Raw genomic sequence first — 142,892 nt, 5'->3', positions numbered from 1 at the left:
ACGGGCGAACTCCGCAGCACCCACTGCCGCATATTTTGCCCTCAGTGCATCATTGCATTGGAGGTCAATCAACTCCATTTGGAGGTTTGGTGGTGAGCTTTCCACGTCAACAGCAAATGGGTTACCGAGCAGTTCCAACCTGCTTTTTTGTGCTTCAAAGTCAGCAAATCGGCGTCGAAAGTCAGCGGCAAGCATACCTATTTTATCAGCCAACTGTGCGCTCGGGAACGCACTGGTAGAGAGCTTCTCTTTCATGGTCTGGCAGCTGGGAAAGTGGCTCAAATTTTCTTTCCGCATCTGCGTCTCCCACAGAGTCAGTTTGGTTTTAAATGCCTTCACTGTACTGTACATATCAGAGATGACATGATCCCGACCCTGCAGCTGCAAGTTCATTGCATTCAGATGACTCGTAATGTCACACAGAAAAGCCATTTCACACAGAAACATTTCGTCTCGGAGTTGTGTTGTGTCTTTCCCTTTGCTGTCCAAGAACAGACAAATCTCCTCACGAAGCTCGAAACATCTTTGAAGCACCTTTCCCTGGCTTAGCCATCGCACCTCTGTGTGATAAGGCAAATCACCATGCTCCGTTTCTAACTCCGTCAGAAATGCCTTGAACTGGCGGTGATTCAAACCTTTGGCTCTGATAAAGTTAACTGTGCGCGTGATGATGCTCATTACATGCTCCATTTTCAAGGCTTTACCGCACAACGCTTCCTGGTGTATGATACAATGATAAGCTGTCAGCTCACCTGTCGCGTTTTCCTCTTGCATCTTTTCCCGTATCTTCGCCACCAGTCCGCTCCTGTGTCCACACATCGCAGGTGCTCCGTCGGTTGTCAAACCCACGAGTTTTTCCCAAGGCAGCTCCATCTCATTTACACATCTTGACACCTCTTCATACAAATCATGCCCCGTAGTTGTGCCATGCATAGGACGTAAAGCCAAAAACTCCTCTGTCACGCTTAGGCTGGAGTCCACTCCGCGGATGAAAATTGACAACTGGGCAATGTCAGAAATGTCGGTGCTCTCATCCACAGCCAAGGAATATGCAATGAAATCTTTTCCCTTTTTCACAAGCTGCTCTTTTAGATTGATGGACAACTGGTCTACTCTCTCGGCAATGGTGTTTCTGCTCAGACTCACATTTAAAAAGAGTTGCCTTTTTTCTGGGCAAACTTCGTCACAAACTTTAATCATGCAGTTTTTGATGAAATCCCCCTCCGTAAATGGCCGGGCTGATTTAGCGATCTCTTCTGCCAAAATAAAACTGGCCTTGACAGCAGCCTGGCCTTGTGATTTGGCTTTTTTGAACAGAGCCTGTCGAGATTTGAGGCCTCGTTTTAATTCCTCTGCCTTTTGTAGCCTTTGTTCCATGTCCATATTCTTGTTTTTGTCCGCGTGTTTCGTTTCATAATGTCGTCTCAGATTATACTCTTTCAGTACCGCCACACTTTCTCCACACAGAAGACACACAGGTTTTCCAGCTACCTCCGTGAACATATACTCCGACTCCCACCTTGTTTGAAACCCCCGGTTCTCAGTGTCCACCTTCCGTTTTGCCATTTTTGATGGGTATCTGAAAGTTAATTTTACTGTGATGCTGACGACTGCTGTGCCAATAAATATTGAAATGAAGCAGCCTACTGCTCGGTGCGTCACCGTTGCATTGTGGGAAATGTAGTATTGGTGCGTGTAAAAGATCTGCGGGCTGCCGGCTTGCTGCGGTCTGCGGGCCGGTTCTAATAATAAATCAAGATCATCCCAGGGGCCGTAAAAAACCTTCTCGCGGGCCGGATGTGGCCCGCGGGCCTTGACTCTGACATATGTGTTGTACAGTGTGGGGTGGTATACAATTTTATAGTGTCTTAAATTGACATTTCAAATATGTGTGATTAACCCTGACTGGCGAAACGGAGCTTGATGCACAGTTGAAGTCGGAAGTTTACATACACCTTAGCCAAATACATTTAAACTCAGTTTTTCACAATTCCTGACATTTAATCCTAGTAAAAATTCCCTGTCTTAGGTCTGTTAGGTTCACCACTTTATTTTAAGAATGTGAAATGTCAGAATAATAGTAGAGAATTACTTATTTCAGCTTTTATTTCTTTCATCACATTCCCAGTGGGTCAGACGTTTACATACACTCAATTAGTATTAGGTAGCATTGCCTTGAAATTGTTTAACTTGGGTCAAATGTTTTGTGTAGCCTTCCACAAGCTTCCCACAATAAGTTGGGTGAATTTTGGCCCATTCCTCCTGACAGAGCTGGTGTAACTGAGTCAGGTTTGTAGGCCTCAATGCTCTCACGCTTTTTCAGTTCTGCCCACAAATGTTCTATAGGATTGAGGTCAGGGCTTTGTGATGGCCACTCCAATACCTTGGCTTTGTTGTCCTTAAGCCATTATGCCACAACTTTGGAAGTATGCTTGGGGTCATTGCCCATTTGGGAGACCCATTTGCGACCAAGCTTTAACTTCCTGAGCGATGTCTTGAGATGTTGCTTCAATATATCCACATAATTTTCCTCCCTCATGATGCCATCTATTTTGTGAAGTGCACCAGTCCCTCCTGCAGCAAAGCACCCCCACAACATGCCACCCCCGTGCGTCACGGTTGGGATGATGTTCTTCGGCGTGCAAGCCTCCCCCTTTTCCCTCCAAACATAACAATGGTCATTATGGCCAAACAATTCTATTTTTGTATCATCAGACCAGAGGACATTGCTCCAAAAAGTACGATCTTTGTCCCCATGTGCGGCTGTAAACCGTAGTCTGGCTTTTTATGGCGGTTTTGGAGCAGTGGCTTCTTCCTTGCTGAGCGGCCTTTCAGGTTATGTCAATATAGGACTTGTTTTACTGTGGATATAGATACTTCTGTACCTGTTTTCTCCAGCATCTTCACAAGGTCCTTTTCTGTTGTTCTGGGATTGATTTGCACTTTTCGCACCAAAGCACATTCATCTCTAGGAGACAGAACGCGTCTCCTTCCTGAGAGGTATGATGGCTGCGTGGTCCCATGGTGTTTATACTTGCGTACTATTGTTTGTACAGATGAACGTGGTATCTTAAGGCGTTTGAAAATTGCTCCAAAGGATGAACCAGACTTGTGGAGGTCCACAATTTTCCCATGATGTCAAGCAAAGAAGCACTGAGTTTGAAGGTAGGCCTTGAAATACACAGGTACACCTCCAATTGACTCAAATGATGTCAATTAGCCTTTCAGAAGCTTCTAAAACAATGACATAATTTTCTGGAATTTTCCAAGCTGTTTAAAGGCACAGTCAACTTAGTGTTTGTAAACTTCTGACCCACTGGAATTGTGATACAGTGAATTATAAGTGAAATCTTTCTGTAAACAATCTTTGGAAAAATTACTTGTGTCATGCACAAAGTAGATGTCCTAACCGACTTGACACAACTATAGTTTAACAAGAAATACGCAGAGCGGTTGAAAAACAAGTTTTAATGACTCCAACCTAAATGTACATAAACTTCCGACTTCAACTGTAAATGGCCTTCTCTTCCAGTAGCTCAAAAAGGTGAAAACATTTACTTAGGACATCACTACAGTATTAAAATTAAGAGGAACCTGAGGAAATCATTTAGACATTTAAAAATGAGCTTCGCATTTCGCAGTGCTCCCCCCCCCCCCCATTTCCAAACCCTGTCCATTACAACACCTCATCTTACGGACAAATAAGAGACATTAACAGCTGACGGACGTCCACACAAAAGAGCTTGCACACTTCTTCCATATGCTTTATTGACACAATACTACCCAGACATAGTAGGGTGCACCCTAAATGGCACCCTATTTCATAGGGCACTACATAGGGAAAAGGGTGCCATTTCAGCCACACACTAGGATTTGTTAAAAACTGTACACGGCTGTAATATACAGAAAGGCAAATTCCTTGGTACAGTTATTTATATATATACACACACAATTTTATATATCTTTCCAAAATTTCTCTTCTTTCGGCTGGTGTTCTTATGAACATATTACTTAATTAAACCCACAAAACTAGTCTCCCATTGGCTGAAAGTGAATATATGAAAAGTTAGTATTATAACAGATTCTGAACATTGTCAGGTAATATGGTTTTTACTGGCTGATCTAAAAATAGCAAGACAGTCCTCTGTTGTATTTACGGGTGGTGAAGACCTACAAATAGTTCAGTCAGAGAGTAGAGTGAAGCCTACGAGTCCGTTCATCTGCCCTATGTGCAACTTCCTAATAGTACGCTTAATACAAAACACAAATGCCTTACGGGTGAAGGTGTAACACAGAAGAACTCTTAAAGTGAACACAGACAGACATCAATGACATTTATCAGAGGAAAGAAAACTAGTGGTATCAAGTTATTTAACGGAAACAGGATTACAAAAGTGAAGGGCAGTTCATTGATCTTTTCCAGGTCTTGTGCAGGTATAAAACGAAACAAGATGGTGAGTCACAATAACAACAATTACAAAGACAAGTCCTCTTACAAGTGAGTAGTGTACAGGAGCACAGAATTCTGGACTGCCAAAATGACCATAAACCAATGTTGCCTACTGGCTTACTTAAACAGAATCAGTACAAAGAAAACAAATAAAAGCTTACAGACACTCCTTGATGATGATAATAAGAACACAATGTAACAAAACAAATCAAAAAACAGAAATAAATAAGTCATCTCAGATATGGTTGAATTGGAAAGTGCTCTGTTGCAACAGGTCTCTTGTGAGGGGTTTAATTTGCATCGCAGTGACCAGAGATGACCACTAGAGGGAATACATCCAGGGGTGTATTTAGGAAAATGAAACACTCATTTTACTTTTCACTCATTTAACAGACACTTAGTCGCTCTGGATAAGCATGTCTGCTAAATGATAAAAAAATTCAAAAACGTGACATTGAAGATAGAAATTTAATGAATAAAGTGGACCCAATTCCCTATTCTATTTGACAGATGATCGTATCTCTGTTCAACGCCATACATCTGAAGGTTCAGTAACTTTACATCCTCCTGAACATGGCCACATGGTTTTACATTGCAGTGGTTGGAAGGCTCCATTGGGGAGGGCAATACAGGCCAAGGGGGTGCATTCAGCAGGACAAAACGTTCTGGAATGTTCTGATAGAAACATTAATGCCTCTATGACATGTAGAAAAGGGAATCATGTCACCTCACGTCATGACAGTTATCTGCAACATTCCAATGTTTGCCTACTGAACAGGCATCAGGGTATTTTGATTTGCAGTACTGGAGGCTGTCACTGGGGGGCGATCCAGGGGTGGCGCAGGCAGTCTGCGGCCGTGGCCCTCTTCTCTGGTACCAGCTCCAGCATGGGGAGGAGGAAGTCGGCGAAACAATCAGTCTCCTCTTTGGGCCACTCATACTTATCCTGCAGCACCTCTAGTAACCCCCATGGCTTCAGCTTGGTGATGTGCTTCAGGTCACCTAGGAAAGAGCAGGGTTAGACACAGAGACAGTCAGTCTCAGAAAGAGAGCAGGGTTAGACACAGAGACAGACAGTCTCAGAAAGAGAGCAGGGTTAGACACAGTCAGTCTCAGAAAGAGAGCAGGGTTAGACACAGTCAGTCTCAGAAAGAGAACAGGGTTAGACACAGTCAGTCTCAGAAAGAGAGCAGGGTTAGACACAGAGTTAGACACAGACAGACAGTCTCAGAAAGAGAGCAGGGTTAGACACAGTCAGTCTCAGAAAGAGAACAGGGTTAGGTAGGTCAGTCAGACGGGGTTTCTCATCACACCACCATGACAGGGGGACATAACAATACAATGACAAAACTCACCACCATGACAGGGGGACATAACAATACAATGACAAAACTCACCACCATGACACACACACACACACGACTGTCATTAAAACGTTCTTTATTCTCTTGCTACACATAGAATTTAACACCGTCATTCAGCAGTAAACCTGTGATTGTGATTTAACAGACTACTATTGAGCATAGAGTAACATCCAGATTTTTTTTAAACGTCACTATGAACTACACACACCAATGTTGGTATTTACAACAACGGGGTGACAGGTCTTCATTTAAAAACTTTACCTTTCTTGGTGAAAAAATCCTTGGAATATTTCCCAGCCGTTATGAGTTTGCGTGGGACTTGCCCCAGCAGCTCAATGATCAATGCAATATGGTCTGACAAAATAAGAGTAAGAAAAGAGGGGGGGTGGGGGGGGGGGGTGGACGACACCAACAACATATTCATCAGACAGTGTTCCAGTCACAGGCCCACCCTGGGTGGAGGGGCGAGGGGTTGAGGGGGGGGTCAGTCTGACAGCACTTAGAAGAACCCACCGTTACTTATTATTTATTTATTTACCGTTATTTTACCAGGTAAGTTGACTGAGAACACGTTCTCATTTGCAGCAACGACCTGGGGAATAGTTACAGGGGAGAGGAGGGGGATGAATGAGCCAATTGTAAACTGGGGATTATTAGGTGACCGTGATGGTTGAGGGCCAGATTGGGAATTTAGCCAGGACACCGGGGTTAACACCCCTACTCTTACGATAAGTGCCATGGGATCTTTAATGACCTCAGAGAGTCAGGACACCCGTTTAACGTCCCATCCGAAAGACGGCACCCTACACAGAGCAGTGTCCCCAATCACTGCCCTGGGGCATTGGGATCTTTGTTTAGACCAGAGGAAAGAGTGCCTCCTACTGGCCCTCCAACACCACTTCCAGCAGCACCTGGTCTCCCATCCAGGGACTGACCAGGACCAACCCTGCTTAGCTTCAGAAGCAAGCCAGCAGTGGTATGCAGGGATTGTACACTTGTGGTGTACAATCCCTTTTAAACCCACTTAAAACTAAGTACAGGGGTCAATCAATTTAAAATTAAATTACTTTTTGACAGCATACGTTTAGATTTAAAAAAATGTTTGCCTATGAAAGAAGTAGTCAGAAAGTAGTCAAAATAAAAGTTGTCAAAAAGGTATAATTTAAAAGCTTACAAATTCATTTAACCTTTAACGTGAATTATCTTTTTTTTTTTTAAAGTGTAAACTCCATAATTATTTTCTGCCTATTCGCATATGTTGTAGTTTAGACCACATTCCACATACTCGGAGGTTGTGTTGAGACACAACATTTTGAATTCAATTAGGTAGTTGCCATGACGCCCTGGCAGCAGTGTACTCTAGACAGAGAGTGCCTGTAAGTTACATATTTTGTTATTTTAAAAAGTTTTTTTATTTTTTATTGTTTTTATTGTTTTTGGAAATAACATTTTTGTTTTTGATAATTCGTGTTTATTGCAAATATCTGGTGGTTTTGAGTCACGGATTTGCAGATTGACTGACAGGTCAACTCTTTTTGGCTTGGCTAGATTGGAATCCTAAAGGTTGCATAGGATTCAAACCTTCTCAAAACAGCCCAATTCATTCTCTTAGAGGTGCTCCCACAATAATGTCATTTATACCACATAGAAGTTAAAGTATTGGATCCTTCACACACACACTAATCAAGCATTTTGCTACACTCGCAATAACGTCTGCTAATCACGTGTATGTGACCAATGAAATACAATTTGATCCCATTCCACTACCTTTTCAAGCTTGTTTACTACTATATGAAAGCAAGCTTTGCCTTATTATTAATATATTAATGTGGTGCCTGACCAGTTCCTTAAACCTTTATTTAACAATGTCATTGAGAAACATAAATATTTCATAAAACAATGTTTGGTCAGTCGGTGCCCAACATTACATCAAGTGGTGGTCTGTTAGATACAGTCCCTCATATAGAGGTCTATAGAGCCTGAGAACTTTTCTATTGTCTTAGCAATTTGTTATAAACAAGCAAAGGGTAAACATATGCTTCAAATGAAAACCGTGACGACGGCATTAAAATACAGTAGCTTGCATTGGCCTATATATTTAAAATGATATTAAAATCAATTTTATGTTCAATCAATTGAGTTCTATTTTGCTAATTGTAGGATACCGTCAATCTTTTTTGCACCAATTTCTTGATATGTAGGCCTAACATATGCACAATGTGTCAAATATTTGCTTTAGTGCGTAGCCTAAGCATTCAAATAAGCCACCTCAATATTTGCCATAGGTGATGATTTTCTCACGAGGAGCTGATCCATGATCAGTATCTAAATGTTAAAGGAAAGATTTTAAAAATGGAGAACATCACTGCCTTTCTTTCAAGCCAGTAGAGACACACGCTCTAACGACGTGCGTATGGAAAGTCGTCCCTATGTGGTGTTTTGGGAAACACGTGAGAGTTCGTCGGCCGTTATTGAAATGCTGAATCGTTAAAAAAACGCTCGAGTTCCATCTCTATCGGGAAACCGGGCGATGGTTATTAACTTCTTATGGCTGCAGGGGCAGTATTGAGTAGCTTGGATGAAAGGTGCACAGAGGTGCCCAGAGTAAACGGCCTGCTCCTCAGTCATAGTTGCTAATATTTGCATATTATTATTGGATAGAAAACACTCTGAAGTTTCTAAAACTGTTTGAATTATGTCTGTGAGTTTAACAGAACTCATATGGCAGGCAAAAAACTGAGAAGTTCCACTTCCTGTTTGGATTTTTTTCTGAGGGTGGCAGATTTTCAACCAAGCTCTCATTGAAATTACAGCGAGATATTTATGAGTTTTCACTTCCTACGGCTTCCACTAGATGTCAACAGTCAATAGAACTTTGTCTGATGACTCTAATGTGAAGGGGGGCCGAAGGAGACAGGAATGAGTCACCACTGCCATGAGCTGACCATGCTTTGAACATGCGCGTTCACGTGAGAGGGAGCTCCGTTCCATCGGTCAACTGAAGTCAATGTAATTCTCCTGTTGGAATGTTATTCAAGATGTATGTTAACAACATTCTAAAGATTGATTCAGTACATCGTTTGACACGTTTCTACTGACTTATGGAACCTTTGGACATTGTCACGTTATAGTGGACGCGCTTTGTGACTTTGGAATTGTTTACCAAACGCGCTAACCAAAGTAGCTAATTGGACATAAATAACGGACATTATCGAACAAGTCAAGCATTTATTGTGGACCTGGGATTCCTAGGACTGCATTCTGATGAAGTTCATCAAAGGTAAGGAAACATTTATCATGTATTTTCTGGTTTCTGTTGACTCCAACATGGCGGCTAATTTGGCTATTGTTCTGAGCGCCGTTCAGATTATTGCATGGTTTGCTTTTTCCGTAAAGTTTTTTTGAAATCTGACAGCGGTTGCATTAAGGAGAGGTATATCTATAATTCCATGTGTATAACTTGTATTATCTACACTTATGATGAGTATTTCTGTTGAAACGATGTGGCTATGCAAAATCACTTGATGTTTTTGGAACTAGTGAATGTAACGCGCCAATGTAAACTCAGATTTTTTTTATATAAATATGAACTTTAACAAAACATGCATGTATTGTGTAACATGAAGTCCTATGAGTGTCATCTGATGAAGATAATCAAAGGTTAGTGATTCATTTTCTCTCCATTTCTGCTTTTTGTGACTGCTATATTCCGCTGGAAAAATGGCTGTGCTTATTGTGGTTTGGTGGTGACCTAACAAAGAACGTTTTCTCGACTATGGTGTGTGTTGTAGTCTTGGTTATTCTTCGGTCGATGAAATGTAGCATAGCTAACTGCAGTGTTTGTCCTGTTTGAAATCTGTCTACCTTGTCTTACTGTAGCTTGCTCTATTGAGTAGCCTACCTAGCTAGTTTTGCAATGCCCATTGCATGCATTCTAAGGTAGCTAGCTAGCTCTGTGACATATTCAAAGTTTGCCGTTTGCTTTGAGCCTATTTAGCTTGCTATGTTTTGTGGAAGAATGTAGCTATCATATATTAATCAAAATTGAATTATAGTACAGTCTTGTGGGGTAATGTTGGCTCAGCTAGCTAGTTCGGTAGTAAACTTAAGCAATGCCTAATTGATTGTAGCTAGCACACAACATTAACTGGCTAGCATAGCAGCCAAGAACGTTCGCTAGCTTATTTGTTAGTGCTCTGATTACACGCAAGAGTCTAGGTCAGCAGTTTAGACATGACTTTAGCCTTATATTAAAAACCTTACTTGGCAAAACATAGCTAGCATTCCTCGCTTGTTGGTTAGCTACCTAGCCAAGGTTAGCTCTTATCTGACTGGTAATGACATATTGTCAGAAATTCTACAAAAAAGGTAGCGCGAGAGCGATAATTTATACATCAAAACTGTTGGCCTTAAACATATTTCAGTCCAAAAGGTGGCAAGTCTAATGATCACTTTATGGATGCTGTAGTCTCCTCCTTATCCAACACATAGATATTGAGCTATATTATGCTAGGTTGGGGCAAGAAATTGTAATTTTTTCCTAATGCTAACGACCCTGTTAAAAATCCGGTATGTGGTTCTCGGTAATGGCCGGACAGCTCATGACGAGGCGAGGGGTGTGTTGTTTACCTCCAATCAAGTTGATTAGCAAATGTTCATCGACATTGGTGTCATAATGGCTTAGATCGGTTGGTCGGGAGATTTGAATTGAACTTCAACCAATCCCTACTATAGTTGGTACCAACCGGACATTGGAACGTTAGCAATTGGGTGGTGGGACTTCTGTTGCTATCAGAGGACCTTGCCTACATTACCACCCTACTCTCCCTACACCCCTCCCACGTCCCCCAGGGCAGTCCACAGACACACAGTAGCATACCTCTTCTGGTGAAGTATTCCTGTGAGAATTTCCCACTCAGTGCATAGTGGCGGGGAACTTTCCCCAACAGCTCAATAATCAGAGCTAGGTGGTCTGGAGGCCCGGGGCAGGTCACAGAGAGAGAGGGATAGAACAGGGAAAAAGGAGAGAGCAGAAAGAGAGGAGGGAGACAAAGTGGAGGAGAGAAAGCAGGGGATACAGGGAAATAGAGGGGATGGTGAAGAAGCAGAACAGAGCCAAGTGGCAGCATATTAAGACAAATGGATAAAGATGACGGCGTAATGACATGAAATGACGCACATGTATGACAAAACCCTAGAATGATTCTAATTCTACAGAGAAAGCCCACCGTCTCTTTGGCAACCAAACAACTTCAGTGGTTTGAAAATAGTTTTTTTAGTGCAGAAAGCCTCTCTATCAGTGGACTGAAGTCTTGTGACAATGACCGAAGGAGTTGGGCAAGACACCTGGTTTCTGTTTCACACAAGACACACCAGTAAGATGGAGAATGGTAATGAAGTCATTCATAGAGGGTTAGCTGTTAGAAATGGAGACAGAAACTCATCGAGGCAGTATACACACAATCTATAAGGAAGTGTTTAGATGCAGGGTGTGAGCAGTAGGAGATAGCTAGCATGTAGCTGACAGCCGCACCTGACGACATCATAGAGTAAACTGAAATGACATTCCTCCTTATAAGGCCGTGCCAGTTAGATGTAGCGTAGCCCAGGGTTTTCTCAGCCAACAACACGCCACTGAAACAAATCAAGCCGCTACAAACTGAAATAGGTCACTGCACATGCAGATGTGAGCAAAGCATGATACAGAGACAGCAAAGGAGGTGGAGAACAGCTGAAGAGTAACGTAAGGATGAGGTGAATGAGGGATGAGTAGGAGAAGTGGTGGGGGGGATATGTGGGCACCATCTTCAGAAATATGGCTCCAATTTGTTATAGCGGAAATAGACACAGGAATGCAGGTAGGTACCCAACATCACATGATCATAGATTTACTCATAACAATAATGTCCAATAAACACCAAACAGGTTTCCTTGGGACTAAAAAGCACTTTCAATGGAAGATCTACACTGAACATGGTTTTTAGTCCAAGATTAGGCTTAACATATCTGGGAAACTGGCCCTTTAAAGATGGACTATAAACTGCTGCTGCCAACTCTTCTGGAAATATATGGCATGACAATGATGGAATAGTTGGCTAAAAGCACAATGTATAGGACCAGGCTAGCTGACGTATGTTAAACCAGGTCTCTCCAACCCTGTTCCTGGAGAGCTACCCTCCTGTAGGTTTTCACTCCAACCCCAGTTGTAACTAACCTGATCCAACCCCAGTTGTAACTTACCTGATCCAACCCCAGTTGTAACTTACCTGATTCAACTCATCACCCAGCTAATTATTAGAATCAGGTGCGTTAGATTAGCGTTGTAGTGAAAACCTACAGGACCATAACTCTCCAAGAACAGGGTTGGAGAGCTCAAATGACTATTCAACTAATATCATTAAAAGGACTTACACAAACCGTGGTGTTTATATTGTCAACTGGACTACTATTAAAATCATACAATAGTGTACCACCAAACGCATTGCACAGTATTGTACCATCGAATACACACACCGCCTACTGCAAAAAAGCATCATTGTTGGTTTTAAAAAAATCATTAATTCATATTTAGGACCAACTAAAACCCAAAAAGTGATGGAGATTAAATGACAAGGCATTCGTATTTTGGTAAAGCTTTTCCCAGTAGGCCATTGGTTAATGTCACAAATCCAAAATGTCTCTTCCTTGCATATTAGACAGTTGAAGCAATTGCCAACATTTCTGCCATTTTCAACATAAAATATATATATATAGACCTACATTCAACATACATTAAAAACAGACTGCTACAGCGTAGAGACAACCATCGAAACACTACAACAGGAAAAGACCAGCCTACGTAGATCCAAATCAAGCAGCAGAGTACGTATCATTACCTTCGTCCCTGGAGTAATCTTCCCCGGAATGGGGCTCAAACAAGTAGTCCCCAGTGGCCAGCTCAAACGCCTGCAGAGAAAAGTAAACAAACTATAAACGTAAATAGCAACAAACACAGACAGGAAACAGACACTCGACTGTAGGGAGAAAGACAGTCAGCCATTCTAAATATTATCTACTTCCTGTACAGACATTCCTCTTCCCGTAAAGTCAAATATCCTTCATTATCCCCAAGTTAGGAAATTTACTTGGCTAGTAAAAAAGGGAATTCTAGTCCTTATCTTTGTGATCCATCTAAGACGACCTCATTTCCAGAAATGACATAATTACCCTCTTCTACTTTCTCACACACAAACATATAAAAAGGCAACAATTTCAGAGATTTTACTGAGTTACAGTTCATATAGGGAAATCAGTCAATTGAAATAAATTCATTACGCCCTAATCTATGGATTTCACATGACTGGGCAGGGGCGCAGTCATGGGTGGAACTGGGAGGCGTCATGACTCTCCTGTGAAGATCTGAAGGATCAGGTTACAGCGGGTCCGCTCCACAGCGCCCTCTCTCTCTCCCGCAGAGGGAGAGGGGGCTGCTTTATGACGGTCGTAAAATACGCTGTCCCTATGCTCTGTAGTGTTCGAGATTGGAATGTAAACTGTGGAACACAAAGACACACTTGGACATCAAATTTGGAATAATTGAACAGTATTTCTGTATTCCAAGCAGTTGAAATGGTCCGTAGACACTTAAGGGACAGTCATGTCGGTGTTTGTCTCATTTGGTGACATTACTGTGTCTTTGGTTGTGTACACTTCTCAATTATGGGGTTTACCTCTAAATGTTGTGAAATGTATATGATAACATATTAAACTATTTGTGAAAAGTTGTGATGTTAACCTTCGAAAATAGGAAAATGTGTTCCATATGAAGCCTTAACCAAATCAGTGGTTAACCGCCCCTTCTCCCAGAAGTGTATAAAACCACTCATGACAAAATTTACATTTTATACAAAAGAGACCCACGGTAAGCCGGACATCACGAATGGTTAAGAAATCTACAAACTAGAGTGAAGATGACACCGGGACAGGGTCCCCACGTTGAAATGGCTAAACTCAAACTATCGATCACTACCGAAGAAGTAAATCCTAGACCGTAACCTTACCAGTCTGCAGCTGAAAATATGTGTAAGTCTAGGACGAGAACACCGACTACCGCGGAAGCATCTATTCTAACAGAACAATCCTAAGAACATTTCCGAATGGTACTCTGAAGTATCCATTATAACTTACAGACTTTGATCGCTGGTGGACAAACCAGAGATTTCTGTCAACTGACTATCCAGCAGATAGACCGGCGATCGCAGAGGGGACAGCAAAGGCACACACTCGTAAATATGTAAAATTGCAATTTATTTTCGAATGAACAGTTGTTCATGTTCAAAATATTAGTAATTTCTATGAGTTTAGTTATCAGCTCTGAGTTCCCCGCTCTTGAGCTGTCCTCACCCCTTTCCTTTGTCTACCAAGCGTCATATCAGGTTTTGTCCACTAGGGACTTTTTATTTATATCATGTTAGTAACCAATGTATGACCTATTGTGTGTGTGTTCATGTAATTCTGTGTGATTATTAAGCTAGTTAGTAAATAAATAATTAATCCAAATTGTATATTGCTGATTCATGATCTAGGTTAGGGTTTGTGCAGATATCCAAGGGTTTGAGACGTTCAGTAATTAGACTGATGAGGTAATACATTTACAGAAGACTAATCAAGTTATAGTCAGGGAAATTGAAACTAAAAAAAATTCCGTGGTGCCCCAACTTCGTAGTTAATTACTATTCTGTGATTCTTTGAAATACGGAATAATTACACAGAGAATTGATTTGATAATATATGATTTGATAATATACAGTCTTCACATTTAATGACAGCAAATGCTACGACAGAGGGCAGAGGCCCACCCACTGGGGAGCCTGGCCCAGCCAATCAGAGTTTTTCCACACAAAAGGGGTTTATTACAGACAGAAATACTCCTTCAGACGATCCCACAGGTGAAGAAGCCGGGGGTCCTGGGCTGGCGTGGTTACACATGGTCTGTGGTTGTGAGGCCGGTTGGACGTACTGCAAAATTCTCTACAACGACGTTGGAGGCAGTTTATGGTAGAGAAATTAACATTAAATTTTCTGGCAACATCTCTGGTGGACACTCCTGCAGTCAACATGCCAATTGCTTGCTCCCTTAAAACTTGAGACATCTGTGGCATTGTGTTGTGTGACAATACTGCACATTTTAGAGTGAACTTTTATTGTCCCCAGCACAAGGTGCATCTGTGTATTGATCATGCTGTTTAATCAGTTTCTTGATATGCTACACCTGTCAGGTGGATGAATTATCTATTGCAAAGGAGAAATGCTCACTAACAGGGATGTAAACTAATTTATGCACGACATTTGAGAGAAATACGTTTTTTTTGTGCTAATGGCAATTTCTGTGATCTTTTATTTCAGCTCATGAAACATTGGACCAACATTTTACATGTTGTGTTTATATTTTTGTTCAGTATATATGCATGTAAAGTGTGTAAGTGGTTGTTGTCCAGTCTTACCATGCAGGCTGTACTCCATATGTCAGCTGGTGTGTTGTAGCCAGACCCAATGAGCACCTCTAGAGAACGGTACTGTCTCGTCTGAATGTCTTCTGTAAAGTGCTTGTGCTGCGGAGGAGAGACACAGGTCAACGGGATTACTAACTACTGTTTCTACTCAGATCAGGGTCGAAGAGTGAGCATTTCAGTGAGTCTATCTGGAGGTTGGCCATTTTCCATTGCACCAGGCAAACTCAACTAAGCAGGCATGGCAACATCAATGCCTGGTAGACTTAAGCAGGAAATCCCTTGGGTCGTCTGCACAGATACTCACCACCCAGCAGGCGTTCCCCAGGTCCGCTATCTTGACCTTCAGTCTGCCTGCATTAAGTGGCTCCAGGGGGTTGACCAGGAGGTTTCCCGCTGCTAGTTTGGCTGTATCCCCAGAAAGCGCGAGAGAGAGGGGGGAAGGGAACGGCAGATGGGGAAGGGAACGGCAGATGGGGAAGGGAACGGCAGATGGGGAAGGGAACGGCAGATGGGGAAGGGAACGGCAGATGGGGAAGGGAACGGCAGATGGGGAAGGGAACGGCAGATGGGGAAGGGAACGGCAGAGGGGAAGGGAACGGCAGATGGAGACGGGAAGGGAAAGGCAGATGGAGGAAGACAACCAGCCATTTCAACACTGACCTGACAGTAAAATAAAGGACGAACACAAACTACTGTACTTAAAACGCAGATGAGGAGATCACTTTGTTCAATCATAACTAACCTTCTGGTTGTATCGCTAGAGATAAACATATAGCCATGTAGACAGCTCCACCACATAGCAGGGGCTCTAAAGTGAGACCATTTTACTTCAATATTTTGCTGTGCGACCTGACTTCTTTTATTTAGGAGCAACGGTGCGCCTAGAAAAATGATCACCCAGATGATAATTGTTGCATTGTAGAGCAGCCCTGCACTGTAGAGCAGCCCTGCACTGTAGAGCAGCCCTGCGGTGTCATGGAAAATACACAGAGCAGATTCCTGAACGCCGGTCTTACACAGTTACTACAAAGAAAACGTTGTTACATCAAATATTATTAATTGTGCTCCTACATTTTTTCCAGCTTAGGAACACATGTGCTCCACCCTGCATAGCAGCGTAATGTTCACAACATCATGGTCTACTCACCATCCTTCAGACTCTCCTGTTCCCCTTCATACTGGATGTTATCCAGCATCTCTGTGGCCTCCTCCTCCTCATGACTCCTGTTCTGCTCCTCCTCCTCCTCCTCCTCCCAACTCCTATCCTGCGCCTCCTCTGTGACTTCCTCCTGATTCTTCTTCTCCTGTTCCCCTCCATACTGGATGTTATCCAGCATCTCTGTGGCCTCCTCCTCCTCCTCCTCATGACTCCTGTTCTGCTCCTCCTCCCAACTCCTATCCTGCGCCTCCTCTGTGACTTCCTCCTGATTCTTCTTCTCCTGTTCCCCTCCATACTGGATGTTATCCAGCATCTCTGTGGCCTCCTCCTCCTCCTCATGACTCCTGTTCTGCTCCTCCTCCCAACTCCTATCATGCGCCTCCTCTGTGACTTCCTCCTGATTCTTCTGTTCCTCCTCCTCCGGTGACAGCTCCTCCTCCTCCTCCTCCCGTACCCTGAAGCTTGTTGACTCCATCTCAGATGCTTCTCTCGTTACCTGAGTCACCTTCCTGTGCAGTGCTCCACTCCCCTCCTCACTCTCTGGGGTCTTAGGCTCCTCTGTTTCTGGGGACACCAGGCCGTTACACACGGGTTGGGGAGGTGGAGACTCCTGACCATTTGACACCTTTTTTAACTCCTGTGGGTTTGATAATATTGACTCCTGTGGGTTTGATAATATTGACTCCTGTGGGTTTGACTCCTGAAGAAGACAGTGATCCTCTGCTGGGTCTGTGTTACCGTTGTGTTGGTCTTCCTCCTTCCACTGTGCCTTCCTCTCCTTTGTTTCATCTTCCTCAGGATGAAGGCCGTTAAAGTTCACCTCTACCTCAGTTATTATGCTTTCTGGTACGAACTGCGTCACCGCCGCACCCGCAATGTACGCTGGGTAAACAAGAAAAGAACACATTAGATTTAGTGGAGGCTGGACTAGTAGGTCCCTTCCAATTAGTCTGATTCTGTGTTCTTCTTCATCCTGGTCTTGGAGACCCACTGGGTGTGCAGGTTGTTGTCCCAGCCCAGCTGATTCAACTAATCAAGGGCTTGATAATGAGTAGATTAGTTGAGTCAGGTGCATCAGTGCTGAGCAAAAAAGCCTGTACAACCCAGTGTGGATCTCCAGGCCCATGATAGAAAAAGACTAATCTAACCAACTTTCCCTTGAGGGACAATAAAGTTGTAATGAGTTGAATTCCAGACACTCACCGGTTGTGTCTTGGCTGGCTATCTCCTGTAAGGAAACCTGTCTGAGAGGAACACAATATGGCCGCTGCTGTTTGGAAGAGACTGGAGACTCTGGGTCCTCTTCATCATCCTCCTCCTCCTCCTCCTCATCTCCCCTCCCCGGAGCCTTTTCCATCTCCTCCAGATCCAGAATGCACTTCTCCAATAGCTCCGCCTGACGCTTCTGCTTCTTCTTTAACTTCTTCTTCTTGTTCTTGGACATTTTGGCCACCTGGAGAAGAAGAGGAAGACGAACAGTGAGCCAGACAGAACACAACAGGGGTTCAGTAACAACCACAGGGGTTCAGTAACAACAACGACAGGGGTTCAGTAACAACAACGACAGGGGTTCAGTAACAACAACGACAGGGGTTCAGTAACAACAACCACAGGGGTTCAGTAACAACAACCACAGGGGTTCAGTAACAACAACCACAGGGGTTCAGTAACAACAACCACAGGGGTTCAGTAACAACAACCACAGGGGTTCAGTAACAACAACCACAGGGGTTCAGTAACAACAACCACAGGGGTTCAGTAACAACAACCACAGGGGTTCAGTAACAACAACCACAGGGGTTCAGTAACAACAACCACAGGGGTTCAGTAACAACAACCACAGGGGTTCAGTAACAACAACCACAGGGGTTCAGTAACAACAACCACAGGGGTTCAGTAACAACAACCACAGGGGTTCAGTAACAACAACCACAGGGGTTCAGTAACAACAACCACAGGGGTTCAGTAACAACAACCACAGGGGTTCAGTAACAACAACCACAGGGGTTCAGTAACAACAACCACAGGGGTTCAGTAACAACAACCACAGGGGTTCAGTAACAACAACAACAGGGGTTCAGTAACAACCACAGGGGTTCAGTAACAACAACAACAGGGGTTCAGTAACAACAACAAACAAATCTCAAGCAGAGGCAACTTACTGCTTTTGGAGCTGGCGCTGTGCTGACTGAAAAGAGACAATAGAACCAAGTAAGAATACAAAAGACTAATAACCTTGTGCCCAAACCTAGAAAAAGCAGGGCCTCCCAATAAACTGGAAGTAGAGCAGTGCATCACAGTACACCGTCTGTAATGTGGGTATAGCCCCTACCTGCGGACCCCGAGGGTGGGGGAGCCCCTGCTCTCTGCCACTCCGTAGCCTCCGCGGCCAGCCTCCTCACATAGGGCTCATTCACCGTCAACAGGATGTTCTCTGGCTTGATGTCAGTGTGGATGATCTCACACTTGGTGTGAAGGTAGTCCAGGCCTTGAAGAACCTGGATAACGTTACATTTTAGTCAATGATGGGGGGGGGGGGGGGGGGGGGGTCACCTTGGGGTCATGATAGGGGCTGCACCAAATGTTTGAGGTATTATAATAATTGATTATGCTTAATATTGTTCCACAGTTCTTTTCTAGTCTCTGCTTCTTATAAGAAACAGTCTGGGATGTGTGAGTTATTGCAGTCAAAACAGGGTGTCTGTGAGAAAGCGCCTCAAGGCTAAAAGAGATTAACAGACACAGAACCCTGCAGGGGAGGGAAAGAGATAAGAGACTAGTCAGACATACCACTATAAAGCAACTTGGGGGAGTGGACAATTACTGCGGAGCCCTTAGAAAACACTGGAACTATTGTTCTCTCCTGCAAGTTTGTATAACTGTATATGCATGGGCTTGGTCTCATGAGTAGAAGGTGTTGACGTAGGCAGTTACATCACTAGGGGTTCGACTGCAAGCATATTAAAGCAACTTGGACCCTTTCCTATTTTGCAGAACTTACTGGGGAAACATGCACGCTATGTTCCCGTTGTCAACTTCTGTCTGCAATTGCATCAATAAAGGTCTTTGATTGATTTACTTAAAGATATTGTCTGATTGCACCAATAAGCAACTGATTGACTAGGAACAAGGAACCTACCACAACGTCATTTAGCAGGCGCTCTTATCCAACGTGATTTACTTTCAGGGCATTCAATTAAGGTAGATAAAACAACCACATATCACAGATTGCAAGTAAAACCTTCAAACACTTATGGAAGAAACAGCTGTCTCTCATCACACATTGTTTAAATTAATGTGAAATTGAGCAATATTTGGTACTGGATTCTGTGATTAGGGTAGCCACGGTACTAATTACCCATCACTCTTGGTACTAGTTACCCATGGCGTGATGCTCTTGGTACTAGCTACCTGGCGTATGATGCTCTTGACGCAGGGCAGAGGAAGGCCCTGGTAGTTGGACTTGATGATCCACTTCAGTAGGTGGTGCCCCAGCACCTCAAACACCATGCACACATGAGTCCCGTTGATGCCGGAGATCTTGAAGTCATCCAGTAGCTGAACCACCATCTCCCTCTTGGGATCGTCAGGGTCCGTGTTTCTCACCTACGAAGCAAAGCCAGGAATAAAAAATAAAAAAACTTAATCAGAACAGATGTGTCTGAAAGGAAAATAAAAGGAGAACAAAAGGAGGCATTTTACAGATGAAAACATCAGGCTGATGTCATGTTGGGTATAAATGACTGTTAAGTTAGTACTCACAGATCTGAGCAGTTTGATCTCATCCACAGCTGTCTCGGTGTAATGCTCTGCACTCTTCACAACCTTCATAGCCACAAACCGCTTCAGCCTACAACACAGACTGTCAAGTCAGTCAAGCTGACACAGAAGACAGTCTCTCTCTGTCCCAAATGGACACTATTCCTTATATAGTCCAATACTTATGGCTGTGAGCCAATACAGTGCCATTTCAAAATGTGCTCCAAAGAAAACATCCACCGTTACATGTGTGTTAATTGACAGAGAAACAGAGGAGAAGAAGCTCTTACTGTATGTCCCAGGCCAGCCAGACAGTGGAGAAGTGTCCCCAGCCCAGCTTCCTGATCACATGGTACCTCCCATTGAACAGGTCTCCTATCTTTACATAGTGGTAGCCACCTAGACACGCAGCAGAGGGAGATTGATGACAGAAGAAAAGTTCAACATTCATTATTTTGTTATTAGGACTAATAATGTGAAATATATATATACATATATATATATATATATATATATATATATATATATATATATATATATATATATATACACACTGAACTAAAATATTAACATGCAACAATTTCAACAATTTTACTGAGTTACAGTACATGTAAGGAAATCAGTCAATTTAAATAAACGAATTAGGCCCTAATCTATGGATTTCACATGACTGGGCAGGGGTGCAGCCATGGGTGGCAATATGCCCACCCACTAAGGAGCCAGATCCAGCCAATCAGAATGCTTTTCCCTACAAAAAGAGCTTTATTACAGACAGAAATACTCCTCAGTTTCATCAGCTGTCCATTGTGAGGCCGGTTGGACGTACTGCCAAATTCTCTAAAATGAAGTTTAAGGCGGCTTATGGTAGAGAAATCAACATCTGGTGGACATTCCTGCAGTCAGCATGCCAATTGCACGCTCCCTCAAAACCTGAGACATCTGTGGCATTGTGTCATGTGACAAAACTACACATTTTAGAGTGGCCTTTTATTGTCCCCAGCACAAGGTGCACCTGTGTATTGATCATGCTGTTTAATCAGCTTCTTGATATGCCACACCTGTCAGCTGGGTGGATTATCTTGGCAAAGGAGAAATGTTCACTAACAGGGATGTAAACAAATATCTACACAAGAATATTACGCTTTTTGTGCGTATGGAACATTTCTGGGATCTTTAATTTAAGCTTTTATTTCATTAAAATGTAAATGTGTGAAATTTGCATTTAAATTCTGGAACTCTTCAAATATAATTTTGGATACTGTCGGTATTTCACTTATTTTCACCCAGATCCGAGTTCCGTGGCAACCGAGTGGAGTCTCGGGTACTTCCTGGAAGATCTCTAGGACATCGAGTGTATATAAGGACAATTCACCTTTGCAGTAGTCGTTGGGGTCTTCCTGCTCCTCGTCATCAGAGCCTAGGATCTCCTCAGGCTCATCTGGCTCCTGGGGAGAGGCCTCTGGCTGGGGCTGCTGCTGGGCTGCTGTCCCCCTGGGGTGGGCAGGATGCCTGGAAGATACACATGAATGTTATGACGGTATAACAACAATAACAGAACATAGTGCCTTCAGAAAGTATTCACACCCCTTGACTTATTCCACATTTTTTTGTGTTACAGCCTGAATTCAAAATGGATTAAAAATACTTTTCCCACCTACCTACACACAATACTCCATAATGACAAATTGAAAACATGTTTAGACAATTTTGCAAATGTACTGAAAATAAAATACAGAAGTGGTATTTACATAAGTATTCACACCCTTTGCTATGCCACTCCATTTGAGCTGCAGTGCATCCAATTTCCTTTTGATCATCCCTGAGATGTCGCTACAACTTGATTGGAGTCCACCTGTGGCCAATTCAACTGTTTGTACGTAATGTAAAAAGCAACACACCTGTCTATATAAAAAGGTCCTAATGTTAACAGTGCATGTCAGAGCAGAAACTATACCATGGAATCCAAGGAATTGTCCGTAGATCTCCGAGATAGATAGGGGTGGCAGGTAGCCTTGTGGTTAAAACATTGGGCAAGTAACAGAAAAGTTGTCAGCTCGGGGATTCGATCTAGCAAGGTAAAAATCTGTCGTTCTGCCCCTGAACAAGGCAGTTCTAGGCAGCCATTGTAAATAAGAATTAGTTCTTAACCGACTTGCCTAGTTAAATAAAGGTTAAATAAAATAAATAGAATGTTGATGAGGCACATATCTGGGGAAAGAGTAAAAAAAAAAAAAAAGTCTATAGCGTTGTAAGTTTCCAAAAGCACAGTGGTCTCCATCATTGGGGAATATAAAAAATACGGAACTACCAAGACTCTGTCTAGAGCTGGCCGTCTGACCAAACTGAGCAACCGGGCAAGAAGGACCTTGGTCAGGGAGGTGACCAAGAACCCAATGACCACTGATAGAACTACAGAGTACCTTGGCTGAGATGGGAGAACCTTCCAGGAGGACAACAGTCTCTACAGCACTTCACCCTTCTGGGCTTTATAGGACAGATGGAAGCCACTCCTGAGAAAAATGGTACATGACAGCACGCTTGGAGTTTGCAATTAGGCATGTGAGAGACTTCGAGCATAAAGATTATGGTCTAATGAGAAATAAAATGGAACTTTGGCCTGAATGCAAATCGCCATGTCTGGAGAAAACCAGGGACAGCTCGTCACCCATCTAACTATCCCTACCGTGAAGCATGGTGGTGGCAGCATCATGCTATGGGGGATGCTTTTCAGCATCAGGGACTGGGACACTGGTAAGGATAGAGGGAACAATGAATGGAACCAAATACAGGCAAATCCTTGATGATAACTTGCTTCGGAGTGCAAACAGACTCAGGCGAAGATTTTACGTTCCAACAGGACAATGACCCAAAGCAACGTTGGAATGGCTTCAGAACAAGAAGAATCTGAAAGTCCTTGAGAGGCCCAGCCAAAGCCCAGACTTGAATGCCATTGAAAATCTGTGGAAAGACTTGAAGATTGCTGTTCACCCCTGCGCCACATGTAATTTAACCGAGCTTGAGAAAATCCCCAAATCAAGATGACTCAAAGCTGACACAGACATACCCAAGATGACTCAAAGCTATAATCGCCACCAAAGGTGCTTCTACAAAGTATTGACTCAGGGGTGTGAATACTTATGCAAATTAGATATTTCTGTATTTAATTTAATAGATTTTCTACAATTTATAAAAACATGCTTTCACTTTGTCATTATGGGTTATTGTGTGTGTAGATAGGTGAGAGAGAAAAAAAATATTATGTAATCAATTCTGAACTCAGGCTGTAACAACAAAACATGGAATAAGACAAGCGGCATGAATACTTCCTGAAAGCACTGTTTTTAGAACAGAGGCCTCTGTTTCAGGTTGCTGCTGAGACGCTGTCCCCCTGAGGAGGGCCGGCTGCCTGGAGGACAGTCTAGTATGAGTGATGGGCCGGCTGCCTGGAGGACAGTCTAGTATGAGTGATGGGCCGGCTGCCTGGAGGACAGTCTAGTATGAGTGATGGGCCGGCTGCCTGGAGGACAGTCTAGTATGAGTGATGGGCCGGCTGCCTGGAGGACAGTCTAGTATGAGTGATGGGCCGGCTGCCTGGAGGACAGTCTAGTATGAGTGATGGGCCGGCTGCCTGGAGGACAGTCTAGTATGAGTGATGGGCCGGCTGCCTGGAGGACAGTCTAGTATGAGTGATGGGCCGGCTGCCTGGAGGACAGTCTAGTATGAGTGATGGGCCGGCTGCCTGGAGGACAGTCTAGTATGAGTGATGGGCCGGCTGCCTGGAGGACAGTCTAGTATGAGTGATGCAGTAACTACAGTAAAATAAGAACAAAATATAATATAGATTATCAGATTTTAACATAACTTCGTAATATGTCTTTATTGTCTTTTCTTTAATATTGTCTCGCACGCTATATGCAGTATTACATTTTACCACATCTTTCATAAAAATAGCCATTTTCCCATGGATGACACAAACTTTGTCCCCTCGAGATGAGTGCCTTGGCATTTACACTGACATTTGATACAGGACTGTTGCCCTTTCCATCCAAGACATGTCGACGCAGTGTGACAGCCAGCTAACTGCCTTACTGCTCTAGAAATAAACTCTAGTTATTCACATACATAGGATGACTCCAGTGAGGAAAACCATTGTTAGAAAAATACAAAAATTATTTTGTCAGAACTCTTTGCTTATCTAGGCTAATGTGAAGTTCCGTGACAATATTTGGATCTGGGTGCAGAGACTAGGCTGTGTCGTTCTGGGTGCAGAGACCAGGCTGTGTCGTTCTGGGTGCAGAGACCAGGCTGTGTCGTTCTGGGTGCAGAGACCAGGCTGTGTCGTTCTGGGTGCAGAGACCAGGCTGTGTCGTTCTGGGTGCAGAGACCAGGCTGTGTCGTTCTGGGTGCAGAGACCAGGCTGTGTCGTTCTGGGTGCAGAGACCAGGCTGTGTCGTTCTGGGTGCAGAGACCAGGCTGTGTCGTTCTGGGTGCAGAGACCAGGCTGTGTCGTTCTGGGTGCAGAGACCAGGCTGTGTCGTTCTGGGTGCAGAGACTAGCCTGTGTCGTTCTGGGTGCAGAGACTAGCCTGTGTCGTTCTGGGTGCAGAGACTAGCCTGTGTCGTTCTGGGTGCAGAGACTAGCCTGTGTCGTTCTGGGTGCAGAGACTAGCCTGTGTCGTTCTGGGTGCAGAGACCAGGCTGTGTCGTTCTGGGTGCAGAGACCAGGCTGTGTCGTTCTGGGTGCAGAGACCAGGCTGTGTCGTTCTGGGTGCAGAGACCAGGCTGTGTCGTTCTGGGTGCAGAGACCAGGCTGTGTCGTTCTGGGTGCAGAGACCAGGCTGTGTCGTTCTGGGTGCAGAGACCAGGCTGTGTCGTTCTGGGTGCAGAGACCAGGCTGTGTCGTTCTGGGTGCAGAGACCAGGCTGTGTCGTTCTGGGTGCAGAGACCAGGCTGTGTCGTTCTGGGTGCAGAGACCAGGCTGTGTCGTTCTGGGTGCAGAGGCCAGGCTGTGTCGTTCTGGGTGCAGAGGCCAGGCTGTGTCGTTCTGGGTGCAGAGGCCAGGCTGTGTCGTTCTGGGTGCAGAGACCAGGCTGTGTCGTTCTGGGTGCAGAGACCAGGCTGTGTCGTTCTGGGTGCAGAGACCAGGCTGTGTCGTTCTGGGTGCAGAGACCAGGCTGTGTCGTTCTGGGTGCAGAGACCAGGCTGTGTCGTTCTGGGTGCAGAGACCAGGCTGTGTCGTTCTGGGTGCAGAGACCAGGCTGTGTCGTTCTGGGTGCAGAGACTAGGCTGTGTCGTTCTGGGTGCAGAGACTAGGCTGTGTTGTGCTGGGTGCAGAGACTAGGCTGTGTTGTTCTGGGTGCAGAGACTAGGCTGTGTTGTTCTGGGTGCAGAGACTAGGCTGTGTCGTTCTGGGTGCAGAGACTAGGCTGTGTCGTTCTGGGTGCAGAGACTAGGCTGTGTTGTTCTGGGTGCAGAGACTAGGCTGTGTTGTTCTGGGTGCAGAGACCGTTGTTCTTTAGCAGAAACTGCCATAAGCTCTGATAATGCCTTAATTGGCAGGGCATTTCCACCATCCATAATGTCACGCTTCAGTTAACCCGTGCTGAGAACCTCATCGTTCTCCTGCTGTTATAAATATAGCAGCACAGCAGATAGGCATTACATAACATAGGACGTCTGCCATGTGTGATGGCATAGTGTGGGTCGGCTGTTGGGGTTCAACCACAACGATCTTCATCTTTTCTATAACAGGACTAGGGTTGCACATTTTGGGGAACATTCTGGAGGTGGAAACTTTCCGTGGTAATTAACAGGAATATATGCAAATTAATATTAATACCATTTAAAATTTAGATATTTTTTTGCATTGGATATATTTATCATATGGAGACAGAAACATAAACCTTTTACCTTATAATAAGTAGACAATTGCAAATGATTATATAATTCCAATAGAAAAAATATATATATAATTTAGTTACGATTTGAACTAATTAAATGAGTTGACTCTTCACATGGGATGATTTCACTGAACAAAAGGGAATATTGAATGATCCATCGCATCTCCCCAAAACGTTTTCAACATAGTCGTGGCCAAAAGTTTTGAGAATTAAACAAATATTAATTTCCACAAAGTCTGCTGCCTCAGTTTGTATGATGGCAATTTGCATATACTCCAGAATGTTATGAAGAGTGATCAGATTCATTGAAATTAATTGCAAAGTCCCTCTTTCCATGCAAATGAACTGAATCCCAAAAACCATTTCCACTGCATTTCAGCCCTGCCACAAAAGGACCAGCTGACATCATGTCAGTGATTCTCTCTTTAACACAGGTGCGAGTGTTGACAAGGACAAGGCTGGAGATCACTCTGTCACGCTGATTGAGTTCGAATAACAGACTGGAAGCTTCAAAAGGAGGGTGGTGCTTGGAATCATTGCTCTTCCTCTGTCAGCCATGGTTACTTGCAAGCCATGGTTACTTGCAAGGTTACTTGCCATCATCATTGCTTTGCACAAAAAGGGCTTCACAGGCAAGGATATTGCTGCCAGTAAGATTGCACCTAAATCAACCATTTATCGGATCATCAAGAACTTCAAGGAGAGCGGTTCCATTGTTGTGAAGAAGGCTTCAGGGCGCCCAAGAAAGTCCAGTAAGCGCCAGGACCGTCTCCTAAAGTTGATTGAGCTGCGGGATCGGGGCACCACCAGTACAGAGCTTGCTCAGGAATAGCAGCAGGCAGGTGTGAGTGCATCTGCACCGCACAGTGAGGCGAAGACTTTTGGAGGATGGCCTGGTGTCACGGGCAGCAAAGGTGTCACGGGCAGCAAAGAAGCCACTTCTCTCCAGGAAAAACATCAGGGACAGACTGATATTCTGCAAAAGGTACAGGGATTGGACTGCTGAGGACTGGGGTAAAGTAATATTCTCTGATGAATCCCCTTTCCGACTGTTTGGGGCATCCGGAAAAAAGCTTGTCCGGAGAAGACAAGCTACCATCAGTCCGGTGTCATGCCAACAGTAAAGAATGGTACCAACACATCATCCGAGAACAACTTCACCCAACCATCCAGGAACAGTTTGGTGACGAACAATGCTTTTTCCAGCATGATGGAGCACCTTGCCATAAGTCAAAGTGATAACTAAGTGGCTCGGGGCACAAAACATCGATATTTTGGGTCCATGGCCAGGAAACTCCCCAGACCTTAATCCCATTGAGAACGTGGTCAATCCTCAAGAGGCGGGTGGACAAACAAAACCCCACAAATTCTGACAAACTCCAAGCAATGATTATGCAAGAATGGGCTGCCATCTGTCAGGATGTGGCCCAGAAGTAAATTGACAGCATGCCAGGGCAGATTGTAGACATCTTGAAAAAGAAGGGTCAACACTGCAAATATTGACTTTTTGCATCAAATTCATGTAATTGTCAATAAAAGCATTTGACACTTATGAACTGCTTGTAATTATACTTCAGTATTCCATAGTAACATCTGACAAAAATATCTAGACACACTGAAGCAGCAAACTGTGGAAATTAATATTTGTGTCATTCTCAACTTTTGGCCACGACTCTACATCTGTAAAATGATAGTCTAGAAAGAAAAGCTTTGGTTGTCTTCCTCTCAGGCTTCCATGTCTTCTCCCTGGACCCCCTCAATGTCCACCTCTTGAACATCAGACTGAGGCCTCATCTTCACTGTCACTTTCCAACATTGTTGAGGATGGCTCGTTGTCAGGGTCAAAAGCCTCAAATTTGCCCAGATGGCCACCAATTTTTCAACCCTTTTATTGGTCAGCCTGTTTACATTTACATTTAAGTCATTTAGCAGACGCTCTTATCCAGAGCGACTTACAAATTGGTGCATTCACCTTATGATATCCAGTGGAACAACCACTTTACAATAGTGCATCTAACTATTTTAAGGGGGGGGGGGTTAGAAGGATTACTTTATCCTATCCTAGGTATTCCTTAAAGAGGTGGGGTTTCAGGTGTCTCCGGAAGGTGGTGATTGACTCCGCTGACCTGGCGTCGTGAGGGAGTTTGTTCCACCATTGGGGTGCCAGAGCAGCGAACAGTTTTGACTGGGCTGAGCGGGAACTGTACTTCCTCAGAGGTAGGGAGGCGAGCAGGCCAGAGGTGGATGAACGCAGTGCCCTTGTTTGGGTGTAGGGCCTGATCAGAGCCTGAAGGTACGGAGGTGCCGTTCCCCTCACAGCTCCGTAGGCAAGCACCATGGTCTTGTAGCGGATGCGAGCTTCAACTGGAAGCCAGTGGAGAGAGCGGAGGAGCGGGGTGACGTGAAAGAACTTGGGAAAGTTGAACACCAGACGGGCTGCGGCGTTCTGGATGAGTTGTAGGGGTTTAATGGCACAGGCAGGGAGCCCAGCCAACAGCGAGTTGCAGTAATCCAGACGGGAGATGACAAGTGCCTGGATTAGGACCTGCGCCGCTTCCTGCGTGAGGCAGGGTCGTACTCTGCGAATGTTGTAGAGCATGAACCTACAGGAACGGGTCACCGCCTTGATGTTAGTTGAGAACGACAGGGTGTTGTCCAGGATCACGCCAAGGTTCTTAGCACTCTGGGAGGAGGACACAATGGAGTTGTCAACCGTGATGGCGAGATCATGGAACGGGCAGTCCTTCCCCGGGAGGAAGAGCAGCTCCGTCTTGCCGAGGTTCAGCTTGAGGTGGTGATCCGTCATCCACACTGATATGTCTGCCAGACATACAGAGATGCGATTCACCACCTGGTTATCAGAGGGGGGAAACTGTTGCATGCTTTGGTGTGTGTGTGTTCCCAAACAAGGACCAGTTGCACTCTGAGGCAGCTGATGTTGGTGGGATTTGGAGGATGATGGAGGGAACAGGGGATAGAGCCTCAGATCCACAAAGTCCCTTCCACCAGGAGGCTGATGAGATATGTTGGCACGACTGCCATATTGCATCTCCATCCCAAAGACCTTGCTTGGAAGTGTACTTCGCCAGACTGCCAAGAACCTTGCCCTCATCCAGGCCAAGGTGGAGAGACATGGTAGTGATGACGCCATAGGCCTTGTTGATCTCTGCACCAGACAGGATGCTCATTTTCGCCTCGAAAAGAAGTAGAGGGACTTTTGTCAGAGGTTGCTTGTTGTGAGCATTGAGGGAACTTTATTCACTTGACCAGATGATTCTGCATCTTCATTGCATTCTTCACATATGATTTGGCACAGTATTTGCAAATGTCCACAGCTTTTCCTTCTACATTAGCTGCAGTGAAATGTCTCCACACATCAGATAGTCCCCGTGGCATTTTCCTGTAAGGATTAGAAACAAATTAGTAAAAAAATAAATATATATATATATATATATATATACACACACACACACACAATTCCATGTACAGATAAATAGTTAAGCAGTTAGATTAAACTCCTTTGCAAGATAAATGTTTTAAAATGAAACATGTATGGAAACAGGTGTATTAACACTCCTCAGTTAGCAGGCTCAAGCAAGCTAAACCCCACATGGTAGCAAAAACTAACTAGCAGAAATTTTCAACAAGTTAAAAATTATTTCAACACACTTTGCTGTAAGCTACTAATTACTAATTAACGAAAAATGACACGTCATCAAATATATTCACCCCACCCAGAATTGTAATCAAAACTTACCAGAAAGCATGTAGTCCTTGGCTCAGACAGTGTAGTAATGTGGGCTCAATAACATCTCATTAGTGTGCAAGATCTTGAAAATCTGCTGTACATGTGATGGAAGAATGCACCGAGCATGCAGATGGTTGCAATTCCATTGAATTGGGGATAGTTTAACCAAAATATGCCACAAGACCTAGAATTGCCTTATGCGTATCCCACAAAAAAGGTTCACAGTTAAGTTAATTTTTTTGATGAATTTAAGCAAAATTCCCCAAAATCCCGGGCTTAACTTCAAGGAAAACTCCCGGAAAAATACCACAAATTTACCGGAAAGTTTACGACCCTTCGCAACCCTAAACAGGATGAACTAAAATACTGTACGTCATTCACAATATTCAAAATGGGTGTAATAGGATTACTTGAGGTATGTCATTCTGGACAGGGCCAAGAGTCACCAACATGTGTACTAAACTGTGTACCTGCCGTAACGGGGATAATCTGACCCAGTTACTTCTGCCGGCTTTATATCTTGTGATATATAATTAGGTACTGATTTACTGTAGACCTGGGACACCAATTAACAAATTAACTGAGTACAAGTAACTGTCAGATGGAAACAAAAAAACAGAAGTGCATTCAGACCCCCAGGAGTAGCCCCGCTGTATGGATTCAGACACCCAGGAGTAGCCCCGCTGTATGGATTCAGACCCCCAGGAGTAGCCCTGCTGTATGGATTCAGACCCCCAGGAGTAGCCCCGCTGTATGGTTTCAGACCCCCAGGAGTAGCCCCGCTGTATGGTTTCAGACCCCCAGGAGTAGCCCCGTTGTATGGATTCAGACCCCCAGGAGTAGCCCCGCTGTATGGATTCAGACCCCCAGGAGTAGCCCCGCTGTATGGATTCAGACGTCCATATCTGCCTTGGGCGTGCCGTGGAGTCACAACCACACACAGGTGTGATGTCACTATGTAAATATTGATATTTTTAGCTCATGACATTTACAGATACGCTGCATTCCTTCTGCCTACAGAGAATAGATTAGCCAGAGGCCATATAGTTCAAACAGTCAAAGCCTATAATGAATCAACTGCTGCTTTGCAAACCAAAAGGACAGGTATCATTCAAAGTCTTTCTAGAAACTTCCCACAAACCATGCGCTGCATTTTCTATGACATCACATACACGGTGTACAAAATATTAAGAAAACCGCCTTAATATTTGGTTGCACCCCCTTTTGCCCCCAGAACAGCCCCAATTCATCGGGGCATGCACTCTACAAGGTGTCGAAAGCGTTCCACAGGGATACTGGCCCATGTTGTCTCCAATGCTTCCCACAGTTATGTCAAGTTGGCTGGATATCCTTTGGGCGGTGGACCATGCTTGATACAGACAGGAAACTGTTGAGCATAAAAAAAACAGCAGTGTTGCAGTTCTTGACACCGGTGCGCCTGGCACCTACTACCCCCCCCCCCTCTGAATGGCACACACAGACAATCTCAAAGCTTAAAAATCTTTATTTAACCTGTCTCCTCCCCTTCATCTACACTGATTGAAGTGGATTTAACAAGTGACATCAATAAGGGATCATAGCTTTCACCTGGTCAGTGTCATGAAAACAGGAACCCTCAACCCCTCTGAAAGAGAAGAGGTGTAGGCTGTGTCTTTGGCATGTAAGAGAGAAATGGTAATGGTGTCTTTTTGTGGGCAACAACTTTGTCATAGTTCGTTGGTCACAGCCTACAGGGAAATTTATGTTTTTATTTTATATAAACACTGAAAATAAGGTCTGTGGTAAACACAAGCATAGGAGAACTTATTTCATTTTGTTCTATCAGCTAACATAACTGTGAATTTTGAAGCATTTAGGTAACAAAGAGAAGCAAAAAAAAAAAAATGCTTCACAAGTCATGTTAAATTATTTATATAATCAGAACAAAATGTATAAGATCTCATCAGCCTAGAATAACCTCAGACCTTCATTTCAGCATTTATCCCAACACCGTATTCTTCCTCATAGGAATGGCTGAACAAACCAGAGGTAACTCATTTCCGTTTTTTTAGGACTACAAGTTCGCGAGCTCTATTGTCTCACTGAAAAAAGAAAAGTAGACCAGGATTATATTTTCAGAAAACCGAGGCAGGTTTCCTTAATTTTTTACCTGGGCCCCTCTCTGCCATTTTCCCAACTGTCAACAACTATGGCGTAGTGGTGGAGAGTCGACTCCAAAATAATTGATTCCTTGACTCCCAATTCCGCAAGGAATCGACTCCTAAGAGTCAGTATTTTTGGAACGGAGGACACTGATTAGTTGCCGTACTTCCGAAAACACCAACACTTGCATCTTTTATAGTGAGCTAGCGAGGGACGGAGAGAGAGGAGAGGGGCACAGTATAGGCAGGTCAGCCACCATGCAGACAGTCAGAACCGTGCACTAGGCCCATCTATCAGTATAGGCAGGTCAGCCACCATGCAGACAGTCAGAACCATGCACTAGGCCCATCTATCAGTATAGGCAGGTCAGCCACCATGCACAGTCAGAAGCGTGCACTAGGCCCATTATCAACAATCAAAAGCTGTATCTTGCAATTTCTTGGTTTGCAATTTCTCACAACTTCAGGAATGCAGGGCCTATCATCAATGAATAGGCTAGGATATTGAAATGAGCAAGATGCAATACTTCACACTCACACAGTATCTGCGAATGTTGGCTTCACGCATAACCAGGGGAAACAAAAACAGCAGAGAAGTCCACCCACTTCTGTTTTCTGTCAGCATCTACGTCATATTGCTGAGTGTATCTTTACACAACTTTCCCCAGGCCTATATAGACCATTGTCTCGTTAGGCTATAACACAGAAAATCATCTGTTTTGTGATAACGGCACAGTGATATAAATTGTGAGGGGTAAAATTATTTTGTTTATACGGTCAGACCCCTAATACTGCCACAACAACACTTGAAATTACAGAGGGTTTCACTCGGTTGTGTGTTGCTTTGGATTTGAACCAAAGCCGTAGTTTGCCATTTAGGTCAAAAAGTAAATGTCTTTGTCGTGTTGTCTTGTTTACATAACGGCCTTTTAGCAAACAGAATGGATGATTTGGAGTGGAATTTTTTAACACATGCTTCCTTCTTTTCAACTTTGTCATACTGGCCAGTAATGTGGAGTGAACGCAATGTAGATCCTTTCGTAATTTCAAGTGTTGTGGTGGCAGCATCATGTTATGGGTATGCGTATCACCCGCAGGGATTGGGGAGTTTGTCAGGATGATCAAAATAAATATGAAAGGAGCAAAGGCCAGGTAACATGACACCTCAGTCTTCTGAAAACATTGTATTTAAGACAAACCAGAATGGCTTTCAAAGAGGTGTTGTGTTCCTGAATGGTCCAGTCTCCTTCCTGATTTAAATCTGCTTTAAAAAGATAATCTGAGACAACGTTTGACAATTGCTGTCCATCAATGATTCCCAACTAGATTTACTGAGCTTGAGGAATTTTGACCATAAAAAAGGATATACAGTATGTGGCCCTAACAGTTGTGCAAGGTCGGTAGATTATTACTCAGTACAATTCACAGCTGCCAAAAGGTGCTTCACCAAGTATTAACTATGGGATGTGAAGACAATCAATACATCATCATTTTGTATTTCTAAGTGGAATAGGTTGTGTAGCTCGATAGGGGAAAATGTTAATGTAATCCCTTTTTATTTTAAGGCAGCAAAATGTGAAGACTGTGCAAGGGGTGTGGAGAGTTTCACTAGCAACTGTACTTCAACCTAAATAAATAACTAGGTGTTATGGTGTGTGTGGTAGAAAACGGATGGCTATTGCAAAATCAGAACGTCTGCTGTACAGTCTGGAGTGGAGAGCAACAGACTGCACGTGTAGTTTAGTAGTAATGGGACTGTCACAGACCACAACGCCCAGTCAGTCAGTACTTTTTAGGACACGACGGAAACTGACGACGGAAACTGGACCTCGGGCCTCCAACTAATTCAATGCCTTGGTAAAAACAAATGCCTGTGTCATTAGATATAGCCAAGTGTAGCGCAGCAAGGCATGTTTGTTGACCAGTATGTTTGTGCACTGCAGAATGACTCACTTCTTGCTGGACTTCTTCGCTTTTGCCCTCTTCTTCCTCGCTTGAAGAGCTAGAACTAATGCAATGAAAGACATGTATTCAATATCTAGGTAGCCATCACTTCACTGGTTAACCAGTATATTTAGCTAGCTATGTTTCCATGTAGTGACTCACTGGAAGGAACGTTATGTGCTTGCTAGATATCCAACGACATTTGAAAGCTGGCTTGTGAGGTAACTAGCAAATGAATTATTAGCCAGCTAATATTAGCCACAGTTGTTAACTAACTATTGTCGCAGGAAACATTGTTAGACAAATGAAATTGTGGTCGCATTAGCTACATAAGTGAGCTACCTTACTGGTTGAAGATATTCAATAACGTCCTCTTTTAAAAAGAGACAACTGCGATGTTAGCGTGCAACCACCACTCACTGAATATCTGCTAATGCCAATCGCACAAACAAATACATGACTCCCTCCACGTTTACTCAATTACTTTGTCATAGTTTGCAATGACATTAAACCAATGGATTGTAATTAAGGGGTCAGGTTGATGGTACTAGCTTAGTTAGCATTAGCTAGCTGCGCCAGTGCGTGCCTGGCGTTCAGTTTAGGGGACATGCAATTCCACAAAACATTTCGTACATAAGAGTACGTCGATACAATAAACAGTAACTTTAAATACGACACTAAAATCACGTTTGTTAATATATATTATGTGAACACCAAACTGATTAATTGTGTATTTTATGCCTTTATAACAATTACCTTTTCTCTCCATGTTGACCGGGTTGCTCGCAGATCTTCGTTCTGCCAACAGCACACAGGATGACGTCACGTGCATATGTAATGACAAAACCTTCAAATTAAAAGCCCACGTTTCAACACCAACAAAACCGACGCATACGCAACTATGTGGCAAACAGACGGGGTTGGCTTCGATTGTTGACAACATGTAAACTATATTTGGTCTCCAATGTTTATTGAAAACATAAATACATCTCTGGATGTATTTATGGATGTATCTGGATGTATCTAACTCGGATAAAACAGAGATGCTTGTTCTAGGTCCCAAGAAACAAAGAGATCTTCTGTTGAATCTGACAATTAATCTTGATGGTTGTACAGTCGTCTCAAATAAACTGTGAAGGACCTCGGCGTTACTCTGGACCCTGATCTCTCTTTTGACAAACATATCAAGACTGTTTCAAGGACAGCTTTTTTCCATCTACGTAACATTGCAAAAATCAGAAACTTTCTGTCCAAAAATGATGCAGAAAAATGTATCCATGCTTTTGTTACTTCTAGGTTAGACTACTGCAATGCTCTACTTTCCGGCTACCTGGATAAAGCACTAAATAAACTTCAGTTAGTGCTAATTACGGCTGCTAGAATCCTGAATAGAAGCAAAAAAAATAATCATATTACTCCAGTGCTAGCCTCCCTACACTGGCTTCCTGTTAAGGCAAGGGCTGATTTCAATGTTTTACTGCTAACCTACAAAGCATTACATGGGTTTGCTCCTACCTATCTTTCCGATTTGGTCCTGCCGTACATACCTACACGTACGCTACCTACACGTAAGACGCAGGCCTCCTAATTATCCCAAAAATTTCCAAGCAAACAGCTGGAGGCAGGGCTTTCTCCTATAGATCTCAATTTTTATGGAATGGTCTGCCTACCCATGTGAGAGACGCAGACTCGGTCTCAACCTTTAAGTCTTTACTGAAGACTTATCTCTTCAGTAGGTCATATGATTGAGTGTAGTCTGGCCCAGGAGTGTGAAGGTGAACGGAAAGGCTCTGGAGCAACGAACCGCCCTTGCTGTCTCTGCCTGGCCGGTTCCCCTCCACTGGGATTCTCTACCTCTAACCCTATTACAGGGGCTGAGTCACTGGCTTACTGGTGCTCTTTCATGCCGTCCCTAGGAGGGGTGCGTCACTTGAGTGGGTTGAGTTACTGACGTGATCTTCCTGTCTGGGTTGGCACCCCCCCTTGGTTTGTGCTGTGGTGGAGATCTTTGTGGGCTATACTCGGCCTTGTCTCAGGATTGTAAGTTGGTGGTTGAAGATATCCCTCTAGTGGTGCGGGGGCTGTGCTTTGGCAAAGTGGGTGGGGTTATATCCTTCCTGTTTGGCCCTGTCCGGGGGTATCATCGGATGGGGCCACAGTGTCTCCTGACCCCTCCTGTCTCAGCCTCCAGTATTTATGCTGCAGTAGTTTGTGTCGGGGGGCTAGGGTCAGTTGGTTATATCTGGAGTACTTCTCCTGTCTTATCCAGTGTCCTGTGTGAATTTAAGTATGCTCTCTCTAATTCTCTCCTTCTCTCTTTCTTTCTCTCTCTCTGAGGACCTGAGCCCTAGGACCATACGTCAGGACTACTGGGCATGATGACTCCTTGCTGTCCCCAGTCCACCTGGCCTTGCTGCTGTTCCAGTGTCAACTGTTCTGCCTGCAGTTATGGAACCCCTACCTGTCCCAGACCTGCTGTTTTCAACTCTTAATGATCGGCTATGAAAAAGCCAACTGACATTTATTCCTGATTATTATTTGACCATGCTTGTCACTTATGAACATTTTGAACATCTTGGCTCTCTCTAATTCTCTCCTTCTCTCTTTCTTTCTCTCTCTCGGAGGACCTGAGCCCTAAGACCATACGTCAGGACTACCGGGCATGATGACTCCATGCTGTCCCCAGTCCACCTGGCCTTGCTGCTGTCCCAGTTTCAACTGTTCTGCCTGCGGTTATGGAACCCCTACCTGTCCCAGACCTGCTGTTTTCAACTCTTAATTATCGGCTATGAAAAGCCAACTGACATTTATTCCTGATTATTATTTGACCATGCTTGTCATTTATGAACATTTTGAACATCTTGGCCATGTTCTGTTATAATCTCCACCCGGCACGGCCAGAAGAGGACTGGCCACCCCTCATAGCCTGGTTCCTCTCTAGGTTTCTTCCTAGGTTTTGGCCTTTCTAGGGAGTTTTTCCTAGCCACCGTGCTTCTACACCTGCATTGCTTGCTGTTTGGGGTTTTAGGCTGGGTTTCTGTACAGCACTTCGAGATATTAGCTGATGTACGAAGGGCTATATAAAATAAACTTGATTGATTGATTGATTGATCTCCATAGACAAACATTGGCAGTAGAATGGCCTGTACAGAAAAGCTCATTGACTTTCAACATGGCACCGTCATAGGATGCCACTTTTCCAAACAAGTCAGTTCATCATATTTCTGCACTGCTAGAGCTGTCTGGTCAACTGTAAGTGCTGTTATTGTGAAGTGGAAACGTCTAGGGGCAACAACGGCTCAGCCACGAAGTGGTAGGCCACACAAGTTCACAGAACGGGACCGCCGAGTGCTGAAGCACATAGTGCATAAAAATCATATGTCCTCGGTTGCAACACTCACTACCGAGTTCCAAACTGCCTCTGGAAGCAACGTCAGCACAAGAACTGTTTGTCGGGAGCTTCATGAAATTGGTTTCTATGGCCGAGCAGCCGCACACAAATCTAAGATCATCATGCGCAATGCCAAGTGTCGGCTGGGGTCGTGTAAAGCTCACCGCCATTGGACTCTGGAGCAGTGGAAACGCGTTCTCTGGTGGGATGAATCACGCTTCACCATCTGGCAGTCCGACAGACGAATCTGGGTGTTTGGCGGATGCCAGGAGAACGCTACCTGCCCGAATGCATAGTGCCAACTGTAAAGTTTGGTTGAGGAATAATGTTCTGGGGCTGTTTTTCATTGTTCGGGCTAGGTCCCTTAGTTCCAGTGCAGGGAATCTTAACGCTACAGCATACAATGACATTCTAGACAATTCTGTGCTTTTAACTTTATGGCAACAGTTTGGGGAAGGCCCTTTCCTGTTTCAGCATGACAATGCCCCCGTGCACAAAGCGATTTCCACACAGAAATGGTTTGTCGAGTTCAATGTGGAAGAACTTGACTGACCTGCACAGAGCCCTGACCTCAACTACATCGAATACCTTTGGGATTAAATGGAATGCTGACTGCAAACCAGGCCTAATCGCCCAACATCAGTGCCCGACCTCACTAATGCTCTTGTGGCTGAATGGAATTAAGTCCCTGCAGAAATGTTCCAACATCTAGTGGAAAGCCTTCCCAGAAGAGTGAAGGCTGTTATAGCAGCAAAGGGGGGACCAACTCCATATGCATGGCCATGATTTTGGAATGAGATGTTCGACGAGCACCACAACAACTCACATGCTTCTGCCCCATTTAAGTATGCACATCCTTTTAGTAATGTTGTCAGTTTACCCATCTATAACTGATTCAAAAGATATACTTAAAAAAAAATCAATGGCCACATTTATTGTGCTAATAAAATGCAATAAGTAATTTATCAAAACAAATAAATGTTATTTTTTAAGACCAATAATGAAAAAAATACAAGACTGGTATGTTAAGGATATTGTACTGTAGAGAAAAAAAACCTCACAATCGGTCTCAGCTAGAAGGGTGGAAATTATTCAGTAATGTCTCGACTAACCAAATATGATTTGTTGTTTAGGGGGACTGTGTCACACAGACTGCTGCTGGCTTTTTACTCTACCTTCTCCATTGCTTTTTACTCTGCCCTCTCCATTGCTTTTTACTCTGCCCTCTCCATTGCTTTTTACTCTGCCCTCTCCATTGCTTTTTACTCTGCCCTCTCCATTGCTTTTTACTCTGCCCTCTCCATTGCTTTTTACTTCGCCCCTCCATTGCTTTTTACTCTGCCTTCTCCATTGCTTTTTACTTCGCCCCCTCCATTGCCCCCAATGCAATAGAGCTCGTCAGCTTGTAGTCCTAAAACCTGGAAAGGAGTTACCTCTGGTTCTTTCAGTCATTCATATGGGGAAAATTAATTGGGAAAGAATAGGACATTGGGATAAACGCGAAAGAAAGGTCTGACGTTCACACAGGCTTGGGAGATCTTATACGTTTTGTTCTATGAGATATCAAATCAAATTGTATTAGTCACATACGCCAAATACAGCAGGTGTAAACCTTACAGTGAAATTCTTACTTACGAGCCCCTAACCGACAATGCAGTTTCAAAACAATACAGATAAGAATAAGAGATAAAAGTAACAAGTAATTAAAGAGGAGCAGTAAAAAATAACAGTATATACAGGTGGGTGCCGCTACAGAGTCAATCAGTTAATATGACCTTTATGAATTATGAAGCAATTATGTGCTTTTTATGATTCCATAAATGCTTCAAAATGCAGAAAAAGTGACGTTAGCTCATGAAGATTATCTCATAGAACAAAACGTATAAGATTTCCCAAGTCTGTGTTTACCACAGACCTTATGTTCGGCGTTTATCCAAAAATCCTACCAAAAAAAACCACATTAATTTCCCCATAGTTTCCAACGAACCACGGAGTTAGTGCCTACAAAAAGACGTCATTACTATTGCCCCTCTATACACTGTATTACATATTGGGCTATAGAGGGGAAAAACCTTACTGTCTCAGCTAAAGTGGGGTGAAAAGGTAGTAGTAGGGTCTCTACTAATCAAATATGTTTAGGTTTTGAGAGGGACTCATGTACATATTTAGCTGCATGGCATATTCCCCCTCCTTTTAAATATGTTTGAACACTAAATGCACTAAATGACTGATAGGGGGCACTAGATGACTGATAGGGGGCACTAGACGGCTGATCCTTAACCAACAGAAAAACCTCCTATGGCGTTCTGCATTAGCATCGAACAGCCCCCGTGATATGCAACCTTTCAGGGAAGCTAGAAACCAATATACACAGGCAGTTAGAAAAGCCAAGGCTAGCTTTTTCAAGCAGAAATTTGCTTCCTGCAACACAAATTCAAAAAAGTTCTGGGACACTGTAAAGTCCATGGAGAATAAGAACACCTCCTCCCAGCTTCCAACTGCACTGAAGATAGGAAACACTGTCACCACCGACAAATCCACTATAATTGAGAATTTCAATAAGCATTTTTCTACGGCTGGCCATGCTTTCCACCTGGCTACCCCTACCCCGGTCAACAGCACTGCCCTCCCCTCTGCTACTCGCCCAAGCCTTCCCCATTTCTCTTTCTCCCAAATACAGTCAGCTGATGTTCTGAAAGAGCTGCAAAATCTGGACCCTTACAAATCAGCCGGGCTAGATAATCTGGACCCTTTCTTTCTAAAACTATCTGCTGAAATTGTTGCCACCCCTATTACTAGCCTTTTCAACCTCTCTTTCGTGTCGTCTGAGATTCCCAAAGATTGGAAAGCAGCTGCGGTTATCCCCCTCTTCAAAGGGGGGGACACTCTTGACCCTAACAGCTACAGACCTATATCTATCCTACCCTGCCTTTCTAAGGTCTTCGAAAGCCAAGTCAACAAACAGATTACCGACCATTTCGAATCCCACCATACCTTCTCCGCTATGCAATCTGGTTTCAGAGCTGGTCATGGGTGCACCTCAGCCACGCTCAAGGTCATAAACGATATCTTAACCGCCATCGATAGGAAACAATACTGTGCAGCCGTATTCATTGACCTGGCCAAGGCTTTTGACTCTGTCAATCACCACATCCTCATCGGCAGACTCGACAGCCTTGGTTTCTCTAATGATTGCCTCGCCTGGTTCACCAACTACTTCTCTGATCGAGTTCAGTGTGTCAAATCGGAGGGTCTGTTGTCCGGGCCTCTGGCAGTCTCTATGGGGGTGCCACAGGGTTCAATTCTTGGACCGACTCTCTTCTCTGTATACATCAATGATGTCGCTCTTGCTGCTGGTGATTCTCTGATCCATCTCTACGCAGACGACACTATTCTGTATACTTCTGGCCCTTCTTTTGACACTGTGTTAACAACCCTCCAGACGAGCTTCAATGCCATACAACTCTCCTTCCGTGGCCTCCATTTGCTCTTAAATACAAGTAAAACTAAATGCATGCTCTTCAACCGATCGCTGCCTGCACCTGCCCGCCTGTCCAACATCACTACTCTGGACGGCTCTGACTTAGAATATGTGGACAACTACAAATACCTAGATGTCTGGTTAGACTGTAAACTCTCCTTCCAGACTCACATCAAACATCTCCAATCCAAAGTTAAATCTAGAATTGGCTTCCTATTCCGCAACAAAGCATCCTTCACTCATGCTGCCAAACATACCCTTGTAAAACTGACCATCCTACCAATCCTCGACTTCGGTGATGTCATTTACAAAATAGCCTCCAAAACCCTACTCAATAAATTGGATGCAGTCTATCACAGTGCCATCCGTTTTGTCACCAAAGCCCCATATACTACCCACCACTGCGACCTGTACACTCTCGTTGGCTGGCCCTTGCTTCATACTCGTCGCCAAACCCACTGGCTCCAGGTCATCTACAAGACCCTGCTAGGTAAAGTCCCCCCTTATCTCAGCACGCTGGTCACCATAGCAGCACCTACCTGTAGCACGCGCTCCAGCAGGTATATCTCTCTGGTCACCCCCAAAACCAATTCTTCCTTTGGCCGTCTCTCCTTCCAGTTCTCTGCTGCCAATGACTGGAACGAACTACAAAAATCTCTGAAACTGGAAACACTTATCTCCCTCACTAACTTTAAGCACCAGCTGTCAGAGCAGCTCATAGATTACTGCACCTGTACATAGCCCATCTATAATTTAGCCCAAACAACTACCTCTTTACCTACTGTATTTATTTATTTATTTTGCTCCTTTGCACCCCATTATTTCTATCTCTACTTTTTCTATCTCTACTCTACTTTTTTTTTTTACTTGCAATATTGTATTTACTTCGCCACCATGGCCTTTTTATATTTTTATTTATTTAAATATATATTTTGTTTGCCTTCACCTCCCTTATCTCACCTCACTTGCTCACATTGTATATAGACTTATTTTTCACTGTATTATTGACTGTATGTTTGTTTTACTCCATGTGTAACTATGTGTTGTTGTATGTGTCGAACTGCTTTGCTTTATCTTGGCCAGGTCGCAATTGTAAATGAGAACGTGTTCTCAATTTGCCTACCTGGTTAAATAAAGGTGAAATAAAATAGGGGGCACTAGATGACTGATAGGGGGCACTAGATGACTGATAGGGGGCACTAGATGACTGATAGGGGGCACTAGAATACTGATAGGGGGCACTAGATGACTGATAGGGGGCACTAGATGACTGATAGGGGGCACTAGATGACTGATAGGGGGCACTAGAATACTGATAGGGGGCACTAGATGACTGATAGGGGGCACTAGATGACTGATAGGGGGCACTAGAATACTGATAGGGGGCACTAGATGACTGATAGGGGGCACTAGATGACTGATAGGGGGCAGTAGAATACTGATAGGGGGCACTAGAATACTGATAGGGGGCACTAGATGACTGATAGGGGGCACTAGAATACTGATAGGGGGCAGTAGAATACTGATAGGGGGCACTAGAATACTGATAGGGGGCACTAGATGACTGATAGGGGGCACTAAATGACTGCTAGGGAGCACTAGATGACTTATAGGGGGCACTAAATGACTGCTAGGGGGCACTAGATGACTGATAGGGGGCACTAGATGACTGATAGGGGGCACTAGATGACTGATAGGGGGCACTAAATGACTGCTAGGGGGCACTAAATGACTGATAGGGGGCACTAAATGACTGCTAGGGGGCACTAGATGACTGATAGGGGGCACTAGATGACTGATAGGGGGCACTAGATGACTGATAGGGGGCACTAGATGACTGATAGGGGGCACTAGATGACTGATAGGGGGCACTAGATGACTGCTAGGGGGCACTAGATGACTGATAGGGGGCACTAGATGACTGATAGGGGGCACTAGATGACTTATAGGCGGCACTAAATGACTGATAGGGGGCACTAGATGACTGATAGGGGGCACTAGATGACTGATAGGGGGCACTAAATGACTGATAGGGGGCACTAGATGACTTATAGGGGGCACTAAATGACTGATATGGGGCACTAAATGACTGATAGGGGGCACTAAATGACTGATAGGGGGCACTAAATGACTGATAGGGGGCACTAAATGACTGATAGGGGGCACTAAATGACTGATAGGGGGCACTAAATGACTGATAGGGGGCACTAAATGACTGATAGGGGGCACTAGATGACTTATAGGCGGCACTAAATGACTGATAGGGGGCACTAGATGACTGATAGGGGGCACTAGATGACTGATAGGGGGCACTAAATGACTGATAGGGGGCACTAGATGACTTATAGGGGGCACTAAATGACTGATAGGGGGCACTAAATGACTGCTAGGGGGCACTAGATGACTGATAGGGGGCACTAGATGACTGATAGGGGGCACTAAATGACTGCTAGGGGGCACTAGATGACTGATAGGGGGCACTAGATGACTTATAGGGGGCACTAGATGACTTATAGGGGGCACTATGCTGAAGCCTCCGCTTCCATCTTGGCACTCTGTCAACATTGGTAAAAATATTTAGGAAACTGCAAATGAATTTATTAATTTCTTCATTAATGTTTTCTATTACAGACACCTTAATGCATGCTTTTAAATTATTTTACGTGAGCTAAACTTTTAAAAAAAATATATAAAAACATTTTCATTAAAGTATATCTTTTTTTTTTTACAGATTACTAATGTTACTGTCCCCACTAAAACAAAATACTTAAATAGATGTCATTTTGTACTTGAAACATTTAACTGAACTAATGTAGAATTCCATTCATTCCTATGAAGGACTGCTTCTTCTGGGGTGTGCCATTATGATCGACCAGTGGCTTCAAAGCCTCTCATTGGCCAATACATAGAATCTGTCATCTGGGTTTTATATGTACACTGAACAAAAATATAAACAGTCAATTGAAATAAGGCCCTTATCTGGAAATTTCACATGACTGGGAATACAGATATGCATCTGTTGCTCAGAGACACCAAAAAAAAAAAAAAAAAAGTAAGAGCATGGACCAGAAAATCCGTCAGTATTTGGTGTGACCACCATTTGCTTCATGCAGAGACACACAACTCCTTCACATAGAGCTGATCAAACTGTTGATTGTGGCCTGTGGAATGTTGTCCCACTTCTTTTCAATGGCAGAGCGAAGGTGCTGGATATTGGTGGGAACTGGAACACGCTGTCGAACGCATCCATCCAGAATCTGGGGTGTCAAACATACGGCCCAGGGGTGTCAAACATACGGCCCGCGGGCCGGAACCGGCCCCCAAGGAGGTTCGATCAGGCCCGCAGGATAATTTGAAAGTGGAAAAAATGCATAAAAGACATGGAATTAATATTTTTAATTCGCTGCAATTCATGGATTATCCGCTAAGGGGCGCACTCTTTCCATCAGAGTAGAAGACAAGCCGTAGAAGACAATCAGTGGGATCAGTTGCAATGCATATTTGTGAATGATAAAAGTAAATTGCACATTTGTCTAAGGAAATATGAGGTGTTTCATGAAATGTTTTGTAAAAGGATAGTTCATTAAATTTCAATATTTTCCTAATGTTCTTGTGCTTCTTTACACCAAAACAAAGGAAAGACATGATATTTTGGTTATTTATAGCAGAGTATGGTATAATTTTAATGGTCCGGCCCACTTGACATCTCCCTAGGCCGTATGTGGCCCACGATGCGAAATGAGTTTGACACCCCTGATCCAGATCATCCCAAACATGCTCAATAAGGTGACATGTCTGGTGAGTATGCAGGCCATAGGAGAAGTGGGACATTTTCAGCTTCCAGGTATTGTGTACAGATCCTTGCGACAATGGGGCTGTGCATTATCATGCTGAAACATGATGTGATGTCGGTGGATGAATGGTACGGTATGTGCATTCAAATTTACATAGATAAAACGCAATTGTGTTCGTTGTCCTTAGCTTATGCCTGTCCATACCATAACCCCACTGCCACCATAGGGCACTCTCTTCAGCAAACCACTCGCCCACACAACGCCATACACATGGTCTGCGGTTGTGAGGCCGGTTAGAGTACTGCCAAATTCTTTAAAACAACGTTGGAGGTGCCTTATGTTAGAGAAATTAACATACAATTATCTGGCAACAGCTCTGGTGGACATTCCTGCAATCATCATGTCAATTGCATGCTCCCTCAATTGCATGCTCCCTCAATCTGTGGTATTGTGTTGTGTGACAAAATTGCACATTTTAGAGTGGCCTTTTATTGTCTCCAGCACAAGGTGCACATATGTAATGATGCTATGATCATGCATCTTGATATGCCACACCTGGGGCCTGTTGCACAAAACTAGGATAAGGGATTAAGCCAGGATATCTTGGTGATCCTGGCTCAATTGATCCGTAATCCGGTTGCACTAAAGATGGATAGGGGGCAGGAGGATATGTTATGGTATAAATTACCATGGAGATTTATTCTGTGGAGCTAGCCTGCTCCAGACCAGGCTAAATTCCAGGATCTATTTAATCTCATCCCTAATGTCAGTCAGCAGTCACCACAAATGGAAACCAATAGTTATTTCACTGCTCACTATACATTGTTATCACATATAACTAGACCCACTGTTATTATTTAAACGTTTGTGATCATTAATTTCAATGATTTTGGATAAAAAATTATTTTTAGATGATGTTGCTATCATTAGATAATTTACAGTTTCCCATAGACTATAAGGCTATATATAAAATGATAGAATATTAGGGCCACAGAGGGGAAAAAAACACAAGTCATAATATTGTAACCAGTTGTTTTAAAGGAGGACAGTTGTTAAAATGACAGATGTGGGGCATTTCGTGAAATTGTACTTCAGTATGGTTTCATAAACAAAGACATGCTGATGTGCCAGAATATTAAGTATCACATTGTCATAAGTATCAAAACTGTAAAAACAATATGTAGCTTTTCTGCAGAAAGAACCAGCCTCATAAATTTATGACTTTATCCTTTTTCGTCAGTGTGGCCCTAGTACTCTGTCATATAAACAAATACACATTCCATATGAATATAAAAACACAATGTGTAACATTATGTTCCTTTATTGAATAAGGACAAAACAAAGCAGGTAAACCATCAGCTCCTTTCGAAACTGAAGTCACAGTGACTCTACAAGATGGAAAGCACAGAATCCAAGCATATTATACAAAATGATACATACACATTCAAAGGTCTGTATATAACACACCCTGCATGTCTGCACACTAAAATAAATGCAGGACAAATCCATACACATCAACTGAACAGACAAATGAATGGATGCAGTAGCCTCCCTGCAGCCTTGTATTACACACAGTATACCGCACAAACATCATAAGAGGCCAAATTCGTCAAAAAACGAACCCAAAAAAAACCAAATTCCTCTGCCACCGCAGGACATATTTAACCAAAATTGAAAGCACACATACTAACTAAAATAATTCAACACATATTGGTCCCTCAGCAGCCGACCACTGTCGTCATCAGGGAAGATTGCCGGATTGTCCCAGTCCATGGCTGGTGGCACTCTGGGGGCCCTCTCCTTCCTCAGGCAGGCCACATTGTGGAGGACAGCACAAGCCACAGTAATATCACATGCCCTAACAGGGCTGACCCTTAATTTGTGAAGGCAGTGAAAGCGTGCCTTCAGGAGGCCAAAGGTCATTTCAACTCTGGCCCTGGTCCTGGCATGGGCATGGTTGTAGGCCTGCTGTGCTTCCTGGGGGTCTGTGAAAGGTGTCAGGAGAAAAGGCTGGCAGCCATACCCCCTGTCTCCCAGCAACACACCAGAGAATTCACCTGTCAACACAAAATCTCATCATTACTACCTCATAAACACAGTGATATTCTTGACACAGCCATGATGGTTATAAATAGGGGTTGTGTGGCTTACCTTGTGATAGGCACTGATAGATTTCAGAGGCCCGAAAGATTCTGGAGTCATGGACTGAGCCAGGCCATTTTGCCACAACATTGCTGATCACACAGTCAGCATTGCAGACCATCTGAAATCATAAGATGAGGAATATTACACCAATCAATGCACATCACTGGCAATGCAGAGTGTTCGTCAATGGACAATATCAAAAAGTTATGTTCACCTGAACATTAATGCTGTGAAAGGATTTCCTATTCACAAAATCGGCCTCATGGGCACCTGAGGGGGCTTTTATCCTTATGTGTGTGCAGTCCACTGCACCAATGACATTGGGGAAACCTGTCACACAAAGTAATGAGTATCCTACTATGTGTTAACAGTTGTCCTGTAATTTGTAGACCTCTTACCTGCAATCCTATAGAACTCCTCTTTGATGTCACAGAGTCTTCTGTGGCCAGGGAAGGAGATGAAGACATCTGCTAATGCTTTGATAGCCAGACACACACTCCTTATTGTGCGGCAAATTGTGGCCTTGTTCAGCTGTTCTGCATCCCCCACTGAGTACAGGAAGGCTCCACTAGCAAAAAAGCGCAAGGCCACACAAACCATTTGCTCCACACTCAGTGCATGGCTCCGTGCAGTGCGGTGCTTAATCCTGGGACCCAGTAGTCTGCATAGATACCTGATGCCATCTGCAGAAAACCTGTATCTTTCATATAGATGGTCATCAGGGAAGGCCAGTGGGTCCAACCGGTCCCTGAAGACCCTTTCTCGCCTGAAGGCTCTCCTCAGCACAAGTGCTTCTTCATCCACCACATCTCGCACGAATGGGCATGCCATTGTCAGAGCAGAAAGGAACACACAATTTTGGGCCTTCATATAGGCTAGTGGCCACACCTGGTGCTGGGGGGGTGGGCAAAAGAGGGCGATGCCTTATAACGATGACTTGGTTGTACTGATTGCTGGGAAAATAAAAAAAAACTTAGAAAGATGCCACCGTCCTGTGTGCTCACAATAAGAGCTCATATGTCATGGCTCACTTGACTTTACGAGAATATACCTAATTTTTATTTTGAGCTGTGTCATCTTCTTGGAGCTGGGGGAGGAAAGAAAAATAATGATTAATACATTTGTGTTACAGTTAGCATACAGTGTACATTGAAGGCATATCTCACCTCCCTCTCAAGTTTTTTTATTTCAAGGTCCAGTTTCCTAATTGTCCTCTTTTTTATTTCGGACTCCAGTGCAAGATTTTCCATCTTTTTCTTCTTGTACTGAACGTCTATGTCTGCCAGTTCTATTTGGCGCCGGAGGTGGTTGCCATACAACTTTCTGATAGCTTGTGAGCTCTGTGAACACAATACAATTAGCGCAGCTGGAATTTGGCAGGATGTGGTGTCCTTTTATTAATACGCACTATGTTGCCAGGCTGGTTTTCCCACTGTATAGCATCTGGGTCCTGTAAAAGAAATTCGATTTTTTTGATTTTGATGAGGACTCCTCACCATTGTAGAGTAAATAGTACTTTCACAGTCTTAACATGATACCTCATGCCTTCTGGAATCCAGAGAGATGGTCTCCTCCTCATCATCGTCTCCATCATGTGCTGTTGCTGCTGCACTGGGGCCTTCACCCTATCACATTTAATCGGATTCATATTGAAGCTAGTAGACAAGACATGCCAGGCCTACAGTATGCCTTTGATGGAGTACTCACTGGATCAGCATCGTCTGGTGCTTGTGCTGGTGGCTCTAACAGGAACACAGTGCTGCCAGACACTGCAAGGCAATAGGTAAACCAAAGTCAGACAGTCCAAATTGATTCAATATGAATGTGGTTGTATCCCATGTAGAGATGGAAGGACATACCTTGAATGAAGCGGGTGGCATCTTGGGAGGAACCTATGCTCGTCTCTTTCCCCCCAGGGATCCCCTCTAAGACGGGCCTGCCTTTATTTAGCTCCAAGGCCATGTCCTCTGCTGGGGTAAGGTCAGCCTTTGGTGACCCACCACCCGTGCCTTGTCTGTGGGTATTCTTTTTCACTGCTAAAACAGTACAGACAATGTGTGAGCAGGCACCTTCTGGGTACAATATATGCTTGTGCTTTGTTAAATATTAGTCAGGGACCATACCATTCTGCAGAATGTTCTTATATTTGATTTTGACCTGCTGCCATGTCCGTTTTGGCCCGTTCATGTTTAATCTACACACACACACACATTTAATGGAGTCACACTGCAAAAAATTACTTGGTATTTTTGTCTTGTTTTCAGTAAAAATATTTTTTTTTTTATCATAGCTTTATACAGTGTGATGGAGTTACTTTACACAATTTCACTCATATCTGCAGTGCATTTCAAATAAAAATTTAACCGTTTCATAATTACAGTACAACTGCATTTTTGGAGATGTGAATTAAATATTTGAATTGTAATTGTGATGTTTCAGCGGAGCGGTGAGTGTGTAATTGTGCACTACTTACGCATTCAGGCGGTCTGCAATACTTTGCCACGCTTTTTCTCTTTGCTTTATCACTGTGGCGGTGTTGCCTTTCTTCTTAATTATATCTTTTACCTCCTCGTATGCCTCCATGAGGATTTGTGCTTCCGACGGGGAAAAGTACGCGGCTCTAGTTGCCATGGTAAATCAGTTAATCTGTGATCTGTGGCGGGGTCTATTTGAGTGAGCCGTGAGCGCGCACCTATCCAGGATTGGTTTCACCTGGCTTAATGAATCCGTGTCTGCTCATCCTGGTTTGGTCTTTGTGCAACCGATTAAGCCTGGACGCACATGTTTTGGCTTCATTGAGCTCAGCTGAGTCATTTATCCCGGATGTCTTAATTCTACTTTTGTGCAACAGGCCCCTGGTGGATGGATTATCTTGGCAAAGGAGAAATGCTCACTAACAGGAATGTAAACAAATTTGTACACAGATATAAGCTTTTTGTGCATATGGTAAATGTCTGAGATCTTTTATTTTAGCTCATGAAACATGGGACCAACACTTTACATATTGCGTTTATATTTTTGTTCAGTGTACATCATTGGTTTGAACATACAAGTATTTGTGTAAACTTTCTAAATAAATCCTGGTATATGTATTTTCCCTAGGTAGTTGCATTGCTGTGCAAAATGTTTCCAAAGTGTAGCTTATCTTTGCAGGTGGGACTCTTATTTTGAGAAATAAAATACACGTTTGTGCTGCCAGCATAATATCCTGCTGCTAGCAGAATGGAGATGTGAAAACCTATTCAGCTGGCAAGCTCAATTGACTGGGCAAGCCAATCAAAATCCAGTTTCTGAATCCGCAGCATTCTTTATAAAATAAAATCAAGGAATAAAATCAAATGTAGCTTATTGCAAAGAAAAGCTATATTAATTTGATTGCTACTTTTTTTCTGGATCGAAGGAATTGACTGTCAAATTAGTTTATATTCTATCTTTAGTTTATAATCCTAACCGGAAGATAGTCAGACCGTCAATAAACAGGTTAACAGCGACCACTAGCGGCTGTTCAGGCTAGCTAAATAAATAAATATTACCAATATCATTATATAGCACGTACAACACACAATACAATAAAATACATCTGGATTTTGTATTTATTAAATTAAATGTAAGATCACATATCATACACCAATTTGCTTCACAATCAGAATGTCCTCATCCCATTATTTCTACTTTGCACATTCTTCCACTGCAAATCTACCATTCCAGTGTTTTACTTGCTATATTGTATTTACTTCGCCACCATGGCCTTTTTTTTGCCTTTACCTCCCTTATCTCACCTCATTTGCTCACATTGTATATCACAATGTTCTTCAACTAGTCGTACCGTTTCCATTGAATTTACTGGATAATGGTTAATTGTAAATAAACGGGCAAATCAAATAAAACGTTGTCATAGTGGAAGCAAACAGTGTTAGTGAACAATGTTCCTGTGTTCCATTTATGTCCAACAGCATGCGGTACTGTATAGTATGAGGAAGATTTACTGTGTGTGGAGAATTTTTTTGCTGCGGTAGAATTGATCCCACAAGTCAGGAACTGGCAAAGCCATCAAAGCGACAGCATACTGGGCCCTCAGGGCTAGCAGGGAGAAGGTGTCTGACTGGTACACCTACAGTACAACACCAGTAAACACTGTTAGACGACGTGGGAATCTTGACAAGACAACACTTGTTTTTAATTGGCCCAATAAACTGCAATCATTCTTACTCTAAATAGTATTCACTTTACAATAGTTGTCCGTTGTCACCTTTCAGTGAGCATAGTGTATACCACTTATGTAAGAACTCATCCTTCTTCTTCCTCCAAACACGGCGAGTGGAGTTTAGACCAAAAAGCTCTATTTTTGTCTCATCAGACCACATGACCTTCTCCCATTCCTCATCTGGATCATCCAGATTGTCATTGGCAAACTTCAGACGGGCCTGGACATGCGCTGTCTTGAGCAGGGGGACCTTGCGTGCGCTGCAGGATTTTAATCCGTGACGGCGTAGTGTGTTACTAATGGTTTTCTTTGAGACTGTGGTCCCAGCTCTCTTCAGGTCATTGACCAGGTCCTACCATGTAGTTCTGGGCTGATCCCTCACCTTCCTCATGATCATTGATGCCCCACAAGGTGAGATCTTGCATGGAGCCCCAGACCCAGGGTGATTGACCGTCATCTTGAACTTCTTCCATTTTCTAATAATTGCGCCAACATTTGTTGCCTTCTCACCAAGCTGCTTTCCTATTGTCCTGTAGCCCATCCCAGCCTTGTGCAGGTCTACAATTGTATCCCTGATGTCCTTACATAGCTCTCTGGTCTTGGCCATTATGGAGAGGTTGGAGTCTGTTTGATTGAGTGTGTGGACAGGTGTCTTTTATACAGGTAACGAGTTCAAACAGGTGCAGTTAATACAGGTAATGAGTGGAGAACAGGAGGGCTTCTTAAAGAAAAACTAACAGGTCTGTGAGAGACGGAATTCTTACTGGTTGGTAGGTGTTCAAATACTTATGTCATGCAATAAAATGCAAATTAATTACTTAAAAATCATACAATGTGATTTTCTGGATTTTTGTTTTAGATTCCGTCTCTCACAGTTGAAGTGTACCTATGATAAAAATTACAGACTTCTACATGCTTTGTAAATAGGAAAACCTGCAAAATCGGCAGTGTATCAAATACTTGTTCTCCCCACTGTATATATATATATACACATATACATATATATATATATACACACATACATACATACATACATACATACACACACCTCCCTATCCCTATCAAATCAAATTGTATTAGTCACATGCGCCGAATACAACAGGTGTAGACCTTACAGTGAAATGCTTACTTACAAGCCCCTAACCAACAATGCAGTTTAAAAAATAAGAATAAGAAATAAAAGTAACAAGTAGTTCAAGTGCAGCAGTAAAATAACAATAGCGAGACTACATACAGGGGGTACCGGTACAGAGTCAATGTGCGGGGGCACCGGTTAGTCGAGGAAATTGAGGTAATATGTACATGTAGAGTTATTAAAGTGACTATGCATAGATAACACAGAGTAGCAGTGGCAATGCAAATAGTCTGGGTAGCCATTTGATTAGATGTTCAGGAGTCTTATGGCTTGGGGGTAGAAGCTGTTTAGAAGCCTCTTGGACCTAGACTTGGCGCTCCGGTACCACTTGCCGTGTGGTAGCAGAGAGAACAGTCTATGACTAGACAATTTGTAGGGCCTTCCTCTGACACCGCCTGGTAGAGGTCCTGGATGACAGGGAGCTTGGCCCCAGTGATGCACTGGGCCGTACCCACTACCCTCTGTAGTGCCTTGCGGTCGGAGGCCGAGCAGTTGCCATACCAGGCAGTGATGCAACCAGTTAGGATGCTCTCAATGGTGCAGCTGTAGAACCTTTTGAGGATCTGAGGACCCATGCCGAATCTTCTGAGGGGGAATAGGTTTTGTCGTGCCCTCTTTGCGACTGCATCAGTGTGCTTGGACCATGTTAGTTTGTTGGTGATGTTGGTGGGCACCAAGAAACTTGAAGCTCTTAACCTGCTCCACTACAGCCCGTCAATGACAAAGGGGGCGTGCTTGGTCCTCCTTTTCTGTAGTTCACAATCATCTCCTTTGTCTTGATCACGTTGAGGGAGAGGTTGTTGTCCTGGCACCACACGTCCAGGTCTCTGACCTCCTCCCTATAGGCTATCTCGTTGTTGTCGGTGAACAGGCCTACCACGGTTGTGTCATCGGCAAACTTAATGATGGTGTTGGAGTCATGCCTGGCCGTGCAGTCATGAGTGAACAGGAAGTACAGGAGGGGACTGAGCACGCACTCCTGAGGGGCCAACACAACACGGATGTGTTGTTACCTACCCTTACCACCTGGGGGCGGCCCGTCAGGAAGTCCAGGATCCAGTTTGCAGAGGGAGGTGTTTAGTCCCAGGGTCCTTAGCTTAGTGATGAGCTTTGAGGGCACTATGGTGTTGAACACTGAGCTGTAGTCAATGAATAGCATTCTCACATAAGTGTTATTTTTGTCCAGGTGGGAAGGGCAGTGTAGAGTGCAATAGAAATGGCATCATCTGTGGATCTGTTAGGGCGGTATGCAAATTGGAGTGGGTCTAGGGTTTCTGGGATAATGGTGTTGATGTGAGCCATGACCAGCCTTTCAAAGACCGTCATGGCTACAGACGTGACGGCTACGGGTCGGTAGTCATTTAGGCAGGTTACCTTAGTGTTCTTGGGCACAGGGACTATGGTGGTCTGCTTAAAACATGTTGGTATTACAGACTCGGGCAGGGAGAAGTTGAAAATGTCAGTGAAGACACTTGCCAGTTGGTCAGCGCATGCTCGTAGTACACGTCCTGGTAATCCATCTGGCCCTGCGGCTTTGTGAATGTTGACCTATTTAAAGGTCTTACTCACATCGGCTGTGGAGAGCGTGATCACACAGTCTTTCGGAACAGCTGGTGCTCTCATGCATGTTTCAGGGTTATTTGTCTCGAAGCGAGCATAGAAGTAGTTTAGCTCGTCTGGTAGTACAGTACTTTGTTGAAGCACCTTTGTCACCGATTACAGCCTCGAGTCTTCTTGGGTATGACGCTACAAGCTTGGCACCTGTATTTAGGGAGGTTCTCCCATTCTTTGCAGATCATCTCAAGCTCTGTCAGGCTGGATGGGGAGCGTTGCAACACAGCAATTTTTTTAAAGGAAAGGGAAAAGGGGAGACCTAGTCAGTTGTACAACTGAATGCCTTCAACTGAAATGTGTATTCCACATATTTTCAGGTCTGTTTGATCGGGTTCAAGTCCGGACTCTGGTTGGGCCACTCAAGGACATTCAGAGACCCGAAGCTACTCCTGCATTGTCTTGGCTGTGTGCTTAGGGTTGTTGTCCTGTTGGAAGGTAAACCTTCGCTCCAGTCTGAGGTCCTGAGCACTCTGGAGCAGGATCTCTCAAGGATCTCTCTGTACTTTGCGCCATTCATATTTCACTCGATCCTGATTTGTCTCCAAGCCTCTGCCACTGAAAAACATCCCCACAGCATGATGCTGCCACCACATGCTTCACCGTAGGGATGGTGCCAGGTTTCCTCCAGACGTGACGCTTGGCATTCAGGCCAAAGAGTTCAATCTCGGTTTCATCATACCAGAGAATCTTGCTTCTCATGGTCTGAGAGTCCTTTAGGTGCCTTTTGGCAAACTCCAATCGGGCTGTCATGTGCCTTTTACTGAGGAGTGGATTACATCTGGCCACTACCATAAAGGCCTGATTGGTTGAGTGCTGCAGAGATGGTTGTCCTTCTAGGAAGGTTCTCCTATCACCACAGACGAACTCTGGAGCTCTGTCAATACTATCTGTCAACATCAATGCCTGTATTGAACAAAATCTGATTTATGGCAATACAGTACCTTCCATCCCTCTACACCTTTTCATTCTATGAATTCATATTCTATTTTCAGTGAAATCACATTATCTAAAAGTTTTAGTGGGTTTTGTGAACTTTAAACAACCAATTTGGTTGTAATGACCACTACATTGGTTCTACAGTATATGATTGATAATTCGAAGAAAAGGTTTGTATCTTGTTTGCCCTTACCAAACTGGCTGGGTTGCCAGGAGACAATGATAGTGTCATATTTAGGATTCTGATCAGCTACGAACTCAACAGTCACATCTTGTGGAGCGCGGACATAATGCTGGCACACATCTGTCCACCCAGAAAGAAAAAAAACATGGCCACTGAACACAACCTGGGGGAAATTATGCTAAGAAAAAGATCATTGTAATAATGATTCAAATGAACACACAGCTTTAAAATACAGAGCTAAAATGGCCATGGTAGACATGCAAGGATATTTTATAGTAAATTTAAAAAGAAATTGGTGACAGGCACTACAGTGACACCTTGACCTATTCAGAGGTAAATTCTTAACATTCTTCAAAATCTGAAAACAAACATCACAAGTGAAAAGACAGAACGTAACACTTAAGTTGTTTTTGGTTCGGTCTTCAGAAATAACAGACAACGGCTCATTCTTGTCTCACTTATGTGCAATACACTGCCTTATGCAGTGACACATACTTGTTTGTGAAACCGTACCATTGTAGAAGTTACCTTCAAGGTATAGGGTCTGTAGGGTGAAACTGTTTATTCTGACACGCACTTACTGTCCCTCCAAATGCCTCGGCAGAGGAAATGGGTTCTTCCAACATCTCGGTTGATTCTGCAGTATTCACAGCCTGGACCCCCCATAAGATGGTGCATGAGAGGACAGGATATACATAAATGACTTGATTTGGGCAGAGAAAGGAGCAGGGTAAAATAATGTACGGCCAGTAATGCAGTACATTTTCATTTGGCGCCACAATAAATCAACTCCAAGGAGAGATTAGATATTTTTCCTAAAACAACTTCTATCACAAGAGAGAATGTATAGGTATATAGGCGTAATGGAACTAACGATGTATGTGACAGTGAATATGTAAACACAGAGGTGGAGGGGCCCAACGGTCTAATCCTTTCCTTTACGCTCGGTTATCTGGAAGTCACTGTTAACCATAGGGCGGCGCACAATTGGCCCAGCGTCATCCGGGGTACGGTTTGGCCGGGGTAGGCCGTCACAGAAAATAAGAATTTGTTCTTAACTGACTTGCCTAGTTAAATAAAGGTTAAATTAATAAATACTCTAAGAGGTAACAAAACACAGCTGGAGTAAAGGAGAAAACATTAACAGCCCGAGGCAAAGGCCTTCAACTGTCAGCTAGGTAGTATAGTAGGTAGATGAATGGCCCCCATCATGCCCACTATCGTTGCACGCTTTGGATAAAATGGCTGCTAAATGGCATATTGTTACTTCCTACGAGGGGAGAAATGACCACACGAGGGTAAAAAGGGCACACTTCCAATCACTGTACTACTCTAAATCAACTCTACAATGAATCATTACAAAAAGTCCTTCACTTATCCAGGTTTTTTAATCCTGCATGTCCATCCTTCGCCGGGTCGCAATTGCCTTGGTAATATTTCAGCATTTTCCAAAATCAGAAAATGTCCATTGAAATGCTTATGATAAAAACCTGGCATATAAATGTATAGCGCCAGAAATAGAAGCATTTCCTTAGCATTTCACCTGACAAGTATACTTTTCCAGAGGACCTGGAAACAGTGAAGCTGCCAAAATATTGCCCAAAGTTACAATCAAGTCAACAAGCCCGATTCCTATTCTATGTGCAGGGATGGGCAACTGGCGGCCAAGCAGACCCTCTTTTGAAGCTCAAACGGCAAGTTGACAACATTGTTCCATTTCTTCAATTATCTCCAACAGCCGAGTTTTACAATAGTAATGGAGGTGCCAAACAAACCACATTCAGGACACTTATTACAATAAACAAGGCCAAATAAAAATGTTGTTTTTAATAATATAAATTAGTAAAGTTGATCGAATTTAATTAACACAGTGAACAGCGTCCAAGTGTAGGTTTGTTTTGTACATTTTTTTTAAAGAAAAAATATTTGGGATCACACATTTTCATAGAAATTAAAGCAGTAATATTTCTTAAACAGAATTGTTATGTTTTGGTAAAGAAATCACTATGGTTTGTTAGGCAACAACACTTTGGGGAATTAAAAAAAAAAAGTTGAGGAATAACAATGAAGAGAAACCTAATGATTTAAAGTGAATATAGTTTATCAATCTGAAAGTAAAATGCTTCTGACAATACATTAATAGTAAAACATGGGGAAAAAATGTGTGCCCAGAAAGATCCTGAAGACAATATTTTCACCGGATCTGAAAAACAAGAAATAAAAAATATAATGTAATTTACGTTGCAACATCTGCATGTTACGATAAACCTCTCAACTTCATATCCATTCTTTACCTAATAATACAAGTTTTGGGCTATAATGATAAAATTATTGATAATAGGCCTATATTTGCTATTTCCTACATGTTTTATGAACTAACTAACAGCTGAAAGTGAACAGGCCCATGCATGCCGACACTCACACAGCGTCATGTGGAGCATACTTATGAAACAATCCTGTTCGTTTCGGCCCAAAAGTTGGAAAAGGGTATAAATCATAAGCCATTATATACACGATGATCTATCCAACCAATGATGCTACATTCTTTTGCTGTTTCATTTGTACACCGTGACGTGTGATTGGCCACAGCAGGGAATAATGTGGAGGAACACATTACATCACACTCTACATAAACCTAGAATACCAATCAGATCGTTTGATAAAACTATAAGGAAAGCAATTATAATATTCCTACGTAGATATTGGTAGTGTGTTAAGGTTAGAGATAACCACTCACGGTGTATTTGTCCCATTTCTTCTCCGGGTCGTAGGGCTCCCAGCGGCTAGCAGGGAAGATGTGCTTGTTCTTCTCATACCAGCACCTCAGCACCACTTTACCTGCGTGAGACTACGACACACCAAGGACACTCGTTGTTGTTAACGCTGCTGCACTGGCAAATAACTTGGATTCAAAAAATAAATAGAAGTATCAAAACACACTTGGAAATTGAATATTAAAACAATACGGATCTCCTCACCTCGTCTTTTTCAACAGTGGCGTCGTTCACCAGCCGAATGTCATCGTGGACATCAAAGCTGAAGAGTGGACCTGTAGTGGAATAAAGTATAAAATATATATATATAATGCCATCAGTGAAGTTACATAAATGTTTAAATATAACGTCGATTTTTTTTGATGAACTTTGAAGTTACCACTGGCTCACCAGATTTGCCTCGAGCTTTTGTCACAATGAAGTCATAGAAACTATGATGCTAGAACAGAAAACAGAGATAATGGTTCAGTTTAATATGAAGAAGAGATGTAAAATTTAGAATAGTTCAGATTGATGTAGAGCAGCACTCACATGTGGGATGATCAGATCCTCTTTGATGTACATCAGCTGCTCGACACCAGCAGCCCTACAAAGACCCCCCAACCTTTTACAACCTTCCTTCATAAAGAATAACATTAAAGGGAAATCCTATAATGTTAGTGCCAATGGGCACCTAGGGTGTATTCATTAGACGAAGAACGTAGCAAACAGTTGCAAAACGTTTTTACAATGGAAACCGTTTACTCCAATACGGAAAAAGCTTTGAGATGAAAACGCAAGTTTTTAATTGGACAAATTCAGGTAGGGTCCCGCCCCGTTTAATTTCGTTTGCTTCTGTTTTCTAGTAAATACACCCGCCTAGATAAAACCAAAGCCACCACTTCAGTCACATCTACTCTTACCTCAGCTCACTGAAATCTTTCCTCAAGACCTCCAGTGCTTTCTGAAGGAACTGCTGCATGGTATTTCCCTTCTTCATCTGTAGTAAACACACAACAATGCACACTGATACATGCTATAGTATACAGGTATATCTCATCCGACCAAAGTTAAATGTATGGCTCCATTTGCTTTCCAACAAGACATCCATTGCTAAGCAACCGGTTCTCTCTTACTGTACCTTGACAGTCTTACGATGCCCCGATCCATCCCAGTAGGAGAACGTGATCTCAATTTCTTCACCTGCACGGAAGATGTGTCATTATCAATAAGTGTCATTATCATGGCATGGTTGTAACTAGCAGGGTAGTGAACTACTCATTTAAGCTCATCATTACCACATGGGACCAATATAAAATGAGCACTGGATGTAATAGTCATGTGTGATTGTCGTGTGTAATCAATCTCGCTTACTCTTGATCTTTTCCTGTTTTCCCTCCCACTCCTGGCGCAGCTCCTCTCGAAGCCGATTCTCCTCCTCCTGAACTCCCAATAATAAACACATTTTAAGCTTGGGTTCCGTGTGTGTGCACACACACATATACATATAGGACATTTATATAGTGTATACCCTGGGCTCTGTGTGTGTGTGTGTGTGTGTGTATACAACCGTCCAAAAATTTGGGGTCACTTAGAAATGTCCTTGTTTTTGAAAGAATATCAATTTTTTTGTCCATTAAAATAACATAGTATTGATCAGAAATACAGTGTAGACATTGTTAATGTTGCAAATAGCCAGAGTTGCAAAGAAAAATCCATATCTCAGACTGGCCAATAAAAAGAAAAGATTAAGATGGGCAAAAGAACACAGACACTGGACAGAGGAACTCTGCCTAGAAGGCCAGCATCCCGGAGTCGCCTCTTCACTGTTGACGTTGAGACCGGTGTTTTGCGGGTACTATTTAATGAAGCTGCCAGTCGAGGACTTGTGAGGCGTCTGTTTCCCAAACTAGACACTCTAATGTACTTGTCCTCTTGCTCAGTTGTGCACTGGGGCCTCCCACTCTTCTTTCTATTCTGGTTAGAGCCAGGTTGCGCTGTTCTGTGAAGGGAGTAGTACACAGCGTTGTACGAGATCTTCAGTTTCTTGGTAATTTCTCGCATGGAATAGCCTTCATTTCTCAGAACAAGAATAGACTGATGAGTTTCAGAAGAAAGTTCTTTGTTTCTGGCCATTTTGAGCCTCTAATTGAACCCACAAATGCTGATGCTCCAGATACTCAACTAGTCCAATGAAGGACCGTTTTATTGCTTCTTTAAATCAGAACAACAGTTTTCAGCTGTCCATTAAAAAATCTGCGGTTTCCAGCTACAATAGTCATTTACAACATTAACAATGTCTACACTATTTCTGATAAATTTGATGTTATTTTGACGGACACATTTTTTGTGTGCTTTTCTTTCAAAAACAAGGACATTTCTAAGTGACCCCAAACTTTTGAGCGGTTATGTGTATATATATATATACATATATATGCATGTATATATGCATGTATGCCCACACACACACAACATTTATATAGTGTATGCCCTGGGCTCTGTGTGTGTATAAAGGCACATTTATATAGTGTACACCCTGTGCATACTGGACAGGAGTCAAAGGGGTAGGAATGGGCCGATTTCTCCACCCCCTTCTCCGGCCGTTGTATTGGGCAGTTCAATGGTGAGAAATTACTCAGTCCCTGGAGCAAAAAGGAAATTGAGGCTATCATAGGATTCAATGACATTATGAAGTGCAGCTCAGAACAGCTGAAGATTGGATTTTAAAGAACTGATTGGGTCTCTGCTTGACACGAACATACACCCCATAATATCTGGCCATCTGCCCAAATCGTGGCACTGAACATTTCAACCCTTCATAACTGGCTTCGAGACTATTGCAGCTCTGTGGGTGTAACATTTATTGACAATGATAATACCTTCTGGAAACAAAGCTTGTTTTATAAAGGAGGATGGGATCCACCCAAATCATTTGGGTTCCTGGATCTTTTCACACCATTATAAGGCTGCGTTGAGACAATGACTTATCAATGACCCAGGTCCAGCTCAATTAATCCCTACTGTTGTGTCTCTGAGTTGTCATAACGCCTTAGCATATGTACATTATCCCAGGGGCATTGGAAGACACAATGTAAGTAACCTCATTTATGTCCCGCTAAACGCCCTGAATGCCTCGGCTGATCCTACAGCTATTGTATGCAGTAATCATGAGTCTATGAACCAGATTTATGCCATTAGCACTGAGGCGGTGTGCCCTAGTAGGAAGTCCACTGTGTGCAGCTCATCCTGCACTGACAGAAATAACATGAGCTAATCTACTTCTGCTAAGCTTCCCAGTACAGCAGTGAAAACAAGCAAGCATCCCAGACAAGTGCTCAAAATATATAGCTTAAGAAACAAGGTTCATGAAATTATTAAATTTGCTAGTAACAAAATACATTCATATTCTAAAAATCTCTGAAACTCACTTAGATTATACCTTTGATGATACAGTGGTAGCAATACAAGGTTATAACATTTACAGAAAATACAGAAATGCTAGTGGTGGAGGTGTTGACCCTTTATATTCTGAACCACATTCCTGTAAAGCTTAATAGAGGATCTCATGTTAAATACTGTTGAAGTAATATGGTTACAAATTCATCTGCCTCACCTAAAGCCCATTCTTGTGGGAAGCTGCTATAGACCAAGTGCTAACAGTCAGTATCTGGACAACATGTGTGAAATGCATGTGATATCAACAGAGAGGTATATTTTCTGGGTGATTTAAATACTGACTGGCTTTTCTCAAGATGTCCACTCAAGAAAAAAGCTTCAAACTGTAACAACCTGAACCAGGTCACTGGCACTAATCAGTCAACCTGCCAGGCCAGTCAAACAGCACAGGAATGAAATCATCAACATATATTGATCACTTCTTTACTAATGCTGCAGAAAGGTGCTCTAAAGCAGTATCCAGATCCATCAGATGTAGTGATCACAATACAGTAGCACATATCTAGGAAAACCAAAGTTCCAAAGGCTGGGCCTAATATAGTGTATAAGAGGTCATACAATAAGTTTCGTAGTGATTCCTATGTTGTTGATGTAAAGAATATTTGTTGGTCCGTGGATTGTAATGAGGAGCAACCAGATGCTGCACTTGACATATTTATGAAATTTCTTATTCCAGTTACTAATAAGCATGCAACTATTATGAAAATGATTGTAAAAAAAAAACTGTTAAATCCCTGTGGATTGATGAGGAATTGAAAAATGGTATGGTTGAGAAGGATGAGGCAAAAGGAATGGAAAATAAGTCTGGTTACAACCGATTGGCAAACGTACTGCAAATAGAGAAATCCTGCAACTAAACTGAATAAAAAGAAGAAACTACACTATGAAACAAAGAAATGACAAAGAATGATAGTAAAGCTTTGGAGCACATTAAATTACATTTTGGCCAACAAGTCAAACTCAGCTCCACCATTCATTGAATCAGGTGGCTCATTCATCACAAAACCACTGATATTGCCAATTACTTTAATGATTTTTTCTTTGGCAAGATTAGCAAACGTAGGCATGACATGCCAGCAACAAACACTGACACTACACATCCAAGTATAACTGATCAAATTATTAAAAGACAAGCATTGTCATTTTTTTTATTCTGTAAAGTGATTGTGGAAGAGGTGAAAAAAGCATCGTTGTCTATCAACAATGACAAGCCACCGGGGTCTGACAACTTGGATGGAAAATTACTGAGGATGATAGTGTACGATATTGTCACTCCTATTTGCCATATCTTCAATCTAAGCCTACTAGAGAGCGTGTGCCCTCGGGCCTGGAGGAAAGCTAAAGTAATTCCACTACCCAAGAATTGTAAAGCCCCCTTTACTGGCTCAAATAGCTGACTAATCAGCCTACTACCAGCCCTAAGTAAACTTTTGGGGGGGAAAATGGTGTTTGACCAGATACAATGCTATTTTACAGTAAAGAAAATGACAGAGTTTTAGCACGCTTATAGGAAAGGACATTCAACAAGCACTTACACAAATGACTGATGATTGGCTGAGAGAAAATGTGGCGTTTGACAATCAATAGTCTGCTGATGGAAAAACATATGCGTTATGGCTTTAGACACCTTGCTATACTGTGGATGTGTTCTTTAATGGAAGCCTCTCTAACATTGTCCAGGTAGAATCAGGAATTCCCCAGGGCAGCTGTCTAGGCACCTTACTTTTTCAATATTTACCAATGACACGCCACTGGCCTTGAGTAAAGCCAGTGTGTCTATGTACAGTGCATTCTGATATTATTCAGACCGCTTGACTTTTTCCACATTTGTTAGGTTACAGCCTTATTATAAAATGTATTAAATTGTTTCCCCCCCTAATCAATCTACACACAATACCCCATAACGATCAAGCAAAAACAGGTTAATATATTTTTTTTTAACTGTATTTAAAAATAAACGGACATATCACATTTCCATAAGTATTCAGACCCTTTACTCGGTGCTTTGTTGAAGAACCTTTGGCAGCGATTACAGCCTCAAGTCTTCTTGAGCATGACGCTACAAGCTTGACACACATGTATTTGAAGAGTTTCTCCCATTCTTTTCTGCAGATCCTCTCCTGCTCTGTCAGGTTGGATGGGGAGTGTCGCTGCACAGCTATTTTCAAGTCTCCCCAGAGATGTTCGATCGGGTTCAAGTCCGGGCTCTGGCTGGGCCACACAAGGACATTCAGAGACTTCTCCCAAAGCCACTCCTGTGTTGTATTGGCTGTGTGCTTAGGGTCGCTGGCCTGCTGAAACTGAACCTTCGCCACAGTCTGAGGTCCTGAGCGCTCTGGAGCAGGTTTTCATCAATGATCCCTCTGTACTTTGCTCTGTTCATCTTTCCCTTAATCCTGACTAGTCTCCCAGTCCCTGAAAAATATCCCCACAACACAATGCTGCCAAACCCATGCTTCACCGTAGGGATGGTGCCAGGTTTCCTCCAGACGTGACACTTGGTATTCAGACCAGAGTTCAATCTTGGTTTCATCAGAGCAGAGAATCTTGTTTCGCATGGTCTGAGAGTCCTTTTACTGAGGAGTGGCTTCCGTCTGGCCACTCTAACATAAAGGCCTGATTCGTGGAGTGCTGCAGAGATGGTTGTCCTTCTGGAAGGTTCTCCCATCTCCACAGAGGATCTCTGGAGCTCTGTCAGGATGACCATCGGGTTCTTGGTCACCTCCCTTGAGTGCTCAGTTTGGCCAGCTCTAGGAAGTCTTGGTGGTTCCAAACTTCTTTCATTTAAGAATGATGGAGGCCACTGTGTTCTCGGGGACCTTCAATGATGCAGTAATTTTTTGTTACCTTTCCCCATATCTGTGCCTCGACACGATCCTGCCTCGGAGCTCCATGGACAATTCCTTCGACCTCGTTGCTTGGTTTTTGCTCTGACATGAACTCTCTACTGTGGAACTTTATATAGACCGGTGTGTGCCTTTCCAAATCATGTCCAATCAATTGAATTTACCACAGGTGGACTCCAATCAAGTTGGAAAAAATGAATTTAATCAATTTTAGAATAAGGCAGTGACTAAACTGCTTGGAGTAACCCTGGATTTTAAACTGCTTGGAACAACCCTGGATTTTAAACTGCTTGGAGTAACCCTGGATTTTAAACTGCCTTGGCAGCAGCTAATAGGGATCATGCTTTATATGCAGGTGAGATTTCAATGTAAGAGAGGTTTGATTTGGAGAAAATACGTGTGACTGGTTGTATATGCATAAGGCTCACCTCTCTGTCCCGGTCCGGCAGGAAACTGGTGTCCACATCTGGGTTCTTCCCTAGCTTCTTCTTCTTAGCGGGGAAATCTTTGGAAGATAAGTCAGTATTCACTGATTGTTCTTAGAGAATAATATACATAAGTATTGTGGCTATAAACAACAGATTTATTATGAAAACCACTCACAGTCCTCTTCCTCCTCTTCCTCTTCCTCCTCAGTCTCCTCTTTCTCCTCCTCTTCATCTTCAGGATTAAAGGATAAACTGGCAATCTTTCTCTTCTGCTCTTCCTTTCTTTTCTTCTCCTTCTGCTTCTCCAGCTTTCTGAAGGTAGACAGAAAGAGAGCAAAGATGAGACACTGACAATAGCTTTGAGAGATCATAACAAACAAAAAAGTGGCAGGGAATCGAGTAACTCTGGGAATACAGTAACTCACAGCATCAACTCCTTTGATTGCTCCTTCTTGGCCAGTTGCTTTTCTCGTTCTTTCACAAGAGCCTCCTGCCTGGCCTTCATATCATTGAGTGTCACCAGACCTGACAAGGGAAGACAGTATTGCAGTAAGATTGTGTTCTTCACAATTATGTATTCAAACATTCATCATTAAAAAAGGCAAGTCTGACATGGAAAAAGTCCCATTATATACTTACCAACAGTGCTGGATTTGAGCTCTGCTTCCACCGCATCATAATGAGCTGAGAACTTCTTGTCTATGTTGGACTTGACCATGTTGTCCTGTAGGAAATATTCAGATAGTAAGAGGGGAACACATGGCTAGGAACGTTAAGGCTACTCCTGTAAGCAGTGTAGCGCAAAGGCTATAGATTGCTCGTTTGATATATTTCAGTAACTAGATAGCAGTGAATAAGCAATACTATTACTCAGCTAACAAGTGACTGACCTGAGCAATTTTCTCCTTTAGCTGTGAAAGTTGTTCTCTTTCCTTTTCACGCTTTTTTATCAGCTGCATGGCTCTTCCAGCCTCGCTTGCTGCACCTTTGTACTGCGCCATGACTATATCTTCTGAGAATCAAACAGCAATAAGAATCTGGAAAAAGTAGCTAAACGCTACAGCCACAGACAACTTGTCTAAACAACAACTAATCACTGTTTTTATAACAGTGTATAGCGAAACGTTATTGTAGCTAGATGCTGAAATGTCCTCGCATCATAACAAACACGACCGAAAATGGTCTCGGTGAAGTGCATTCTGGGTAGTGTGCGAATCAGTAAAAAAGCCCGTGCAACCACTTCCGGCGGGGTTTCAATCATTTCAAAATAAAAGTAAAGTAGCAGTTGGTTCCATTTACTACACTGACCCTGCTGCAGGGGACAACAAAGCTGATTTGACATGATGCTCACTGCACCTGGCGCTGGAATTATCATATTATTTGCTTGGCTCTCTCCAAGTAACGCTCTCTATTTTCACATTGGAGAGACGGAGAAAAAATGCTTTATAGAGGAAATTCCAGATGAGACTATGGTTATTGGTAAATTATTATTTTAGCGTTAGATAACGTTAAAGCTGGTTAACTCGTCAGCTGCTTCTGGCTCATAGGCTATTTTGATTAATCCAGTCAGTTAGTGCATGCATGTCTTTCATTTCCTGACAGATGTAGCTAGATTTGATGGATAAAAATATATATAATGGGTCTTAATAAATACATGTTTTTTTTGCTGGCTAGCTACAAAAGACGAGAAGATTATACAGTATGTGACTGTGGGATTAGCCAACGTGTTATTTGATATGGAATATGCCCTTTATCGAGGATGGGAGGAATAGCCTTTCATCTGGCATCTCTCTATTATCAGGGAAATACAGGACCCAGCTGTGGGACAAGCAGATGGGATCCTTCCTCCAAGCCACCCCTGGCCTTGGAATGCATGTGGAAATCAAAGATCCAGATACTAAGGTCAGTCAAACAATGAGAAGATTAGATACAAGGTTACCACACTCAAAGTGTACAGTCATTACAGTTTGTGTATGTATCTTCATACACACAATGCCTCCACGTATGTTTCATCGGTATGTCTCTCTCTCTCCAACCCTCTATTCTAGATAATTCTGTCTCGTCAGTATGGGTCAGATGGACGGTTCACCTTTACTTCCCATACACCAGGCGAGCACCAGATCTGCCTGCACTCCAACTCCACCAAGATGGCCCTTTTCGCTGGCGGCAAACTGGTATGAATGGGATGTTGTTCTGGACATTTTTCTTCTCACAAAAAAAAAAATAACTTTCGTATAGCAGTAAATCTGCAGATAGTCTGGCATTCTAACCTTGTGTTCCGTCTTAGAGAGTCCACCTGGATATTCAGGTTGGTGAACATACCAACAACTACCCCGAAATCGCAGCAAAAGACAAGCTCACAGAGCTGCAATTAAGAGCTCGACAATTACTGGACCAACTAGAACAGATTCAGAAAGAGCAGAACTATCAGCAGGTGGGTTGAAAGAGAACATCTACATTTTGAGTTGAGTAAGCCACAACCATAGGGGATAATAAATATTGACATTTATTTTATCCTGTATAATGTCACATACAAAGCTGTTGTGGAATCCACGTCTTACCCTTGTCTTTTAACGATCTAGTGACTGTCTGTGTATCTCTTTTAACAGTATCGTGAGGAGCGGTTCCGCATGACGAGTGAGAGCACCAATCAGCATGTGCTTTGGTGGTCTATAGCTCAGACACTTATCCTCATCGTCACTGGCATCTGGCAGCTCAAGCACCTCAAGAGCTTCTTTGAGGCCAAGAAGTTGGTGTAATGCTCACAGGACATCACTGATTGAGTTCAAGACAGCAGTGACAACCATACAGAGTTGACTGGCAGAGAGAGACGCTTAAACCTGGGCAGAAAATTGAGAATATCCAGTGTGTCATGTATTGTCCATTAATTATTCTGTGACTTTAATTATTGTGATCAGTAAGCAAGCACCTGTGTCCATTTCCTTGTATTTTGTCCCCACTTTTGTATTGTTTTATATCAACTTTGTTGGACTGCACATAAGGAGTGGCAAATGTACCCTTATGTGTTTGTTTTGTAGATTTATCATTCTGCATACTTTTGGTTTAAACAGGTAGCCTAGTGGTTAGAGCGCTGGGCCAGTAACCGAAAGGTTGCTGGATCGAATCCCCGAGCTGATAATCTGCCCCCGAGCAAGGCAGTTAACACACTGTTCCCCGTGAGCCAAAGACGTGATGTAGATTATGGCAGCCCCCCGCACCTCTCTGATTGAGGGGTTGGGTTAAATGTGGAAGATGCATTTCAGTTGACCAACTGACTAGTTATCCCCCTTTCCTTTTGATTATTGTGATTTAGTCTGATAACATAATTATAGCAGAGCTAATAATAGTTTTAGCTCAATGACTAACCTGTTCACAAGCAGAATGCCACACACATCCTTAACTTCTGTTGAAGAGCAGTATCATTCCAGGAAACGGGGTATTATTGATTTTTAGAAGATGGTCCAAGCAGCACTTTTTTTCTTTTTCTTCCAAAGACCAACATATCTTTGAATCAGGTGCAGATTACATTTGAATGTTATGACATGAAGGCCTATGATAAAATACCCTCAAGTTATTCCAAACTGATCTAGATATCAGTAAGATGTGAATAGAATATTTTGATAAATACAGCAGTATGAGGTACAAATTCAACAACTTCATAATTACAAATTAAGGTTTTTACTTTTGGTTGGCTGTCATTTCTATGTATGCAATAAAACATGTAAAAGTGATGCACTGGGCCGTACCCACTACCCTCTGTAGTGCCTTGCGGTCGGAGGCCGAGCAGTTGCCATACCAGGCAGTGATGCAACCAGTTAGGATGCTCTCAATGGTGCAGCTGTAGAACCTTTTGAGGATCTGAGGACCCATGCCGAATCTTCTGAGGGGGAATAGGTTTTGTCGTGCCCTCTTTGCGACTGCATCAGTGTGCTTGGACCATGTTAGTTTGTTGGTGATGTTGGTGGGCACCAAGAAACTTGAAGCTCTTAACCTGCTCCACTACAGCCCGTCAATGACAAAGGGGGCGTGCTTGGTCCTCCTTTTCTGTAGTTCACAATCATCTCCTTTGTCTTGATCACGTTGAGGGAGAGGTTGTTGTCCTGGCACCACACGTCCAGGTCTCTGACCTCCTCCCTATAGGCTATCTCGTTGTTGTCGGTGAACAGGCCTACCACGGTTGTGTCATCGGCAAACTTAATGATGGTGTTGGAGTCATGCCTGGCCGTGCAGTCATGAGTGAACAGGAAGTACAGGAGGGGACTGAGCACGCACTCCTGAGGGGCCAACACAACACGGATGTGTTGTTACCTACCCTTACCACCTGGGGGCGGCCCGTCAGGAAGTCCAGGATCCAGTTTGCAGAGGGAGGTGTTTAGTCCCAGGGTCCTTAGCTTAGTGATGAGCTTTGAGGGCACTATGGTGTTGAACACTGAGCTGTAGTCAATGAATAGCATTCTCACATAAGTGTTATTTTTGTCCAGGTGGGAAGGGCAGTGTAGAGTGCAATAGAAATGGCATCATCTGTGGATCTGTTAGGGCGGTATGCAAATTGGAGTGGGTCTAGGGTTTCTGGGATAATGGTGTTGATGTGAGCCATGACCAGCCTTTCAAAGACCGTCATGGCTACAGACGTGACGGCTACGGGTCGGTAGTCATTTAGGCAGGTTACCTTAGTGTTCTTGGGCACAGGGACTATGGTGGTCTGCTTAAAACATGTTGGTATTACAGACTCGGGCAGGGAGAAGTTGAAAATGTCAGTGAAGACACTTGCCAGTTGGTCAGCGCATGCTCGTAGTACACGTCCTGGTAATCCATCTGGCCCTGCGGCTTTGTGAATGTTGACCTATTTAAAGGTCTTACTCACATCGGCTGTGGAGAGCGTGATCACACAGTCTTTCGGAACAGCTGGTGCTCTCATGCATGTTTCAGGGTTATTTGTCTCGAAGCGAGCATAGAAGTAGTTTAGCTCGTCTGGTAGTACAGTACTTTGTTGAAGCACCTTTGTCACCGATTACAGCCTCGAGTCTTCTTGGGTATGACGCTACAAGCTTGGCACCTGTATTTAGGGAGGTTCTCCCATTCTTTGCAGATCATCTCAAGCTCTGTCAGGCTGGATGGGGAGCGTTGCAACACAGCAATTTTTTTAAAGGAAAGGGAAAAGGGGAGACCTAGTCAGTTGTACAACTGAATGCCTTCAACTGAAATGTGTATTCCACATATTTTCAGGTCTGTTTGATCGGGTTCAAGTCCGGACTCTGGTTGGGCCACTCAAGGACATTCAGAGACCCGAAGCTACTCCTGCATTGTCTTGGCTGTGTGCTTAGGGTTGTTGTCCTGTTGGAAGGTAAACCTTCGCTCCAGTCTGAGGTCCTGAGCACTCTGGAGCAGGATCTCTCAAGGATCTCTCTGTACTTTGCGCCATTCATATTTCACTCGATCCTGATTTGTCTCCAAGCCTCTGCCACTGAAAAACATCCCCACAGCATGATGCTGCCACCACATGCTTCACCGTAGGGATGGTGCCAGGTTTCCTCCAGACGTGACGCTTGGCATTCAGGCCAAAGAGTTCAATCTCGGTTTCATCATACCAGAGAATCTTGCTTCTCATGGTCTGAGAGTCCTTTAGGTGCCTTTTGGCAAACTCCAATCGGGCTGTCATGTGCCTTTTACTGAGGAGTGGATTACATCTGGCCACTACCATAAAGGCCTGATTGGTTGAGTGCTGCAGAGATGGTTGTCCTTCTAGGAAGGTTCTCCTATCACCACAGACGAACTCTGGAGCTCTGTCAATACTATCTGTCAACATCAATGCCTGTATTGAACAAAATCTGATTTATGGCAATACAGTACCTTCCATCCCTCTACACCTTTTCATTCTATGAATTCATATTCTATTTTCAGTGAAATCACATTATCTAAAAGTTTTAGTGGGTTTTGTGAACTTTAAACAACCAATTTGGTTGTAATGACCACTACATTGGTTCTACAGTATATGATTGATAATTCGAAGAAAAGGTTTGTATCTTGTTTGCCCTTACCAAACTGGCTGGGTTGCCAGGAGACAATGATAGTGTCATATTTAGGATTCTGATCAGCTACGAACTCAACAGTCACATCTTGTGGAGCGCGGACATAATGCTGGCACACATCTGTCCACCCAGAAAGAAAAAAAACATGGCCACTGAACACAACCTGGGGGAAATTATGCTAAGAAAAAGATCATTGTAATAATGATTCAAATGAACACACAGCTTTAAAATACAGAGCTAAAATGGCCATGGTAGACATGCAAGGATATTTTATAGTAAATTTAAAAAGAAATTGGTGACAGGCACTACAGTGACACCTTGACCTATTCAGAGGTAAATTCTTAACATTCTTCAAAATCTGAAAACAAACATCACAAGTGAAAAGACAGAACGTAACACTTAAGTTGTTTTTGGTTCGGTCTTCAGAAATAACAGACAACGGCTCATTCTTGTCTCACTTATGTGCAATACACTGCCTTATGCAGTGACACATACTTGTTTGTGAAACCGTACCATTGTAGAAGTTACCTTCAAGGTATAGGGTCTGTAGGGTGAAACTGTTTATTCTGACACGCACTTACTGTCCCTCCAAATGCCTCGGCAGAGGAAATGGGTTCTTCCAACATCTCGGTTGATTCTGCAGTATTCACAGCCTGGACCCCCCATAAGATGGTGCATGAGAGGACAGGATATACATAAATGACTTGATTTGGGCAGAGAAAGGAGCAGGGTAAAATAATGTACGGCCAGTAATGCAGTACATTTTCATTTGGCGCCACAATAAATCAACTCCAAGGAGAGATTAGATATTTTTCCTAAAACAACTTCTATCACAAGAGAGAATGTATAGGTATATAGGCGTAATGGAACTAACGATGTATGTGACAGTGAATATGTAAACACAGAGGTGGAGGGGCCCAACGGTCTAATCCTTTCCTTTACGCTCGGTTATCTGGAAGTCACTGTTAACCATAGGGCGGCGCACAATTGGCCCAGCGTCATCCGGGGTACGGTTTGGCCGGGGTAGGCCGTCACAGAAAATAAGAATTTGTTCTTAACTGACTTGCCTAGTTAAATAAAGGTTAAATTAATAAATACTCTAAGAGGTAACAAAACACAGCTGGAGTAAAGGAGAAAACATTAACAGCCCGAGGCAAAGGCCTTCAACTGTCAGCTAGGTAGTATAGTAGGTAGATGAATGGCCCCCATCATGCCCACTATCGTTGCACGCTTTGGATAAAATGGCTGCTAAATGGCATATTGTTACTTCCTACGAGGGGAGAAATGACCACACGAGGGTAAAAAGGGCACACTTCCAATCACTGTACTACTCTAAATCAACTCTACAATGAATCATTACAAAAAGTCCTTCACTTATCCAGGTTTTTTAATCCTGCATGTCCATCCTTCGCCGGTCGCAATTGCCTTGGTAATATTTCAGCATTTTCCAAAATCAGAAAATGTCCATTGAAATGCTTATGATAAAAACCTGGCATATAAATGTATAGCGCCAGAAATAGAAGCATTTCCTTAGCATTTCACCTGACAAGTATACTTTTCCAGAGGACCTGGAAACAGTGAAGCTGCCAAAATATTGCCCAAAGTTACAATCAAGTCAACAAGCCCGATTCCTATTCTATGTGCAGGGATGGGCAACTGGCGGCCAAGCAGACCCTCTTTTGAAGCTCAAACGGCAAGTTGACAACATTGTTCCATTTCTTCAATTATCTCCAACAGCCGAGTTTTACAATAGTAATGGAGGTGCCAAACAAACCACATTCAGGACACTTATTACAATAAACAAGGCCAAATAAAAATGTTGTTTTTAATAATATAAATTAGTAAAGTTGATCGAATTTAATTAACACAGTGAACAGCGTCCAAGTGTAGGTTTGTTTTGTACATTTTTTTTAAAGAAAAAATATTTGGGATCACACATTTTCATAGAAATTAAAGCAGTAATATTTCTTAAACAGAATTGTTATGTTTTGGTAAAGAAATCACTATGGTTTGTTAGGCAACAACACTTTGGGGAATTAAAAAAAAAAAGTTGAGGAATAACAATGAAGAGAAACCTAATGATTTAAAGTGAATATAGTTTATCAATCTGAAAGTAAAATGCTTCTGACAATACATTAATAGTAAAACATGGGGAAAAAATGTGTGCCCAGAAAGATCCTGAAGACAATATTTTCACCGGATCTGAAAAACAAGAAATAAAAAATATAATGTAATTTACGTTGCAACATCTGCATGTTACGATAAACCTCTCAACTTCATATCCATTCTTTACCTAATAATACAAGTTTTGGGCTATAATGATAAAATTATTGATAATAGGCCTATATTTGCTATTTCCTACATGTTTTATGAACTAACTAACAGCTGAAAGTGAACAGGCCCATGCATGCCGACACTCACACAGCGTCATGTGGAGCATACTTATGAAACAATCCTGTTCGTTTCGGCCCAAAAGTTGGAAAAGGGTATAAATCATAAGCCATTATATACACGATGATCTATCCAACCAATGATGCTACATTCTTTTGCTGTTTCATTTGTACACCGTGACGTGTGATTGGCCACAGCAGGGAATAATGTGGAGGAACACATTACATCACACTCTACATAAACCTAGAATACCAATCAGATCGTTTGATAAAACTATAAGGAAAGCAATTATAATATTCCTACGTAGATATTGGTAGTGTGTTAAGGTTAGAGATAACCACTCACGGTGTATTTGTCCCATTTCTTCTCCGGGTCGTAGGGCTCCCAGCGGCTAGCAGGGAAGATGTGCTTGTTCTTCTCATACCAGCACCTCAGCACCACTTTACCTGCGTGAGACTACGACACACCAAGGACACTCGTTGTTGTTAACGCTGCTGCACTGGCAAATAACTTGGATTCAAAAAATAAATAGAAGTATCAAAACACACTTGGAAATTGAATATTAAAACAATACGGATCTCCTCACCTCGTCTTTTTCAACAGTGGCGTCGTTCACCAGCCGAATGTCATCGTGGACATCAAAGCTGAAGAGTGGACCTGTAGTGGAATAAAGTATAAAATATATATATATAATGCCATCAGTGAAGTTACATAAATGTTTAAATATAACGTCGATTTTTTTTGATGAACTTTGAAGTTACCACTGGCTCACCAGATTTGCCTCGAGCTTTTGTCACAATGAAGTCATAGAAACTATGATGCTAGAACAGAAAACAGAGATAATGGTTCAGTTTAATATGAAGAAGAGATGTAAAATTTAGAATAGTTCAGATTGATGTAGAGCAGCACTCACATGTGGGATGATCAGATCCTCTTTGATGTACATCAGCTGCTCGACACCAGCAGCCCTACAAAGACCCCCCAACCTTTTACAACCTTCCTTCATAAAGAATAACATTAAAGGGAAATCCTATAATGTTAGTGCCAATGGGCACCTAGGGTGTATTCATTAGACGAAGAACGTAGCAAACAGTTGCAAAACGTTTTTACAATGGAAACCGTTTACTCCAATACGGAAAAAGCTTTGAGATGAAAACGCAAGTTTTTAATTGGACAAATTCAGGTAGGGTCCCGCCCCGTTTAATTTCGTTTGCTTCTGTTTTCTAGTAAATACACCCGCCTAGATAAAACCAAAGCCACCACTTCAGTCACATCTACTCTTACCTCAGCTCACTGAAATCTTTCCTCAAGACCTCCAGTGCTTTCTGAAGGAACTGCTGCATGGTATTTCCCTTCTTCATCTGTAGTAAACACACAACAATGCACACTGATACATGCTATAGTATACAGGTATATCTCATCCGACCAAAGTTAAATGTATGGCTCCATTTGCTTTCCAACAAGACATCCATTGCTAAGCAACCGGTTCTCTCTTACTGTACCTTGACAGTCTTACGATGCCCCGATCCATCCCAGTAGGAGAACGTGATCTCAATTTCTTCACCTGCACGGAAGATGTGTCATTATCAATAAGTGTCATTATCATGGCATGGTTGTAACTAGCAGGGTAGTGAACTACTCATTTAAGCTCATCATTACCACATGGGACCAATATAAAATGAGCACTGGATGTAATAGTCATGTGTGATTGTCGTGTGTAATCAATCTCGCTTACTCTTGATCTTTTCCTGTTTTCCCTCCCACTCCTGGCGCAGCTCCTCTCGAAGCCGATTCTCCTCCTCCTGAACTCCCAATAATAAACACATTTTAAGCTTGGGTTCCGTGTGTGTGCACACACACATATACATATAGGACATTTATATAGTGTATACCCTGGGCTCTGTGTGTGTGTGTGTGTGTGTGTATACAACCGTCCAAAAATTTGGGGTCACTTAGAAATGTCCTTGTTTTTGAAAGAATATCAATTTTTTTGTCCATTAAAATAACATAGTATTGATCAGAAATACAGTGTAGACATTGTTAATGTTGCAAATAGCCAGAGTTGCAAAGAAAAATCCATATCTCAGACTGGCCAATAAAAAGAAAAGATTAAGATGGGCAAAAGAACACAGACACTGGACAGAGGAACTCTGCCTAGAAGGCCAGCATCCCGGAGTCGCCTCTTCACTGTTGACGTTGAGACCGGTGTTTTGCGGGTACTATTTAATGAAGCTGCCAGTCGAGGACTTGTGAGGCGTCTGTTTCCCAAACTAGACACTCTAATGTACTTGTCCTCTTGCTCAGTTGTGCACTGGGGCCTCCCACTCTTCTTTCTATTCTGGTTAGAGCCAGGTTGCGCTGTTCTGTGAAGGGAGTAGTACACAGCGTTGTACGAGATCTTCAGTTTCTTGGTAATTTCTCGCATGGAATAGCCTTCATTTCTCAGAACAAGAATAGACTGATGAGTTTCAGAAGAAAGTTCTTTGTTTCTGGCCATTTTGAGCCTCTAATTGAACCCACAAATGCTGATGCTCCAGATACTCAACTAGTCCAATGAAGGACCGTTTTATTGCTTCTTTAAATCAGAACAACAGTTTTCAGCTGTCCATTAAAAAATCTGCGGTTTCCAGCTACAATAGTCATTTACAACATTAACAATGTCTACACTATTTCTGATAAATTTGATGTTATTTTGACGGACACATTTTTTGTGTGCTTTTCTTTCAAAAACAAGGACATTTCTAAGTGACCCCAAACTTTTGAGCGGTTATGTGTATATATATATATACATATATATGCATGTATATATGCATGTATGCCCACACACACACAACATTTATATAGTGTATGCCCTGGGCTCTGTGTGTGTATAAAGGCACATTTATATAGTGTACACCCTGTGCATACTGGACAGGAGTCAAAGGGGTAGGAATGGGCCGATTTCTCCACCCCCTTCTCCGGCCGTTGTATTGGGCAGTTCAATGGTGAGAAATTACTCAGTCCCTGGAGCAAAAAGGAAATTGAGGCTATCATAGGATTCAATGACATTATGAAGTGCAGCTCAGAACAGCTGAAGATTGGATTTTAAAGAACTGATTGGGTCTCTGCTTGACACGAACATACACCCCATAATATCTGGCCATCTGCCCAAATCGTGGCACTGAACATTTCAACCCTTCATAACTGGCTTCGAGACTATTGCAGCTCTGTGGGTGTAACATTTATTGACAATGATAATACCTTCTGGAAACAAAGCTTGTTTTATAAAGGAGGATGGGATCCACCCAAATCATTTGGGTTCCTGGATCTTTTCACACCATTATAAGGCTGCGTTGAGACAATGACTTATCAATGACCCAGGTCCAGCTCAATTAATCCCTACTGTTGTGTCTCTGAGTTGTCATAACGCCTTAGCATATGTACATTATCCCAGGGGCATTGGAAGACACAATGTAAGTAACCTCATTTATGTCCCGCTAAACGCCCTGAATGCCTCGGCTGATCCTACAGCTATTGTATGCAGTAATCATGAGTCTATGAACCAGATTTATGCCATTAGCACTGAGGCGGTGTGCCCTAGTAGGAAGTCCACTGTGTGCAGCTCATCCTGCACTGACAGAAATAACATGAGCTAATCTACTTCTGCTAAGCTTCCCAGTACAGCAGTGAAAACAAGCAAGCATCCCAGACAAGTGCTCAAAATATATAGCTTAAGAAACAAGGTTCATGAAATTATTAAATTTGCTAGTAACAAAATACATTCATATTCTAAAAATCTCTGAAACTCACTTAGATTATACCTTTGATGATACAGTGGTAGCAATACAAGGTTATAACATTTACAGAAAATACAGAAATGCTAGTGGTGGAGGTGTTGACCCTTTATATTCTGAACCACATTCCTGTAAAGCTTAATAGAGGATCTCATGTTAAATACTGTTGAAGTAATATGGTTACAAATTCATCTGCCTCACCTAAAGCCCATTCTTGTGGGAAGCTGCTATAGACCAAGTGCTAACAGTCAGTATCTGGACAACATGTGTGAAATGCATGTGATATCAACAGAGAGGTATATTTTCTGGGTGATTTAAATACTGACTGGCTTTTCTCAAGATGTCCACTCAAGAAAAAAGCTTCAAACTGTAACAACCTGAACCAGGTCACTGGCACTAATCAGTCAACCTGCCAGGCCAGTCAAACAGCACAGGAATGAAATCATCAACATATATTGATCACTTCTTTACTAATGCTGCAGAAAGGTGCTCTAAAGCAGTATCCAGATCCATCAGATGTAGTGATCACAATACAGTAGCACATATCTAGGAAAACCAAAGTTCCAAAGGCTGGGCCTAATATAGTGTATAAGAGGTCATACAATAAGTTTCGTAGTGATTCCTATGTTGTTGATGTAAAGAATATTTGTTGGTCCGTGGATTGTAATGAGGAGCAACCAGATGCTGCACTTGACATATTTATGAAATTTCTTATTCCAGTTACTAATAAGCATGCAACTATTATGAAAATGATTGTAAAAAAAAAACTGTTAAATCCCTGTGGATTGATGAGGAATTGAAAAATGGTATGGTTGAGAAGGATGAGGCAAAAGGAATGGAAAATAAGTCTGGTTACAACCGATTGGCAAACGTACTGCAAATAGAGAAATCCTGCAACTAAACTGAATAAAAAGAAGAAACTACACTATGAAACAAAGAAATGACAAAGAATGATAGTAAAGCTTTGGAGCACATTAAATTACATTTTGGCCAACAAGTCAAACTCAGCTCCACCATTCATTGAATCAGGTGGCTCATTCATCACAAAACCACTGATATTGCCAATTACTTTAATGATTTTTTCTTTGGCAAGATTAGCAAACGTAGGCATGACATGCCAGCAACAAACACTGACACTACACATCCAAGTATAACTGATCAAATTATTAAAAGACAAGCATTGTCATTTTTTTTATTCTGTAAAGTGATTGTGGAAGAGGTGAAAAAAGCATCGTTGTCTATCAACAATGACAAGCCACCGGGGTCTGACAACTTGGATGGAAAATTACTGAGGATGATAGTGTACGATATTGTCACTCCTATTTGCCATATCTTCAATCTAAGCCTACTAGAGAGCGTGTGCCCTCGGGCCTGGAGGAAAGCTAAAGTAATTCCACTACCCAAGAATTGTAAAGCCCCCTTTACTGGCTCAAATAGCTGACTAATCAGCCTACTACCAGCCCTAAGTAAACTTTTGGGGGGGAAAATGGTGTTTGACCAGATACAATGCTATTTTACAGTAAAGAAAATGACAGAGTTTTAGCACGCTTATAGGAAAGGACATTCAACAAGCACTTACACAAATGACTGATGATTGGCTGAGAGAAAATGTGGCGTTTGACAATCAATAGTCTGCTGATGGAAAAACATATGCGTTATGGCTTTAGACACCTTGCTATACTGTGGATGTGTTCTTTAATGGAAGCCTCTCTAACATTGTCCAGGTAGAATCAGGAATTCCCCAGGGCAGCTGTCTAGGCACCTTACTTTTTCAATATTTACCAATGACACGCCACTGGCCTTGAGTAAAGCCAGTGTGTCTATGTACAGTGCATTCTGATATTATTCAGACCGCTTGACTTTTTCCACATTTGTTAGGTTACAGCCTTATTATAAAATGTATTAAATTGTTTCCCCCCCTAATCAATCTACACACAATACCCCATAACGATCAAGCAAAAACAGGTTAATATATTTTTTTTTAACTGTATTTAAAAATAAACGGACATATCACATTTCCATAAGTATTCAGACCCTTTACTCGGTGCTTTGTTGAAGAACCTTTGGCAGCGATTACAGCCTCAAGTCTTCTTGAGCATGACGCTACAAGCTTGACACACATGTATTTGAAGAGTTTCTCCCATTCTTTTCTGCAGATCCTCTCCTGCTCTGTCAGGTTGGATGGGGAGTGTCGCTGCACAGCTATTTTCAAGTCTCCCCAGAGATGTTCGATCGGGTTCAAGTCCGGGCTCTGGCTGGGCCACACAAGGACATTCAGAGACTTCTCCCAAAGCCACTCCTGTGTTGTATTGGCTGTGTGCTTAGGGTCGCTGGCCTGCTGAAACTGAACCTTCGCCACAGTCTGAGGTCCTGAGCGCTCTGGAGCAGGTTTTCATCAATGATCCCTCTGTACTTTGCTCTGTTCATCTTTCCCTTAATCCTGACTAGTCTCCCAGTCCCTGAAAAATATCCCCACAACACAATGCTGCCAAACCCATGCTTCACCGTAGGGATGGTGCCAGGTTTCCTCCAGACGTGACACTTGGTATTCAGACCAGAGTTCAATCTTGGTTTCATCAGAGCAGAGAATCTTGTTTCGCATGGTCTGAGAGTCCTTTTACTGAGGAGTGGCTTCCGTCTGGCCACTCTAACATAAAGGCCTGATTCGTGGAGTGCTGCAGAGATGGTTGTCCTTCTGGAAGGTTCTCCCATCTCCACAGAGGATCTCTGGAGCTCTGTCAGGATGACCATCGGGTTCTTGGTCACCTCCCTTGAGTGCTCAGTTTGGCCAGCTCTAGGAAGTCTTGGTGGTTCCAAACTTCTTTCATTTAAGAATGATGGAGGCCACTGTGTTCTCGGGGACCTTCAATGATGCAGTAATTTTTTGTTACCTTTCCCCATATCTGTGCCTCGACACGATCCTGCCTCGGAGCTCCATGGACAATTCCTTCGACCTCGTTGCTTGGTTTTTGCTCTGACATGAACTCTCTACTGTGGAACTTTATATAGACCGGTGTGTGCCTTTCCAAATCATGTCCAATCAATTGAATTTACCACAGGTGGACTCCAATCAAGTTGGAAAAAATGAATTTAATCAATTTTAGAATAAGGCAGTGACTAAACTGCTTGGAGTAACCCTGGATTTTAAACTGCTTGGAACAACCCTGGATTTTAAACTGCTTGGAGTAACCCTGGATTTTAAACTGCCTTGGCAGCAGCTAATAGGGATCATGCTTTATATGCAGGTGAGATTTCAATGTAAGAGAGGTTTGATTTGGAGAAAATACGTGTGACTGGTTGTATATGCATAAGGCTCACCTCTCTGTCCCGGTCCGGCAGGAAACTGGTGTCCACATCTGGGTTCTTCCCTAGCTTCTTCTTCTTAGCGGGGAAATCTTTGGAAGATAAGTCAGTATTCACTGATTGTTCTTAGAGAATAATATACATAAGTATTGTGGCTATAAACAACAGATTTATTATGAAAACCACTCACAGTCCTCTTCCTCCTCTTCCTCTTCCTCCTCAGTCTCCTCTTTCTCCTCCTCTTCATCTTCAGGATTAAAGGATAAACTGGCAATCTTTCTCTTCTGCTCTTCCTTTCTTTTCTTCTCCTTCTGCTTCTCCAGCTTTCTGAAGGTAGACAGAAAGAGAGCAAAGATGAGACACTGACAATAGCTTTGAGAGATCATAACAAACAAAAAAGTGGCAGGGAATCGAGTAACTCTGGGAATACAGTAACTCACAGCATCAACTCCTTTGATTGCTCCTTCTTGGCCAGTTGCTTTTCTCGTTCTTTCACAAGAGCCTCCTGCCTGGCCTTCATATCATTGAGTGTCACCAGACCTGACAAGGGAAGACAGTATTGCAGTAAGATTGTGTTCTTCACAATTATGTATTCAAACATTCATCATTAAAAAAGGCAAGTCTGACATGGAAAAAGTCCCATTATATACTTACCAACAGTGCTGGATTTGAGCTCTGCTTCCACCGCATCATAATGAGCTGAGAACTTCTTGTCTATGTTGGACTTGACCATGTTGTCCTGTAGGAAATATTCAGATAGTAAGAGGGGAACACATGGCTAGGAACGTTAAGGCTACTCCTGTAAGCAGTGTAGCGCAAAGGCTATAGATTGCTCGTTTGATATATTTCAGTAACTAGATAGCAGTGAATAAGCAATACTATTACTCAGCTAACAAGTGACTGACCTGAGCAATTTTCTCCTTTAGCTGTGAAAGTTGTTCTCTTTCCTTTTCACGCTTTTTTATCAGCTGCATGGCTCTTCCAGCCTCGCTTGCTGCACCTTTGTACTGCGCCATGACTATATCTTCTGAGAATCAAACAGCAATAAGAATCTGGAAAAAGTAGCTAAACGCTACAGCCACAGACAACTTGTCTAAACAACAACTAATCACTGTTTTTATAACAGTGTATAGCGAAACGTTATTGTAGCTAGATGCTGAAATGTCCTCGCATCATAACAAACACGACCGAAAATGGTCTCGGTGAAGTGCATTCTGGGTAGTGTGCGAATCAGTAAAAAAGCCCGTGCAACCACTTCCGGCGGGGTTTCAATCATTTCAAAATAAAAGTAAAGTAGCAGTTGGTTCCATTTACTACACTGACCCTGCTGCAGGGGACAACAAAGCTGATTTGACATGATGCTCACTGCACCTGGCGCTGGAATTATCATATTATTTGCTTGGCTCTCTCCAAGTAACGCTCTCTATTTTCACATTGGAGAGACGGAGAAAAAATGCTTTATAGAGGAAATTCCAGATGAGACTATGGTTATTGGTAAATTATTATTTTAGCGTTAGATAACGTTAAAGCTGGTTAACTCGTCAGCTGCTTCTGGCTCATAGGCTATTTTGATTAATCCAGTCAGTTAGTGCATGCATGTCTTTCATTTCCTGACAGATGTAGCTAGATTTGATGGATAAAAATATATATAATGGGTCTTAATAAATACATGTTTTTTTTGCTGGCTAGCTACAAAAGACGAGAAGATTATACAGTATGTGACTGTGGGATTAGCCAACGTGTTATTTGATATGGAATATGCCCTTTATCGAGGATGGGAGGAATAGCCTTTCATCTGGCATCTCTCTATTATCAGGGAAATACAGGACCCAGCTGTGGGACAAGCAGATGGGATCCTTCCTCCAAGCCACCCCTGGCCTTGGAATGCATGTGGAAATCAAAGATCCAGATACTAAGGTCAGTCAAACAATGAGAAGATTAGATACAAGGTTACCACACTCAAAGTGTACAGTCATTACAGTTTGTGTATGTATCTTCATACACACAATGCCTCCACGTATGTTTCATCGGTATGTCTCTCTCTCTCCAACCCTCTATTCTAGATAATTCTGTCTCGTCAGTATGGGTCAGATGGACGGTTCACCTTTACTTCCCATACACCAGGCGAGCACCAGATCTGCCTGCACTCCAACTCCACCAAGATGGCCCTTTTCGCTGGCGGCAAACTGGTATGAATGGGATGTTGTTCTGGACATTTTTCTTCTCACAAAAAAAAAAATAACTTTCGTATAGCAGTAAATCTGCAGATAGTCTGGCATTCTAACCTTGTGTTCCGTCTTAGAGAGTCCACCTGGATATTCAGGTTGGTGAACATACCAACAACTACCCCGAAATCGCAGCAAAAGACAAGCTCACAGAGCTGCAATTAAGAGCTCGACAATTACTGGACCAACTAGAACAGATTCAGAAAGAGCAGAACTATCAGCAGGTGGGTTGAAAGAGAACATCTACATTTTGAGTTGAGTAAGCCACAACCATAGGGGATAATAAATATTGACATTTATTTTATCCTGTATAATGTCACATACAAAGCTGTTGTGGAATCCACGTCTTACCCTTGTCTTTTAACGATCTAGTGACTGTCTGTGTATCTCTTTTAACAGTATCGTGAGGAGCGGTTCCGCATGACGAGTGAGAGCACCAATCAGCATGTGCTTTGGTGGTCTATAGCTCAGACACTTATCCTCATCGTCACTGGCATCTGGCAGCTCAAGCACCTCAAGAGCTTCTTTGAGGCCAAGAAGTTGGTGTAATGCTCACAGGACATCACTGATTGAGTTCAAGACAGCAGTGACAACCATACAGAGTTGACTGGCAGAGAGAGACGCTTAAACCTGGGCAGAAAATTGAGAATATCCAGTGTGTCATGTATTGTCCATTAATTATTCTGTGACTTTAATTATTGTGATCAGTAAGCAAGCACCTGTGTCCATTTCCTTGTATTTTGTCCCCACTTTTGTATTGTTTTATATCAACTTTGTTGGACTGCACATAAGGAGTGGCAAATGTACCCTTATGTGTTTGTTTTGTAGATTTATCATTCTGCATACTTTTGGTTTAAACAGGTAGCCTAGTGGTTAGAGCGCTGGGCCAGTAACCGAAAGGTTGCTGGATCGAATCCCCGAGCTGATAATCTGCCCCCGAGCAAGGCAGTTAACACACTGTTCCCCGTGAGCCAAAGACGTGATGTAGATTATGGCAGCCCCCCGCACCTCTCTGATTGAGGGGTTGGGTTAAATGTGGAAGATGCATTTCAGTTGACCAACTGACTAGTTATCCCCCTTTCCTTTTGATTATTGTGATTTAGTCTGATAACATAATTATAGCAGAGCTAATAATAGTTTTAGCTCAATGACTAACCTGTTCACAAGCAGAATGCCACACACATCCTTAACTTCTGTTGAAGAGCAGTATCATTCCAGGAAACGGGGTATTATTGATTTTTAGAAGATGGTCCAAGCAGCACTTTTTTTCTTTTTCTTCCAAAGACCAACATATCTTTGAATCAGGTGCAGATTACATTTGAATGTTATGACATGAAGGCCTATGATAAAATACCCTCAAGTTATTCCAAACTGATCTAGATATCAGTAAGATGTGAATAGAATATTTTGATAAATACAGCAGTATGAGGTACAAATTCAACAACTTCATAATTACAAATTAAGGTTTTTACTTTTGGTTGGCTGTCATTTCTATGTATGCAATAAAACATGTAAAAGTAATTTGTTATGTGATTCTTTGTTTATGTAAAATTACTGTACATTTCCTGCATAGGAAAAATACAAAACCAAGTTATTTTCAACAATTATTTTGCTTGTCACCTTCTGCAGAATCAATTTAATCCTGTATCTCATTTTAAGTGAATGTTTTGCAATGTTTATTTGCAGTTCCCTTAGTTATGGATTTAGTTTTACATTGAACCATAACTATAAGAAAATCATAGCAGAACGAAACTATTTCTTCTTTGCATAGGTTAAATCTTTCAGTGCACCAACACATAACTCAGACCAAAATAATCACAAATAATACTAGTGTAAACATATTGTATGAGTGAATACCTGCAGTTTTGTAATTGTGTTTATCAAGAATTTAAAAAAAGTTAAGTATTTGACAACACCATACAGAATTGAATTGACTCACAATACCATCCATCATAAAGGGGGGGGGGGTTATGTTTATTAAATCACAAGTATTTTGCCAGAAAAATAGGACATTTTACTATGTAAGATACCCAATCACTGGGATATTCAAAACGGTCAAGAGTTCAGTATAGTAATTATCAAAACATTAGATATAAACTCCATCTCTGCTTGACTCTCTGAATGATCGATATTTATGTTATCGTGTTAAACGGTATCTATTGAATCTAGAGTTGGCACAAGATCGAGATGTGAGCTATAGCTTCTTATATCCAACATCATCAACTGAGTAATGAGAATCTATGCCTAATGTGAGTAGTTTAAAAATCTCAGTTTGTAATGTCAACTTGAAGATCGAATTCTGTCCAAAATTGCTCAAATGAATGGGCTCCGTAGAAATGAATTGAAAATCTAGATCAACCAAAGACATTTTTTCCCAGTTAATTCTCCTAAAATACTGAATTCCTTTACAGCCTGTGTGAGTGTAGGAAGGAGAAACATCACTGTCCTGTCACAGTGAGACGCTCCATTTTCTTAGCTGCTTCTTCTGTCGGAACCTTTGACTTTTTCTCTGGACTGGGAGTGGGAGTGTTGGGATAATCCCTATTACCGAAAATAGTACTACCAACTCGCACGTTGGTTGAACCCACCTCAATCTAAAGGAGGAAATGGAAAAGAATACCTCAGAAGGGTATAATTTATACAAACAGCATGCGCATTTGATTAGTAATGGGTAGCTAAATCAATATCTGATAATTCAATATGTTAAGAACATATTGTATTAGAAATTAAGAAGGCTGAGACAGTGGAACTTACCGCGTGTTCAAAGTCAGTGGACATGCCCATACTAAGCTCTACATCCTCAAGGGGCAGCTGTAGACTGGCACACACTTCCTGTCGCCGACTCAGCAAAGCCTGATTGGTGATGCACAACAGAATTAACACACACCTATAGATCTTTACCAAAAGCCTTAACATAAAACATTTATTTATTTATTTAACCAAGCAAGTCAGGGTAATCATAACAACCAAATACCTGAAAATCTGGGTTAGGGCCATCAGCTAGGTCGTAGCCATAGCGACCAATGGTCATGAGTCCAGAGAAGTGTAGGGCAGAGCATTTGGATAAAATGTGTTTCACTGTGTTCACTGTCTCACCAGGAGGCAGTCCATGTTTACCTAGTGGCAACATAGAACTGTAGTAAGTATATCTGTCTGTCAGGCAGGTTGACGTTTATTGTCATGAGTCTTGCCCAGGAGGAAAAACTGAGCAGGTTCCTCTAGATGGGCCAGTTGCAATTAGCTATATGGTAAAAATACATGCGAAAAAAAACATTTGCTTTTTGGTCTTAATTTAAAAAGGGGAATGGAAACACTTTAGGAAGTAAATCTAAGCAAAGATATGTATTCAATCCACTAATACTAAACATGTTCATTTAACATAAAAACATCTCTACATTTAGTATTTTGATCGTCGACAAGGTTATTCGAGCTATGGTCAGCGCCATTTTAAATTGCCATAGTAACGACTGGCGCCAGTGCGTCACAGGCAGGAATTAGGTAAAGTGTCTGCGGTATTGAATTTTCGCGCGGAGAATGAATCGAAGAGAGGGAGGTTAGGTGCGGACAACGATGATGGCAACAGCAAGTAGTAATTCAAACATGAACCGTATAGCGCCAGGCTGTATGAATTGGCTCAACAACAAAAATCCCTCGGTAAACTACCATCGGCTGCCCAAGGACCCACAACTTTTGAAGAAGTGGCTCCATGTCCTGAAGAGGAAGGACGCGCTAGATCGAGCTAGCAGGATCTGCAGACAGCACTTTGTGGAGGCAGACTTCGCGATGAAGTGCACTTTCGATGCGGCAACCAGGAGTTTCCGAATAGAAAGGAGTCATATGCCTACGTTGAAGCCCTCTGCTTGCGCCTCCATTTGAAATTAAGGGTTATGGTGTAGGGGTTACCGACCGACCATCAACATCGCAGACTTTGGTCCAAAGTTTGTTGTCAAGCAAAAGCTACTGAACAGAGGAGAGTCAATGCAATGGAGCGTGAGGTACCGTTTACCGGTCAGGACTGTCGTGGACTAGGCTAGCTTTAGATGTTTGCTGGGAAAAAAATGTCCCTGTATTTGCTGTGTGTGTGTGTGTGTGTGTGTGTGTGTGTGTGTGTGTTGACAAAGCATACAACAGGTAGCTTGTTAATGCCAACTGATATATTTGGGTTTACTTGTCTTAACAAAACGTTTGTTTGTTTTCAGGATGACATCTTCATGCCTGAACATGTTTTCATCCTGGAGGAGACTGTGCAGGAGGCAGAGGTGGTTCATGCAAATCTATGTTATTTCTAAGGCTATTGTTTATTTCAAGTATATGCAGTGATTCTTCAATATAACTAGAGCCTAATAGACGCCTTCATTTTTTTTCTACCAACGGGAAAGAACGGTTAGTACAGCATGCCGAACTGACCCCTTGGTGCCAGAGTGTTCCTGTGCTGTGGTGGAGAAGAGGTCCACCGGGACCATCACTAAAGAGCTCGGGGTCCAGCTAGATTGCGCTCACAACCATCAGTATACAGCCGAATCCTGCCCCGATACGCCACAGACGGAGAGTGAGATCCGTGAAGACCATAACTCGCTGTATGAACCTGAGAGATCAGAATCACAATCATCACAGTGTTCCGGAAATGGAGAAGGAGCAGGCCGTTCAACAGCGATTTCAAAAGATACACCCATCCATAAAGGGAATGGGAGTGGATGTGCTACCATGTCCCGGTTCTGCTGTTTCGACTCTCTCTCAACCTATGAATACTCAGCTATGAAAAGCCAACTGACATTTGCTCCTGAGGTGTTGAACTCTTGCACCCTCTATAACCACTGTGGTTAGTATTTTTTTGTTGTTGTATTTTTCACCCCCCCCCCCCCAAATTCGTGGTATCCAATTGGTAGTAGTTACAGTCTTGTCTCATCGCTGCAACTCCCATACGGACTCGGGAGAGGCGAAGGTCGAGAGCCATGCGTCCTCCGAAACACAACCAAGCCGCACTGCTTCTTGACACAATTCCCATCCAACCCGGAAGCCAGACGCCCCAATGTGTCGGAGGAAACATCATACACCTGGTGACCGTGTCACCGCCACAGGAGTCGCTAGTGCGCGATGAGACGAGGATATCCCTGCCGGCCAAACCCTCCCCGACCCGGACGACGCTGGGCCAATTGTGCGCCGCCCCAAGAGCTTCCCGGTCGCGACAGGGCCTGGGCTCGAACCCACTGCGGTGCAGTGCCTTAGACCACTGTGCCACTCGGGAGGCCTTGTGGTTAGTATTTTAATGTAAAAAGGGCTTTTGTAAAATACATTTGATTGATTGTTTGCTGTGCTGGATGCTGTGTATTCACTGTCTGAGTGATGGGACATGTTTATAGTATCTGTAACATGTTGGTGTGTATTTAATCTGCATCTTAACTTCTTAAAAGTGGTAATCAGCAGTAGAAACAATAACAAACTGTCTCCCTGCTCCTCTTGACAAAAAGCTGAGGGATGGGGCTGGAGAAATGTAACCACTCTCAAATGCATAGACAGAGCTATATCGATGCAAGGACTGACCATCCATGATATCAACATTGTAATCCTGTTTCTATGATCTGTTTCCACTACCATGTATCCAGTTCGCTTTTGTTAAAGACGTCTGCTAAATGGTATATATTATTAAAGTCTCTTTTGACTCTGCCAACTAGTTGCCCAGTGTAGTTACCATTCCTTTCCAATAGATGACAGCCAAAGCTAGTTGAAGTCACTAATCTAGCGACAGGGACACTGGATTAGTGCGCACTGAAAGTAGTTTTATCTTCAAAGAAAGTTTATCTGGTTACGCTTGAACCTGTTGTTATAGTGGACAAGCTAACTAATACTATTTTTACATAAGGTGCAAGCATTAGGTCTATGTCTCAGGTTAGGCTAGATTTACTAAATTAACTGGTTTTATTCAAGGCCTTTGCTTCTGGCTATGTGTGCCTTTTGGAAGAAACGACACACACGGGGATGAGACGCCGTACACCCTGTCTAATTGGTAATACATCACCATCCAGACAGACTGACAGGAACCTCTGACCAGGATGTAATACAGCCACCATCCAGACAGACTGACAGGAACCTCTGACCTGGATGTAATACATCACCATCCAGACAGACTGACAGGAACCTCTGACCTGGATGTAATACATCACCATCCAGACAGACTGACAGGAACCTCTGACCAGGATGTAATACAGCCACCATCCAGACAGACTGACAGGAACCTCTGACCTGGATGTAATACAGCTATCCAGACAGACTGACAGGAACCTCTGACCAGGATGTAATACAGCCACCATCCAGACAGACTGACAGGAACCTCTGACCTGGATGTAATACAGCCACCATCCAGACAGACTGACAGGAACCTCTGACCAGGATGTAATACAGCCACCATCCAGACAGACTGACAGGAACCTCTGACCTGGATGTAATACATCACCATCCAGACAGACTGACAGGAACCTCTGACCTGGATGTAATACATCACCATCCAGACAGACTGACAGGAACCTCTGACCAGGATGTAATACAGCCACCATCCAGACAGACTGACAGGAACCTCTGACCTGGATGTAATACAGCTATCCAGACAGACTGACAGGAACCTCTGACCAGGATGTAATACAGCCACCATCCAGACAGACTGACAGGAACCTCTGACCTGGATGTAATACAGCCACCATCCAGACAGACTGACAGGAACCTCTGACCAGGATGTAATACAGCCACCATCCAGACAGACTGACAGGAACCTCTGACCTGGATGTAATACAGCCACCATCCAGACAGACTGACAGGAACCTCTGACCTGGATGTAATACATCACCATCCAGACAGACTGACAGGAACCTCTGACCTGGATGTAATACATCACCATCCAGACAGACTGACAGGAACCTCTGACCTGGATGTAATACAGCTATCCAGACAGACTGACAGGAACCTCTGACCAGGATGTAATACAGCCACCATCCAGACAGACTGACAGGAACCTCTGACCAGGATGTAATACAGCCACCATCCAGACAGACTGACAGGAACCTCTGACCTGGATGTAATACAGCTATCCAGACAGACTGACAGGAACCTCTGACCTGGATGTAATACATCACCAGACAGACTGACAGGAACCTCTGACCTGGATGTAATACAGCCACCATCCAGACAGACTGACAGGAACCTCTGACCTGGATGTAATACAGCTATCCAGACAGACTGACAGGAACCTCTGACCTGGATGTAATACATCACCAGACAGACTGACAGGAACCTCTGACCTGGATGTAATACAGCCACCATCCAGACAGACTGACAGGAACCTCTGACCTGGATGTAATACAGCCACCATCCAGACAGACTGACAGGAACCTCTGACCTGGATGTAATACAGCTACCATCCAGACAGACTGACAGGAACCTCTGACCTGGATGTAATACAGCTACCATCCAGACAGACTGACAGGAACCTCTGACCTGGATGTAATACAGCTACCATCCAGACAGACTGACAGGAACCTCTGACCTGGATGTAATACAGCTACCATCCAGACAGACTGACAGGAACCTCTGACCTGGATGTAATACAGCTACCATCCAGACAGACTGACAGGAACCTCTGACTGGATGTAATACATCACCATCCAGACAGACTGACAGGAACCTCTGACCTGGATGTAATACAGCTACCATCCAGACAGACTGACAGGAACCTCTGACCTGGATGTAATACAGCTACCATCCAGACAGACTGACAGGAACCTCTGACCTGGATGTAATACATCACCATCCGCTGGAATTTTGTGCTGTATCGCCACCATCTCTACAACACACATATACACTCATACTCTAGCCATTACCTGGCAGCATCCCCACTCACACCAGTTTGTGTTTGCCTACACAGACCCTCTAGCTGAGGTGTTTCAGGCGGCATATCTGGGTTGTTACTGCTACGAGAACGAACTCTTTGATCTGGGGCAACGTTTGGCTCTAACATGAACGGCTTCAGTAGGTTTATTGGCTCCCTAACTAAAGTTATTTCATTCTCTGTTATAAACTCATTCTCAGTCTCAGAGCTACTCGGTAAATCAGACATTTTGGGGGGTTCCAAAATGTTCTCTCCTGTCAGTGATGCAACAATGCCAATATGGAGATTTACAGTTACAGTTAGCTGACGTTCTAAATCCTGGTGTTTCCATTCCCCTTTAAGGTTAGGCACTGGGGTTAGCGGTGTGATCGCGGTTAGGCACTGGGGTTAGCAGTGTGGTGGCAGGTAGGCACTGGGGTTAGCAGTGTGGTGGCAGGTAGGCACTGGGGTTAGCAGTGTGGTGGCAGTTAGGCACTGGGGTTAGCAGTGTGGTCGCGGTTAGGCACTGGGGTTAGCAGTGTGGTCGCGGTTAGGCACTGGGGTTAGCAGTGTGGTGGCAGGTAGGCACTGGGGTTAGCAGTGTGGTGGCAGGTAGGCACTGGGGTTAGCAGTGTGGTGGCAGTTAGGCACTGGGGTTAGCAGTGTGGTGGCAGGTAGGCACTGGGGTTAGCAGTGTGGTGGCGGTTAGGCACTGGGGTTAGCAGTGTGGTCGCGGTTAGGTTTTTAAAAATCTGATTTTATGACATTGTGGCTATGCCAGCTAGTGACCTCTCTGCAGAGCTGCCTCCAGTACATGAGCCATCTCAATAAATGCCTCCAGTACCTGAGCCATCTCAATAAATGCCTCCAGTACATGAGCCATCTCAATAAATGCCTCCAGTACATGAGCCATCTCAATAAATGCCTCCAGTACATGAGCCATCTCAATAAAAGCCTCCAGTACATGAACCATCTCAATAAAAGCCAACCTCTGTGTGTGTGTGTGTGTGAACACTTACTTTCCTCCCCACTGGTGTTGATCTGAACCATGATCTTTAACGTCTGCGTACTAGCTGCTCTTAACCTCTGCCAGGAGCTGTTCACCTTGTCGGCCAACTTGGCTGAGTCCACCGTCTCCACCATGAACAGGTTTGGTACACCTATGGGATGTGTGTGAGTAGAATTAAGATCTGTCGGCTCTACTAAAGGTTTCTATGGAATTGTGTTCAAAACTTGACAAAGACCGATTTTGAGGTCGAAACATGTCAGCTTTTTATATATATTTTTTTGAAGTGTGTGAGTAGATTGATGAGTATAGGGAGACATGCAAGTTGATGTTGAAATCTTTAAATATGGAGACCTATGATGCACCCGAGCAGAACACTACACTATTAAAAATATGAAACACAAAACATAACATGTTACACAAGATGTTACTTACCCAAAAGTTTGTTGACATTATTCTTCTGTAAATGGCCAATAAAATGCCACTCGATTTCTGGGCATGATTCTAAAATCTAGATTAGGACAGAAATAAGATATATATATTTTTTTACAGATGTCGGATAGACATGTCATGAGATGAAGAATAATGTGACTTCAAACCTTTAGAACCGACCTGAGGATTTGATGCTTTATCAACAAGTTCATTCACCTAAAAGTCAAATTAAAAAGTCAAACCACCAATGTCAAAACACTAGCAATAAAAGGTGTTATGAGTAACCTGTATAACATGTTCCCATCATGTACAATACAAATACTCACATAGTTTTCACCAAAATTGCGATGCCCTTTTCGGTACGCCTCGATCACCATGTCAGGTGGTTTCGTCTTACTTACAGCGACCAGGCGGGGCGGCACCACGGGCAACGTCTTGGGTGGGAGAGCAGAGGAAAAAGAAGAGCAATAAAATATATGGTGACTAAATTAATGGATGTATGCATGACATCATCATAGCCAAAGGGATAGTCACATCTTGATACACCTGAACTACTTCAGGACAGTCCAGTATATATCTGGTGCTCATTAAGGAGGGCATATTGGGGGCACAATATGGAACGAAGAGAAATAGATGGTGTAGACAATGAAGAATTGTGCTAGCTGGCATTAGGGTTAGCAGTGAGGTCAAGGTTAGGCATTAGGGTTAGCAGTGTGGTTGTGGTTAGGCATTAGGGTTAGCATAGGGTTAGCAGTGAGGTCAAGGTTAGGCATTAGGGTTAGCAGTGAGGTTAAGGTTAGGCATTGGGGTTAGCAGTGAGGTCAAGGTTAGGCATTAGGGTTAGCAGTGTGGTCAAGGTTAGGCATTAGGGTTAGCAGTGAGGTCAAGGTTAGGCATTAGCGTTAGCAGTGTGGTCAAGGTTAGGCATTAGGGTTAGCAGTGTGGTCAAGGTTAGGCATTAGGGTTAGCAGTGTGGTTGTGGTTAAGGTTAGGCATTAGGGTTAGCAGTGAGGTCAAGGTTAGGCATTAGGGTTAGCAGTGTGGTCGCGGTTAGGCATTGGGGTTAGCAGTGTGGTTGTGGTTAAGCATTAGGGTTAGCGGTGGCAACGTTTACAACACAAACCAGATATACTGTCCAAATGCACTTATTTAAGCCTGCTGGAATTTCTTTACAAGATGACGACAACCTGTCATTAAAATCTGAAATGGTTGTTGTGTCTGTCCACGCAGTAGGCTATTATGTCGCGTTCGTCGTGTCAGAAATGAGTTAAAATGAACTCAAATTATTAGTGAGATACCCGATGGGTTGGACGATTCTCTTCTCATCACTCATCTTTAACACAATGGAAAAAATATGATTTATTATTTAAATATTGAAAGTGCGTGGGCTACGGCGAGATACCAAATGGTGCAGTTTCAGGCCATGTGGAGGAAAATGATGGGGGCGCTGGAGATGGGGGTGGAGGCTAGTGGGTCTGGACAGGTGTGATGTAGCTGTCGTTTGTATGTGTATGTTTTGTATTGTTTATCAAATATAAAATTAAATCAATATTTAATAATGCTGCGTTCATGTCATGTCGGAAACTCGGAACCTCCGAGTTCAAATGAATGAGATTACGTGCTCACAGTATTCCCAGATAGTAGCTAATATCCCGCTTAAAATCTTATCCCAAATAAGACGTATAGATGCCCTTTCATATCCCGCTCACAAGTATCCCTTTATCCATGACTAAACAGAGTATTCCTAATTTAAGTTTATATGGGCTAAATGAATTAGTAACTTAAATATGGACACTGACTGTAGATCTATGACCTTTCACATGTGTCCTAACTCCTGCAGAATTATGCATTTCTTGCAGTAAAATTATACAACAAATGTTAATTTTGTCTCAGGAAGAGAGTGGAGAATTATGATTTATTACTTTCAGCATCTCTTGAGAAAATGCGAATTCGGTGTAGTGTTATCTTTGACTCTTATGCAAGCAGACAGTATTTCAACCACATAAAATATGCACCCAAGACCAACTGAAGTCTTATCAGAAACGTGTTTCATCATTTTCTCAACTTTTAATTTCCTTAAAACCGGTCGAACTGATGACATTTGGACATTTTCCACAGGACCAATCTTTCCAGTGTTTTTGAGTTCTCCCCGGTTACTAGTGCATTAATTATATCAATGCAAGATATTATTATAGTGAGCACTACTTTATTTCGTCTTCTGGGGCAACAAGTTATGACAAGACAAGCTGCATGTAAAAATGGCCTGCAATGTCGGAAATTCTAAAGAGAAAGTGACCTAAATTAGGGGTGAATGTAGCCATACGGTGATGTACAGAGTATCAACAAAATACATTATGGAATTATGGTGCGCACGTAGCCTACAAAGTGATTTGTTTGACAATCAGATTAAGAAAAAAAAATCTAAAACACCCATGATGTTAAACAGAGCCTGCGAAAAACCGCAGTAAATGAGGTAAGATTTTTGCATGCCACAGTTCCCATCGAAAATCAGCATATCCCAGGCATCTTATCCGAGTTTCTCATAACCGGGATACAAGCTTTTTGGGGTTATTGTAAACGTGATATGTTCATATGTGTCAAGTCAAAAACAGAATACTTGAGTATCCCGAATAACAACGGGATATCGGTGGTCATTGACCTCTATACAAAAAGTCCTTGCTTGGTGGGCTAAACAACGAAAAAACGCCACCTGCTGGATAGAGATAGATTTTCCGTCGAGTTGGGCATCTCTTCCTCTCTGGTATTACTTTACCGGCTGGGAAAATCAAGCCTAGACGATAGTGCAGTTTCTAAGCCCAGAGGCGTAACACCGCAACACTTCCGGGAACTCTTGCGAAACAGACCAAATTTACCGGGGCCGGGGTTTGATAAATCAATGACAAGTGAACAATTATTCCTTAGTTAATTTTCTCGAAATCTAAAAGACAACCTAGATTCGAGCCAATATCTTAAATAATGTAGTTGAACATGTTATTAACTCCAACCTCGTGAAAGTGAAACATTTTTATTTTCGTCAAAAACAACTTTACATATATATCGAAATGGGCGCCTTTGAGTTGACGGCCTACACATGCGCAGTTCGGCGCGATACAACCGTTAGATCCATTTACGTGTATCTACGCACGATATTAGATAGCCAACGTCACCACGACATCGCCTACAAGTGTCATCGGGGATTTCTATTTGGAGAAGCAATTTTAGGATCTCTACATTACTGTCTTTGGTGCAGATCTAGCGCACACTATCGGCTGCCTAGGCTAGTTCAATTGTAGTGGGATGGTGTCGATTGAACCAATACAAACGTTAATTCAATTACTAAACAGGTGTGAACGGAAGTTGATCGGATAAATGTTTTGCAACACTTACGAAACATTGTTGACGTTAACGTGATAGTGGAATAATCACTGCAGCAGCAGATCGTCTAGAACCCTCCGCGTGGTACAGAGGTGGTTGAAAAGAGTTGGCTTCACGGGCCACTCAATAGGAAAGAGCTAAGTTTGTTAGCTAATTAGTATATATCAAAATGTAATGTGCATTTTATGGTGTAACGTCTCAAAGGTTGCGGTGTTTTGCCTGACATACAACTGGTCCACCCCCGCTTTTAAAGAAGACAATTTCGCACGACTATCTAAAGTAGATACGGGTTCTTCCCAACTTGACTTACCTTGGGGCGACGTGCCGCCGCTTGATTTACCCTGTCTACCACCGCGTGTAACGCTTTTCCAACCTCCTCCGACATTCCTACTTTCCACATACCCTCAATACACTGTGCAACCAATGGTAGAGACCGGCTCTGCGTAATCAACACAAACGTGATCAACCTGTCAAAATAAAAGTCCTTTCTCTACCATAGAAAGCCTGTGTAAAGTGAGACGGCGACCCCTTGTGTTGACTGTTGAGAAATCAACCCGTGTCCATTAATTGTAGTCATGTGTGTAAAAAAGTGAGAAATTGGGGAAATCAGTAACACGAATTTTTTTAGGGATAATAACCCTCAATGTTTGAATAGATTTATATCTCCATTGTATTTTATCACCTAACTATAATTTGACCTTAAATGTAATCAAGTGGTTGAAACATGTAGGGGTATAAAAAAAACAATTGTGCAAAAATAAAGAAAACAAAATACCCAGTTTATTCACAAGATTTCACAATTCAAAACATTTCCAAATGAAACATCTGTCTAAACGTATCAAATACATACTCTATCAACAGGAAAAACAAGGAAATTACATAATAAAAAAAGTGTATAATGTCCATTATTCAACTTCTTTCAAGCCATCCCCACCCTCATACTCTCTCAAGTGCCTCCAACATGATGATGCTGTTTCCTCTGATTACCTACAGAAAGTAAACCAAAACAACAACTGATTTACATGCATAAAAAGGTGTGGTGACATTGATTAATAAAATTAAAATGTGTCTGTCCTCAAGAGGTAGTGTGTAAATGTAGTTGACAACGCCGTTGGTACTGACCACCATGCCTATGGTGTTCTGTATTCCTCCAGGTGCCATCTCCAAGCAGTCATCCATCACCAGGTTCATGAAGGGGTCAAATCCTCGCAGGACTCCTTGGACCTGCCTGCCACCGTTCAGCTTCACTGAGGAACAAGATGTTGAACTTTGAAGACCTGGGGCGCATTAATTACGCCCATTCTGTTGCAAAACGTTTCTTAAAAATGCAAGCAAAGTGAACAGGGAAGGACCTACCAGAATTTGTCTGTTAGAAACTCTGGACTAATGATTACACCCGTGAACTACATTTCAACAACAGTAATAATGAGGGCAAGCCAAATTGGAGACAACTTCAAGGACTGAAATAGAAAGTATGGCTAAGAAATTGTACATTGGGTTTGTCAATTCATGCAATCAAAGCCTCGGTTGGCTCTGGATGCAAATAGATAATTCATAGTTTGTCAATTCAACTCAGCAGAACCATCGATATTCAGAATTAGTACTCACAAGAAAGCTTCTTGTCCATGAACCTGAAATTAGCAGAAAATACATTATTATTATTTGCTAATAAAGATAGTTACACCACAAACTGTATGGCTTTACCAGAGGATTTGGCTATGTGTGAGCGTACCAGAGTCTGATTTGCACAACGAGCTGCATGGTCATTTTTTTAATTTAACTAGGCAAATCAGTTAAGATCAAATTCTTATGACGGCCTACCCCCAGCCAAACCCTCCCCATAACATGGACGACGCTGGGCCAATTGCGCACCGCCCCATGGGACTCCCGATCATGGCCGGTTGTGATACAGCCCGGGATCGAACCAGGGTCTGTAGCGACGCCTCTAGCACTGAGATGCAGTGCCTTAGACCGCTGTCGCCACTCAGGAGCCCCTCAACATGTTGAAATAGGGGTGTAAAAAGGGGTTCCAGACGTGGATTCTCAATCCTCGAAACCCGTGGTGATATCAAATATTAGCAATGTTACTGTGCAACGTAGGACTTTTCTATTTTCTACAGATAGCAAAACAATTCGTATGTTGATGTAGTGCCCATCGACTATGAATGTTTCAACCTCTGTGCTGAATTTTTTTTTTTACCGTCTCAAAGAGCACCAAAACGTACACTAACCATGAGCCTTGTGGTCTGTATCGTCCAATCACAGCGCAGATACAAGTCACGTGACTTGTATCTGCTCTGTGATTGGACTATACAGACAGCAATGCTGTATGGGATGATTAGTTTGTTTGCCAACTAACTCTGGTAGGTACACAGTCTTGACTTTTCTTTCATATAACTTTTTTAAATGGGATTTCTTATCTTTTGAAATAATGATTCACCCCGGAGATTGTTGTACCTATTCAATGTTTGGAACCACGTGACCAACAATTTTTTTTCATACAAAAACGAGTGCGCTTCTCAGTCCCAGAACCATAACTGCGGAAAGAGGAGTCCAGCCCGGTCGGCACTTTATGACCAGTCGTGGATATTCTTACACAGGGACACTTGAAGTCAATCTTAAATGAGTAATTGTTTATTTGTCAGCGTGCTGAAGGTTCCAACTAAGTTAATGCACCATATTACACATGTTAAATCAGGAGCTCTGCCTGGGCAGACCCAGAGGCTGTCTTAAATACAGCTATACACAGACAGGTTATATTTGCATGATTTAGCATAATTAATCATTACCGTTTTTTCATTCATGTGACCGACCAATACTGTTTCATAACATGTGACAGACCAACACCTCACAAGGCTTCTCCTCTCTAAGCTGACCTTGAAACTGAGATCTTTTGTTCGTTCTCAAAACAAGGTCTGGGCGTACTGCCAAATTGCAGCTATTGATAGTGAGGATTTGTACAGTCAGCCACTTGCATGAACACAGAAATTAGTTTAGAGAACAGCACATGAATAGAACACAGAAATTAGTTATAAGAAAAGCACAAACATTAAAATTCCATCACTTACGTACACAAAGGGGTGTAATCATAATGCCGATTCTATAGCAAAATGTTTGTCTGTTGGAAAACGAACCGTTTACTCCAAACTGAAAAGTTTATTGGACAAATTCAGGTAGGTCCCTCCCCGTTTGCTTCCGTTTTGTTCTTAAACAGTAATCAGTTTCCATAAGGAATACACCCAAGTTCTAAAGCATTATAGCAACATTTTACATTGGTGAGTTACGAAAGTATATTGAGTGGTGAGGAAGAGCTCCATGGACCCTTTGCGCCCGGAAGCCATTTTGCCATTCATTATAGTCATTGCGCTCTGTAGAGTTGCTATTTTCTCGAGTTTTCTCGTATTCAATTAACTCGTGGCCTTCCTGGATTACTCACTATATTAATAGTCTGATTTGATCAACAAATATGATAGTCAATTAAAAAAAGGTTAAGGGTACAAGACTGTGTACATATCTGGCTGTGTTGGCAAACATAGGTCACAGGTCTTCCCACTTAGCTAATATGCTTGTGGATAGAAACTTTAGGAAGAAATTGAAACTTCTGCCTAAATTGTGACTTGGGAGTGTTCGGAATCATTCAGTTTATCTGAGTAATTATTATCTATTTTTTATTACAAACATGTAACGTTAAACATTAATGTCGTAGTTGTACATTTTCAGTGAAAATTACTACAATAAATGTCATGTTGGTAGAAACCATCTGTCACTGTGATACCGTCTACACTTCTCAAATGGGGAGAGTTTGCGCTTCAAGCCGGTAACACAAGAACAAATGGGCACAGTGTCCTTCGGCCCGTTTGCCGAATGCTGTCTGGCAGTTAAAGAGAGGGAAGCAGCTAGATAGTGTAGCCAATAGCAGGCCAGGGTGACAGCTAAAGCACAAGTTATTTATCGCTATCCTACTAGAAATCAAATTAAGTGGAAGGAAACAAATTGGAGATTGGGACCAATACTACATGTTGTTTCCCTCCCTTGCCCATCAAAATGAAACACTTTATTTTACTAGTGCTATGCTGCTGTTGTTGCCAGCATAAACTAGCTAGTTGGGAAGGGCTCATCAGGACCACTGACTGAACTGAATCCATTCGTCTCCACACTTGACTCTCAGCGGCGTGACATATGTCATCCATTTGGGCACCAGGCGTGTCCGTATAGCCTCTCCCAAAATAAATGAATGGTTAAGTCGCTGCCGAACCTGAGGTATAATAAGAACTGGATGTCCAAGATGTCCGCCCATTGTTTTCAAGGTAAGTCACGTTCCATACGCCGATTCATGAACCGTCTATATCTGGGATGCATCAGGGTTATACGGACCAAAATCATATGCGCACAGGAAGTAGCGTCATAACGTCATCCAAAAACATACATTTGATTCAGGCTGGACGATATGGCCAAAATCTCATATCCCGATAACGATACATATCACGATATAGCACATTTTCTGTCAATTCAATGAATAAAGTTTATATAAAATGACCACATGTAAAGGCCTACTTCTTCTTACATTTTGAATTATACTCAACAATAAAAAGGTAATTATTTCTCCTTTTATTTAGAACCATTGTGCAAATTTTCAATTAAGCATGTAACAAAATAAAATATGAATGTATTAAACAGAGAAAGGAAAATACTTAAACTATAGTTGCAAACAAAATAAATATAGGGCTAAAATACTATATATTTATATATACTGACTGAACGTGGTATTTATATTTAACGACCCTGGATTTATAAGCGCAGATATCGACTCTGCCGCTTGAGCATGATTTTGGGGCAGTCGATAGCACGCTGGACTTCGGCGTTCGAGGCCTGCTCCCTGCCCGTTTCATTACAATATATATATATATATTTGGGGGCTTGCCTGTTTTGCATGTTATTTCGACATTAATACGTGTACATATCAATTTGCATTTGGTACTTTGGGTCGAGTGTTAGCACCAACTCACGAAACCCCTGTTTCTTTGCACATGTACGTTGTAACTGCAGCTGTTATCTCCTTCCATCTTCGTGATTCTTTGACATATGGTGTGCCGCGGGCAAAAGCCTCTTGCAAGGTCTGAGTCGGGGGTTTGTTTTGAGCACTCGACTGTACTTTTTGGGGTCTCATCCGTAGACTCTTTCCGTTCTGTTTCACATGATTCTTGCGTAGGTGGTAAGAGGTTAGTGGTGTTTGAGCCTGTTGTCGGGACCGGCCAGGACGGTTTTCTGGTCCGTGTCAGACTTTTCATACCCAAACCACGTCCATGCGACCGAAGTAGCCCCTCTTTTAGGTAAGGTCTCCGTGTAACGTTCACTCTCCTCCGTGTTTGTTTGTGTTGTGTTCCACGCGGCACGTGTGGAAGAACGCAAAGCGTTATCCAATTGACGAAACATATTGCCGTAAAGAGTGATTTGCGACACGAAATAAACGATACAGCATAATATGAAACGATAGAAAAACGTCTATCGTCATATCGCCCAGCCCTACATTGGATGAATATAACATGTAAATATATTTGGCCCCAGCTACATTTGAATAAATCAATGGATGTTTTGTGCACAAGGTGATGATTAAAGTCAGAACCCTGGCCCCTTGGGTAGACTCCTCACCACCACCAGAGGAAGAGCGCCCAATTCGGTGGAAATCTGTCTCCCTCCAGATAATCTTGTCAGTATATCCATAATCTTTCCAACCACTATTGAACATGAAGCCGGAATCTAACCCAAATGGGGGGGACTCCTTTTAATGCGACTGAGCGCAGAGGCAACTCGTTGTCGTCGCGCGATGGACCAGAGCTAGCCGGCCACAAGATTGATAAACCAAAAACAGAGAACCCATCCATTAATAACACTTTCGTTTGTAAAACATGAACATTTTTATGATATTCAATGTAAATGTTTGTATGGTTTAACTAGATAACATTTTCATTCACTAAGTTAGCTAGCAATTTTACTAGCCGCACAACAGTAGCTAGCTAACGTTAGACTTTTCCGTAGCTTTGTTGGCTAACGCGTAGCTAACCATGTTAGCTTGCTAGGCACATTATCTACAATTGGCCGCGAAATATGATCGTAGACAAAATATGTATTAAAAAACGGAACTCACTTCTTCAACTCTGGTGGGTGTGCTTTACTCATGTTTCTTTTTGTAGTGGGCCTTCAGTTCGTGAGACTTGCGTTCGTGAAAAAGCGGAAAGCATGCGCAACAAGCAGAGCCGGAAAACGTCATGCAAACTTCCTTCTAACATAAGTGGGCACATCGCCGCCTACTGACTAGTATTGCAGCTTGCTTTTCCTCTTCATATACACGGTGTACAAAACATTAAGAACATATTCCTTACATTGACTTGCAATATTGAATTCTGTAACTACACGAATGGAGTAAACACAAAACATCTTCATGGGAGAATACTTTTAATGAGGTATGTTCTAAAAAGGTTGCTAACTCGGATACAAAGGCACTTTCCTAAGTTGAAACCTAAAATCCTTTTTAAAAATAACATTTGACTTCCTTTTAAGATTTAATTATATTTAATTTTTTACAAAACAGCAGAAAATTGATAACCTGGTACACCAATTGCTAACAAACAATTGCAGGAAGGTTGCCATCAATGCTTGTTTTGCATAATAATATCCAAGACAAAGCTTCTTCCAGAGAAAATGAACCTGTTATGTCACATTGTTAGACGGCCTTTAGTGGCTCCATGAGTATGCATATCTCTCTCTCTCTCACACACACACACACACACACACAAGGTAAATAATCATGAAATTGATGCTAAACCAGTGTCACACTTACAAGTACAATGCCATCAAGAGTTGGAAAAAAAATCACATTAAATGGAAATATGGTCTTCATTTGAGTCTTCAAATCAAAACCTGTCAATAAACCTGTTAATATTATAGTAAACTATATCACTGTCCATTCCAACTGCTATGTTACATAAAAAATACTTTATTAAAAGCTTTTTGAAACCACATCTTAGGCCATGTTATTTGTAACAGTGCAGTTAATATTGCAACCCAGATTTGTTAAAGTTGAATTGGGATGTTTATAAAAAAATTAAAAAGTAATATATTTTAATGCTCCAGCAACATGCTAAATTAGGTCTTGCGTATATTAATTTCATTTAAACCAAATCGACAAATGGATGGTTGGATCTGATTTGTGATGGGATATAAAATGTAGAAATCAAGAATTAACATGACGAGGATATAGGCCTAGGAAGATTGTGTCCACAGTGTACCACTGTGGGTCAGTCACAAAAGGTATCAGACAGCACACACATTTTTTTCTCAATGTATTGTTGCAACTTGAATGGCATGTTGACATGAGTTACATCCAAACAGCTATTCTGGCGAGTGGTCTAAATATTTCACACTTTAAAATGTACATGTACACATAATATTCTCTTGGGAACTCAGTACAGCTTGTTCAAAAATGAAGAGTACATCATCTCAGATTTTGCCATCAGTGTCTGAATAGCTCCTCTCCTCATCGCCACTGACAACGAGGTGATTTTGGCAGTGTTGTAAGAAAGTGTCCAGTGTTACAAAAGCCTTCAGGCAGGGCACACAATGGTAGGCCCTCCGAAGCTTGGCCCTAGGCTTCTTAGAGATACTCATGCCCTGATTGCACACACTGCAGTGTCTCATACTCCCTGTAGGCTGATGCAACTCCTCATGCTCCTTCAGGGCAGACTGCAAAGAAAACACCTCAGCACAAGATGGGCAAGGAAACTCTCCCTCTTCCTCTTTCATGGGAATTTTCTTTGGTCTCCCTCTGCGAACCTTGACCAAAGTTCCTCTCATCTTCTGTGATTGGTTGCGTTTAGTCTTTTTTGGCATCTTCTCAGCTAACTTGGTCTCCTTGGCTGCTTTCCCAACCTGCTGAACATGGCTTGGTGGTTCTTGACTATGGTTCTTGACATGTGCTTTAAGTGACAAGTGGTGCAAGAACACTTTACCACAAACGTCACATGGGTAAGTCTCTCTTTTCCTCCGCTTGCTAATCAGCGGCCTTGGATCTCTTCTGATATCCTTCTCTCTGCTGTGGGACTCTTGTCTGTGCAAGTACAGCTTGGCAGTGCTTGGGAAGACCCTGTCACAGGAACGACAGGAGAGGAGTTGACTCTTCTGCTTGGACTTTCTATTTACCCCATTTGTGCCTCCTTTTGGCGGGAGATACTTAGAGATACTCCACTCCTTCTGATGCGTGGATCGCTGATGACAGGCAAGGCCAGCCCCTGAGCGAAAGCTCTTGGAGCAAAGTGGGCATTGGTTTGGCCTGTCAGGAACTGGGGCACTAGTGGCATCAGGGGAAGGAGAGTCCGAGGGGGGAGAGTCAGGGGGTGAAGAGTCAGACAGGGCAGATTCAGGCGAGGGAGAGTCAGCGGGAGGGCTGACAACCTTTGCAGTTCGCGAGGCAGATTTACTACAGCCAGCCTGCTGATGGTGAAGCAGTGCTTGCTTTTGGCTAAAGCCTTTACCACATGGAGCACAGGCATATGATCTGCTATCATGATGGTGGGACTGGTGATGAAGGGACTTATCCTGGACACTCTGAGAGTCTGAGGTTGAAGCCTTGCATGCATTGCATGGAGCATCTAGCTGAGGTTTACCACAACAGAGCTGACAAGGGGCTGCATCATGAATGCACTTGTGCAACTGCAAAGAGGATAGGAGAGAAAACTCCTTGCCACAGGAAAGGCATCGGTGACGCTTAGGTAAGGCATGTTCTCCCTGTTGGTGGTGCAATAATTCAGCCATGTCAGAGAATCCCTGGCTGCACTCTGCGCACACACACGGGCACACATCAGGCAGTAGTTGGTTTTGGCTTTTACTCTCTTGCTTTTGTGCCACGAGTTTTGCCAGATTTGTTAGCGCGTCTGATGCAGGCTTAGTCCGAGCAAATGACTCCTGAACTCTTGTAGTGTTCCAACTGCAAGGAACTGCATCCATCTTCAACCAAGGCACCTAGTTGGAGGTACAGAGGATAGTCTATTAGACACGTTCATGAATAAAGTAAATATAGGAAATGCATCATCCTGATGCAAGGGAAAACTTAGATATAACCTACAAAACATTTCCTTGTTCTCTCTTTTTATAGTACAATGGTGGGCTGCAGAGACGGCTGTATATTTGTCACCCTCTGTAGCTCAGTTGGTAGAGCACGGCGCATGCAACGTTATAATGGTGGGTTCGATTCCCGGGACCACCCATGCGTGCACGCATGACTGTAATTCGTTAAAAGTGTCTGCTACATTTCATATATAATCCCTTAACTACCTACTGCGTCTCACAACTCAAATTATAGCAGGCACTGCAAATGTGGTAGTTGAGTATTTAACTGTGTGTAAACGACGTAAAAGCTTTACCACCTGTATAGCAAAAAAGTATACACGCTGGGGTAATAAAGCAAATAGCATGAACCATTATGCAGGAAATCGCTATAACGTTAGCTAGTTGCGTTAGCTAGCTAGCTAAACAAGACCGAATGTTAAAAGTGCCCCCACTCCTATAACGATATGAGCTTACCTTTTTTTGTCAATCAAACTTGAATACTGGCAACATATCCGTTTCCAACAAGTGTAGAAGTAATTTTTCAAGATAAGTACTTGGCTAACGTTACCAAAACTTTGTTTTCATTTCCCTGTAGCAACCGTAGCCATGTGTTCCAAAGTGAAGCCAAGTTGTTTGTGTACTTTGAGTTTTGATAGGACTACAAAACCTAGCATTCTGGTACTTCCGTTTACACCAATGAGTCATTCAAGAACACTAACGTGTTCAGGAAAGTTGGTAATGTTAGAGAAGAACCCAATGATGTAATGTACATATAGGTAGGGGTAAAGTGACTATGCATAGATAATAAACAGCGAGTAGCAGCAGGGTATAAATGGGGGGGGGGGGGTCAATGCAAATACTTCGGTTAGCCATTTAATTAGCTGTTCAGCAGTCTTATGGCTTGAGGGTAGAAACTGTTTATGAGCCTTTTGGACCGAGGCTTGGCGCTCCGGCACCTATTGCCGTGCGGTAGCAGAGAGAACAGTTTATGACTTGGGTGGCTGGAGTCTTTGGCATTTTTTAGGGCCTTCCTCTGACACTGCTCAGTATATAGCGGCAGGTAGCCTAGTGGTTAGAGTGTTGGACTAGTAACCAAAAGGTTGCAAGATTGAATCCCTGAGCTGACAAGGTAAAAATCTGTTGTTCTGCCCCTGAACAAGGCAGTTAACCCACTGTTCCTAGGCCATCATTGACAATAAGAATGTGTTCTTATCTGACTTGCCTAGTTAAATAAAGGTAAAAAATAAATAGGTCCTGGATGGCAAGAGCTTGGCCCCAGTGATGTACTAGACTGTGTGCACTACCATCTGTAGTGCTTTGTGGTTTTGGCTGGGCAGTTGCCATACTAGGTGGTGATGCAAACAGTCAGGATGCCCTCAATGGTGCAGCTGTAGAACTTTCTGAGGACCCATGCCAAATCTTGTGTTTTGAGGGGGAATAGGTGTTGTCGTGCCCTCTTCACAACTGTCTTGGTGTGTTTGGACCATGATAGTTTGTTGGTGATGTGGACACCAAGGAACTTGAAGCTCTCAACCTGCTCCACTACAGCCCCGTCAATGAGAATCGGGGCGTGTTCGGCCCTGCTTTTCCCGTAGTCCACGATCATCTCCTTTGTCTTGATCACGTTGAGGGAGAGGTTGTTGTCTTGTCCTGGGACCACACTGCCAGGTCTCTGACTTCTGGCAGAAGTCCGCAAGTTGTTGTGATTCTAGATGGCCAGATAGCTATCAACAATGACAAGAAACTGCCATGTGGGGAATCATAAGTGACTTGTTTCAGCTAGTTTTATCTTGTTCTTGATACCATGTCTTGTTTTGAGGTATTTTGACTGATGTCACGTCAATGCTAATATGGCAAAAAAATCCCTAGCTAACCAACAACTGTAACAATGTATTTGAGAGACAACAAGTGCTCATTGTGCCAATTTATTTATGTTTTCAATAAACATGGAGACGAAATATAGTTTACATGTTGTCAAAAATCAAAGCCAAACCAGTCTGTTTTGCCCCATGGTTGCGCGCGCATCGGTTTGGTTGCTAAACAACCAACCAATCTATACCTTGCAAAATATTTGTTACACCAGTGGAGGAGTACTAAAATGGAGGCGCGTTGGCTTCAAAACAGCAACCCCTATCAGTTATCTAGTGTGTATATATACTATATATATATATATATATATATCATTGGATGAACCCCAAAGTTTATAATTAGAGAATTAAGTGGAATGTAAAATATACAAATATTCGATTTAGCCAGAGAGGAGTATAAATCTGAGCTTTTTGGGTGTATGTCAGTGAGGTGATGTGTGCATCGATCACTCCCACTAACCGCCCCTAATGCACAACACATAACAACATGGCTCAGTCAAAACAAAGGGTAACAATCGTTTAATATAAACAAAAAGTTCATATACAGCAGAATACTGTAATATTTCCTCAATTTAAGGCTAAAACCAGTAATGACTACAGAAGCATGGAACTGAATGAAAACATTATTGGCCGAATAGTTTGGCACTGAAGATTAGAAAAAGACAAATGAATGATTGGAAATTTGAATTTAGACAATGACTTCCGGTTTCATTGTCCGATATCTCCTGTTTTTAAAACCAAAATGCAGTGAACCTTTGCATGACCATAAAACAATGCGACAATACAATCGTAGAATGAATGAAATTAAAATGACACAAAGTCAGATTTTTTTTTTTTAGCAAATAAACAAATGGGGACAGAGCACAGTTTAAGGCTGAAAGGCAACTATTTAAATACACCAACAAATCATTATAAAATGTGAAAATGCCAACTAAGAACATAAGTCTGCATTTTTCTCACAAAAACACTGACTTGAGAAGACATGGTAAAATGTGTACCTGGAACAAGCAAAAATCTAAAGTAGAATGACAATTAGATGATTTAATTGCAGAAAAATCCTAATTGAACTACATGGTGATCTTAAAAACCAATATGAGAATAATACTGGTACAAAAGTTATGGCACTTCAGTTTTCTCATTATCATGATTACACATCCAATACCACCAAGCTCACTGTTCTAGCACTGATTATTGAAAAACTAACCAGGATCGTGCCAGAAAAACTGATGCACGAAAAAATGTACTTCAGTTTTATTATGTTAGATTGTCATAGGGTCACAAAAAACCTGACAAAACTAATTTGAGCCATATTGTTGAAACTGAACCTAAATGCCAATCAATTCATAGGTTGCACCTCCGTCACTCGGTCGCGTCATACCATTCTAATGAACGTTCTCCATCTGCCCTCATGCATTGAGTAGAATGCTCAGTCGGGCATCAGTTCAAAACAAACGTTCAAAACCATATTGTGACGAAACATGCAACCATGAATACAAGAATGATAAAAGATAAAGAATGACTGTCACATTTTTCCTACCATAGCAGAGAAATGGTTATGAAAGTTGGAAATGTAATTACTATTCCTGCTTTACATCAGCTAAGTGAGGTCACAGCAGGTAGGCTACTACATAACCCCACTATCAACAGGTAGGCTACTACATAACCCCACTATCAACAGGTAGGCTACTACATAACCCCACTATCAACTGGTAGGCTACTACATAACCCCAATATCAACTGGTAGGCTACTACATAACCCCAATATCAACTGGTAGGCTATTACATAACCCCAATATCAACAGGTAGGCTACTACATAACCCCAATATCAACTGGTAGGCTACTACATAACCCCAATATCAACTGGTAGGCTACTACATAACCCCAATATCAACAGGTAGGCTACTACATAACCCCACTATCAACTGGTAGGCTACTACATAACCCCACTATCAACTGGTAGGCTACTACATAACCCCAATATCAACTGGTAGGCTACTACATAACCCCAATATCAACTGGTAGGCTACTACATAACCCCAATATCAACTGGTAGGCTACTACATAACCCCAATATCAACTGGTAGGCTACTACATAACCCCAATATCAACAGGTAGACTACTACATAACCCCAATATCAACTGGTAGGCTACTACATAACCCCAATATCAACTGGTAGGCTACTACATAACCCCAATATCAACAGGTAGGCTACTACATAACCCCAATATCAACTGGTAGGCTACTACATAACCCCAATATCAACTGGTAGGCTACTACATAACCCCAATATCAACTGGTAGGCTACTACATAACCCCAATATCAACTGGTAGGCTACTACATAACCCCAATATCAACTGACACAAAACAAAAGGTCAAATGACCACCTTTTTCCCCCCATGTTAGACAGTAAAAGAAAAGAGAGCATTACACATTCTTATAACAAAGGCTTGAAATACAGCTGTGTTGATATCCCAGGACACCGTTTTCAATAGATCAAGAAACTGTGTAGGGAGGCTTACTAAAAGTTGCCTCTGAAAACCCCCATCAGCATTAGCAACCCTCAGAGACAAGGCAAAACACAGTCATTTACTATATAACAAATATGAACATTTGAATTCTTAATATACACAATTTTCACTTCTATAATTATTAAAGTTTACAGACAACTGTTTTAAGTTAACCATAGTACATAAGAGTAGATGTTGTTGCAAACAACAGGAAGTACAACAGTAATTTTCTCTACTGTCTGAAGAACTTCCTGGATGGTCGTGACATTGTGTTGCAGATTGTTGATTTAGATTGCACTGGTTTGTATAGAGTCTTCAGAAAGAGGAAATAGACAAAGCAACATTTGCATCGCATTGTTATGAACACCACAAACATACATAATATACATTTGGTAAAGTGTCAGATCCCCCTCAGGTTTACACTATTTGAAGGGTAGACAAGTCTCATTCAGTTGCAAATGACAAATTCATTTTGATCCAATTGATGAACTTTCATACGTGCCACAGTTTCATATAATCTAGAAAGAAAATTGAAGTCTGACGATTACTAAACAAAATAGCAAATAATCAAGATGATAAAATCCAGCTATATCTAGTTCAACTAATACTTTATATCTAGTACAAACTTCACAACAATTGAAGATCCCCATTCGCATCCTATTCACATTGAGGCCTTGGGATTCAATATGGCATCCCGATATATAAGCCCTGAAATAAAGTACCTTTTCCTGGTCTACAGAGCAGCTACTAGTAGCAGCTGTGACACCTCCTGTATCTTGTTGTACTACATTGGACCATTTCTTCATTAGATATTCAGACTGGCCTTTTACTGGACTCAATATATCCATGACGGGAACAAGTGGGGACAAAGTGGTAAAAATATGAGGACTAGTTTTTACCACAGAACTCTGTTATAAACAAACGATAAACAAAATAACTCAAGTATATTCTCTCTGAAACTTGAAGGTTGATCAAACAGTCATCATCACCCATTCAGAGTTCAGTTAAAACTTTTGAGACAAACAATACTGATTTAATGCCAGTATAAATTAATTTGAACTGGCCCATTAACCGATTAGACAAGTACTTATCCCTTCCAGATTAAAATACCAGTCATTTATACAGTACAGTATAGAGTTCCAACAGCAGTACAATAGTGAGTTCCAATAGCAGAACTCACCGCTGTATGTCAGGACCCTACTCGATGCCTACGGCGTGAATTGTAACAGCCTACTACTGAGACGTTCGAGCCAGTGGCTCTAAGATAATACACTACAGAGTCAGTGGAATGAAACTTGCCAATGCAATTATTAACAGAGAAAGGGCAGCAAGAAAAATATTGTACAAACGGTAGTTCAGGCCAGGGTTTTTGAGTGAATAATCTATACGCGTGGGCAAGGTATTTTTTACACTATGTCTGCCAGTCATGTCAGAGGAATAAAAACCCAAACTCTGTTTTACAATCTGTTCACCAGTGCATATAGCAGTGGTTTTCAACCGGTGTGACGCAGCTTCACTGTTGTGCCTTGAGGAACTTTCAGTTGTGCACTGAAACTTTCACTAATCTGAATTTGTTGTGGGGGGGGGAAACACTAACGAATGTGAACTGTGGAATTTGGACTTGGGAGCACCAGCGCAGCTCAGATAATACATTGAATGACACATGGTTCCATCTGTGTGGCCGTTTCAAGTCCAGTGCGCTCAGGCTGTTGTTACGTTTGTATCATTTGAGGGACGCGCATCACGAGCAAAGCCATTTGTATCCATTTACTTCGCCTGTGAGAACAATTAGCATAACCAAGTCTGATTAGGTTTAGCTGTACCACAGCCGTTGCCGTAGAAACAAACGGAGCGTGGCTTTGTGTCCGTGGTTGCACCTTTAACAATGCAGAAAACTGTTAATATGTAGCCCAAACCGAAAAATATATAAAAAAAATAATATATATATATATATATATATATATATATATAATACCGGAGCTAAAAAAAACATTTCTAACTCTGATTCACAGGACACTCTTTAAGGGGTACACACACATTCAAATTAAGGAACGATCAAATTAACTACATTTAACCTATAAAAAACATTTGTCACAGAAAATAGATGATTTGCAGTATGGATCATATGAGATGCATGCCATTACCACTACATGAATAGGGAAATTGCAGGTGTGCAGCAGAATGTTTTATCCCATCAAGGTGTGTGCCACGGTTAAAAAAAAGGTTAAGAACCAGTGGCATAGAGGCCTATCTCTTGTAGTGATTGGGCGCGTCAGCGAACATATACTTGAGTCTGTATGCTTCAGCCAGGAGAAGGCCTACTTCCTCGTTCCCCCAGTGGATTGTGGGAAGGTTCTGGAGTAACATGAGAAGACCCTGGAAAGGCAGAGACACATTTTATGACATAAGCACCATTTTGGAACTGGATGGGATGTGTGTGAATAATCCCCGATGGGCCCCCAGTCACAGTCACCATCTGAAAAGTGTCATGAACACTGAAATATGCAGATCATTTTTTTTAATGAGAGCTTTTCACTGGAGGGTCTGTTAGACCATAGAGAAAAAAGGTAATATGTTTTCAAATACCTTGAACAACAGAACCTGCTCGAGTACTGTACAAACAGTTCAACAGTCGACAGAATTAATGGTACCTGAAAATCGACCATGGAGAGGATCTCTTTGCGCCACTCGATCAGGAAAGCAGCACAGACGTACAGGTGGAAGTGGGAGAAGCCCTCTTGTTCAGCCTGCAGGGAGGGATACACGACAGGTCAGCATGTGATGAACACGTACACATCATCTCTGTAAATCCCACAAACATTCAGATCTAAATACAAACGTTGAATGCAAATATCTATGTGTTTGTCTGTGTGTCTGTGTGTGTGTGTGTGTGTGTGTGTGTGTGTGTGTGTGTGTGTGTGTGTGTCTGTGTGTCTGTGTGTGTGTGTGTGTGTGTGTGTGTGTGTGTGTGTGTGTGTGTGTTTGTCACCTGATAGGTGTCCCAGAGGCGGATGGTGCAGCGTAGAGGCAGCTCTCTCATCAGCAGGTTGTTCATCCAGCGGAAAGCAAACTGCAGGTACTCCACCTCATACCTCTTAAAGTAGTTGTGTATGTCCTCTGAGAGAGAAAAGGACGCAGCCCCACAGAGAGATGAAAACTGACCCTGAGGTCATTGGAAATAATACACACCGGCCTCAGATACTGTAAGCAACATGAGGAGACCATATCTCACCATCGATTCTGCTGACCAATTCTTCCAAAGCTTTAACTTTGTTCTGAATCCCTGGCTGAGCAAAAGTGTAGTTGTCCTGTACAGATACAACAACAATAATATCAACAACACATCACGAGGAGGATTTCATGTGTGGTTGTGATTGTGTGGGGGGGGGGGGGGGGGGTCTGCTGGAGACAGAGGTTCAGAATAAATACCATGAGCACAGATGGAGAAAATAACTGATTAACATTCTAGATACTAACCTGTATTCCATCCAGCAGCTTGGTCATGCACCAGAAGCTGTCTGCCTCAATGTTCCTCTGGGTGTCAAGAGGCAGGGACGCTACGTCAAAATTCTCCACATCCTCCTCTGTAGAGACAAACCGCAAATATCACAGTCATCCACCCCTACATCCAACACACTCAGGGAAGCAGAGGTGCCGGTTTGCAATGCTGAAAAATAACCACGCAGGGGGAAAAAACTTATGCATGTAACTGCCAAAATAAAGGAAACACCAACAAAGTGTTTTAATAGGGTGTTGGGCAACCACGAACCACCAGAACAGCTTCAATGCACCTTGGCATAGATTCTACAAGTGTCTGGAACTCTATTGGAGGGATACAACACCATTCTCTGTGAGAAATTCCATTATTTAGAGTTTTGTTGATGGTGGTGGAAAACACTGTCTCTGGCACCGCTCTAGAATCTCCCATAAGTGTTCAATTGGGTTGAGATCTGGTGACTGAGAGATATACATACCCTTTAAACCCCCTAGGTTCCTTTGAGGCCTCTCTTTCAAAGTTACTGAGATCTCTTCTTCTAGCCATGGTAGCCAAAATAAAGGGCATCTGGGCATTTTTATACATGACCCCTAAATACTTAATTAACTCAGGAACCACATCTGTGTGGAAGCACCTACTTTCAATATACTTTGTATCCCTCATTTACTCAAGTGTTTCCTTTATTTTGGCAGTTAGCTGTATATTAATCCTTCGGAAATGTAATATAAGACAAGATTATTGGACACCCTGTCAGAAGATTCAGTGGCCATTTTCATTTCATATGGAAAAGCCTCGTCTGGTTCAGCGGATCTACGACACATCATCCACCAGCCAACCTACCAACAAATTCGGAAAGGAATACCACAAAGAATGGAGTGACCAAGTCATTGATTCCCTGGACGTAGCCGCTGGCTGGGTGGCGGATAGCCCAGATAAAGAGGATCCTCTCAAACACCTGATGAACACAAGGCACAGACAGGCATGGATACAATCCGACGAGATATTACACGTCTACACTCTTAGAAATAAAGGTGTTATCTAGAACCTAAAAGGGTTCTTCAGCTGTCCCCATAGGAGAACCCTTTGAAGAAGGGGTTCCATGTAGAACCCATTCCACAGAGGGTTCTACATGGAACCCAACATAGTTCTACCTATTTCGGGTGATATCCATCAATGCCCTGGACCTCACTTTATCACGAACCCCATCAAACGGCCTATGTACCCATGCTCCTCTTGCGAACTTTGGATAAAGAGTAACAGCAAAGCTTTGGTATGTTTGGAATGCGCGCAGTGGATTCATCTAAAATGCAGGGAATTCTAGCTTTGGGCACGGGGTCAATGAAGCTTACCATTGCTGCCGGTGTGCTGTACCCGCGGAGGTGTGAGCATTGAAGGTGGAGTGGGACCAGAGGACTTACTGAGGGTGGAGAGTGCACCGGAGGAGGGGGGATCCACAGCGGAGCGGAGACCACCTGAGGCGAGTGACGGGGGACACGGTGGTGAGGACGATGGAGTAGCACCTGGGGAGGGGCGCTCCATGGCGACAGAGAGGCCACCGGAGGCAGTGGGAAGATGGCAGCGCAGTGGGAGGCGAGTTACAAGTGGATCGGGAATTCAATTAGGCCTTTGGGAAGAAGGGCTTACATTTTGTGCACTTAAACGTCCGAAGCCTCCTACCGAAGATTGATGAGATACGCCTGTTGGTTTGCAAATCAGAGGTTTCTTATGTTTTCCTAAGACATGGTTGGATTCATCTGTTTGTGACTCAGAAATTGAGTTGAGGTTGAGGTAATTACTCTGTTGTCAGGAAGGATCGGAATCGGAACGGTGGGGTGATATGTGCGTTTGTAAGATCCGACATTGCTTTTAACGTCAGATCGGATTTAAGCGCTGATCTGGAGATTGTCTGGCTGGATATCTGCCTTCCCAAAACCAAGCCGATTTTGTTGGGGGTGTGTTACAGGCCAGGCCGCCCAATCAGAATGCATTCTATGAAGGTCTTGAAATTGTGTTGTGAAACAGTAATGATTCCCTGTTGAAGGAAATCATTTTGTTAGGGGTTTTCAATACTGATGTCTGCAGAAAGAATAGCCCAACCCACAATGTATTTATGCACTGTTGTAGATCACTTGCTCTGACCTAAATTATAAAAGATCCCACCAGGATATGTCAAACAGTGCAAAGTACAATTGACTTAATATTGGTGTCTGATAAATCTAAAATATCGCAGAGTGGAGTAATAGTATATGGAATCAGTGATCATTTTATTACATTTTGCACAAGGAGGATTTTTAAAGATATATTTAAGTGTTACAAAACCGTTAGAATCAGAGGACTCAAAAAATACTGTGTTGAAATGTTTAGGGAGGAAGTGGGTAAAATTGACTGGTCACCTGTGCTAGATAGTGTAGGGGTAGACAGTGCCTGGGAAGTCTTTAAATGTAGATTCCTTGATGTGGTGAATGTGATGGCTCCCATTAGACGGGTCAGGGTAAAGCAGAGATCTAGCCCTTGGTTTAATTGTGAGAGTCTAGAATCTATCCAAGCAAGGAATAAGGCCTTTAAGATATTTAAGAACTCTCAAGAGCAGCATGATTTTGTGCTATATAAATGTCACAGAAATGAAGCACAGAGCAGGATGGATGAAGCTAAGAGGGGTTACTTTGCTGAGAAAATAATTGAGAACAAAAATGACCCTAAAAAGCTTTGGAAATCATTTAAGGAACTAGGCTGTAGTAGTACTACCAAAAAACAAACTAAACAGTATTGGGCTGAACATCAAGGGGGAGATGGTATATGAAAAAGCAGAGATTGCCAATGAATTCAACTATTTTTTTAACTTCTGTTGCCAGCAAGCTGCCCACCAGTTCTGGTTTGTATGGAAGCAACCAAGTCAAGAAGTATTAGGTAGTTAGGGGTTCAGCCAAACTCTTTTTATTTTGCAAAGGTAGCAACAGCCAAAATAGTCAGTATGCTGGCAGAGCTTAAATGCTCCAAAGCCACAGGCCTGGATAATATTCCTGCAAGGTTTCTAATAGATTCTGCTGAGCAAATTGGCCGTTGTATTACACATATCGTTAATCTCTCTCTTGAACAAGGCACCTTTCCCAGGGACATGAAACAAGCTAAAGTTATACCTCTGTATAAGAAGGGGATAAAGTCTGACCCTGGGAATTATAGGTCTGTATCTATTCTCTGTGTAACATCAAAGTTCCTGGAGAGAATTGTACATGAGCAAATGTATGAATATGTTAACAAACAGGGTCCAATGTATGATTTTCAGTCGGGTTTTTAGAAAAATATACTCCACTGACTCATGTCTACTTTACTTGACAATGCTCTGTGACTTCATCAGGAAAGAGATTGATGATGGAAATCTGTGTGGAATGGTACTGCTTAACCTACAGAATGCCGTTGATACAGTTAACCACTGTCTCCTAATCTCCAAACTGGAGGCACTGTGGTTGAGCAGTATCCCTCTAGGCTGGGTAAAGTCCTATTTATCAGGTAGGGAGCAAGTAGTAGAGGTTAATGGTTCACTGTCTCAGGCAAAACCAATGAGTTGTGGCGTTCCGCAGGGGAGCGTGCTTGGGCCTCTGCTGTTTATGTTGTATATTAATGATATGAAAGATGCTTGTTCTTGCCGTCTTTTTCTTTATGCGGATGACTCTACACTTCTGGTGTCTCACAAAAGTAAAACTATGTTGGAGAGCATACTTAGCACAGAGCTTACTATAACATAAGCAAATGGCTTGGAGATAATAAGCTATCTCTGCACTTAGGGAAAACTGAAGCAATTATTTTTGGATTCAGACCTAAATTGTGTAGGTCGTCTGAAATCAGAGTGGAGTTAGGGGGTGAGGTGCTGACTACTAAAACCTCTGTTAGCTACTTGGGATGTAACCTTGATGGAAGCTTGGAGGGTGTGAGCATGGCCAATAAGGTGCTAGGGAAGGTTAATGTCAGGAGTTTTTTGGGTAGAAAGTCCAAGCTGCTTGATAAGGACTCCATGAAAGTGCCAGCTACTACCCTCATTCAATGCCATTTTGACTACGCTAGTACTTCCTGGTTTGGGGGCTTATCTAAACTTATGAAGGGGAAGCTCCAGATAGCCCAGAATAAGCTGATCAGGGTAGTACTGAAGGTGAGTCCACGTACTCACATAGGCAGGAGCTGCTTTCAGGAACTAAACTGGATGCCTGTTGAGGCTAGGGTGTCCCAGATTAGACTAGGTTTGGTTTACAGGAGTATTTATGGTCCTGCGCCAAGATATCTAAGTGATTACTTTCCTCGTGTTGGGGATGCACACAATCACAGCACCAGATCAGGTGTTGCTGAAAGGTACTTTCTTGTATACTGGAGCCTCAGAATGGAATGAGTTGCCTCTGCCCATAAAACAACGTCTTCTCTGGGCAGCTTTAAAAATAAAGTAAAAATATGTTTGACGTCTTCTGTGCCCATATGAATAACCCCTATGATGTAACTGGAATGATGAGAGAGATGTTCTTCTTCTCTGTTTTTGTTTTATTATTTCACTGCCCTACTGTGTTTAACTGTGTTCCATCTTGTCTAGCCATCTTGTCTCAAGAGGACCACAATGGAAATAAGTCCCAGACTTTATTGTGTGTTATCCTCCATGATTTTATTCATGTGCATGTATGGCTTTTTCAAGTTTTATGTGTGCTTGTTTTTTTTTTAAATGGTCGAATTAATAAACTAAACTACCTGAAACCAAAAAAGGGTTCTACCTGGAACCAAAAAAGGGTTCTACCTGAAACCAAAAAAGGGTTCTACCTGAAACCAAAAAAGGGTTCTACCTGAAACCAAAAAAGGGTTCTACCTGGAACCAAAAAAGGGTTCTACCTGGAACCAAAAAAGGGTTCTACCTGAAACCAAAAAAGGGTTCTACCTGGAACCAAAAAAGGGTTCTACCTGGAACCAAAAAGGGCTCTCCTATGGGGACAGCTGAAGAACCCTTTTGGAACCCTTTTTTCTAAGAGTGTATAAAAAGAAAACATCTATATAAAAATAATAATTATTGTTGCCTATCCAAGCCAGGCAAATAGTATGAAGAGCTGACAGAGAGAAGCTCACCTCTTGCACCGCAGGCTGCTGGAAAAGTGGAATTAGTGGGTTTGTCCTTGGAATATCAATGTGGATCTGTGGAAACAAAGCATGTTCTACTTAAACACTGACTCACTACAGTAGGTATGATCTACTTAAACACTGACTCACTACAGTAGGTATGATCTACTTAAACACTGACTCTCTACAGTAGGTATGATCTACTTAAACACTGACTCACTACAGTAGGTATGATCTACTTAAACACTGACTCACTACAGTAGGTATGATCTACTTAAACACTGACTCACTACAGTAGGTATGATCTACTTAAACACTGACTCACTACAGTAGGTATGATCTACTTAAACACTGACTCACTACAGTAGGTATGATCTACTTAAACACTGACTCACTACAGTAGGTATGATCTACTTAAACACTGGTAAACATTGGTATTTTAGGATTTGGTGATTCATGTATTACCTGTCTATATGTGTCTTTGTAAGTCTCGTCTGTCCTGGAGTGGTAATACTGTTCAATGAAACCAAAGTACTCATCTCTCTTCCTCTTCAGCACCAGGTCTCTGCGCTCCATGTTGACTGGGAGGTAACCCTACCACGATAGAAAGGACGAGAAGAAAACATGTTGTTTATTAAACAAGAGGAAATACTCTTGAAGATAGGAACAGTAACAGGAAGTGTGATATGAGAATTTTGAACATATCACAACAAATACCAAGAGCAATGTGTGTGCAGTTGTCACATACATGCAGTGACAATTTGGCAAGGGATATTATTTTACACTGCTACAATTGCTCAGAGAAAGACATTTTGTTGAACAAGTAATAATAAAATAAAAACATTTAAAAAAGATAGGATGTGAAACCCAACCCAACATATCGTCATACTCCTTGTGTGTGATCTCCAGCTTAGCCAAAGGTCATTATGGTACTTACAGAGAGTAGGTCAAAGGTCATCATGGTACTTACAGAGAGTAGGTCAAAGGTCATCATGGTACTTACAGAGAGTAGGTCAAAGGTCATCACGGTACTTACAGAGAGTAGGTCAAAGGTCATCATGGTACTTACAGAGAGTAGGTCAAAGGTCATCATGGTACTTACAGAGAGTAGGTCAAAGGTCATCACGGTACTTACAGAGAGTAGGTCAAAGGTCATCATGGTACTTACAGAGAGGAGCCTCCATGTGATGGGCCTCACTTCTCGTGGAATGCCTGACCAGCTGTGCTTCCGGAGCTCCTCTGTGGATCACAAGGCCCAGGAGATAGAATGAGAATACATACTGTACATTGTAAATAATAGAATGAGAATACATACATTGAAAATAGAACATTGGCCTTCTATTAGCTACCTCAATCTACACTGAACAAAAATATAAACGCAACATGCAACAAATTTCAAAGATTTTACAGAGTTACAGTTCATATAAGGAAATATGTGAATTGAAATAAATTCATTAGGCCCTAATCTATGAATTTCACATGACTGGGAACACAGATATGCATCTGTTGGTTACAGATACCTTTAAAAAAAGGTAGTGGTGTGGATCAGAAAACCAGCCAGTATCTACCAGCCAGTATCTGGTGTGACCACCATTTGCTTCATGCAGCGAGACACATCTCCTTTGCATAGAGTTGATCAGGCTGTTGATTGTGGGCTGTGGAATGTTGTTCCACTCCTCTTCAATGGCTGTGTGAAGTTGCTGGATATTAGTGGGAACTGGAACATGCTGTCGTACACGTTGATCCAGAGCATCCCAAACATGCTCAATGGGTGACATGTCTGGTGAGTGTGCAGGCCATGGAAGAACTGAGACATTTTCAGCTTCCAGGAATTGTGTACATATCCTTGAGACATGGGGCCGTGCATTATCATGCTGAAACATCAGGTGATGGTGGCGGATGAATGGCACAACAATGGACCTCAGCATCTCGTCACGGTGTCTCTATGCATTCAAATTGCCAACGATAAAATGCAATTGTGTTCGTTGTCTGTAGCTTATTCCTGCCCATACCATAACCCCACCACCACCATGGGGCACTCTGTTCACAACGTTGACATCAGCAAACCGGTCACCCAGACAACGCCATACACGTGGTCTGCGGTTGTGAGGCAGGCTGAATGTACTACCAAATCTTTTAAAATTATGTTGGAGGCGGTTTATAGTAGAGAAATTAACATTAAATTATCTGGTAACAGGTGGACATTCCTGCAGTCAGTATGCCAGTTGCACACTCCCTCAAAGCTTGAAAGATCTTTGGCATTGTGTTGTGTGACAAAACTGCACATTTTAGAGTGGCCTTTTATTGTCCCCAGCACAAGGTGCACCTGTGTAATGATAATGCTGTTTAATCAGTTTTCTTGATTTGCCACACCTGTCAGCTGGATGGATTATCTTGACAAAGGAGAAATGCTCACTAACAGGGATATAAACAGATTTGTGCAAAACATTTGAGAGAAATAATGTTTTTGTGCATATGGAACATTTCTAGGATCTTTTATTTCAGTTTATGAAACATGGGACCAACACTTTCCATGTTCTGTTAATATTTTTGTTCAATGTATAGGGTGTTGAGTCTCACCGAGGTCGGTGTTAGGACAGGATAGAAGGTATTTGAATTTGTCCAATCGACTCTTGTCTCGCACTGTCATGATTGGGGCCCCCGATGAATTTTGGTCAGAGATCCTGGCGACCAACGGGATGATGGGGCGGACTGGGAGAGACTGTTGCTTCTGCAAAGTGGAACGCACTGTGGAGGAAGAGAGTGGAGGATCATGGGACTGCAGAGTGACAAGTCACAAAGAGCAGATTACTGACAATATCAAGGCAGTATTGAGTTGATAATGAGCTATATCTTAAATGGGATAATACGTGTTCCCTAAAATCCACCGCTGACCCCCTGCCCAGTCCATTACCTATATTGGTGTTGAGCAGGGCCTCACTGCTGGACTTCACCACCACTCTGCCATTGATCTGTCCACAGTCTGTGGCCTCCTCATGCTGAAGACGGACCTCTGCTGTCGGGGGAGCCAGCCGGTCAGCAGGCCCTGTGTCTGGCTCCCTGGTGGTGTTAATGGGTAGTTGTGGAGGAAGAGGATGTACCTGGTGTGTGGAGTGCAGGGTGGGCGGGAGAGATGAGGGATGGATGGGAGCTAAGAAGTCCTCATCCTCCTCATCATCAATGTCCCAGGCATCGTTTGTGCTGCGGGCAAACTCGTGGAAACTAGACGCCTTTTTGGACTTGAGATTATTTGCCTTTGGAGTGTCTTTAGGAAACCTGCAGAGAGAAAATGAAAAAGTTTAATCTACGTGCCACTGATATAAAGAAGAAACCATTGAGCAGCTACAGCTGTCTCATGGTAAACACACGCTGATACATTGACAATATACACTGAGTGTACAAAACATTAAGAACACCTTCCTAATATTGAGTTGCACCCCCTTTTGTCCCCAGAACAGCCTCAATTAGTCGGGGAATGGCCTCTACAAGGTGTCGAAAGCGTTCCACAGGGATGCTGGCCCATGTTGACTCCAATGCTTTCCACAGTTGTGTCAAGTTGGCTGGAGGTCCTTTGGGTGGTGGACCATTGTTGATAAACACGGAAACTGTTGAGCGTGAAAAACCCAGCAGCATTGGAGTTCTTGACACAAACCAGTGTGCCTGGTACCTACTACCATACCCAGTTCAAAGGCACTTAAATATTTTGTATTACCCATTCACCCTCTGAATGGCACACATACCCAATCCATCTCAAGGCTTAAAAAAAATCCGTATTTAACCTGTCTTCTCCCCTTCATCTACACTTAAGTGGATTTAACAAGTGACGTCAATAAGTACAAAAAAGTATGAATGTATGTACTTGTAAGTCGCTCTGGATAAGAGCGTCTGATAAATGACTTAAATGTAAATGTAATAAGGGATCATATCTTTCACCTGGATTCCCCTGGTCAGTTTACGTCACGGAAAGAGCAGGTGTTCCTAATGTTTTGTATTCTCACTATATATAATATAAAAAGGAACCGATGAACCAAAAAGGTATAAAAAAGGCAATAAAAGAATAGTGTAAAAAATAAGATCAATATAATAACGTGGAACAATCAAACTAAACAATACCATCCACACATATTCAAAGGCTTGGCAATACAGACGAGACACGAACATCAACAATCTAAACTAAGCATGCGAAAATCTATGTTGAATCAATTAAAAATAAAAGGTTAAATAAAAAACATCTGCCGAATGACATATATTCTAAATCCCTGTGGGTTCCATGCAGATCAGCTATGCAGAGCACTTACGTGCGGTGTATTCTGGGGTCAAGGGGAGGATGCTGTGCTCCATAAACTGGTTGTATACTGTAGAGGAGAAAGAGCAGTAGCCTAGCTGTACTTCATTGGGACAACGTGGGCCCACAGAGGCCTCTTTTCATGATTCATTGACAATGTTGGTCATAAGGCCGTCATTGTAAAATAAGAATTTGTTTTTAACTGACTTGCCCAGTTAAATAAAGGTTAAATAAAATGTTTAAAAAAATAATAATACAAAAAAAATTACAGTGTGAATTTTACAGGTTGAAAAGCATAGACCCACCCAGAGCAAACATAATGGGCATACTGAGGACTTCTTAGCTCGCTCCTAAAATATTAATCTAAATTCTGTTTTGGTTTTGGATAATGGTTGTTACAGTAGTACTGTGGGTATATACTGTAGCTTTAAGAGATTCTGTGAACAGCTTGCCAGGGCGAGTGACAGACTTACCGCCACCCCATGGAGAGAGTATCCTGTTCAGCGGATGCTCGCATGTTGAGCACTCATCTGATGATGCTACAAGAGCTGTGACCTGCAACACAGTCCAAAGGCGCCTGTGTGCCTGTCTCCCTTTGTGTTCTGACGTGAACCAAGCTCGGTCCAGGGTGCAATAGCCAAATGTTATCTGGGCTACGTTGTGCAGATAACTGAATTAGTCAAGTCACTGGGTCTTTGACACAATAATAGCTCATGTTGTAGTAAAATGGCTCATCAGCTGTGTCTTTCGGGGATATTTGTAGAATCTTGACTTTACCTAGTAACCTTTTAATAGTATGTATTTATTTACAGACTGTATATTTGTGTAAAATGCACAATGGTAATGCCCTATCATGTCTGGATGGTATCTCATAATGGCTTTATTACGTAACTTGTTCTGTCAGGATTGGGAACAGTGTTGTTTTCTCACCAAAGGCAACACCCACTCCTTAGAGACTACTCACATTACCTTGGTACCCACCACACCCTACCCTTGCCCTGGAGCCTCAACAGACCCAGGCAGCCTGGCAGGAAAACAGCCATTCAACTGCCTGGGCTGATTTGGGCCTGTAATTCACAAAGCATTTTTAGAGTAGGTGTGCTGATTTAAGGATCAGATCACCCCTATCCATATACTTTTATTCATTGTGATCTAAAAGGCTAAACTGATCCTGGATCAGCACTTTGTGAATATGGGCCTTGGTCATGCATTTCCAATGTGACTGACATCTGTGTTCTCCCATCCCCCATGTGACTGACCCAATTAGTGACTTAGAAGGGTGACTGACTCAATTAGTGACTTAGAAGGGCTAGAGAGTATTAAAGGAACGCACCAACACGGAGGATAAACCTGTAACGAGAATGATTTGTACTTTCCATTCAACATTATGTATCTAAAATAACGGATAATATTAATTCATAAAACTGTGCATAACAACTAAAATGTAGCCTATTGGGATAAAATAACGTTATTCGCTAATTGTTCACAGGAACAAGATGAAAAACGTTAGATCTTTAAAAAAAAAACATTCTGCTGAAATATTTAAACTGGGTTCAAGAGTTTAAAATGAATAAATCAAGATGCTCACTCTTGACCAGAAATGACTGTCACCTCTAATAGCTACAATGTTGTAATCAACTTCCCCTTATGATCGTTTCTGAAGAGATACACTGTGATACCACCTAAATCGTGGACCATAATTAGATAGACACATTGTGTTGATTTTCCCACCGGAAAATCTTTTCCACAAGAAAAGCTATATGCCAATTTATTAGTTAAAACTCTATTGGGGACGTTTCTGAAATTATTTTTCTCAGTCTGCTGCATATGTTACATGTCAACATTCACCCGTTACAGACCACCTGACATGTTGTATGAACCATAGGTTGTATATGTAACGTTAGGTAACAACATATGGTAGCCAAGACAAAGGCATGATTATGACCTCATATGAGCTCTAATAAGTGCTATAGTGCAACAAAGACCACCACTTCTTTATTGTCTAAAGAAGTGCTTTATAAACTATCCATCAAACAAGGTTAAGCATAAGTTTTATTCACCTTTAATGGCACTGTAATGACGCAAAGTCAACGACGTTATGCCCACTAAAATACAGAGTTAACTCATTATCACAATACACAATTCTAATCTTAATCATCACGATATTGTTATCATAGACGAGAGGGAGAACTGAAACCTACCTCCCTGGAACCTTTGCGTTTTTCCGCCAGAAATGAATTCTGTTGTCGGTGGCCATGCTTGGAAATCCCCTCAGACTAACACCGCGCGCAGTTCTACAAATGTACAAATCATTGGAGACTATTTTAACGTTTCCGATTCAATATACTAAACCTTGTTGTATTTTCTGCGACCAACAACAACGTTTTGACATGTGACAATAATGTTATTTTGTTGCAATTGGCGAGAACGTATAATACAGAACGATGGAGGTCGCCATCTTGGACACATTTACATGGACGTGTGATTGGCGGACGGGTTTAACAGGTGCATAGACACTTACCAATAGAAATACTATAGCGAAAGAGAGTCAACCTTCTCTGAACACGCATCCTTCATCTTGTGGTGTTACAAGTAACATTCAACGGTTTAGATGAAGGCGGGAAAATAAACATTCGTTATTATTATGTTATTATGACTAGGTGTCATAACAAAGGTGTAATAAATTGTAAACTAGCTAGCCTGAGGCCTTCTCTTGGCCAATGCTCCTACACCCCAGATATCACCTTTACATTTTTTACAAAATGTTTGGTCTATTGGTCTATTGTCTATTGTACATTCATACTGTACACTGTTTGGGATTATAACCTGTAAAGAGTTGGGTTTTATTATGAGCTAGCCAATACGATCTGCTAGGCCTTACAGTGTAGATGAAGTTCAGCTATAGACCACTCTGAGGTTATTACATCAGGCCCTGCCTCGTTCTGCTAAACGTCTATAGGTTTATCTGATTTTGTTGGTCAGATTTGTGAAATTGCGATAGGAGAGATAGAAGGTTATGTATTAGTTCTAGTTCCACCACTATTGTATTTTATGTTACATAGTTAGTACTTCGTAAGGGTCAGGATTATTTTTACAAACAGAAACAAATCAGCATGAGAACAAATACATAGACTTTCATATATTTCAAAGCAGAAGCAATAATTTTGTAGACTTTGTTCCTAGGGCTGGGAATTGCCAGAGACATCACGATACGATATTATCCACTTCACGATACTCAGGTGCCGATACGATATGTATTGCGATTCTCACGATTCAATGTCTATTGCGATTTGATGTTCCAAACATATTGCTCACTAAATGTCAGCTGCAGAGCAACAAGAGAAAGAGTTTTGATCAGTCAGGGAAATAAAAGTGCTGAAAACATATTGGCTCACTATTTTAAAAGAAGATGGAGAACAAGTCGGTACTAGGAGTCAAATAATATAACGTCATCCAAATAATATCACCATATGTAACTGTATCGATTTGTTCCCCCATCTCTACTTGTTCCTAATTTCAAGGCTCTGCATTGTGTTCTTATTCCCACAAGAGGGCAGGCATTTTCTGATGTAGATTAATGCTACGCAGAATTGTGGGCTATTGTTATTCTATTGCCTTCAATACAGCATATTGTTATTCTATTGCCTTCAATACAGCATATTGTTATTCTATTGCCTTCAATACAGCATATTGTTATTCTATGGCCTTCAATACAGCATATTGTTATTCTATGGCCTTCAATACAGCATATTGTTATTCTATGGCCTTCAATACAGCATATTGTTATTCTATGGCCTTCAATACAGCATATTGTTATTCTATGGCCTTCAATACGGCATATTGTTATTCTATGGCCTTAAATACGGCATATTGTTGTTCTGTTTATTTCCTTCAATACTGCATATTATTATAATCTGAATCTATAGAGCACATACTCAAAGACCCCTTACTCAATGGCTTTCACAGATTGCTCTTTCAAATGTAAATGTAGGGAAATGACAATTCTGCACATAAATGAGCTGGTCTTTCCTCATTCTACATCACCTTATATTTGAATGTCAGGTAGACTTCTCTGTCTGGTTGCTTAGGGAAATGTCAGGTAGACCACTCTGTCTGGTTGCTTAGGGAAATGTCAGGTAGACTTCTCTGTCTGGTTGCTTAGGGAAATGTCAGGGAGACCACTCTGTCTGGTTGCTTAGGGAAATGTCAGGTAGACCACTCTGTCTGGTTGCTTAGGGAAATGTCAGGTAGACTTCTCTGTCTGGTTGCTTAGGGAAATGTCAGGTAGACTTCTCTGTCTGGTTGCTTAGGGAAATGTCAGGTAGACTTCTCTGTCCGGTTTCTTAGGGAAATGTCAGGTAGACTTCTCTGTCTGGTTGCTTAGGGAAATGTCAGGTAGACTTCTCTGTCTGGTTGCTTAGTGAAATGTCAGGTAGACTTCTCTGTCTGGTTGCTTAGGGAAATGTCAGGTAGACTTCTCTGTCCGGTTTCTTAGGGAAATGTCAGGTAGACTTCTCTGTCTGGTTGCTTAGGGAAATGTCAGGTAGACTTCTCTGTCTGGTTGCTTAGGGAAATGTCAGGTAGACTTCTCTGTTTGGTTGCTTAGGGAAATGTCAGGTAGACTTCTCTGTCCGGTTTCTTAGGGAAATGTCAGGTAGACTCCTCTGCTTGGTTGCTTAGGGAAATGTCAGGTAGACTCCTCCGGTTGGTTTCTTAGGGAAATGTCAGGTTGACTTCTCTGGTTGGTTCCTTAGGGAAATGTCAGGTAGACTTCTCTGTCTGTTTGCTTAGGGAAATCACTCCAATCTTACACTTTTTCCCTTTCTTCTGTTGACGGCCTTCAACTGGCAAAATGCAGGTGAGCCTGTTTTTACTACCTACTGTATAGTGTTTTCTGTAATAACCTTTTATTTCTCGTACACATTGAGAAGAGTAGCTAATGTAGCCTCCAAACAAAAATACTAATGTGTTTGTTATGTGTGTTTTAGGGTAATTTATGTATCCTTCTCAGACTAAGTTCCTTCTTGACTGTGCCTCTGCCTGACTCAGTATCCTACTCTCTATGTAAATTAACTGGGTTAACTTTTTGAAAACTTTCTAATTTATTTTTTCTCAAACAGGTCTTGTGATCTCTTTCCCTCTTTCCTTTTCATATGGGTTAACTTAACAAAAACGTGCTTGAGAAGAATGTCACAAGACATGAAAATAACTAACTCATTTTCTGAAATGAGGGACTGTTAGTGGTGCCTGAGACCGAATGAGGCTCCTTACTAAGTCAGGTTGAACTTTAGAGTGATACAGGAATATGGGTTATAACGGTCTTTTAGGGAGGAAATGATGACATCTTACTCATTCTATTTCTTTTTTAAGAGCTATGACATTTTACCATATTACGAGAACATATTTAGGCCTACATGTATAATATAATGAGAGTACAATCACAGCTTTTATAGTTCCATAAATGTCATAGAATCACAGCCAAGTTGTACTGTGTCAATTAAGTCATTTGCTTTCGAAGTTTAGAGACAAAAATCAATACAGTACCAGCTGTTGTTACATGTTCACCTAAACTAAAACATGACATTGTGTAGTTCAGGCTTGATGGGCTTTTGAATTGTGGGGGTCTTGGTCTAAGCTATGAAGAGGTGGATTCTGTATGGGGGTTTTTTCCCCCGAAGAGACATGCTCAGTAGCATTAAAGCCCCCGGACATGTTTTGGTTTGTGTGAGCCCCTTGTTTCGCTCTGGAGCTCCCCTCTGAAAGGAAAGCATTGTGACTTTCTCTTCCTGAATGTTTAAGTACCAACACAACCATTCGGACAGCGTTCTTTCAGAAAATACAAACGTTTTCTTATTTTGTCCTGTTAGGTTACTACGCTGGATGTTGTTAGCCATGGTTTAGAGTGAAAACAGAGTGAAGAAATCACATAATGTTTTTCCCTCAAGTTTTTCACAAAATAAATCAGCCGAGCACAGGAGGTTGGTGGCACCTTAATTGGGGAGGACAGGCTCGTGGTAATGGCTTGAGCGGAATAAGTGAAATGGTATGAAATACATCAAACACATGGATGCCATTCCATTTGCTTCGTTCCAGCCATTATTATGAGCCGTCCTCCCCTCAGCAGCCTCCACCGCAGCCGAGATAAGCTTTTATTTGAAAGCTTACATTTTATTTTATTTGTTTACAGACAACACCTTCTGTTTAACTGAACGTTTAACTACACTTCAGCAAACTGTACTGTAAGTGTAATGTATGTTTTTGAGGGAAGGGGGGAAGTGTCAGATGTGGTTTTAGGAGAAACAAAACTTTATTTTGTTGGTATGAGAAAGTGAAAGCTTTGTTGTAAAGCTGAGAACCTACAGTACCAGTCAAAAGTTTGGACACACCTACTCATTCAAGGGCTTTTCTTTATTTTTACTATTTTCTACATTGTAGAATAATAGTGAAGACATCTAAACTATGAAATAACACATATGGAATCATGTAGTAACAAAAAAGTGTTAAACAAATCAAAGTATATTTTAGATTTTAGATTCTTCAAAGTAAGCAACCTTTGCCTTGATGACAGCTTTGTACACTCTTGGCATTCTCTCAACCAGCTTCACCTGGAATGCTTTTCCAACAGTTTTGAAGGAGTTCCAACACATGCTGAGTACTTGTTGGCTGCTTTTCCTTCACTCGGTCCAAATAATCCCAAACCATCTCAATTGGGTTGAGGTCAGGTGATTTTGGAGGCCAGGTCATCTGATGCAGCACTCCATCACTCTCATTGGTCAAATACTCCTTACACAGCCCGGAGGTGTGTTTTGGGTCATTGTCCTGTTGAAAAACAGATGGTAGTCCCACTAAGCGCAAACCAGATGGGATGGCGTATCGCTGCAGAATGCTGTGGTAGCCATGCTGGTTAAGTGTGCCTTGAATTCTAAATAAATCACTGACAGTGTCACCAGCAATGCACCCCCACACCATCACACCTCCTCCTCCATGCTTCATGGTGGGAACCACACACGCTTGAGATGATCCGCTCACCTACTCTGCATCTCACAAAGACACGGTGGTTGGATCCCAAAATCTCAAATTTGGACTCATCAGACCAAAGGACAGATTTCCACTGGTCTAATGTCCATTGCTTGTGTTTCTTGGCCCAAGCAAGTCTCTTCTTCTATTTGTGTCCTTTAGTAGTGGTTTCTTTGCAGCAATTCGACCATGAAGGCCTGATTCACACAGTCTCCTCTGAACAGTTGATGTTGAGATGTGTCTGTTACTTGAACTCTGTGAAGCATTTATTTGGGCTGCAATCTGAGGTGCCATTAACTCTAATGAACTTATCCTCTGCAGCAGAGGTAACTCTGAGCTTTCCTTTCCTGTGGAGGTTGTCATGAGAGCCAGTTTCATCATAGCGCTTGATGGTTTTTGTGAATGCACTTGAAGAAACTTTCAAGTTCTTGAAATGTTCTGCATTGACTGACCTTCATGTCTTAAAGTAATGATGGACTGTCATTTCTCTTTGCCTATTTGAGCTGTTCTTGCAATAATATGGACTTGGTCTTTTACCAAATAGGGCTATCATCTGTATACCACCCCTACCTTGTCACAACACAACTGATTGGCTCAAAGAAATTCCATAAATTAACTTTTAAGAAGGCATCCCAGTTAATTGAAATGCATTCCAGGTGACTACCTCATGAAGCTGGTTGAGAGAATGTCAAGAGTGTGCAAAGCTGTCATCAAGGCAAAGGGTGGCTACTTTGAAGAATCTCAAATATACTGTACTGTACATCAGGGGCAGTGCAAGGTGTTGTGACGCAGAACAGAACAGTTTACTTCTTGTGTCTTCTCTTCAGGCAGTCGGTCGGTGATGCCGAGCCGGGTCAGAAGTCGAAGGTTAAGGGTTCAGCTGTAACACTACGCAGAGACTCTGCCCAGGTCATGGAGGACTCTGCCCAGGTCATGGATGACTCTGCCCAGGTCATGGAGGACTCTGCCCAGGTCATGGAGGACTGTGAATTATCAGAGATAGGTAGGATCCTTGTGCTGATGTACTGTAAACATACCCAACAACAAGAATCAGAAGATGATACTCTTGGCAAAGAGCAGAAAACCCATATGGTAAAAAATAAAGTACATTTTTACCATAATGACCACTTCTTGTCTGTGTGTGCCAAGTATAAGCATTCTTTCTGTGGGTGGCAATTAATTTACCCATCTGTCCCATTCCTCTGTTCTCTAACATCATTTATATAGGCTATTGTCTTTGATGTGTGTACAGTATGTCAATGGTACAAGATATGACCATAAAGGATAGGATCATCTCAGAGGCCATTTGCCCCCCAGTCATAACATCATTATTGCAGAGAACATGTGTGCTGCTGACACGTGTTTGGTTTTTCTGTTTTCATTTGGGGGGGGGGGGGGGGGGGACATAGTGGCCTCATATGAACGATCCTGATCTCAGAAGCTAACATTCTGGTTTAGTTTAGTTTTTAAATTGAACCTTTATTTAACTAGGCAAGTCAATTAGGAACAAATTGTTATTTACAAATGACGGCCTATGAAGAGGCAAAATGCCTCCAGGAGGGAGGAGGCTGGGATTAAAAAAAAAAAAGTAGGACAAAACAGACATCACGACAAGAGAGACACCACAACACTACATAAAGAGAAACGTAAGACAACAAACACAGCATGGTAGCGACACAACACGACAACAACACGGTAATGACACAACGTGGTAGAAGCACAACATAGTAGCAGCACAGCATAGTAGCAGCACAACATAGTAGCAGCACAACATGGTAGCAGCACAACATGGTAGCAGCACAACATAGTAGCAGCACAACATGGTAGAAGCACAACATGGTAGCAGCACAACATAGTAGCAGCACAACATGGTAGCAGCACAACATGGTAGCAGCACAACATAGTAGCAGCACAACATAGTAGCAGCACAACATGGTAGCAGCACAACATAGTAGCAGCACAACATGGTAGCAGCACAACATAGTAGCAGCACAACATAGTAGCAGCACAACATGGTAGCAGCACAACATAGTAGCAGCACAACATGGTAGCAGCACAATGTGGTAGCAGCACAACATAGTGGTAGCACAACATGGTAGCAGCACAACATAGTAGCAGCACAACATAGTAGCAGCACAACATGGTAGCAGCACAACATGGTAGCAGAACAACATAGTAGCAGCACAACATGGTAGCAGCACAACATAGTAGCAGCACAACATGGTAGCAGCACAACATAGTAGCAGCACAACATGGTAGCAGCACAACATAGTAGCAGCACAACATGGTAGCAGCACAATGTGGTAGCAGCACAACATAGTGGTAGCACAACATGGTAGCAGCACAACATAGTAGCAGCACAACATAGTAGCAGCACAACATGGTAGCAGCACAACGTGGTAGCAGCACAACGTGGTAGCAGAACAACATAGTAGCAGCACAACATAGTAGCAGCACAACATGGTAGCAGCACAACATAGTAGCAGCACAACATGGTAGCAGCACAACATGGTAGCAGCACAATGGTAGCAGCACAACATGGTAGCAGCACAACGTGGTAGAAGCACAACATAGTAGCAGCACAACATGGTAGCAGCACAACATAGTAGCAGCACAACATGGTAGCAGCACAATGTGGTAGCAGGACAATGTGGTACCAGCACAACATGGTAGTAGCACAACATAGTAGCAGCACAACATGGTAGAAGCACAACATGGTAGCAGAACAACATAGTAGCAGCACAACATGGTAGAAGCACAACATGGTAGAGGAACAACATGGTAGCAGCACAACATGGTAGCAGCACAACATAGTAGCAGCACAACATGGTGGAAGCACAATGGTAGCAGCACAACATGGTAGCAGCACAACATGGTAGCAGCACAACGTGGTAGAGGCACAACATGGTAGCAGAACAACATAGTAGCAGCACAACATGGTAGAAGCACAACATGGTAGAGGAACAACATGGTAGAGGACAACATGGTAGCAGCACAACATAGTAGCAGCACAACATGGTGGAAGCACAATGGTAGCAGCACAACATGGTAGCAGCACAACATGGTAGCAGCACAACGTGGTAGAGGCACAACATGGTAGCAGCACAACATGGTAGCAGCACAACATGGTAGCAGCACAACATGGTAGCAGCACAACATAGTAGCAGCACAACATGGTAGTAGCACAACATAGTAGCAGCACAACATGGTAGAAGCACAACATGGTAGAAGCACAACATGGTAGAGGAACAACATGGTAGCAGAACAACGTGGTAGAAGCACAACATGGTAGAAGAACAACATAGTAGCAGCACAACATGGTAGCAGAACAACATGGTAGCAGCACAACATGGTAGCAGCACAACATGGTAGCAGCACAACATGGTAGAGGAACAACATGGTAGCAGCACAACATGGTAGCAGCACAACATGGTAGCAGCACAACATGGTAGAGGAACAACATGGTAGCAGCACAACATGGTAGAGGAACAACATGTTAGCAGCACAACATGGTAGCAGCACAACATGGTAGAAGAACAACATAGTAGCAGCACAACATGGTAGCAGCACAACATGGTAGCAGCACAACATGGTAGAGGAACAACATGGTAGCAGCACAACATAGTAGCAGCACAACATGGTAGAAGCACAACATGGTAGAGGAACAACATGGTAGCAGAACAACATGGTAGAAGCACAACATAGTAGCAGCACAACGTGGTAGCAGCACAACGTGGTAGAGGAACAACATGGTAGAAGCACAACATAGTAGCAGCACAACGTGGTAGAAGCACAACGTGGTAGAAGCACAACATGGTAGCAGCACAACATGGTAGCAGCACAACATGGTAGAGGAACAACATGGTAGCAGCACAACGTGGTAGCAGCACAACATGGTAGAAGCACAACATGGTAGAAGAACAACATAGTAGCAGCACAACATGGTAGCAGCACAACATAGTAGCAGCACAACATGGTAGAAGCACAACATGGTAGCAGCACAACATGGTAGCAGCACAACATAGTAGCAGCACAAACAGGGTACACACAATGTTGGGTACAAACAATTGCACAAAGAGCAAAACGATAGAGACAACAATACATCACGCGAAGCAACCACAACTGTCAGTAAGACTGTCAGCCCGGGAGATCAGGATGGTTTGTAGGATAGGAAGGTATCCCAAAACTAGTGTTATATGTAGCTATGTGAATTACTCAGGTCAGCTCCAATGAGTTCACAGTATTGGTGACATTAGGTGACTGACTGACTCCAGATCAGGTTGAGGGCAGCAGTGGTATTTCGCACCTCAGTGACCCTAGACAGATTAATCTGGAGATGGTATTCTCTCTCACGCTGCATAAATCAGGTGTGTGTGTGTGCGCGAAGTGTGCGTGCGTACGTGTGTGTGCATGAGTGCGTGTGCATAAGCGTGTGTGCTTCTGTGCGTGTGTGTGCGTGTGTGCATGTGTATGTTTGTGTGCATGTGTATGTTTGTGTGTGTGTGTGTGAGTGTGTGCGTACATGCGTATGTGTGTGTGCATGTGTGTTTGAGTGTGCATGTGTGTGTGTGCATGTATGTGTGTAGACCAAGGCTCAGCTTTCCATGTGTTACATTACAGTAGTCTATGTCCTGGTTATTATGACAACACAGGGTTACAGACAGAGGGGAATGTTGTTTAACCCGTAGTATAGAGCATGTTGTTATGTTGTCCCCTATCATTCAGTATGTATGTTGTTTACCCTGTAGTATAGAGCATGTTGTTATGTTGTCCCCTATCATGTTGTTTATCCCGTAGTATAGAGCATGTTGTTATGTTGTCCCCTATCATTCAGTATATATTATGACGACTGAGAGGAGGACAGGAGTCGTTGATTTGAGACTGGGAACAGAAAGCAGAGTGTGTTTGCACTTTATCGTAAAATACAAATGAGTCAAGGAAGGCGTGCCAATATTTAGTGCTCCTCTGCTCTCAGAAGATATCTGTTGTTACTGCCGTGGTTAGCACCCTACTTGGCATGCATCTACACGCATAAACAGAGCCCCTACAACCCCCCACACACACTCCACACCATCCCATTGACACATTCGGTTTAGCTTCTTTGTGTGTGTGTGTGTTGGCGTGTGTGCGTGTGTGTGTGCGTGCGTGTGTGTGTGTATGTGTGTGTGCACGTGTGTGTGCGTGCGTGCGTGTGTGTGTGTGTGTGTGTGTGTGTGTGCACGTGTGTGTGTGCGTGCACGTGTGTGTGTGTATGTGTGTGCACGTGTGTGTGCGTGCGTGTGTGTGTGTATGTGTGTGCACGTGTGTGTGCGTGCGTGTGTGTGTGTATGTGTGTGTGCGTGTGTGTGTGTGTGCCCAGCAGATTGAGTTATGAGAGTGAACAGAGGCTGTTAGTTGACCATGTGCATTGTGCTTTATGAGATGAGATGACTGTAATGACTCTGTCACTAGTAAACGGGCTCTGATTTGTAGCACAGCTGTCGCTCTGATCCACTCAGCCCTTCTTTGGATGCATGCTCACTCACATCCATTACACTCTCACCACACACAAACACACACAAGCGCGCACACACACACACACACACACACACACACACACACACACACACACACACACACACACACACACACACACACACACACACACACACACACACACACACACACACACACACACACACACACACGCTGGAACACACACTTGGGTTCATGTTGATAGTTATGCCAGCACAAACATTCTCACTTACACATGTAGTTGATATGGGCCTAAGTAATTGCAGTTTTAAATATAAGTAATTGCAGTTTTAAATATAAGTCATTGCAGTTTTAAATATAAGTCATTGCAGTTTTAAATATAAGTCATTGCAGTTTTAAATATAAGTCATTGCAGTTTTAAATATAAGTAATTGCAGTTTTAAATATAAGTAATTGCAGTTTTAAATATAAGTAATTGCCGTTTTAAATATAAATAATAGCAGTTTTAAATATAATCAGTGAAAAAATGACAGCCATTCAGTTACAGTAGTGAGGCTTTGGTTATCTCACTTCCAATCAACGGGTCTTTTACTCAAAGCAACCTTGGATTTATACAACATGGAATTACCTTCCAGAGTGACCAATATACAGTGATGTTGAATGGACAAAACATGTTATCGTGCAAACGCGAGCCATCTACAGTTTATACTATTTAAAAAATTGGTTTCTCATAGATATTTATTACTGCAAACATGTCTTGGTATATGTTACTTTACTCACTTTTCTTTCCACATATTCAATCTGTAAATGACAAGCTATGGTTTTGTAGTAATAAATTCATCTAAGTTTCATGGTTGCTTGAGAGTGTGGTTGAAAATCTATTGCAGTCAATTGTCTGGGTTTTATTTACTGGTTGCCATGTGCTCTGTCACCAGCAGATGTCCCTGTTTTCAGAGTAGGTGACGGTTTTAAGTTCATCTAAGAGGCGAGGGATCACAAAACCAACTGTATTGATAAACGGATAAACGGAATCTATGAATTTGAAACCTTTTCGTCGACCCACATCATATTGATATTCATCTGATGACAAGGTTTATCTGGTAGAAAACGGTGAATGTGCAGATTGGATGTGAATACCTCGTGTGTGTGTATATGCAGGTTGGATGTGAATACATCGTGTGTGTGTGTATATATGCAGATTGGATGTGAATACATCGTGTGTGTATATATGCAGATTGGATGTGAATACATCGTGTGTGTGTATATATGCAGATTGGATGTGAATACATTGTGTGTGTGTATATATGCAGGTTGGATGTGAATACATCGTGTGTGTGTATATATCCAGATTGGATGTGAATACATCTTCTGTGTGTATATATGCAGGTTGGATGTGAATACATCGTGTGTGTGTATGTTTATCTTCACATTGAGAATATTGTTTATACGTTGTTTAATGTTGAAATATGTACATGTGTGTTATGAGTATTCTACGTGTCACCGTGTTTAGGTTAAGTAGAGTATAAAGTAGCTGTAGATGGAATGAATCACCATGCCACCTACAGCACATCATGTACCAGGAGGAGAGTAGAGTATGTTGACATTCAGCATCACTCCGTCAAGGGAAATATACTATTCTTTCAAACAAATATATCTACATATATTTCAGGATGTTATGTATCCCTGGAAATAATCAGAATTTGTTTAAACATAACAGTTTTAAAAACATAGCTTGTCCCTGTCACGGCTTTCCTCCTCCTCTTCATCAGAAGAGGAGGAGCAGGGATCGAACCAAAATGCAGCTGAGTTTGTAGACATGATTTATTAAAGAAAAACACGAATACACGAACTTGACTAAATAAACTAACAAAACAAATAAACGGTGTAGACAGATCTGAACGACGGACTCACATAAACCACGAGAACGCAACGAACAAGGAAAAAGCCTACACATAAAAAACACTGAACAAACAAACCGAAACCAGTCCCGTGTGGCGTAACGACATACACAAACACAGGAGACAAATCACCCACAACGAACACTGTGAAAACACCTACCTAAATATGACTCTTAATTAGAGGAACGCCAAACACCTGCCTCTAATTAAGAGCCATACCAGGCAACCCATAAACCAACATAGAAACAGAAAACATAGAATGCCCACCCAAACTCACGTCCTGACCAACTAACACATATAACAAACTAACAGAAATAGGTCAGGAACGTGACATAACCCCCCCCATAAGGTGCGAACTCCGGGCGCACCAGCACAAAGTCTAGGGGAGGGTCTGGGTGGGCATCTGACCACGGTGGTGGCTCAGGCTCCGGGCGAGGTCCCCACCCCACCATAGTCAATCCCAGCTTCCATCTCCCCCTATGAATGTCCACCCTCATCTTACCCCCACAAAATCCTCTTGGTAACATCAACAACAGGGGCCGCACCGGAACAGAGGGATAGATCAAGACAGAGGGATAGCTCAAGACAGAGGGATAGATCAGGATATAGAGGTAGCTCAGGATAGAGAGGGAGATCAGGATAGAGGGGCAACTCCGGACTGAAAGGCAGCTCCGGACAGAGAGACAGTTCTGGACTGAGGGGCAGTTCTGGGTAAATAGCCGCTCCGGGCTAAGGGACAGCTCATGACTGGCTAACGGCTCTGGACGCTCATGGCTGGCTGACGGCTCTCGACGCTCATGGCTGGCTGACGGCTCTCGACGCTCATGGCTGGCTGACGGCTCTCGACGCTCATGGCTGGCTGACGGCTCTCGACGCTCATGGCTGGCTGACGGCTCTGGCAGATCCTGTCTGGTTGGCGGCTCTGGCAGATCCTGTCTGGTTGGCGGCTCTGGCAGATCCTGTCTGGTTGGCGGCTCTGGCAGATCCTGTCTGGTTGGCGGCTCTGGCAGATCCTGACTGATAACTGGCTCTAGCGGCTCCTGACTGACTATCGGCTCTGACGGCTCGGGACAGACGGGCGGCTCTAATGGCTCAGGACAGACGGATGGCTCAGACGGCGCTGGGGAGACGGATGGCTCAGACGGCGCTGGGGAGACAGATGGCTCAGACGGCGCTGGGGAGACGGATGGCTCAGATGGCGCTGCGGAGACGGATGGCTCAGACTGCACCTGTCTGGCGGAAGGCTCTGGCTGCTCCTGTCTGGCGGAAGGCTCTGTAGGCTCATGGCAGACGGGCAGCTTTGCAGGCTCATGGCAGACAGGCAGTTCATGCGCCGTTGGGCAGACGGCAGACTCAGGCTTGGTGCCGTAACTGGAGGCACCTGACTGAGGACACGCACTTCAAGCCTAGTGCGGGGAGCAGGGACAGGGCACACTGGACTCTCAAAGCGTGCTATATTCCTGGTGCGTGGTACCGGCACTGGTGGCACCGGGCTGAGTGCACGCACATCAGGACAAGTACGGGGAGAAACAACAGTGTGCACAGGACTTAGGAGACGCACATGTGGCTTAGTGCGCGGTGCCGGAACTGGAGGCACTAGGCTGGAGACACGCACTATAGGGAGAGTGCGTGGAGGAGGCACAGGGCTCTGAAAACGCACTGGAAGCCTGGTGCGTGGTGTAGGCACTGGTGGTACTGGGCTGGGGCGGGGAGGTAATGCCGGAAATACCGGACCGTGAAGGCGTACTGGCTCCCTTGAGCACCGAGCCTGCCCAACCTTACCTGGTTGAATGCTCCCCGTCGCCCGACCAGTGCGGGGAGGTGGAATAACCCGCACCGGGCTATGTAGGCGAACCGGGGACACCATGCGTAAGGCTGGTGCCATGTAAGCCGGCCCGAAGAGACGCACTGGAGACCAGACGCGTTGAGCCGGCCTCATGACACCTGGCTCAATGCCCAATCTAGCCCTACCAGTGCGGGGAGGTGGAATAACCCGCACTGGGCTATGCACTCGTACAGGAGACACCGTGCGCTCTACTGCGTAACACGGCGCCTGCCCGTACTCCCGCTCTCCACGGTAAGCCTGGGAAGTGGGCGCAGGTCTCCTACCTGCCCTTGGCCCACTACCTCTTAGCTCCCCCCCAAGAAATTTTTGGGGTCTCCTCTCGGACTTCCAGCCACGTCTCCTTGCTGCCTCCTCATACCAACGCTCTTGGGCTCTCGCTGCCTCCAATTCCTCACGAGCGCGGCGATATTCTCCCGACTGTGCCCATGGACCTCTCCCGTCCAATATTTCCTCCCAAGTCCATGATTCCTGTGTATAATCCTGCTTGAACTCATGCCGCTTGGTTCTGGATTGGTGGGTGATTCAGTCACGGCTTTCCTCCTCCTCTTCATCAGAAGAGGAGGAGCAGGGATCGAACCAAAATGCAGCTGAGTTTGTAGACATGATTTATTAAAGAAAAACACGAATACACGAACTTGACTAAATAAACTAACAAAACAAATAAACGGTGTAGACAGATCTGAACGACGGACTCACATAAACCACGAGAACGCAACGAACAAGGAAAAAGCCTACACATAAAAAACACTGAACAAACAAACCGAAACCAGTCCCGTGTGGCGTAACGACATACACAAACACAGGAGACAAATCACCCACAACGAACACTGTGAAAACACCTACCTAAATATGACTCTTAATTAGAGGAACGCCAAACACCTGCCTCTAATTAAGAGCCATACCAGGCAACCCATAAACCAACATAGAAACAGAAAACATAGAATGCCCACCCAAACTCACGTCCTGACCAACTAACACATATAACAAACTAACAGAAATAGGTCAGGAACGTGACAGTCCCCAAAAAATAAGTGCTCTCTTGGCACAACTTGAGGTAAGTTGAGCATAGGGACAGAGTAAGTTGAGCCGCCTTGAGGTAAGTGAATGATGTCCTGTGACAGTGGGTGATGGTGCTGGTAGGTCAAAGTTTAACTCATGGAATGGGGGGGGGGGTGGTGTATTGTATACCTTAAACGTACTGTATCCCTACATTCAGATATAGATCTCTCTGTTCAATATCACTTACCCTTTCATGTTGTTTCAATGTGCCAGTTCATAGGCAAGTTCTCTGTATTTGAGGCTACTAAGCCCATGACACTGGTCAGTGAGATTCTTGATATGTCATCAGATAAGACCTTGTGTTCCTCTGCTACTCTGTCATAGCCTTCTCTTCCACACAGGTACATGTGTCATTCAATCAAATTTTTTTTTTGATCCCTTGCTGCTGCTCCAATGGACTTCTTCGCCTCTTATGTCTCTGTACTGCTCTCGCAAGAACCTCCAGGTGTCTAGACCTCTGCTGTTCTACGTGTGTATACACGGGGCAGGAACCTCCAGAGTCTAGACCTCTGCTGTTCTACGTGTGTATACACGGGCAGGAACCTCCAGACCTCTGGTGCTGCATCGGGGGGTTGATGGGGAGCTGCATCAGGGGTTGATGGGGGGCTGCATCAGGGGTTGATGGGGGGCTGCATCGGGGGTTGATGGGGAGCTGCATCAGGGGTTGATGGGGGGCTGCATCGGGGGTTGATGGGGGGCTGCATCGGGGGTTGATGGGGAGCTGCATCAGGGGTTGATGGGGGGCTGCATCGGGGGTTGATGGGGGAGCTGATATTGGAAGTGTAGAAGGAGGTTGTTTTGAATTGGATTGATGCAGAGGCAGATTGCAAACTGTGATTTTATTAAATCCTTCATTAGAATTCATCAGTGAGATTGGATCAGAAAAAGCTATTTTCTCTCTCTCTCTGTCTCTCTCTCTCTCTCTGTCTCTCTCTCTCTCCCTCTTTCTGTCCCCCTCACTCTCTCTCCGTCCCCTTCCCCCCTCTCTTTCTCTTTCCATCCCCTACCTCTCTCTCTCTCCATCCCCTACCTCTCTCCCTCCATCCCCTACCACTCTGTCTCGCTCTCTCTCTCTCTCTCTCTCTCCATCCCCTACCTCTCTCTCTCCCTCTCTCTCTGTCGCTCTCTCTCTCTCTCTCTCTCTGTCTCTGTCTCTCTCTCTCTCTCTCCCTCTTTCTATCCCCCTCGCTCTCTTTCTGTCCCCCTCGCTCTCTCTCCATCCCCTTCCCCCCTCTCTTTCTCTTTCCATCCCCTACCTCTCTCTCTCCATCCCCTACCTCTCTCTCTCTCTCTCTCTCTCTCTCTCTCTCTCTCTCTCCATCCCCTACCTCTCTCTTTCTGTCCCCTTCCCTCTACCGTTGGCACCGTCTTTCCCTCTCTCCCTTTCTGTCTTTACACTCACAGCATTGGTGGACTTGCCGACGCCGAAACAAATTTGCTGTGAAAATGGGGGGAAATTATCATCATGGGCTGGTGCAGAAACACAAGGTGAAAGTGACATTATCTCCCTCTTCTCCCCACCCCCCTCGGCTGCCATCGGCTGGCGCCATCGGGACGGCTGTGCCACAAATCATTTGTATGCTCTCATTTCGGCGAGCGGGCCGAGATGTTGCTTACCGCTTAGGGAGCAGATGACTTTCAGAAAGAGTGAATGAGAGGGAGAGCGAGGGAGTGGCAATTTGCCTACACACGAGGACGTCAGTGGGAGTTGGGCCTGAAATTGAGAAGGACATTTTGTGTGCCATATGTCAAGTTCCACAAAAGAGGTTTCATTGTGTGTGTATTTTTTCCATGTGTGTCTATAGACTTTTCAGCGTAAACCATCTTGGTGTTTTATGAAATCACCTTCGCCATTATGTAGCAAGGATATTGAAGCAAGGATATGCATATTCTTGGTACCATTTGAAAGGAAACACTTTGAAGTTTGTGGAAATGTAAAAGGAATGTAGGAGAATATAACAGAATAAATCTGGTAAAAGATAATACAAAGAAAAAACCAACCGTTCTTTTGTATTTTTTTGTACCATCATCTTTGAAATGCAAGAGAAAGGCCATAATGTATTATTCCAGCCCAGGTGCAATTTAGATGTTGTCCACTAGATGGCAGCAGTGTATGTGAAACGTATAAGACTGATCCAATGAACCATTGCATTTCTGGAAAAAAAATGTATCAAGACTGCCGAAATGTGCCTAATATGTTTATTAATAACTTTTCATGTTAAAAATTATGCACTCTCCTCAAACAATAGCATGGTATTCTTTCACAGTAATAACTACTGTAAATTGGACAGTGCAATTAGATTAACAATAATTTAAGCTTTCTGACAATATTAGATATGTCTATGTCCTGGGAAATGTTCTTGTTACTTACAACCTCATGCTAATCGCATTAGCCTACGTTAGCTCAACCATCCCATGGAAGGGACACGATCCCGAATAAGTTTTTAACAGAAGGAAATATGACCACTCCCTGCTCAGTGTGAGTTAGACCCCTCCCCCTCCCTGCGCAGGGTGAGTTAGACCTCTCCCACTCCCTGCTCAGTGTGAGTTAGACCCCACCCCCTCCCTGAGCAGTGTGAGTTAGACCCCTCCCCCTCCCTGAGCAGTGTGAGTTAGACCCCTCACCCTCCCTGAGCAGTGTGAGTTAGACCCCTCCCCCTCCCTGGGGAGTGTGAGTTAGACCCCTCCCCTCCCTGAGCAGTGTGAGTTAGACCCCTCCCCCTCCCTGAGCAGTGTGAGTTAGACCCCTCCCCCTCCCTGAGCAGTGTGAGTTAGACCCCTCCCACTCCCTGAGCAGTGTGAGTTAGACCCCTCCCCCTCCCTGGGGAGTGTGAGTTAGACCCCTCCCCTCCATGAGCAGTGTGAGTTAGACCCCTCCCCCTCCCTGAGCAGTGTGAGTTAGACCCCTCCCCCTCCCTGAGCAGTGTGAGTTAGACCCCTCCCCCTCCCTGAGCAGTGTGAGACGTCAGGATTCTTCTGCTAAACAAAATACATTCTCCTGTTTGTCTACCATACCACCATACTGTCATACTACCGTACTACCGTACTACCGTGCTGCCATACTACCATACTGCCATACTACCATACTACCATACTACCGTACTGCCGTACTACCATACTACCATACTAGCATACTGCCATACTACCATACTCCCATACTGCCATACTGCCATACTCCCATACTGCCATACTACCATACTGCCATACCACCATACTGCCATACTACCATACTGCCATACTACCATACTACCATACTGCCATACTACCATACTACCGTACTACCATACTGCCATACCGCCATACTGCCATACCACCATACTGCCATACTACCATACTGCCATACTACCATACTACCATACTGCCATACTGCCATACTACCATACTGCCATACTGCCATACTACCATACTGCCATACTGCCATACTACCATACTGCCATACTGTCATACTGCCATACTACCATGCCACCATACTGCCATACTACCATACTGCCATACTACCATACTGCCATACTGTCATACTGCCATACTACCATACTGCCATACTACCATACTGCCATACTACCATACTGCCATACTACCATACTGCCATACTGCCATACTACCATACTGCCATACTGCCATACTACCATACTGCCATACTACCATACTGCCATACTGCCATACTACCATACTGCCATACTGCCATACTACCATACTGCCATACTGCCATACTGCCATACTACCATACTGTCATACTACCATACTGCCATACTGTCATACTGCCATACTACCATACTGCCATACTGCCATACTACCATACTACCATACTGCCATACTACCATACTGCCATACTACCATACTGCCATACTACCATACTACCATACTGCCATACTACCATACTACCATACTGCCATACTACCATACTCCCATACTGCCATACTACCATACTGCCATACTGCCATACTGCCATACTACCATACTGCCATACTACCATACTACCATACTGCCATACTACCATACTGCCATACTACCATACTGCCATACTGCCATACAATTGACATTAACAATATTAACTCCCCTTCTATACACACAAGACACACACAATACACACACACACACACACACACACACACACACACACACACACACACACACACACACACACACACGCACACGCACACGCACACGCACACGCACACACCCATACAGATACAGTATTCTAGTATTCACACACACACACACACACACACACACACACACACACACACACACACACACACACACACACACACACACACACACACACACACACACACACACACACACACACACACACACACACACACAAGATACCGACACCCAGACGTGTGTATCAGTAGAAACACAGTGACCCGCTGAAGACTGCACTCTGTTTGGCAGGTCCACAGGGCCTTCAGGAATCATATTTAATATTCATGTGAAACAAGTAGACCTGAGACGCTTTTTCAAATAGAGTGTAAGTGTACTGTGAGCTTGTAGCTGCTCAGTAATGTACTCAGTATTTCTACATGTACTGTACATC

At 42.9% G+C, this 142,892-nt stretch overlaps 10 protein-coding genes and 2 long non-coding RNA genes across 18 annotated transcripts; 4 read left to right on the top strand and 8 right to left on the bottom strand.

Moving 5' to 3' along the window:
* Positions 1–3,750: 3,750 nt before the first annotated feature.
* On the bottom strand, positions 3,751–34,841 carry LOC139557846 (SRSF protein kinase 1-like). 4 transcript variants are annotated; one of them, XM_071373090.1, is made up of 15 exons: positions 34,712–34,837; positions 33,965–34,019; positions 21,596–21,732; positions 20,514–20,622; positions 20,227–20,314; positions 19,876–20,070; positions 18,797–18,962; positions 18,627–18,652; positions 17,668–17,917; positions 16,453–17,346; positions 15,610–15,710; positions 15,297–15,404; positions 12,690–12,759; positions 6,076–6,168; positions 3,751–5,452 (listed from the first exon to the last, which is right to left on the bottom strand). In XM_071373090.1, the coding sequence occupies exons 1-15, from the start codon at positions 34,785–34,787 to the stop codon at positions 5,265–5,267; spliced, it is 2,556 nt and encodes an 851-aa protein (XP_071229191.1). In that variant the 5' UTR covers positions 34,788–34,837; the 3' UTR covers positions 3,751–5,264. The 4 variants fall into 4 exon arrangements, with proteins under 4 accessions (XP_071229191.1, XP_071229192.1, XP_071229193.1 ...); XM_071373091.1 differs by lacking the exon at positions 6,076–6,168 and having other exon boundaries at positions 34,712–34,839; XM_071373092.1 differs by lacking the exons at positions 3,751–5,452; positions 6,076–6,168 and adding an exon at positions 10,488–10,786 and having other exon boundaries at positions 34,712–34,841.
* On the top strand, positions 33,749–37,059 carry LOC139557848 (uncharacterized). The gene is made up of 2 exons (XR_011671480.1): positions 33,749–33,868; positions 36,293–37,059. It is a non-coding gene; the product is annotated as an uncharacterized lncRNA (long non-coding RNA).
* Positions 37,060–45,926: 8,867 nt separating this feature from the next.
* On the bottom strand, positions 45,927–49,614 carry LOC139557842 (putative nuclease HARBI1). 2 transcript variants are annotated; one of them, XM_071373081.1, is made up of 9 exons: positions 48,626–49,614; positions 48,474–48,535; positions 48,305–48,391; positions 48,175–48,216; positions 47,933–48,106; positions 47,818–47,853; positions 47,165–47,719; positions 46,773–46,884; positions 45,927–46,678 (listed from the first exon to the last, which is right to left on the bottom strand). In XM_071373081.1, the coding sequence occupies exons 1-6, from the start codon at positions 48,726–48,728 to the stop codon at positions 47,818–47,820; spliced, it is 504 nt and encodes a 167-aa protein (XP_071229182.1). In that variant the 5' UTR covers positions 48,729–49,614; the 3' UTR covers positions 45,927–46,678; positions 46,773–46,884; positions 47,165–47,719. The 2 variants fall into 2 exon arrangements, with proteins under 2 accessions (XP_071229182.1, XP_071229181.1); XM_071373080.1 differs by having other exon boundaries at positions 47,165–48,535.
* A 7,037-nt stretch (positions 49,615–56,651) lies between these two features.
* On the bottom strand, positions 56,652–65,539 carry LOC139557834 (protein FAM50A). Its single transcript, XM_071373073.1, has 13 exons — positions 65,213–65,539; positions 64,962–65,046; positions 64,748–64,847; positions 64,498–64,634; positions 64,323–64,399; positions 58,967–59,033; positions 58,734–58,795; positions 58,516–58,592; positions 58,145–58,199; positions 58,004–58,052; positions 57,818–57,888; positions 57,577–57,687; positions 56,652–57,042 (listed from the first exon to the last, which is right to left on the bottom strand). Exons 1-13 carry the CDS (start codon positions 65,321–65,323, stop codon positions 57,034–57,036), a joined length of 1,011 nt encoding a protein of 336 aa, XP_071229174.1. The 5' UTR covers positions 65,324–65,539; the 3' UTR covers positions 56,652–57,033.
* Positions 65,515–68,049, top strand: LOC139557839 (transmembrane emp24 domain-containing protein 4-like). The gene is made up of 5 exons (XM_071373077.1): positions 65,515–65,801; positions 66,124–66,224; positions 66,371–66,496; positions 66,610–66,756; positions 66,932–68,049. The coding sequence occupies exons 1-5, from the start codon at positions 65,663–65,665 to the stop codon at positions 67,079–67,081; spliced, it is 663 nt and encodes a 220-aa protein (XP_071229178.1). The 5' UTR covers positions 65,515–65,662; the 3' UTR covers positions 67,082–68,049.
* A 4,113-nt stretch (positions 68,050–72,162) lies between these two features.
* Positions 72,163–81,050, bottom strand: LOC139557835 (protein FAM50A). Its single transcript, XM_071373074.1, has 13 exons — positions 80,724–81,050; positions 80,473–80,557; positions 80,259–80,358; positions 80,009–80,145; positions 79,834–79,910; positions 74,478–74,544; positions 74,245–74,306; positions 74,027–74,103; positions 73,656–73,710; positions 73,515–73,563; positions 73,329–73,399; positions 73,088–73,198; positions 72,163–72,553 (listed from the first exon to the last, which is right to left on the bottom strand). Exons 1-13 carry the CDS (start codon positions 80,832–80,834, stop codon positions 72,545–72,547), a joined length of 1,011 nt encoding a protein of 336 aa, XP_071229175.1. The 5' UTR covers positions 80,835–81,050; the 3' UTR covers positions 72,163–72,544.
* LOC139557838 (transmembrane emp24 domain-containing protein 4-like) lies at positions 81,026–83,564 on the top strand. Its single transcript, XM_071373076.1, has 5 exons — positions 81,026–81,312; positions 81,635–81,735; positions 81,882–82,007; positions 82,121–82,267; positions 82,443–83,564. The coding sequence occupies exons 1-5, from the start codon at positions 81,174–81,176 to the stop codon at positions 82,590–82,592; spliced, it is 663 nt and encodes a 220-aa protein (XP_071229177.1). The 5' UTR covers positions 81,026–81,173; the 3' UTR covers positions 82,593–83,564.
* Positions 83,565–83,996: 432 nt separating this feature from the next.
* LOC139557837 (pyridoxal phosphate homeostasis protein-like) lies at positions 83,997–95,217 on the bottom strand. Its single transcript, XM_071373075.1, has 8 exons — positions 95,022–95,217; positions 91,663–91,770; positions 91,517–91,552; positions 91,340–91,415; positions 90,918–91,058; positions 85,018–85,160; positions 84,798–84,896; positions 83,997–84,637 (listed from the first exon to the last, which is right to left on the bottom strand). The coding sequence occupies exons 1-8, from the start codon at positions 95,109–95,111 to the stop codon at positions 84,482–84,484; spliced, it is 849 nt and encodes a 282-aa protein (XP_071229176.1). The 5' UTR covers positions 95,112–95,217; the 3' UTR covers positions 83,997–84,481.
* On the top strand, positions 85,914–86,532 carry LOC139557841 (uncharacterized). The gene is made up of 3 exons (XR_011671477.1): positions 85,914–86,038; positions 86,243–86,302; positions 86,423–86,532. It is a non-coding gene; the product is annotated as an uncharacterized lncRNA (long non-coding RNA).
* Positions 95,218–95,469: 252 nt separating the features above from the next.
* LOC139557840 (small nuclear ribonucleoprotein G) lies at positions 95,470–101,049 on the bottom strand. Its single transcript, XM_071373079.1, has 4 exons — positions 100,857–101,049; positions 96,320–96,342; positions 95,834–95,958; positions 95,470–95,698 (listed from the first exon to the last, which is right to left on the bottom strand). Exons 1-4 carry the CDS (start codon positions 100,886–100,888, stop codon positions 95,648–95,650), a joined length of 231 nt encoding a protein of 76 aa, XP_071229180.1. The 5' UTR covers positions 100,889–101,049; the 3' UTR covers positions 95,470–95,647.
* A 98-nt stretch (positions 101,050–101,147) lies between these two features.
* Positions 101,148–104,508, bottom strand: LOC139557833 (zinc finger protein 667-like). The gene is made up of 2 exons (XM_071373072.1): positions 104,288–104,508; positions 101,148–103,726 (listed from the first exon to the last, which is right to left on the bottom strand). Exon 2 carries the CDS (start codon positions 103,709–103,711, stop codon positions 102,209–102,211), a length of 1,503 nt encoding a protein of 500 aa, XP_071229173.1. The 5' UTR covers positions 103,712–103,726; positions 104,288–104,508; the 3' UTR covers positions 101,148–102,208.
* Positions 104,509–106,183: 1,675 nt separating this feature from the next.
* Positions 106,184–123,525, bottom strand: LOC139557832 (TBC1 domain family member 22B-like). 3 transcript variants are annotated; one of them, XM_071373069.1, is made up of 13 exons: positions 123,259–123,525; positions 121,071–121,127; positions 119,687–120,048; positions 119,353–119,520; positions 117,941–118,011; positions 117,238–117,366; positions 116,782–116,847; positions 112,528–112,642; positions 111,669–111,775; positions 111,424–111,499; positions 111,181–111,308; positions 110,843–110,938; positions 106,184–110,567 (listed from the first exon to the last, which is right to left on the bottom strand). In XM_071373069.1, exons 1-13 carry the CDS (start codon positions 123,312–123,314, stop codon positions 110,439–110,441), a joined length of 1,560 nt encoding a protein of 519 aa, XP_071229170.1. In that variant the 5' UTR covers positions 123,315–123,525; the 3' UTR covers positions 106,184–110,438. The 3 variants fall into 3 exon arrangements, 2 of the variants coding, with proteins under 2 accessions (XP_071229170.1, XP_071229171.1); XM_071373070.1 differs by lacking the exon at positions 121,071–121,127; XR_011671476.1 differs by lacking the exon at positions 106,184–110,567 and having other exon boundaries at positions 111,181–111,348.
* Between the last annotated feature and the right edge of the window lie 19,367 nt (positions 123,526–142,892).

This window comes from Salvelinus alpinus, chromosome 28 (genome assembly GCF_045679555.1).
Source record: "Salvelinus alpinus chromosome 28, SLU_Salpinus.1, whole genome shotgun sequence".
In the NCBI taxonomy this organism is placed as follows: Eukaryota; Metazoa; Chordata; class Actinopteri; order Salmoniformes; family Salmonidae; genus Salvelinus; species Salvelinus alpinus.
The sequence above is the reverse complement of the archived record's forward strand: the minus strand, read 5'-3'. Positions and strand labels throughout refer to the sequence as shown.

Coding starts and splice junctions, on each gene's coding strand:
- LOC139557846 (XM_071373090.1), bottom strand. CDS start 34,787: ATGCACGTGACGTCATCCTGTGTGCTGTTGGCAGAACGAAGATCTGCG. Junction 18,653..18,796: donor CCCACCCTCGGGGTCCGCAG/GTAGGGGCTATA, acceptor GTCTCTTTTCAG/TCAGCACAGCGCCAGCTCCA. Junction 15,405..15,609: donor TGGGGAACGCCTGCTGGGTG/GTGAGTATCTGT, acceptor TCTCCTCCGCAG/CACAAGCACTTTACAGAAGA.
- LOC139557842 (XM_071373080.1), bottom strand. CDS start 47,233: ATGTCTTCATCTCCTTCCCTGGCCACAGAAGACTCTGTGACATCAAAG. Junction 46,885..47,164: donor GGAGTTCTATAGGATTGCAG/GTAAGAGGTCTA, acceptor TTATGATTTCAG/ATGGTCTGCAATGCTGACTG. Junction 46,679..46,772: donor CTATCAGTGCCTATCACAAG/GTAAGCCACACA, acceptor TTGTGTTGACAG/GTGAATTCTCTGGTGTGTTG.
- LOC139557834 (XM_071373073.1), bottom strand. CDS start 65,323: ATGGCGCAGTACAAAGGTGCAGCAAGCGAGGCTGGAAGAGCCATGCAG. Junction 64,848..64,961: donor GCTCAAATCCAGCACTGTTG/GTAAGTATATAA, acceptor TTCCCTTGTCAG/GTCTGGTGACACTCAATGAT. Junction 64,635..64,747: donor CAATCAAAGGAGTTGATGCT/GTGAGTTACTGT, acceptor GTCTACCTTCAG/AAAGCTGGAGAAGCAGAAGG.
- LOC139557839 (XM_071373077.1), top strand. CDS start 65,663: ATGATGCTCACTGCACCTGGCGCTGGAATTATCATATTATTTGCTTGG. Junction 66,225..66,370: donor TCAAAGATCCAGATACTAAG/GTCAGTCAAACA, acceptor CCTCTATTCTAG/ATAATTCTGTCTCGTCAGTA. Junction 66,497..66,609: donor TTTTCGCTGGCGGCAAACTG/GTATGAATGGGA, acceptor GTTCCGTCTTAG/AGAGTCCACCTGGATATTCA.
- LOC139557835 (XM_071373074.1), bottom strand. CDS start 80,834: ATGGCGCAGTACAAAGGTGCAGCAAGCGAGGCTGGAAGAGCCATGCAG. Junction 74,104..74,244: donor GGCATCGTAAGACTGTCAAG/GTACAGTAAGAG, acceptor TGTTTACTACAG/ATGAAGAAGGGAAATACCAT. Junction 73,199..73,328: donor CCACTGTTGAAAAAGACGAG/GTGAGGAGATCC, acceptor GGTGTGTCGTAG/TCTCACGCAGGTAAAGTGGT.
- LOC139557838 (XM_071373076.1), top strand. CDS start 81,174: ATGATGCTCACTGCACCTGGCGCTGGAATTATCATATTATTTGCTTGG. Junction 81,313..81,634: donor AGATGAGACTATGGTTATTG/GTAAATTATTAT, acceptor CTCTATTATCAG/GGAAATACAGGACCCAGCTG. Junction 82,008..82,120: donor TTTTCGCTGGCGGCAAACTG/GTATGAATGGGA, acceptor GTTCCGTCTTAG/AGAGTCCACCTGGATATTCA.
- LOC139557837 (XM_071373075.1), bottom strand. CDS start 95,111: ATGTGGAAAGTAGGAATGTCGGAGGAGGTTGGAAAAGCGTTACACGCG. Junction 84,897..85,017: donor GCCCTAACCCAGATTTTCAG/GTATTTGGTTGT, acceptor ATCACCAATCAG/GCTTTGCTGAGTCGGCGACA. Junction 84,638..84,797: donor CCACTGACTTTGAACACGCG/GTAAGTTCCACT, acceptor TTCCTCCTTTAG/ATTGAGGTGGGTTCAACCAA.
- LOC139557840 (XM_071373079.1), bottom strand. CDS start 100,888: ATGAGTAAAGCACACCCACCAGAGTTGAAGAA. Junction 95,959..96,319: donor CATGGACAAGAAGCTTTCTT/GTGAGTACTAAT, acceptor CTTGTTCCTCAG/TGAAGCTGAACGGTGGCAGG. Junction 95,699..95,833: donor AGAACACCATAGGCATGGTG/GTCAGTACCAAC, acceptor TACTTTCTGTAG/GTAATCAGAGGAAACAGCAT.
- LOC139557833 (XM_071373072.1), bottom strand. CDS start 103,711: ATGGATGCAGTTCCTTGCAGTTGGAACACTACAAGAGTTCAGGAGTCA.
- LOC139557832 (XM_071373069.1), bottom strand. CDS start 123,314: ATGGCCACCGACAACAGAATTCATTTCTGGCGGAAAAACGCAAAGGTT. Junction 112,643..116,781: donor AGCAGCCTGCGGTGCAAGAG/GTGAGCTTCTCT, acceptor TGTGTTCATCAG/GTGTTTGAGAGGATCCTCTT. Junction 110,939..111,180: donor GCCTCTGGGACACCTATCAG/GTGACAAACACA, acceptor CCCTCCCTGCAG/GCTGAACAAGAGGGCTTCTC.